At 44.5% G+C, this 143,348-nt stretch overlaps 33 non-coding genes across 33 annotated transcripts; 19 read left to right on the forward strand and 14 right to left on the reverse strand.

Moving 5' to 3' along the window:
• Positions 1-13,216: 13,216 nt before the first annotated feature.
• trnaq-cug (transfer RNA glutamine (anticodon CUG)) lies at positions 13,217-13,288 on the reverse strand. The gene has a single exon. It is a non-coding gene; the product is annotated as a tRNA-Gln (tRNA).
• A 135-nt stretch (positions 13,289-13,423) lies between these two features.
• Positions 13,424-13,495, forward strand: trnae-cuc (transfer RNA glutamic acid (anticodon CUC)). Its single transcript has one exon. It is a non-coding gene; the product is annotated as a tRNA-Glu (tRNA).
• Positions 13,496-16,740: 3,245 nt separating this feature from the next.
• Positions 16,741-16,812, reverse strand: trnaq-cug (transfer RNA glutamine (anticodon CUG)). Its single transcript has one exon. It is a non-coding gene; the product is annotated as a tRNA-Gln (tRNA).
• A 135-nt stretch (positions 16,813-16,947) lies between these two features.
• Positions 16,948-17,019, forward strand: trnae-cuc (transfer RNA glutamic acid (anticodon CUC)). Its single transcript has one exon. It is a non-coding gene; the product is annotated as a tRNA-Glu (tRNA).
• Positions 17,020-20,256: 3,237 nt separating this feature from the next.
• Positions 20,257-20,328, reverse strand: trnaq-cug (transfer RNA glutamine (anticodon CUG)). The gene has a single exon. It is a non-coding gene; the product is annotated as a tRNA-Gln (tRNA).
• A 135-nt stretch (positions 20,329-20,463) lies between these two features.
• trnae-cuc (transfer RNA glutamic acid (anticodon CUC)) lies at positions 20,464-20,535 on the forward strand. Its single transcript has one exon. It is a non-coding gene; the product is annotated as a tRNA-Glu (tRNA).
• A 3,246-nt stretch (positions 20,536-23,781) lies between these two features.
• On the reverse strand, positions 23,782-23,853 carry trnaq-cug (transfer RNA glutamine (anticodon CUG)). The gene has a single exon. It is a non-coding gene; the product is annotated as a tRNA-Gln (tRNA).
• A 134-nt stretch (positions 23,854-23,987) lies between these two features.
• On the forward strand, positions 23,988-24,059 carry trnae-cuc (transfer RNA glutamic acid (anticodon CUC)). Its single transcript has one exon. It is a non-coding gene; the product is annotated as a tRNA-Glu (tRNA).
• Positions 24,060-27,304: 3,245 nt separating this feature from the next.
• Positions 27,305-27,376, reverse strand: trnaq-cug (transfer RNA glutamine (anticodon CUG)). Its single transcript has one exon. It is a non-coding gene; the product is annotated as a tRNA-Gln (tRNA).
• A 134-nt stretch (positions 27,377-27,510) lies between these two features.
• On the forward strand, positions 27,511-27,582 carry trnae-cuc (transfer RNA glutamic acid (anticodon CUC)). The gene has a single exon. It is a non-coding gene; the product is annotated as a tRNA-Glu (tRNA).
• A 3,450-nt stretch (positions 27,583-31,032) lies between these two features.
• Positions 31,033-31,104, forward strand: trnae-cuc (transfer RNA glutamic acid (anticodon CUC)). Its single transcript has one exon. It is a non-coding gene; the product is annotated as a tRNA-Glu (tRNA).
• A 3,250-nt stretch (positions 31,105-34,354) lies between these two features.
• On the reverse strand, positions 34,355-34,426 carry trnaq-cug (transfer RNA glutamine (anticodon CUG)). The gene has a single exon. It is a non-coding gene; the product is annotated as a tRNA-Gln (tRNA).
• A 135-nt stretch (positions 34,427-34,561) lies between these two features.
• trnae-cuc (transfer RNA glutamic acid (anticodon CUC)) lies at positions 34,562-34,633 on the forward strand. Its single transcript has one exon. It is a non-coding gene; the product is annotated as a tRNA-Glu (tRNA).
• A 19,158-nt stretch (positions 34,634-53,791) lies between these two features.
• Positions 53,792-53,863, reverse strand: trnaq-cug (transfer RNA glutamine (anticodon CUG)). The gene has a single exon. It is a non-coding gene; the product is annotated as a tRNA-Gln (tRNA).
• Positions 53,864-53,998: 135 nt separating this feature from the next.
• trnae-cuc (transfer RNA glutamic acid (anticodon CUC)) lies at positions 53,999-54,070 on the forward strand. The gene has a single exon. It is a non-coding gene; the product is annotated as a tRNA-Glu (tRNA).
• A 3,450-nt stretch (positions 54,071-57,520) lies between these two features.
• Positions 57,521-57,592, forward strand: trnae-cuc (transfer RNA glutamic acid (anticodon CUC)). The gene has a single exon. It is a non-coding gene; the product is annotated as a tRNA-Glu (tRNA).
• A 3,450-nt stretch (positions 57,593-61,042) lies between these two features.
• Positions 61,043-61,114, forward strand: trnae-cuc (transfer RNA glutamic acid (anticodon CUC)). Its single transcript has one exon. It is a non-coding gene; the product is annotated as a tRNA-Glu (tRNA).
• Positions 61,115-64,358: 3,244 nt separating this feature from the next.
• trnaq-cug (transfer RNA glutamine (anticodon CUG)) lies at positions 64,359-64,430 on the reverse strand. Its single transcript has one exon. It is a non-coding gene; the product is annotated as a tRNA-Gln (tRNA).
• Positions 64,431-64,565: 135 nt separating this feature from the next.
• trnae-cuc (transfer RNA glutamic acid (anticodon CUC)) lies at positions 64,566-64,637 on the forward strand. The gene has a single exon. It is a non-coding gene; the product is annotated as a tRNA-Glu (tRNA).
• A 19,364-nt stretch (positions 64,638-84,001) lies between these two features.
• On the forward strand, positions 84,002-84,073 carry trnae-cuc (transfer RNA glutamic acid (anticodon CUC)). The gene has a single exon. It is a non-coding gene; the product is annotated as a tRNA-Glu (tRNA).
• A 3,439-nt stretch (positions 84,074-87,512) lies between these two features.
• Positions 87,513-87,584, forward strand: trnae-cuc (transfer RNA glutamic acid (anticodon CUC)). The gene has a single exon. It is a non-coding gene; the product is annotated as a tRNA-Glu (tRNA).
• Positions 87,585-90,820: 3,236 nt separating this feature from the next.
• trnaq-cug (transfer RNA glutamine (anticodon CUG)) lies at positions 90,821-90,892 on the reverse strand. Its single transcript has one exon. It is a non-coding gene; the product is annotated as a tRNA-Gln (tRNA).
• A 135-nt stretch (positions 90,893-91,027) lies between these two features.
• Positions 91,028-91,099, forward strand: trnae-cuc (transfer RNA glutamic acid (anticodon CUC)). The gene has a single exon. It is a non-coding gene; the product is annotated as a tRNA-Glu (tRNA).
• A 3,043-nt stretch (positions 91,100-94,142) lies between these two features.
• On the reverse strand, positions 94,143-94,214 carry trnaq-cug (transfer RNA glutamine (anticodon CUG)). Its single transcript has one exon. It is a non-coding gene; the product is annotated as a tRNA-Gln (tRNA).
• A 135-nt stretch (positions 94,215-94,349) lies between these two features.
• trnae-cuc (transfer RNA glutamic acid (anticodon CUC)) lies at positions 94,350-94,421 on the forward strand. The gene has a single exon. It is a non-coding gene; the product is annotated as a tRNA-Glu (tRNA).
• An 18,949-nt stretch (positions 94,422-113,370) lies between these two features.
• trnaq-cug (transfer RNA glutamine (anticodon CUG)) lies at positions 113,371-113,442 on the reverse strand. The gene has a single exon. It is a non-coding gene; the product is annotated as a tRNA-Gln (tRNA).
• Positions 113,443-113,577: 135 nt separating this feature from the next.
• trnae-cuc (transfer RNA glutamic acid (anticodon CUC)) lies at positions 113,578-113,649 on the forward strand. Its single transcript has one exon. It is a non-coding gene; the product is annotated as a tRNA-Glu (tRNA).
• Positions 113,650-116,896: 3,247 nt separating this feature from the next.
• Positions 116,897-116,968, reverse strand: trnaq-cug (transfer RNA glutamine (anticodon CUG)). The gene has a single exon. It is a non-coding gene; the product is annotated as a tRNA-Gln (tRNA).
• A 135-nt stretch (positions 116,969-117,103) lies between these two features.
• On the forward strand, positions 117,104-117,175 carry trnae-cuc (transfer RNA glutamic acid (anticodon CUC)). The gene has a single exon. It is a non-coding gene; the product is annotated as a tRNA-Glu (tRNA).
• Positions 117,176-120,411: 3,236 nt separating this feature from the next.
• trnaq-cug (transfer RNA glutamine (anticodon CUG)) lies at positions 120,412-120,483 on the reverse strand. The gene has a single exon. It is a non-coding gene; the product is annotated as a tRNA-Gln (tRNA).
• A 135-nt stretch (positions 120,484-120,618) lies between these two features.
• On the forward strand, positions 120,619-120,690 carry trnae-cuc (transfer RNA glutamic acid (anticodon CUC)). Its single transcript has one exon. It is a non-coding gene; the product is annotated as a tRNA-Glu (tRNA).
• Positions 120,691-140,510: 19,820 nt separating this feature from the next.
• Positions 140,511-140,582, reverse strand: trnaq-cug (transfer RNA glutamine (anticodon CUG)). The gene has a single exon. It is a non-coding gene; the product is annotated as a tRNA-Gln (tRNA).
• A 135-nt stretch (positions 140,583-140,717) lies between these two features.
• trnae-cuc (transfer RNA glutamic acid (anticodon CUC)) lies at positions 140,718-140,789 on the forward strand. Its single transcript has one exon. It is a non-coding gene; the product is annotated as a tRNA-Glu (tRNA).
• The last annotated feature ends 2,559 nt before the right edge of the window (positions 140,790-143,348 follow it).

Below are 143,348 nucleotides of genomic sequence, written 5' to 3' on the forward strand. Positions count from 1 at the left end.
GTCATACCCCAATATTATGTCCTTGTACAGTGAGGATTTAGGCCAAAATGATAAAAAAGTGGCAGAGTTTGTCAGGACACTGTGGACCCCCCCTTATAACACAATTACTTACGACCCTAGCCAGCCATGTATACAGATGGGGTGTTCTTGTGAGGATTTTAAAAGATGTCATGCGTGTTAAAGTGAAAAAATAATGAAAACAGCCTTTGAATCATTAGTTTTGTTTTTATTCAACACAAATCTTATACAAAGCAGGGTTATGTTATAAATAAATGTACAACATTTGAAAATAAAAATAAAAAATAAAAAAATTGTTTGTCGGTTCCTTATTTACAGGGGAGACAAATAAAAACATGAGATTAATAAGCTTCCCAACGATGGATAGATCCTGAGGAGGGTTGCTCAACACGGTCAGAGTAATGAGATATCGGCGTCAGATCAGTCACCACCTCTTTACACAGACGGATTTTTTGTCGCGTTTCCTGGTTAGGGACTGTTGATTGGGGCATGTTCAGACAGGCCATCGCCTGTAGGAAAGCATTCCAGCCTACAGGTCGGCGACTATCGGGTACCTTATTAGTGCTAGTGACACTCTTCAACAAATCAAACATGTGTGAACCTTTGATCAGTTGTCCTTTAAAAACAAATTCACCCTGTTCATTCCAAGTCGTTACCCGCGGTTTCTGAACCATTTTGTGCAGAATATATTCTGCATGTCTTTTGCTTCTGGCCGGCATGTTTCTCAAAACATCCGTTACAACATCTCCCTCTGAACTCTCAACAGGTTCGGGCACCGCAACATCTTTATCAACCGTACCCCCCGCATCAGTCCCAGAACCATTTTCTTGAGAGGCCATGGTTAAAGTTAAAATGTTTTGATCTTTTTCACCCTGTCTAACCAGACGGAGGTAGCGCTGTAACGTGTTGCTATACATCTGGGCTTTGGAATACTGATTTAAATCGGCCCTGGCCAGTATAGCTTTCATTTCAGAGTCCAGGTTGTTTTCGGCCGTTTGTCTAATGGGCTCTGGCCCGACAACATTTTTTCTCAGTTTCTCAAGCTGCTCCTGAGGGATCAAAAACATTTTCTGAGCATATTCCATTATTAACCCACTCTGGAAGCTAGAAGACTGGTTAGGAAAGGCACGGCTATGCTCAACAGCGGTCCTATAAAACCTCCGGTTTGATTAATCTTCTTTCTTTTTCTTTTAATAGAATACTTCTTATTAGCGATGATCTTGATAACCGCTTTTTGTTTTTTGAGTTTAGAATGTTGAGAAGGGGTTAGGGGTATATTACCGCGTAAGATGTTAAAAGCTATTTCACACAGGGTCTCGATCAAATCCGAGGGGGCCCCTGCCAGCACAGCTTTCCTATGGCGCGGGCTCCCCTCAAATAACATTTGCAAAAGCGGCAGATTTCTTTTAATCCGAACAGACATTCTTATTTATTTCCTTTTCTTTAGCACATACACTGCCGGCCAATCGGGCGGGCACAAACCTGTTCTGAGGCGAAAGTCTTCTGGGGTTTGTGCTTTTAAGTCCACAATCAAGTACCCGTAGGGTTTTTTGGTGGCATCCTCAAATGCCTCCAAAAAGAATTTGGTCTGGTTAGGGTACATTTGACGAGCCAAGACGGTGACCTGTAGTTTATCTCTGGGGTTTTTAAAAATAATTATATAATTGGCATTTAAATTAATAGTGCGGCTTTTTTTACCTTGAAAAAATAGATTTTGAACTAAATAAATAATACTTAAATTCCTATGATGAGTGTACTTTGTGAAAGCTTTTTCCACTTCACTGTTGTCACCGGCCTGCTCCATCAGGTCATCAAGGATCACTAGATTAGTTTGTCCGGGCGGGAACAGGTCATCGTCACACAACGAGGCGGGGAGACCTTGCACAAATTTCAGATTATTTTTTTTTGATGCCAAATCATCGTAGAGAGGTTGCCAGCAAGAGTAACACCACACTATGTTGTCAAGAGCTTGGGACACGGTTGCGTCCACATCTTCTATGATGTTCTTTATAAGATAGCTCTTACCCGAATTGGAGGGACCGGCTATAATACAGGAGAAAGGGTGTTGAAGTCTGTTATCAAAACCACTGCTAATATCCATAAGGCAGAGTGGTATAATCAGTCTTCAACACTCTTTTATTGTACACCACCCTGAACCGTTTGTTTAGTGATCTATTTTCCAATGTGTACCCCTTTTTATTGTGATAGATCTGATTTCCGGCTGTAATAATCTCGCGAGGAGGCGCGTCTTTCTCGGTTACAAAACTTTGTACCAGGGTCGTCAGAGACTTGATGTTAATGAGCTTGTTGTTACAATGGTTCAGAGTGAAACCCTTAACTTTCATACAGGTCTTACCCGCAGCCGTTCTGTATGCGTAAGTCTTAGGACCCCCTGAAACAAACTCCACTATGTGGTCCTGAGGATCTAGCTCGCTCGTTAACTCCCCAAGGTAGTCCCCGAGGGGAGGGACCCAATCCCCTGGCCTGGTGACAAAGATTACAGAGTCAGTATCATGATAGAGCGTGCGTTCCTGCAGCTGATCCATTAAGTTGTACAGTTCAAGCCGGGCGTAAGCCGTGGTAAAAACCGCTATGAAAACATTAACGTTTCCCTGTTTGGTGGGGAAATCTTTAGGGGCCCTCCACTGGACCTGTGCCACGTGGTCATTTAAGAATTGAAAGTGTGATACTGCATGTTGTTTGGAAAAGATAAATTCTATAAACTGTTCAGGGGTTTTAATCAAGGTTGTGTTTAGACGGTTATTTCTTTCCCCAAACTTACCCCACAGACTGTTTAAAATCAGTTTGGACATTTGTCTCTTGGCGGGGTTTACAGTTATGTTCCCCGGCTCTAGACGGATCCCTTCCTTTTCAAAATATTGCTGAACGTACCGCTCTTTGGCAGCGGAGTCAACACACCATGAGGGATAGCCCGATGCCTCCTGTTTCCCTTTCAGATGGGTCATAATGTACTCAGCAAAAAGAGTATCAGATTTTTCAGAAAAATGCCAAACCTCATACACCTTACCGACTCTGTAACCTTTCTCCACCGCCTTGTCAAGCTCAATGCTACACCAGACACCCGTCAGCGCTCTCTCGTCATCACTGTGCAGACAAGAGGTATTTTGATTTTCAGTTTCCACACACGTTCTACACAGAGGGAACATCAATTTTCCCGAACACCTGTAAGGCAACACGGGTAGGAACAGCTCACGAGGAGGGTACATGGTGACTTTGATCAAACCAAAGTACTGTCCGATTTCGAGAAAGTCACGATAAACAATGGTTGGATGCCCCACCGGGTACATTTTGGTCTTGTTGACATAAGGGTACAGACTGGTGAAATCATAGTAATCTACTCTCTCACCCTCCTTTACCTCATAATGTAAACAGAGGGCGTTGGTACGACCCCCAAATAACGCATCCCTGGGCTCTAGACGTTCAGGAAAGTCCAAGGTTTCCATAAACCGTTGTACCTCCACATCCTGTTGCTTCAGGGTCGTCCACGCGTGTTCCCAAATCACCAGTACATTCAAACCATAGGTGTTTTTTAAAGTTTCAATTCGTTCCTGGAAATCATAGTACATATCACCGCAGAGTTTTTGTGTTACGGGGTTAAAGGTGTTTGGGTCGAAGCACTGAGGACAGCCATGGTAAATACAACCAGCAAACTCATAAGCGGTACGCCGCCCGGACACGTCGCTAAAACCGTCTAAGTAGTAAGGACCCATTTTGACTTCCCCTTGATTTAAAGCATGTCTGATGAAGATGTTATCCCGGGCACTCAGATATTCCAGCCACTGTATGGAGACAGTCGAAAAGTTCTTTTGTCTAGCACGATAGTTGTCAGAAGTGGTGTCCGCTATAGTGTTTTTCTGCAAGAAATTGGATCGATACATTTTCATGCAGAGAGACGCTATGGTCACACTTTGCAAAGGGTCGAGACCCGACGTGTTGATAACCTCGGTGCGGAAACGCAAACAGGCTTCTTTAAGGATCTCCACATCATTTTTACAATAAGCGGCCATCTCTTCTCGGAAATCAAAAACACCCCCCTTAACCGTATTGTACCATTTAAAGAATTCCTCCCTCTCATGAGACATCATAGTATCAACCCCATAATAAGAGGCGGGCGGGTAGGACCCTCGATAATTTTGAGTGTCCTTAGTATTAAAAAAATGGCAGAACCAACCTTTCTTCTGAGCCTCAAAACCCAGAGCTTTAGGCAAAGCGCTCAATTTCATGGGGAGGAAATTTAACGAGTCTATGTAACGTTGGTTGAAAGCCTCGTCGGTGAAACACATGATCTTGCTACCCTGAGCTATTATTTTTGGGGTCACCCCATTTTCCACCAGATACTTCATCAATATGTAAGAATCATAACCCTTAGCATTGTGGGCAATAAATGTGTAATTGAGGTATTTTGGACCGCGATACCGCGTAAAGAAATCCCTGACACAACTCTCACCGCTAGCTGACCACTCACAATCCAACATGTCAATACAGTGTATATAATTAGCAACATGGACCCCGTTTTCTTGCCGGCATTCAAAATCAAAAAAGACATACCGGTTGTGCGGCGGCTCCTTTTTAACCGGCTGAATAAAGCACTGGTGTTCAGACCCCGGGGTTAAATCCGCATTACAGATCCTACATCTCGGTTCCAGACATTTGTGTGGTTTAACCTCATGAAAACGGTACTGGAGGCAACACTGCGGGCAATATTTAGTTTGATCACAATAACTCCGTTTTTTAACCCCCTCAGCAGCGGCCCTCTGCACCTTATGTTCGGAAAAACAGAATGCGGAGAGACAAATCCTTAAGCAATCTTTACATCGGATGGTAGGGGCCAAACCCTTACGACATTGCGGATTGAAACAGACGTTACAGTAACCGTCACAGCGGTGCTTAAGCAATCATTGAAGGCCTTATAACACCAATGACAAACATACGAACAACCCAAAAAAGCCGTCAAACTCTTTATTCCAAAGTAATGACTATCACTTAGGAAGAGAAACAGTGTCTGTGTATGGGTTTCAGGATGTGTCTGAAATTTCACAAATACTTCCTTTACCTCACAACGGTACCACACAACAATTTTTAAAGACAACAACTCCTCAAACATGGCAATGTCTGAAAAGGCAACCATCTGTTGAGAGTTTAAGCCGGCCCTCTGATGAAGCATTAAAGCCTCTTGCATAGCTTGGGGTTCAGGCATGTCGGGGGTGAGTAGTTTTATTAAACTGTAAGCAAAACAGAGCTTATTGTCCCCATTGGAACTCACCACTAATTGCCTGAGCTTGTTCCTAATTATGTCGTTCTTCAAGCATTTCGACAGTCTTCTAAGCGCCCCACCCTCAGGGTTAGGAACCACATTCATTACCAGAGACAGACTTTCATCAGCTAAGATGGATGCGTTACTTTGCAATAACGCTTCGATTTTAGCCAGAAATTCATCAACATCTAAATTATCTCCACTCAGCATTACAGATAGGTTGCTAAACAAATCATCCCCTCTGAGTTCTAACTGTACAACATCTCGAGGTCTGACCCTTTCAGCAACCTGTTCAAGCATGTTTTGCAAGGCCTCGTGTATGTTGACAAATATTTCTGCATAATTGTCACAATTTAAAAGTTCTGCAAAATTAAAACGCTGAATCATTTCAAAATTGTTATAGGCCGGTCTATCTATAATCACGGGATCACTGGTACTTTTGGACACATCATCATTTTGAACAAAGCCTTCAACCCCTACATTCTCACAGAGCATGTCATCCACAGCCTTATCAGTCTCAGAACCCTCCACATTCCGAACACCCCCACCGCTGACATCTACAAAACCCCCTTTTTGAGGAGGCTCATTTAAAGCCTGTAAAAGTCCTTCAAAGATATCCACCCGGTTAATGTCAAGACCCTCCTCTATAGTGACGGCTGCTTCTGCCGCCGTACTGTGTTCTAATTGTCTCAAATCATTTATAATAGGGGCAGAATTTGGTCGGGGTAGCGTCTCCAAAGCCTCCACCATTTCAAACAAATCGGGGTGAACTAGGGGTTGAACCTCTATAAGCGCTACCGTTGGGAGGTGGTTATTTAGATCATTGACCATCTGTAACAGGTCGGGGTTCACGGTAAGTCTGGTAATTCACATTCTATCGGTGGTGATTGGGGGTTATTTAAATCATTTATCATTTGTAATAGTTCCTGGTTCATTGGGACATCAGAGGAGTTCACAACAGGGCCGAGGGTGTTCTCTCGGGAAGGTCTTTTTGGAGCCCTAACTTGTTCATAATCCTTTAGTTTGTGAGTTCTTTTACCAAGTCCGGACATTTTTTTTATTTTTTATTTTTCCAACAACCCACAATAGTAAGGCGTTTTGTATCTATTAAAACATTAAATACGGTACAATTCGTTAGTAAGGGTATTAATAAGGGTGTTTTGGCTCTCTATCACAAGGTTTTGCCCCACTAACACAAGTCTTTGATTTAGTAACAAGGTATGTAGCAACTCATGCCGACCTTCAGGAAGTAGCTCCGGGGGATGGTGTCCTGGCTCAGCTGCAAAGGATGGTCGCTCCGGTAAATCTCGGTCGAAGGAGGCAGGGAGCGAGCGTATACTCACGGACGGAGACCAAGAAGGCCTTTGCGGTGACACCCTGGCCAATCGCGGTGTACTGTTCAGCGTTTCTGTAGCCAAGAAACGGGGCTGGGGGGACGATGTTGAAACCAGTCCGTCGTTGGGTGGTGTGTCAACCCTGACTGACGGCGACCCCTGAGGTTGTTGGTTGCCTGTATTTGTTCCGCCCGACAATGCGGCGGGCTGAATCTGGATTGTTGAATTACCCCCAGAAGGCTGTGGCCTGAGTAGATGTTGGGGGATCTCCAAGACCACCGTGGAGGATCCTCTCGGTGATCTCTCCGGGGAAGATGTTTGATCCCACTTAGACGGGGTAATTGTCCTCAATAGCTCATCCACAGAATGACTATCCCAAGAGTCTTGGGAAGAATAAAAATATACATTACATTTACATCTTTAAACGGCGACAGAAATCAAACTTAAAACAACATGTCCAGGACCTTCAAAACCTTTAGCTTTTTTAGACCTTTGAAAATAGGCTTAGACATTCACTACAACGCCTTATTATTTACAGACAATATATTTATTAGGACTTGATAATAAATGTAAAACAGAGAAGCCTCTGTAAATAAACTGTTTCTTAAATGTAATATTGTTAATAAAACACTTTTTATACACACACACACCACATTTCATTTTTAAACGAACCTTCCAAGTGTAAACGCTTCCTGATCCCGGGACTTCCTGTTTCACAAACGTTTTCACGATCTGTTTAAATATTAAATACAATGAACACCTTCAAGCCTTTTCCTACAGCCACTTTAAAACAGAAGTATAATTGCGGGAGATAAGCCAAACAACTTACTAAAACCTTTCGGACAGCTTTACTTCCTAACCAGACGGTCGGGCAATCGGTCATTTCTAAACACATGCCCCAGAAACAAGCCTAGACCTGTCCGGACTTCTAAAGATCTTTCCCAGAACCCCCAAGACCTACAGGAAATGGGCACCCCTCGCTTAAATATTAGCCCTCAACGGGCAAACAAAACCCTTTTAAAAACATTAAAGTTTGAAAGATCTTACTTACCTCCAAAGAATATTCGTTTCTTATGTTTTTCAGCTGGTTTAGCTTTTTGCACTTCTGTGAAGGTAAGAGACATGTTTAACCTTTAACCACCCCGCTTTATAAAAAGCTTTAACCTCTTACAAGCGGCAGATATATACTCACCGCTATCAGATACAGGGGCTGACGGCCTTTCAGATTCTTGAAAGGTTACGGTTCTCGAAGGTAAAACTAAACAAGCCCTCGCTGTGGAAGGCCTTTCGTTGTCTCGAACCACGTTTCTTAATACTGTTAGAAAGGATATTTTTTTAAATTAACAAGACGGGCCTCAAACATCTTACAGAAACGTTATACAAACAAACAGGGGTTTAGTTCTTACCCGGTCGGCAGACAGCCTGTCTAGGGACAACCACTTCTCTTGGTTGATCCTCGGAGACATTAATCACAGGCCTTTCGATAGTTTCTGTGTAATTAAAGAGACCGCCATTAATATATATTAAAACGTTTTCATAACTCTAATGAGCCGCTTCAAAACACAACCACACACCCATACTTAAGAACCCTTGAGCGCAAACACAAAAATCGTACCGTCGTTGTTCCAGATGATCTCCTCAGCGTTGGGAATTAACTCCTGTTGACTGGCTGAAAAATAATTTTACAGAACTTAAAACAGATGTTATAACCTTATTTACAATACATGCCCACAACCCGCTCTGAGTCAATGAAAATAATCTGAAGACTTACCTAAAAACTCGTTTAAATCGAAGTCGTTGATGTTGTTTCCGGACATTGTTGATCTTTAGGCTTAAATCGAAAGGTCAGTATGAGTCTGTCGAGCTGAAGACCAGACCTTCATACTTATACTGATGGCCGGATGCCGGATCTGCTTGTAAGGCATTGTTCTGGGCTGGCCTTTGTGCCGTCCTGTTACCAATTAACATATCAAAACCAACCAATAAAATGACCCTGCATCAATTTCAAATAGAAACCAAGATGGCGACGATCTCTCTCCTCTCTACTCTAAACTTTTATTAGAACCTTTTGGTCTCTCAAAAAAACATTTTTAAGCATCAAGACCTATAGTCAATAAACACTAAGAATATTTCAGGCCTTTATACGCGCTAAAAAACAACCTGAGCCAAGAAAATAACTATAAAGATCTAAAATAAGTAGCGCTTTTACAGTGATTTTTTTTTTTTTTTAATAGCGATGCTTTGTTTGGTATTAAACAAGTCACAAACTACTCAGAACAGCGTTTATCCCCACAAAAGAGATATTTGGGTTTATTTTACAAAGCTTATAAATTATATAGTTTAAAAGTATTCTGAATGTTTTGAGACCACACGCCATGCCTACGTTTGTCTGAGCCCACCCCCGTCCCCCGTGGTGTGAGTGATTTAGCCTTGAGTGTTGTGATCTATTTAGCATTGAGTGATCAGTTGTTTTTATTTTTTAAATGATTCCTTATCATCAGGGATTGAGCCTGCTAAAATACCTTAAAAACATATCCTTATCTTAAGTCTAACTCTTATGAGCTTTAAGACCCTAGAATGTATTTAAGTAAAACGAATGAACACATTATGTGTGAGATAAAATATAACCACAGCTTTTTTTTTTTTTTTTTTTTTTTTACAAAAACAATTAACCTATACCGACAAACACCCACACACACACACACTCTCTTTTTTTAAATTTTATTTTTAATTAAATTTGAGGGGAGAGACAGAGCCATATACATTGGGGTTAACATAAGTACCCTATGCAAAACAGGAATTGTTAGGACCTGTGACCATTACAGACAACAGAACTTGTTGATCTTATAAAATGATTGGGCGAGAGAGAGAGATATAGAGACAGACAGAGACAGAGCCAGTGTGAATATGATAAACGCACTATTCAAAATGGCATTGTTAAGACCTGGGACCATTACAGACAACAGAACTTGTTGATCTTATAAAATGCTTGGGCGAGAGAGACAGAGAGAGAGAGACAGACAGAGACAGAGACAGAGACAGTGTGAATATGATAAACGCACTATTCAAAATGGCATTGTTAAGACCTGGGCCCCTTACATGTATATTTAAAAAAGACCCCCAACCACTACAGGAAGACCCGACCCATTCACACTCTACAGTTGACCAACAAGAACAACAAGAACAACCGATTATGGGTGGCCTTGTTGTTCAGGGTTTTAGGGGTGTACACTTTCTGACGGATATGACGTAGGAATAATTAAGGAAATAACTCTAAAATCACGCCCCCCAATAATGACGTAGGAATATTAATAAGCTTAGGGCATACGTCATAACAAAATAGGCCGCGCCCAAAAAACCCTACTATCTACTCCTGTGTGGTGCATTTTCTCTCTCTCTATCTGTGATTAAATCCTTACTTATATACATATGTCCATGAACGTTTCTGGAGCTCATGTACATCACATCACACGACGGGCCGTGATCTTTTCGGTCACTTTGAAAGTTTTGCTCATGACAATCCTTTTCTATTGCGGCACGATGGCTGCCACCGAGGAAGGAAAGTCGTCCGCAGTTGGCTGCAAGCTTGCCTGAAGCGCAGGAAAGGACTTACTCGCGACGTGCCACTTAAAGACTGAAGAAGTGGGGGTCGGCCTCACCGAGAGCCCTGAGGATTAGCTCACGTGGTAGAGCGCTCGCTTAGCATTGTAGCGTTATGTTGGGTGTATTTGGATAAGAGCATTTGGGCTCTGAGCTGAAGCACTGATCTAAAGAAAACCTCTCCCCCCCAAAGTTATCAGATTCCCTTAGCTCATCAGCTTGGAACTGGTTTGCATCAAAGTGACAGTTTTGGGGAGGATGGCACCAAGAAGAGGCCAAATAGTTTGGAATTCTGCTATGAGATGTCTGGACAAAGGGGCCTGTAGGTGATAAAAACTCTTTGAAGTGGACGAGAGCCGAAATCCCGACATAGAGCTACGAACCCAGGCCAACCGGCATTTCCAAAAGATGGCATGGATTGACATCAGTCATAAATCAAGCCCCCCTCCAATAGGACACTGGGGGCTGAAACCGAAATCCAATCTCAAAAACTCAAGAACCAATCACCTCTTGATCTGACAGACTATAAGGAACAGCGGACAGTCTTTATCGCTCTCTCTCACCTGAACCAGTAACTCGCTGCCACAGCTCAACCTGTAGCTCTGTTGCCAGAACCGGAACCAGAAACCAACTAAGTCTTTGCCGGCAACAGAAGAGTTAAACTGGGAGAAGGAGATTGAGCCGTACGAAGAATTCTTTTAAAGGACTTTATTAAATAAAGAACTTTACAGACTGCGCTGCCCGCCTGTGCCCACCTGATCAGTGGAGTTTTACAGCTGGACAATTGACTAAGTCGACTGTATACGAAAGTGTCAGTCATTTAAATAGCTATTTGAGTCTTAAGAAACTTGACCCTTGGAACAAACACAGCCCTGCTTTCCTCAAAGACTTTGTCTTCAAATAAGTACGGTGAGAGACCCTGCTTGCCAAGAAGATTTTGTGCACAACCTTGGAGCCTTCAAACCAGTGGAAAATCTGTTTGGAAACGACTCTACTTTCGCGAAACCCCAACTTCCAGGTGTATCGACTGAGTGGAAGTTCTTGGACAAAGCCGAACCGGACTGCCTTTGTTCCAAACCACACGGACCTCGTGCCGTGTGCTGTTATCTGAGCCCGAAGCCAGAGAGGCCTCTCTGCGACGAAGTTCAGATAAGTTTAACAGTTTGGAGTTCATGATTCATGACATTTGAGAAATCAATTAGAAATGTTAATCTGTGATTCATAACTCTAGAATGTGTAATATCATTTAGTTTTCTTAAATATAAATGTGTGTTGCATTAAACTGTTTTGTTGATCATTTTAGAAATAAAATCTGTCAACGCCGAGAAATATCTTCTCATTCCTGTTTAACTGTTTAGTCTGAAATTGACACAAGTTAATAGACATTAGATTATTGGTGGCCCTGCCTATCCTTAATCATTGAATAATAATCAGTTAAGGGAAATTGTGGTAACAAGTAATGATAGGATCTTTCTCGGCACCTAAACGTGAATGAGACTGATATATATATAACGATAAGTTACCTGACATAAATACTAACCTGCGTAGTTATTTAATGTCTGACTAATAATACTAACGAGAGACTCACCTTCGTCTTACTAACCGGTATTGTAGTCAATGTGTTTATAACCTTTTTTATTTAACGATTTGTGTTATCATATGTGATCCCATGGTCTTTGATTTGGTCACGGAAGTGATTTGTCTTCGATTTGTTGATCTAGAGTTGAATTGTAATTAGTTTTTCCCTTTTGTATAATTAGTGTAGTGCTACATTTAGTCTTTGTTTTGAATACATTTGACAATTTATATCTTTGGAATTGGTGTCTGCGTCCAATTATTACAGAAATTGAGTTCTACAAGATTCCAGGATTCGTGATAAGGTGATACTATAAATTCACTTCTTTAATTGAAATGTATAAGTGTACCTTACGCTACAGCATGCGAGAGGCAGCGGGATCGATGCCCGCATTCTCCAAGGCCTCAGGCGCTCGTGCCCCGGTTTCGGGGGAGAGTCGCTCACTTTTCTTGCCGCAGACACAGGCGCAAGGCATTGCCTGTTTGCCGTAAGGTTATCAGACACAACGCGCCGGCGACGGCTGCAGCATTAGCACGCCGGCTGGCCCTTCCGAAGTTCCCCAAAAACGACCGAGATGCCGCTTCGACGTCGTAACCCCAGGAACGACCGCAAAGGCACTCCAACCCTCAATCTTCCGATCCGAAGTCAGACCGAAGAGACTGTATGATGTTTTAGATTAAAGATAGTATGCAGACCGAGCAAGTTAGATTTATCGAGCTAGCAAACAGCCATTGAGGCACCTGTTCGGGACGTACCCTGTAGACATTCCTGTCAACGATAAAAGGATCAAACGGTGGAGAAAAAGCCCGCAGGATGTTTGTCAAAACTCTGTTTGTGGACTGAATGGCTTTCCCAGATTGGCAGGGACTGTTTTTGGTATTGACTGAGGGACAGTTGTAAAAGACAACCTCTCACCGGACCTCTGGCATACACCAAAGAAAGCCACCCCACCTCTCCCCCGGATCTCACAAAACACAATCCCCCCCGCCCCCAGGGAAGACAGACCGCAATCGGACTCGGGCTTGCACCTTTTGATTGGATGAACGGCCGCAAACATTCTATGTCATTTTCTTTTAAAGCTTCACTCGTGCTTGTAAAAAACCGAGGTCTCACTGAAAGAATGCCCTGACGTGGTTGCTTCCAAGCTAGCTGGTTTACAAAGTTCCTTTTCGCTTTAACGATGATTTCCAAGAAGGGAAATAATCTATCTGTAATCTGTCAACACAGGCACCTTCTTCTCCGTTAAGCCACGCGGTCACCACCAGGAAGATGAACGCACCAGGCCGACCCGGAGTTTTCACCAATTCGTCTCCAAGCCTCCCAAGAGGGAACATAAACAGGCCTTATTCGCAGACAAAGGCCCTCAGGCAGGGAGACCACCGGGTCACCGCTGCTGCCCCTGCCAAGGGCCCCAGGTCCCACCGAGACTTGAACTCGGATCGCTGGATTCAGAGTCCAGAGTGCTAACCATTACACCATGGAACCAAGCCCACTGCCCACCTCTTGCCCGTGATGAAGGTTTGTGTTCTACGCACACGTCTCGCTCTGTCGCACGGCCAAGTCCAGAGTGAGCCAAGTTGCGCCCAGAGTGCTGCGTGTGGCGGGTCACTTCCGGAGCTGTCCCTGGTGGTCTAGTGGTCAGGATTCGACGATCTCACCGCCGCGGCCCGGGTTCGATTCCCGGTCAGGGAAGGTGGATCTGTTGCTCTTCCCCTAGGACCTGTATGGTGCATTTTCTCTCTCTCTATCTGTGATTAAATCCTTACCTATATACATATGTCCATGAACGTTTCTGGTAACTCATGTAAATCACATCACACGACGGGCAGTCATCTTTTCGGTCACTTTGAAAGTTTTGCTCATGACAATCCTTTTCTATTGCGGCACGATGGCTGCCACCGATGAAGGAAAATCGTCCGCAGTTGGCTGCAAGCTTGCCTGAAGCGCAGGAAAGGACTTACTCGCGACGTGCCACTTAAAGACTGAAGAAGTGGGGGTCGGCCTCACCGAGAGCCCTGAGGATTAGCTCACGTGGTAGAGCGCTCGCTTAGCATTGTAGCGTTATGTTGGGTGTATTTGGATAAGAGTATCTGGGCTCTGAGCTGAAGCACTGATCTAAAGAAAACCTCTCCCCCCGAAAGTTATCAGATTCCCTTAGCTCATCAGCTTGGAACTGGTTTGCATCAAAGTGACAGTTTTGGGGAGGATGGCACCAAGAAGAGGCCAAATAGTTTGGAATTCTGCTATGAGATGTCTGGAGAAAGGGGCCTGTAGGTGATAAAAACTCATTGAAGTGGACGAGAGCTGAAATCCCGACATAGAGCTACGAACCCAGGCCAACCGGCATTTCCAAAAGATGGCATGGATTGACATCAGTCATAAATCAAGCCCCCCTCCAATAGGACACTGGGGGCTGAAACCGAAATCCAATCTCAAAAACTCAAGAACCAATCACCTCTTGATCTGACAGACTATAAGGAACAGCGGGCAGTCTTTCTCGCTCTCTCTCACCTGAACCAGTAACTCGCTGCCACAGCTCAACCTGTAGCTCTGTTGCCAGAACCGGAACCAGAAACCAACTAAGTCTTTTCCGGCAACAGAAGAGTTAAACTTGGAGAAGGAGATTGAGCCGTACGAAGAATTCTTTTAAAGGACTTTATTAAATAAAGAACTTTACAGACTGCGCTGCCCGCCTGTGCCCACCTGATCAGTGGAGTTTTACAGCTGGACAATTGACTAAGTCGACTGTATACGAAAGTGTCAGTCATTTAAATAGCTATTTGAGTCTTAAGAAACTTGACCCTTGGAACAAACATGGCCCTGCTTTCCTCAAAGACTTTGTCTTCAAATAAGTACGGTGAGAGACCCTGCTTGCCAAGAAGATTTTGTGCACAACCTTGGAGCCTTCAAACCAGTGGAAAATCTGTTTGGAAACGACTCTACTTTCGCGAAACCCCAACTTCCAGGTGTATCGACTGAGTGGAAGTTCTTGGACAAAGCCGAACCGGACTGCCTTTGTTCCAAACCACACGGACCTCGTGCCGTGTGCTGTTATCTGAGCCCGAAGCCAGAGAGGCCTCTCTGCGACGAAGTTCAGATAAGTTTAACAGTTTGGAGTTCATGATTCATGACATTTGAGAAATCAATTAGAAATGTTAATCTGTGATTCATAACTCTAGAATGTGTAATATCATTTAGTTTTCTTAAATATAAATGTGTGTTGCATTAAACTGTTTTGTTGATCATTTTAGAAATAAAATCTGTCAACGCCGAGAAATATCTTCTCATTCCTGTTTAACTGTTTAGTCTGAAATTGACACAAGTTAATAGACATTAGATTATTGGTGGCCCTGCCTATCCTTAATCATTGAATAATAATCAGTTAAGGGAAATTGTGGTAACAAGTAATGATAGGATCTTTCTCGGCACCTAAACGTGAATGAGACTGATATATATATAACGATAAGTTACCTGACATAAATACTAACCTGCGTAGTTATTTAATGTCTGACTAATAATACTAACGAGAGACTCACCTTCGTCTTACTAACCGGTATTGTAGTCAATGTGTTTATAACCTTTTTTATTTAACGATTTGTGTTATCATATGTGATCCCATGGTCTTTGATTTGGTCACGGAAGTGATTTGTCTTCGATTTGTTGATCTAGAGTTGAATTGTAATTAGTTTTTCCCTTTTGTATAATTAGTGTAGTGCTACATTTAGTCTTTGTTTTGAATACATTTGACAATTTATATCTTTGGAATTGGTGTCTGCGTCCAATTATTACAGAAATTGAGTTCTACAAGATTCCAGGATTCGTGATAAGGTGATACTATAAATTCACTTCTTTAATTGAAATGTATAAGTGTACCTTACGCTACAGCATGCGAGAGGCAGCGGGATCGATGCCCGCATTCTCCAAGGCCTCAGGCGCTCGTGCCCCGGTTTCGGGGGAGAGTCGCTCACTTTTCTTGCCGCAGACACAGGCGCAAGGCATTGCCTGTTTGCCGTAAGGTTATCAGACACAACGCGCCGGCGACGGCTGCAGCATTAGCACGCCGGCTGGCCCTTCCGAAGTTCCCCAAAAACGACCGAGATGCCGCTTCGACGTCGTAACCCCAGGAACGACCGCAAAGGCACTCCAACCCTCAATCTTCCGATCCGAAGTCAGACCGAAGAGACTGTATGATGTTTTAGATTAAAGATAGTATGCAGACCGAGCAAGTTAGATTTATCGAGCTAGCAAACAGCCATTGAGGCACCTGTTCGGGACGTACCCTGTAGACATTCCTGTCAACGATAAAAGGATCAAACGGTGGAGAAAAAGCCCGCAGGATGTTTGTCAAAACTCTGTTTGTGGACTGAATGGCTTTCCCAGATTGGCAGGGACTGTTTTTGGTATTGACTGAGGGACAGTTGTAAAAGACAACCTCTCACCGGACCTCTGGCATACACCAAAGAAAGCCACCCCACCTCTCCCCCGGATCTCACAAAACACAATCCCCCCCGCCCCCAGGGAAGACAGACCGCAATCGGACTCGGGCTTGCACCTTTTGATTGGATGAACGGCCGCAAACATTCTATGTCATTTTCTTTTAAAGCTTCACTCGTGCTTGTAAAAAACCGAGGTCTCACTGAAAGAATGCCCTGACGTGGTTGCTTCCAAGCTAGCTGGTTTACAAAGTTCCTTTTCGCTTTAACGATGATTTCCAAGAAGGGAAATAATCTATCTGTAATCTGTCAACACAGGCACCTTCTTCTCCGTTAAGCCACGCGGTCACCACCAGGAAGATGAACACACCAGGCCGACCCGGAGTTTTCACCAATTCGTCTCCAAGCCTCCCAAGAGGGAACATAAACAGGCCTTATTCGCAGACACAGGCCCTCAGGCAGGGAGACCACCGGGTCACCGCTGCTGCCCCTGCCAAGGGCCCCAGGTCCCACCGAGACTTGAACTCGGATCGCTGGATTCAGAGTCCAGAGTGCTAACCATTACACCATGGAACCAAGCCCACTGCCCACCTCTTGCCCGTGATGAAGGTTTGTGTTCTACGCACACGTCTCGCTCTGTCGCACGGCCAAGTCCAGAGTGAGCCAAGTTGCGCCCAGAGTGCTGCGTGTGGCGGGTCACTTCCGGAGCTGTCCCTGGTGGTCTAGTGGTCAGGATTCGACGCTCTCACCGCCGCGGCCCGGGTTCGATTCCCGGTCAGGGAAGGTGGATCTGTTGCTCTTCCCCTAGGACCTGTATGGTGCATTTTCTCTCTCTCTATCTGTGATTAAATCCTTACCTATATACATATGTCCATGAACGTTTCTGGTGCTCATGTAAATCACATCACACGACGGGCCGTGATCTTTTCGGTCACTTTGAAAGTTTTGCTCATGACAATCCTTTTCTATTGCGGCACGATGGCTGCCACCGAGGAAGGAAAGTCGTCCGCAGTTGGCTGCAAGCTTGCCTGAAGCGCAGGAAAGGACTTACTCGCGACGTGCCACTTAAAGACTGAAGAAGTGGGGGTCGGCCTCACCGAGAGCCCTGAGGATTAGCTCACGTGGTAGAGCGCTCGCTTAGCATTGTAGCGTTATGTTGGGTGTATTTGGATAAGAGCATTTGGGCTCTGAGCTGAAGCACTGATCTAAAGAAAACCTCTCCCCCCCAAAGTTATCAGATTCCCTTAGCTCATCAGCTTGGAAGTGGTTTGCATCAAAGTGACAGTTTTGGGGAGGATGGCACCAAGAAGAGGCCAAATAGTTTGGAATTCTGCTATGAGATGTCTGGAGAAAGGGGCCTGTAGGTGATAAAAACTCTTTGAAGTGGACGAGAGCCGAAATCCCGACATAGAGCTACGAACCCAGGCCAACCGGCATTTCCAAAAGATGGCATGGATTGACATCAGTCATAAATCAAGCCCCCCTCCAATAGGACACTGGGGGCTGAAACCGAAATCCAATCTCAAAAACTCAAGAACCAATCACCTCTTGATCTGACAGACTATAAGGAACAGCGGACAGTGTTTCTCGCTCTCTCTCACCTGAACCAGTAACTCGCTGCCACAGCTCAACCTGTAGCTCTGTTGCCAGAACCGGAACCAGAAACCAACTAAGTCTTTGCCGGCAACAGAAGAGTTAAACTGGGAGAAGGAGATTGAGCCGTACGAAGAATTCTTTTAAAGGACTTTATTAAATAAAGAACTTTACAGACTGCGCTGCCCGCCTGTGCCCACCTGATCAGTGGAGTTTAACAGCTGGACAATTGACTAAGTCGACTGTATACGAAAGTGTCAGTCATTTAAATAGCTATTTGAGTCTTAAGAAACTTGACCCTTGGAACAAACACGGCCCTGCTTTCCTCAAAGACTTTGTCTTCAAATAAGTACGGTGAGAGACCCTGCTTGCCAAGAAGATTTTGTGCACAACCTTGGAGCCTTCAAACCAGTGGAAAATCTGTTTGGAAACGACTCTACTTTCGCGAAACCCCAACTTCCAGGTGTATCGACTGAGTGGAAGTTCTTGGACAAAGCCGAACCGGACTGCCTTTGTTCCAAACCACACGGACCTCGTGCCGTGTGCTGTTATCTGAGCCCGAAGCCAGAGAGGCCTCTCTGCGACGAAGTTCAGATAAGTTTAACAGTTTGGAGTTCATGATTCATGACATTTGAGAAATCAATTAGAAATGTTAATCTGTGATTCATAACTCTAGAATGTGTAATATCATTTAGTTTTCTTAAATATAAATGTGTGTTGCATTAAACTGTTTTGTTGATCATTTTAGAAATAAAATCTGTCAACGCCGAGAAATATCTTCTCATTCCTGTTTAACTGTTTAGTCTGAAATTGACACAAGTTAATAGACATAAGATTATTGGTGGCCCTGCCTATCCTTAATCATTGAATAATAATCAGTTAAGGGAAATTGTGGTAACAAGTAATGATAGGATCTTTCTCGGCACCAAAACGTGAATGAGACTGATATATATATAACGAGAAGTTACCTGACATAAATACTAACCTGCGTAGTTATTTAATGTCTGACTAATAATACTAACGAGAGACTCACCTTCGTCTTACTAACCGGTATTGTAGTCAATGTGTTTATAACCTTTTTTGTTTAACGATTTGTGTTATCATATGTGATCCCATGGTCTTTGATTTGGTCACGGAAGTGATTTGTCTTCGATTTGTTGATCTAGAGTTGAATTGTAATTAGTTTTTCCCTTTTGTATAATTAGTGTAGTGCTACATTTAGTCTTTGTTTTGAATACATTTGACAATTTATATCTTTGGAATTGGTGTCTGCGTCCAATTATTACAGAAATTGAGTTCTACAAGATTCCAGGATTCGTGATAAGGTGATACTATAAATTCACTTCTTTAATTGAAATGTATAAATGTACCTTACGCTACAGCATGCGAGAGGCGGCGGGATCGATGCCCGCATTCTCCAAGGCCTCAGGCGCTCGTGCCCCGGTTTCGGGGGAGAGTCGCTCACTTTTCTTGCCGCAGACACAGGCGCAAGGCATTGCCTGTTTGCCGTAAGGTTATCAGACACAACGCGCCGGCGACGGCTGCAGCATTAGCACGCCGGCTGGCCCTTCCGAAGTTCCCCAAAAACGACCGAGATGCCGCTTCGACGTCGTAACCCCAGGAACGACCGCAAAGGCACTCCAACCCTCAATCTTCCGATCCGAAGTCAGACCGAAGAGACTGTATGATGTTTTAGATTAAAGATAGTATGCAGACCGAGCAAGTTAGATTTATCGAGCTAGCAAACATCCATTGAGGCACCTGTTCGGGACGTACCCTGTAGAAATTCCTGTCAACGATAAAAGGATCAAACGGTGGAGAAAAAGCCCGCAGGATGTTTGTCAAAACTCTGTTTGTGGACTGAATGGCTTTCCCAGATTGGCAGGGACTGTTTTTGGTATTGACTGAGGGACAGTTGTAAAAGACAACCTCTCACCGGACCTCTGGCATACACCAAAGAAAGCCACCTCACCTCTCCCCCGGATCTCACAAAACACAATCCCCCCTGCCCCCAGGGAAGACAGACCGCAATCGGACTCGGGCTTGCACCTTTTGATTGGATGAACGGCCGCAAACATTCTATGTCATTTTCTTTTAAAGCTTCACTCGTGCTTGTAAAAAACCGAGGTCTCACTGAAAGAATGCCCTGACGTGGTTGCTTCCAAGCTAGCTGGTTTACAAAGTTCCTTTAACAATGATTTCCAAGAAGGGAAATAATCTATCTGTAATCTGTCAACACAGGCACCTTCTTCTCCGTTAAGCCACGCGGTCACCACCAGGAAGGTGAACGCACCAGGCCGACCCGGAGTTTTCGCCAATTCGTCTCCAAGCCTCCCAAGAGGGAACATAAACAGGCCTTATTCGCAGACACAGGCCCTCACGCAGGGAGTCCACCGCTTCACCGCCGCTGCCCCTGCCAAGAGCCCCAGGTCCCACCGAGACTTGAACTCGGATCGCTGGATTCAGAGTCCAGAGTGCTAACCATTACACCATGGAACCAAGCCCGCTGCCCACCTCTTGCCCGTGACGAAGGTTTCTGCTCTACGCACACGTCTCGCTCTGTCGCACGGCCAAGTCCAGAGTGAGCCAAGTTGCGCCCAGAGTGCTGCGTGTGGCGCGTCACTTCCGGAGCCGTCCCTGGTGGTCTAGTGGTCAGGATTCGGCGCTCTCACCGCCGCGGCCCGGGTTCGATTCCCGGTCAGGGAAAGTGGATCTGTTGCTCTTCCCCTAGGACCTGTGTGGTGCATTTTCTCTCTCTCTATCTGTGATTAAATCCTTACTCATATACATATGTCCATGAACGTTTCTGGAGCTCATGTAAATCACATCACACGACGGGCCGTGATCTTTTCAGTCACTTTGAAAGTTTTGCTCATGACAATCCTTTTCTATTGCGGCACGATGGCTGCCACCGAGGAAGGAAAGTCGTCCGCAGTTGGCTGCAAGCTTGCCTGAAGCGCAGGAAAGGACTTACTCGCGACGTGCCACTTAAAGACTGAAGAAGTGGGGGTCGGCCTCACCGAGAGCCCTGAGGATTAGCTCACGTGGTAGAGTGCTCGCTTAGCATTGTAGCGTTATGTTGGGTGTATTTGGATAAGAGCATTTGGGCTCTGAGCTGAAGCACTGATCTAAAGAAAACCTCTCCCACCCAAAGTTATCAGATTCCCTTAGCTCATCAGCTTGGAACTGGTTTGCATCAAAGTGACAGTTTTGGGGAGGATGGCACCAAGAAGAGGCCAAATAGTTTGGAATTCTGCTATGAGATGTCTGGAGAAAGGGGCCTGTAGGTGATAAAAACTCTTTGAAGTGGACGAGAGCCGAAATCCCGACATAGAGCTACGAACCCAGGCCAACCGGCATTTCCAAAAGATGGCATGGATTGACATCAGTCATAAATCAAGCCCCCCTCCAATAGGACACTGGGGGCTGAAACCGAAATCCAATCTCAAAAACTCAAGAACCAATCACCTCTTGATCTGACAGACTATAAGGAACAGCGGACAGTCTTTCTCGCTATCTCTCACCTGAACCAGTAACTCGCTGCCACAGCTCAACCTGTAGCTCTGTTGCCAGAACCGGAACCAGAAACCAACTAAGTCTTTGCCGGCAACAGAAGAGTTAAACTGGGAGAAGGAGATTGAGCCGTACGAAGAATTCTTTTAAAGGACTTTATTAAATAAAGAACTTTACAGACTGCGCTGCCCGCCTGTGCCCACCTGATCAGTGGAGTTTTACAGCTGGACAATTGACTAAGTCGACTGTATACGAAAGTGTCAGTCATTTAAATAGCTATTTGAGTCTTAAGAAACTTGACCCTTGGAACAAACACGGCCCTGCTTTCCCCAAAGACTTTGTCTTCAAATAAGTACGGTGAGAGACCCTGCTTGCCAAGAAGATTTTGTGCACAACCTTGGAGCCTTCAAACCAGTGGAAAATCTGTTTGGAAACGACTCTACTTTCGCGAAACCCCAACTTCCAGGTGTATCGACTGAGTGGAAGTTCTTTGACAAAGCCGAACCAGACTGCCTTTGTTCCAAACCACACGGACCTCGTGCCGTGTGCTGTTATCTGAGCCCGAAGCCAGAGAGGCCTCTCTGCGACGAAGTTCAGATAAGTTTAACAGTTAGGAGTTCATGATTCATGACATTTGAGAAATCAATTAGAAATGTTAATCTGTGATTCATAACTCTAGAATGTGTAATATCATTTAGTTTTCTTAAATATAAATGTGTGTTGTATTAAACTGTTTTGTTGATAATTTTAGAAATAAAATCTGTCAACGCCGAGAAATATCTTCTCATTCCTGTTTAACTGTTTAGTCTGAAATTGACACAAGTTAATAGACATTAGATTATTGGTGGCCTTGCCTATCCTTAATCATTGAATAATAATCAGTTAAGGGAAATTGTGGTAACAAGTAATGATAGGATCTTTCTCGGCACCTAAACGTGAATGAGACTGATATATATATATAACGAGAAGTTACCTGACATAAATACTAACCTGCGTAGTTATTTAATGTCTGACTAATAATACTAACGAGAGACTCACCTTCGTCTTACTAACCGGTATTGTAGTCAATGTGTTTATAACCTTTTTTGTTTAACGATTTGTGTTATCATATGTGATCCCATGGTCTTTGATTTGGTCACGGAAGTGATTTGTCTTCGATTTGTTGATCTAGAGTTGAATTGTAATTAGTTTTTCCCTTTTGTATAATTAGTGTAGTGCTACATTTAGTTTTTGTTTTGAATACATTTGACAATTTATATCTTTGGAATTGGTGTCTGCGTCCAATTATTACAGAAATTGAGTTCTACAAGATTCCAGGATTCGTGATAAGGTGATACTATAAATTCACTTCTTTAATTGAAATGTATAAGTGTACCTTACGCTACAGCATGCGAGAGGCAGCGGGATCGATGCCCGCATTCTCCAAGGCCTCAGGCGCTCGTGCCCCGGTTTCGGGGGAGAGTCGCTCACTTTTCTTGCCGCAGACACAGGCGCAAGGCATTGCCTGTTTGCCGTAAGGTTATCAGACACAACGCGCCGGCGACGGCTGCAGCATTAGCACGCCGGCTGGCCCTTCCGAAGTTCCCCAAAAACGACCGAGATGCCGCTTCGACGTCGTAACCCCAGGAACGACCGCAAAGGCACTCCAACCCTCAATCTTCCGATCCGAAGTCAGACCGAAGAGACTGTATGATATTTTAGATTAAAGATAGTATGCAGACCGAGCAAGTTAGATTTATCGAGCTAGCAAACAGCCATTGAGGCACCTGTTCGGGACGTACCCTGTAGAAATTCCTGTCAACGATAAAAGGATCAAACGGTGGAGAAAAAGCCCGCAGGATGTTTGTCAAAACTCTGTTTGTGGACTGAATGGCTTTCCCAGATTGGCAGGGACTGTTTTTGGTATTGACTGAGGGACAGTTGTAAAAGACAACCTCTCACCGGACCTCTGGCATACACCAAAGAAAGCCACCTCACCTCTCCCCCGGATCTCACAAAACACAATCCCCCCCGCCCCCAGGGAAGACAGACCGCAATCGGACTCGGGCTTGCACCTTTTGATTGGATGAACGGCCGCAAACATTCTATGTCATTTTCTTTTAAAGCTTCACTCGTGCTTGTAAAAAACCGAGGTCTCACTGAAAGAATGCCCTGACGTGGTTGCTTCCAAGCTAGCTGGTTTACAAAGTTCCTTTTCGCTTTAACGATGATTTCCAAGAAGGGAAATAATCTATCTGTAATCTGTCAACACAGGCACCTTCTTCTACGTTAAGCCACGCGGTCACCACCAGGAAGATGAACGCACCAGGCCGACCCGGAGTTCTCGCCAATTCGTCTCCAAGCCTCCCAAGAGGGAACATAAATAGGCCTTATTCGCAGACACAGGCCCTCACGCAGGGAGACCACCGCTTCACCGCCGCTGCCCCTGCCAAGGGCCCCAGGTCCCACCGAGACTTGAACTCGGATCGCTGGATTCAGAGTCCAGAGTGCTAACCATTACTCCATGGGACCAAGCCCGCTGCCCTCCTCTTGCCCGTGACGAAGGTTTCTGCTCTACGCACACGTCTCATCTGTTGCACGGCCAAGTCCATATTGAGCCAAGTTGCGCCCAGAGTGCTGCGTGTGGCGGGTCACTTCCGGAGCTGTCCCTGGTGGTCTAGTGGTCAGGATTCGGCGCTCTCACCGCCGCGGCCCGGGTTCGATTCCCGGCCAGGGAAGGTGGATCTGTTGCTCTTCCCATAGGACCTGTGTGGTGCATTTTCTCTCTCTCTATCTGTGATTAAATCCTTACTTATATACATATGTCCATGAACGTTTCTGGAGCTCATGTAAATCACATCACACGACGGGCCGTGATCTTTTCGGTCACTTTGAAAGTTTTGCTCATGACAATCCTTTTCTATTGCGGCACGATGGCTGCCACCGAGGAAGGAAAGTCGTCCGCAGTTGGCTGCAAGCTTGCCTGAAGCGCAGGAAAGGACTTACTCGCGACGTGCCACTTAAAGACTGAAGAAGTGGGGGTCGGCCTCACCGAGAGCCCTGAGGATCAGCTCACGTGGTAGAGTGCTCGCTTAGCATTGTAGCGTTATGTTGGGTGTATTTGGATAAGAGCATTTGGGCTCTGAGCTGAAGCACTGATCTAAAGAAAACCTCTCCCCCCCAAAGTTATCAGATTCCCTTAGCTCATCCGCTTGGAACTGGTTTGCATCAAAGTGACAGTTTTGGGGAGCATGGCACCAAGAAGAGGCCAAATAGTTTGGAATTCTGCTATGAGATGTCTGGAGAAAGGGGCCTGTAGGTGATAAAAACTCTTTGAAGTGGACGAGAGCCGAAATCCCGACATAGAGCTACGAACCCAGGCCAACCGGCATTTCCAAAAGATGGCATGGATTGACATCAGTCATAAATCAAGCCCCCCCCAATAGGACACTGGGGGCTGAAACCGAAATCCAATCTCAAAAACTCAAGAACCAATCACCTCTTGATCTGACAGACTATAAGGAACAGCGGACAGTCTTTCTCGCTCTCTCTCACCTGAACCAGTAACTCGCTGCCACAGCTCAACCTGTAGCTCTGTTGCCAGAACCGGAACCAGAAACCAACTAAGTCTTTGCCGGCAACAGAAGAGTTAAACTGGGAGAAGGAGATTGAGCCGTACGAAGAATTCTTTTAAAGGACTTTATTAAATAAAGAACTTTACAGACTGCGCTGCCCGCCTGTGCCCACCTGATCAGTGGAGTTTTACAGCTGGACAATTGACTAAGTCGACTGTATACGAAAGTGTCAGTCATTTAAATAGCTATTTGAGTCTTAAGAAACTTGACCCTTGGAACAAACACGGCCCTGCTTTCCCCAAAGACTTTGTCTTCAAATAAGTACGGTGAGAGACCCTGCTTGCCAAGAAGATTTTGTGCACAACCTTGGAGCCTTCAAACCAGTGGAAAATCTGTTTGGAAACGACTCTACTTTCGCGAAACCCCAACTTCCAGGTGTATCGACTGAGTGGAAGTTCTTTGACAAAGCCGAACCAGACTGCCTTTGTTCCAAACCACACGGACCTCGTGCCGTGTGCTGTTATCTGAGCCCGAAGCCAGAGAGGCCTCTCTGCGACGAAGTTCAGATAAGTTTAACAGTTAGGAGTTCATGATTCATGACATTTGAGAAATCAATTAGAAATGTTAATCTGTGATTCATAACTCTAGAATGTGTAATATCATTTAGTTTTCTTAAATATAAATGTGTGTTGTATTAAACTGTTTTGTTGATAATTTTAGAAATAAAATCTGTCAACGCCGAGAAATATCTTCTCATTCCTGTTTAACTGTTTAGTCTGAAATTGACACAAGTTAATAGACATTAGATTATTGGTGGCCTTGCCTATCCTTAATCATTGAATAATAATCAGTTAAGGGAAATTGTGGTAACAAGTAATGATAGGATCTTTCTCGGCACCTAAACGTGAATGAGACTGATATATATATATAACGAGAAGTTACCTGACATAAATACTAACCTGCGTAGTTATTTAATGTCTGACTAATAATACTAACGAGAGACTCACCTTCGTCTTACTAACCGGTATTGTAGTCAATGTGTTTATAACCTTTTTTGTTTAACGATTTGTGTTATCATATGTGATCCCATGGTCTTTGATTTGGTCACGGAAGTGATTTGTCTTCGATTTGTTGATCTAGAGTTGAATTGTAATTAGTTTTTCCCTTTTGTATAATTAGTGTAGTGCTACATTTAGTTTTTGTTTTGAATACATTTGACAATTTATATCTTTGGAATTGGTGTCTGCGTCCAATTATTACAGAAATTGAGTTCTACAAGATTCCAGGATTCGTGATAAGGTGATACTATAAATTCACTTCTTTAATTGAAATGTATAAGTGTACCTTACGCTACAGCATGCGAGAGGCAGCGGGATCGATGCCCGCATTCTCCAAGGCCTCAGGCGCTCGTGCCCTGGTTTCGGGGGAGAGTCGCTCACTTTTCTTGCCGCAGACACAGGCGCAAGGCATTGCCTGTTTGCCGTAAGGTTATCAGACACAACGCGCCGGCGACGGCTGCAGCATTAGCACGCCGGCTGGCCCTTCCGAAGTTCCCCAAAAACGACCGAGATGCCGCTTCGACGTCGTAACCCCAGGAACGACCGCAAAGGCACTCCAACCCTCAATCTTCCGATCCGAAGTCAGACCGAAGAGACTGTATGATGTTTTAGATTAAAGATAGTATGCAGACCGAGCAAGTTAGATTTATCGAGCTAGCAAACAGCCATTGAGGCACCTGTTCGGGACGTACCCTGTAGAAATTCCTGTCAACGATAAAAGGATCAAACGGTGGAGAAAAAGCCCGCAGGATGTTTGTCAAAACTCTGTTTGTGGACTGAATGGCTTTCCCAGATTGGCAGGGACTGTTTTTGGTATTGACTGAGGGACAGTTGTAAAAGACAACCTCTCACCGGACCTCTGGCATACACCAAAGAAAGCCACCTCACCTCTCCCCCGGATCTCACAAAACACAATCCCCCCCGCCCCCAGGGAAGACAGACCGCAATCGGACTCGGGCTTGCACCTTTTGATTGGATGAACGGCCGCAAACATTCTATGTCATTTTCTTTTAAAGCTTCACTCGTGCTTGTAAAAAACCGAGGTCTCACTGAAAGAATGCCCTGACGTGGTTGCTTCCAAGCTAGCTGGTTTACAAAGTTCCTTTTCGCTTTAACGATGATTTCCAAGAAGGGAAATAATCTATCTGTAATCTGTCAACACAGGCACCTTCTTCTACGTTAAGCCACGCGGTCACCACCAGGAAGATGAACGCACCAGGCCGACCCGGAGTTCTCGCCAATTCGTCTCCAAGCCTCCCAAGAGGGAACATAAATAGGCCTTATTCGCAGACACAGGCCCTCACGCAGGGAGACCACCGCTTCACCACCACTGCCCCTGCTTAGGGCCCCAGGTCCCACCGAGACTTGAACTCGGATCGCTGGATTCAGAGTCCAGAGTGCTAACCATTACTCCATGGGACCAAGCCCGCTGCCCTCCTCTTGCCCGTGACGAAGGTTTCTGCTCTACGCACACGTCTCATCTGTTGCACGGCCAAGTCCATATTGAGCCAAGTTGCGCCCAGAGTGCTGCGTGTGGCGGGTCACTTCCGGAGCTGTCCCTGGTGGTCTAGTGGTCAGGATTCGGCGCTCTCACCGCCGCGGCCCGGGTTCGATTCCCAGCCAGGGAAGGTGGATCTGTTGCTCTTCCCATAGGACCTGTGTGGTGCATTTTCTCTCTCTCTATCTGTGATTAAATCCTTACTTATATACATATGTCCATGAACGTTTCTGGAGCTCATGTAAATCACATCACACGACGGGCCGTGATCTTTTCGGTCACTTTGAAAGTTTTGCTCATGACAATCCTTTTCTATTGCGGCACGATGGCTGCCACCGAGGAAGGAAAGTCGTCCGCAGTTGGCTGCAAGCTTGCCTGAAGCGCAGGAAAGACTTACTCGCGACGTGCCACTTAAAGACTGAAGAAGTGGGGGTCGGCCTCACCGAGAGCCCTGAGGATCAGCTCACGTGGTAGAGTGCTCGCTTAGCATTGTAGCGTTATGTTGGGTGTATTTGGATAAGAGCATTTGGGCTCTGAGCTGAAGCACTGATCTAAAGAAAACCTCTCCCCCCCAAAGTTATCAGATTCCCTTAGCTCATCCGCTTGGAACTGGTTTGCATCAAAGTGACAGTTTTGGGGAGCATGGCACCAAGAAGAGGCCAAATAGTTTGGAATTCTGCTATGAGATGTCTGGAGAAAGGGGCCTGTAGGTGATAAAAACTCTTTGAAGTGGACGAGAGCCGAAATCCCGACATAGAGCTACGAACCCAGGCCAACCGGCATTTCCAAAAGATGGCATGGATTGACATCAGTCATAAATCAAGCCCCCCCCAATAGGACACTGGGGGCTGAAACCGAAATCCAATCTCAAAAACTCAAGAACCAATCACCTCTTGATCTGACAGACTATAAGGAACAGCGGACAGTCTTTCTCGCTCTCTCTCACCTGAACCAGTAACTCGCTGCCACAGCTCAACCTGTAGCTCTGTTGCCAGAACCGGAACCAGAAACCAACTAAGTCTTTGCCGGCAACAGAAGAGTTAAACTGGGAGAAGGAGATTGAGCCGTACGAAGAATTCTTTTAAAGGACTTTATTAAATAAAGAACTTTACAGACTGCGCTGCCCGCCTGTGCCCACCTGATCAGTGGAGTTTTACAGCTGGACAATTGACTAAGTCGACTGTATACGAAAGTGTCAGTCATTTAAATAGCTATTTGAGTCTTAAGAAACTTGACCCTTGGAACAAACACGGCCCTGCTTTCCCCAAAGACTTTGTCTTCAAATAAGTACGGTGAGAGACCCTGCTTGCCAAGAAGATTTTGTGCACAACCTTGGAGCCTTCAAACCAGTGGAAAATCTGTTTGGAAACGACTCTACTTTCGCGAAACCCCAACTTCCAGGTGTATCGACTGAGTGGAAGTTCTTTGACAAAGCCGAACCAGACTGCCTTTGTTCCAAACCACACGGACCTCGTGCCGTGTGCTGTTATCTGAGCCCGAAGCCAGAGAGGCCTCTCTGCGACGAAGTTCAGATAAGTTTAACAGTTTGGAGTTCATGATTCATGACATTTGAGAAATCAATTAGAAATGTTAATCTGTGATTCATAACTCTAGAATGTGTAATATCATTTAGTTTTCTTAAATATAAATGTGTGTTGTATTAAACTGTTTTGTTGATAATTTTAGAAATAAAATCTGTCAACGCCGAGAAATATCTTCTCATTCCTGTTTAACTGTTTAGTCTGAAATTGACACAAGTTAATAGACATTAGATTATTGGTGGCCTTGCCTATCCTTAATCATTGAATAATAATCAGTTAAGGGAAATTGTGGTAACAAGTAATGATAGGATCTTTCTCGGCACCTAAACGTGAATGAGACTGATATATATATATAACGAGAAGTTACCTGACATAAATACTAACCTGCGTAGTTATTTAATGTCTGACTAATAATACTAACGAGAGACTCACCTTCGTCTTACTAACCGGTATTGTAGTCAATGTGTTTATAACCTTTTTTGTTTAACGATTTGTGTTATCATATGTGATCCCATGGTCTTTGATTTGGTCACGGAAGTGATTTGTCTTCGATTTGTTGATCTAGAGTTGAATTGTAATTAGTTTTTCCCTTTTGTATAATTAGTGTAGTGCTACATTTAGTCTTTGTTTTGAATACATTTGACAATTTATATCTTTGGAATTGGTGTCTGCGTCCAATTATTACAGAAAATGAGTTCTACAAGATTCCAGGATTCGTGATAAGGTGATACTATAAATTCACTTCTTTAATTGAAATGTATAAGTGTACCTTACGCTACAGCATGCGAGAGGCAGCGGGATCGATGCCCGCATTCTCCAAGGCCTCAGGCGCTCGTGCCCCGGTTTCGGGGGAGAGTCGCTCACTTTTCTTGCCGCAGACACAGGCGCAAGGCATTGCCTGTTTGCCGTAAGGTTATCAGACACAACGCGCCGGCGACGGCTGCAGCATTAGCACGCCGGCTGGCCCTTCCGAAGTTCCCCAAAAACGACCGAGATGCCGCTTCGACGTCGTAACCCCAGGAACGACCGCAAAGGCACTCCAACCCTCAATCTTCCGATCCGAAGTCAGACCGAAGAGACTGTATGATGTTTTAGATTAAAGATAGTATGCAGACCGAGCAAGTTAGATTTATCGAGCTAGCAAACAGCCATTGAGGCACCTGTTCGGGACGTACCCTGTAGAAATTCCTGTCAACGATAAAAGGATCAAACGGTGGAGAAAAAGCCCGCAGGATGTTTGTCAAAACTCTGTTTGTGGACTGAATGGCTTTCCCAGATTGGCAGGGACTGTTTTTGGTATTGACTGAGGGACAGTTGTAAAAGACAACCTCTCACCGGACCTCTGGCATACACCAAAGAAAGCCACCTCACCTCTCCCCCGGATCTCACAAAACACAATCCCCCCCGCCCCCAGGGAAGACAGACCGCAATCGGACTCGGGCTTGCACCTTTTGATTGGATGAACGGCCGCAAACATTCTATGTCATTTTCTTTTAAAGCTTCACTCGTGCTTGTAAAAAACCGAGGTCTCACTGAAAGAATGCCCTGACGTGGTTGCTTCCAAGCTAGCTGGTTTACAAAGTTCCTTTTCGCTTTAACGATGATTTCCAAGAAGGGAAATAATCTATCTGTAATCTGTCAACACAGGCACCTTCTTCTCCGTTAAGCCACGCGGTCACCACCAGGAAGATGAACGCACCAGGCCGACCCGGAGTTTTCACCAATTCGTCTCCAAGCCTCCCAAGAGGGAACATAAACAGGCCTTATTCGCAGACACAGGCCCTCACGCAGGGAGACCACCGCTTCACCGCCGCTGCCCCTGCCAAGGGCCCCAGGTCCCATCGAGACTTGAACTCGGATCGCTGGATTCAGAGTCCAGAGTGCTAACCATTACTCCATGGGACCAAGCCCGCTGCCCTCCTCTTGCCCGTGACGAAGGTTTCTGCTCTACGCACACGTCTCATCTGTCGCACGGCCAAGTCCAGATTGAGCCAAGTTGCGCCCAGAGTGCTGCGTGTGGCGGGTCACTTCCGGAGCCGTCCCTGGTGGTCTAGTGGTCAGGATTCGGCGCTCTCACCGCCGTGGCCCGGGTTCGATTCCCGGCCAGGGAAGGTGGATCTGTTGCTCTTCCCATAGGACCTGTGTGGTGCATTTTCTCTCTCTCTATCTGTGATTAAATCCTTACTTATATACATATGTCCATGAACGTTTCTGGAGCTCATGTAAATCACATCACACGACGGGCCGTGATCTTTTCGGTCACTTTGAAAGTTTTGCTCATGACAATCCTTTTCTATTGCGGCACGATGGCTGCCACCGAGGAAGGAAAGTCGTCCGCAGTTGGCTGCAAGCTTGCCTGAAGCGCAGGAAAGGACTTACTCGCGACGTGCCACTTAAAGACTGAAGAAGTGGGGGTCGGCCTCACCGAGAGCCCTGAGGATCAGCTCACGTGGTAGAGTGCTCGCTTAGCATTGTAGCGTTATGTTGGGTGTATTTGGATAAGAGCATTTGGGCTCTGAGCTGAAGCACTGATCTAAAGAAAACCTCTCCCCCCCAAAGTTATCAGATTCCCTTAGCTCATCAGCTTGGAACTGGTTTGCATCAAAGTGACAGTTTTGGGGAGGATGGCACCAAGAAGAGGCCAAATAGTTTGGAATTCTGCTATGAGATGTCTGGAGAAAGGGGCCTGTAGGTGATAAAAACTCTTTGAAGTGGACGAGAGCCGAAATCCCGACATAGAGCTACGAACCCAGGCCAACCGGCATTTCCAAAAGATGGCATGGATTGACATCAGTCATAAATCAAGCCCCCCTCCAATAGGACACTGGGGGCTGAAACCGAAATCCAATCTCAAAAACTCAAGAACCAATCACCTCTTGATCTGACAGACTATAAGGAACAGCGGACAGTCTTTCTCGCTCTCTCTCACCTGAACCAGTAACTCGCTGCCACAGCTCAACCTGTAGCTCTGTTGCCAGAACCGGAACCAGAAACCAACTAAGTCTTTGCCGGCAACAGAAGAGTTAAACTGGGAGAAGGAGATTGAGCCGTACGAAGAATTCTTTTAAAGGACTTTATTAAATAAAGAACTTTACAGACTGCGCTGCCCGCCTGTGCCCACCTGATCAGTGGAGTTTTACAGCTGGACAATTGACTAAGTCGACTGTATACGAAAGTGTCAGTCATTTAAATAGCTATTTGAGTCTTAAGAAACTTGACCCTTGGAACAAACACGGCCCTGCTTTCCCCAAAGACTTTGTCTTCAAATAAGTACGGTGAGAGACCCTGCTTGCCAAGAAGATTTTGTGCACAACCTTGGAGCCTTCAAACCAGTGGAAAATCTGTTTGGAAACGACTCTACTTTCGCGAAACCCCAACTTCCAGGTGTATCGACTGAGTGGAAGTTCTTGGACAAAGCCGAACCGGACTGCCTTTGTTCCAAACCACACGGACCTCGTGCCGTGTGCTGTTATCTGAGCCCGAAGCCAGAGAGGCCTCTCTGCGACGAAGTTCAGATAAGTTTAACAGTTTGGAGTTCATGATTCATGACATTTGAGAAATCAATTAGAAATGTTAATCTGTGATTCATAACTCTAGAATGTGTAATATCATTTAGTTTTCTTAAATATAAATGTGTGTTGCATTAAACTGTTTTGTTGATCATTTTAGAAATAAAATCTGTCAACGCCGAGAAATATCTTCTCATTCCTGTTTAACTGTTTAGTCTGAAATTGACACAAGTTAATAGACATTAGATTATTGGTGGCCCTGCCTATCCTTAATCATTGAATAATAATCAGTTAAGGGAAATTGTGGTAACAAGTAATGATAGGATCTTTCTCGGCACCTAAACGTGAATGAGACTGATATATATATATATATAACGAGAAGTTACCTGACATAAATACTAACCTGCGTAGTTATTTAATGTCTGACTAATAATACTAACGAGAGACTCACCTTCGTCTTACTAACCGGTATTGTAGTCAATGTGTTTATAACCTTTTTAGTTTAACGATTTGTGTTATCATATGTGATCCCATGGTCTTTGATTTGGTCACGGAAGTGATTTGTCTTCGATTTGTTGATCTAGAGTTGAATTGTAATTAGTTTTTCCCTTTTGTATAATTAGTGTAGTGCTACATTTAGTCTTTGTTTTGAATACATTTGACAATTTATATCTTTGGAATTGGTGTCTTCGTCCAATTATTACAGAAATTGAGTTCTACAAGATTCCAGGATTCGTGATAAGGTGATACTATAAATTCACTTCTTTAATTGAAATGTATAAGTGTACCTTACGCTACAGCATGCGAGAGGCAGCGGGATCGATGCCCGCATTCTCCAAGGTCTCAGGCGCTCGTGCCCCGGTTTCGGGGGAGAGTCGCTCACTTTTCTTGCCGCAGACACAGGCGCAAGGCATTGCCTGTTTGCCGTAAGGTTATCAGACACAACGCGCCGGCGACGGCTGCAGCATTAGCACGCCGGCTGGCCCTTCCGAAGTTCCCCAAAAACGACCGAGATGCCGCTTCGACGTCGTAACCCCAGGAACGACCGCAAAGGCACTCCAACCCTCAATCTTCCGATCCGAAGTCAGACCGAAGAGACTGTATGATGTTTTAGATTAAAGATAGTATGCAGACCGAGCAAGTTAGATTTATCGAGCTAGCAAACAGCCATTGAGGCACCTGTTCGGGACGTACCCTGTAGATATTCCTGTCAACGATAAAAGGATCAAACAGTGGAGAAAAAGCCCGCAGGATGTTTGTCAAAACTCTGTTTGTGGACTGAATGGCTTTCCCAGATTGGCAGGGACTGTTTTTGGTATTGACTGAGGGACAGTTGTAAAAGACAACCTCTCACCGGACCTCTGGCATACACCAAAGAAAGCCACCTCACCTCTCCCCCGGATCTCACAAAACACAATCCCCCCCGCCCCCAGGGAAGACAGACCGCAATCGGACTCGGGCTTGCACCTTTTGATTGGATGAACGGCCGCAAACATTCTATGTCATTTTCTTTTAAAGCTTCACTCGTGCTTGTAAAAAACCGAGGTCTCACTGAAAGAATGCCCTGACGTGGTTGCTTCCAAGCTAGCTGGTTTACAAAGTTCCTTTTCGCTTTAACGATGATTTCCAAGAAGGGAAATAATCTATCTGTAATCTGTCAACACAGGCACCTTCTTCTCCGTTAAGCCACGCGGTCACCACCAGGAATATGAACGCAGCAGGCCGACCCGGAGTTTTCGCCAATTCGTCTCCAAGCCTCCCAAGAGGGAACATAAACAGGCCTTATTCGCAGACACAGGCCCTCACGCAGGGAGACCACCGCTTCACCGCCGCTGCCCCTGCCAAGGGCCCCAGGTCCCACCAAGACTTGAACTCGGATCGCTGGATTCAGAGTCCAGAGTGCTAACCATTACACCATGGAACCAAGCCGGCTGCCCACCTCTTGCCCGTGATGAAGGTTTCTGCTCTACGCACACGTCTCGCTCTGTCGCACGGCCAAGTCCAGAGTGAGCCAAGTTGCGCCCAGAGTGCAGCGTGTGGCGGGTCACTTCCGGAGCCGTCCCTGGTGGTCTAGTGGTCAGGATTCGGCGCTCTCACCGCCGCGGCCCGGGTTCGATTCCCGGTCAGGGAAGGTGGATCTGTTGCTCTTCCCCTAGGACCTGTGAGTAGATAGTAGGGTTTTTTGGGCGCGGCCTATTTTGTTATGACGTATGCCCTAAGCTTATTAATATTCCTACGTCATAATTGGGGGGCGTGATTTTAGAGTTATTTCCTTAATTATTCCTACGTCATATCCGTCAGAAAGTGTACACCCCTAAAACCCTGAACAACAAGGCCACCCATAAAGACCCCCCCCCCCCCCCTGAAGGCAACGCCCCGAAACTCTCCTCTCTATTTAAGACCCCGCGCTGCTTTTAGGCAATACCTCTTTAATTCTCAGCATCTGAAACATCCCGCTTCTTCAACATGTCCAGCGACATCAACATGAAGCCCCGCAAGAAACAATCCCGGGCAAGGGTTCCTGTACTCACCAATTTGAAGATTGAACGCTCCTGGGTGTTGTTCTGGGGGGGTCGACGGGGTTACCGCTTTAAAAGGGATCCCAGCTATGTTGGAGTGGAGCTTTTTGCTTTGGGAGAGAAGGAGGGTACGTTGGAACCTTTTGAGACGGTGATTGAATGCTCTTTTGAGGACTGGTTGAAGGTGATGGCATGGAGAGACCTGGGGCTTGTGGATAAGACTCTAGAAGGCTTGCAAGAGGGTCCAAGAGAAGGCGAAACGGAGTCTCCGACTCAGAGTTTTGAAAGGTGTGAATGGGAAAGCTTGCAGAACTACGGTACAGTGGTGAAGAGTCTATCTCTAACTACTGATCGTAAGGTTTTGTTTAGCAGTACCCTGATTACAAACCCTATTGAAGGGGTTGTGGAGGATCCAGAAAAACAGGTTACTGAAATTATGTTTGACGCCGTGGACTGGCCGTTCTTGAAAGAGGTCATAAACTGTATAAATGATGGTTTTGACATCTTGACCAAATGTTCACAACTGGATTCTGTTAGAAGGAGAATATGCTGGATTATGGATTATATATCCCCCTTGAATGACGACGACGATGATAAAACAGACGACCTGTGGGGGGTTGGAGGGGGGTCTGACGGCTCAGGGTCTACTCTCTTCTAAGAGGGCGGTGTGTCGTGACGTAGTGAAGAGATAGGATAAAAGGCGCAACAATTCATTCATGGTTTAAAATTAAAGAGAATGTCTTACCCGAAAGCTGCGGACGTCGACAGGCTCTACAGGCCTCTTCAAACCCGGGATCACCCCTGGTTCTATTCCCCAGATTTTGTATACACTCCGGAACCCTCTGACTGCGGTTACCCTCCAAGACCTCAGACCCCGGTCCCTCAGGACGAAACAACATGCGGAGCGATGGATGTCCAAATGAGTCTCGGGGATCCCCAGCCTCTGGAGCTCATGGAGGGCCTCGATTTTGCCGAACTGTCTACCGTCTGTGCGTCTCAGGAGGGGGTCAGTCCAATGGATGTAGAAACACCCCACAAACCACCAGGCGACCCAATGAGCATCGGACGGTCTCGGGGGCGTGATGAAGACGCAGGATTTATGCCCGGGGTAGGTGTCCAAGTAAGCAGAGTGGTTAAAAGCACCCTGGTGTATATTCTGAGTGCTCTCATCGACCGAGCTCTGAAAGAAGTCTGTCGGGGGTGTGAAGTGAATCACCCCAGTCAGTTGAGATACAGTTGTTTGTTTGAACCAGACCGTTACTATTTCCTGTTCTATTTCAACGTGTTTTACAGAAGACTGAACAAACCGTGGCTGAAACCGGCACTAATCAAGGCTCTGTCTTACTCCCACATACATGTCATTGCTGGACAAGTCCAGAAAATCATAGATGAGATTTTGCTGGAGCTGAAAAAGGAGCCGTTTATAATAGAGAAACTTGGGCAGCTGCTCAATGACCTGGATGAGCCAAGTAGAAAAACCGCTGGCAAGCTAAAAGCTTATTTCTTCCGTAAAGAAGTTAAAGCTGGGGGCAGCGACGAAGAATTCGACATCTACGCCACTGATTCAGACTCTGACCTGAACTAAGGGACTTTGAACATGGGGAATGTTCTGGACTGCTGCTGCAACTGGTTCTGTCATCAACACTCTGCAGCTAACCTGAGAGCGCTATTACACCATGTGCTTGACAGAAAAGTAGCCAACGCGAGCCTTTTCTCTACAGATTTAACCATCGATGAGGATCAACTTTCAAACCTGGAAAAGTTAATGGTTGCTGTAACAAAGACCGGGGGGTACGAACACTGGGATGAAGCGCTCAAGGGGGCCAAGAATGATATTAGGCCATTTCATCAACATCTGTATGACCTTTTACTGAGCATGTTTAATACCCCTCTGTTTACTTTTAAAATAGGTCATATTGTTGTTTTATTTACATATGTAACTGAGGTGTGTGCCTACAAGATAAAGAAACAGGTATTTGTTGATATAGATCAAGTAACCAATCATCTGATTTCTTTTTGTCTGGACCGTAGAAAAAATTGTTGTGTATGTTATACTTTTCTCAAATGTCTAAAAAGGGGTATCTGCTCTCCTGAAGTTGAATAAAAAACCTTGTATAAAAACTTTGCGCATAGTGTGGGTCTGTGTGTTTATTTGGCAGAATGACTCGGCAAGCTCCCCAAATGCATGAACTATACTACAACCCAGCCAAGATTGGGGGTTTGGCGGGTAAGAAGGGTTTTCAAAGAGGACTCGCTGAGGCCGGCGTGAAGGTTAATGATGTGGTTGTTTCAGAATGGTTACGGGAACAAGACGCCTATACCTTACATAAACCTCTCAGGATTAACTTTAAAAGAAACCGTGTATATGCAACTGACATAGACTCACAATGGCAAATGGATCTAGTCGATATGTCAAATTTATCAAAACATAACAATGGTCACAAATTTATGTTGATGTGTATCGATGTGTTATCAAAATATGCCTGGGCTCGCATTCTACATAACAAAACAGGTCGGGCGGTGACAAGGGCCTTTGAGGATATATTGTCCCAGGGACGATGTCCTAAAAAACTGCAGACTGATAAAGGAAAAGAGTTTCTCAACAGAGAATTTCAGAATCTACTGAAGAGACACAAAATACATCATTTCACCACCGGTAATGAGCTTAAGGCATCGGTGGTGGAGAGGTTTAACCGCACCATAAAGACCAAAATGTGGAGATATTTTACAGCGGTCAACACGTTCAAGTATTTTGATAAAGTTCAGGATTTTATCGATGCTTACAACCAAGGGTATCACGCCAGTATTAAAATGAAGCCTATAGATGTTGATCAAAGTAATTCTTTTAAGGTCTATAAAAAATTATACGGCCCATTTATTAAGAAGGGGAAAACTACTTATAAGTTCAACATCGGTGATGTGGTTCGCGTTTCAAAGCTAAGGAGTACTTTTGCCAAAGGTTATGAACAAACATTTTCTGACGAATATTTTACAGTTACCGAACAGGTGGCTAGAGACCCCCCCGTGTACCGGTTAAAAGACTATGACGGGGAGGATATAGAAGGAACGTTTTACGAAGCCGAGTTACAAAAAATTATTGTGGGTAAAGACATTGTATACAGAGTTGAAAAGATATTAGCTGAGAAAACCCAGAACCGGAAAAAATATGTGTTGGTGAAATGGCTTGGATGGCCTGAAAAGTTCAATAGTTGGGTCCCGGAACAACAGGTTTGTGATATTCAAGCCTTATAACAACATGCCCGCTGGTGTGATGGGGTCATTACTTTCGATACTCAAGATGGAATCAGGAGGCTTCTACGTGACTCTACCCAGTAACGCCTCTCTCGATATATACCCTAAAAATGAAATATCCAGTTACACGGTACAATTTGGAAAATCTATAGATCTAAGGGGGTCGTGGGAAGTGGGGTTGGCGGAAATACAGTATCCTTACACTTGGGCTGTTTTACAAGATAAGGATGCCACCTTCGCCATTTTTGACGATGTTAAAAAGAGTCAATGGACATTCACGATGCAAGGAGGTTATTATGACAATGTGGATACAATATTAGATGAGATGCATAAACAGTTCTCAGAAGGCACCCCCAACATCAAGCTATATTACAACCCTATTAAAAACAGAGTGTACAAGGTGTCAAAACCTGGTATTAGCATTCAAACCAAAGGACAACTGGGGCGTATATTAGGGTTCTATTCTGACACAGAGAGCAGGTTCTCAGAAGTGGTGGCACCCTTCCCGGCTGACATCAGTGGCGGCTTTTACACTCTTTATGTGTATACGGATATCATAACACACCAGAGGGTCGGGGATAGCTATGTCCCCCTTTTGAGAAATGTACTTATTAAAGGTAAAAGCAATGACATGGTCACAATTACTTATGACAAGCCACACTACGTACCAGTCTCAAAGACCCACTTTGACAACATCACGATCGAAGTAAAATCGGATCAGAATATCAACGTACCCTTCCGCTTCGGTAAAGTTATTGTCAAACTACATTTTCGACCCCTGAAACAGTGTGTACATTATTAAAATGGCTACCTCGAGGGGTTATGTAGATCCTAGCGCCTATGTGGATTATTACAAGATGCAAGCCGTGAACGGCTTGCCCGGTTTTGTAGGAGCCCCCACAATGTATGGAGCCGGTCTAGGAGGACTCTTTCGTGGTCTCTTTAGAATGGCCGTACCCCTGCTTAAGAGAGGCTCTGCTATAGCCAGACCCCACTTGAAAACAGCGGCTAAAAATATTGTTAGTGACGTGTTCACCAATGTTATGAACCGGGCAGCTAGCCATGAGCAGCAGGAGGGTTCGGGTCTCATGGTAATGGCGAGGAGGGGGGGTAAAAGAAGAAACAGTATGTGTCCACCAGGGCGACGAAGATCCGTGGCTAACAAAAAACGAAGAAGCTCTCATTCTCCAACATATCGTGGAAACACTCGGAGAAGGAAGCAGCACAAGAAAAAACCTGCAAAAAGAAAGTCTCAAAGAAAGACAAATAGAGCCTCAGGATACATCTTTTAAAAATGTCTTTTGTCCACAGTCTATCGGAAGAATGCGTCAAATCAGAACTGGATCTGTTTACAGTTCCATACACTCAAACGAGTATAGATAAGAGCATATATGTAGATATACCCCCTCTTTCCGCAATTTCAGATACGGCCCCTCTGGAGTTTTTTATTGCTGGCAATGGCGAGGATTATATTGATTTGAATAACACATTTATTTTAATGAACTGTAAAGTGACTGATGAGGATGACGATGCAATCGAGAAGACGGCCAACGCTGGGGTCATCAATTACCCGGTGGCCACCATGTTTTCACAGGTGGATGTGACCCTGGGAGATCGGCTCATTAGTCAAAGCAGCAATACTTACCCCTATAGGGCCATGATGGAGTGTATCCTTAATTATAGTGAGGAGACCCTAAGCAAACAGTTCAGCCCCGGCCTTTTCTTCAAAGACACCCCGGAAGCTATGGACGACCAGGATCCAGAGGGACTCAATAAGGGTTTGCAAAAAAGAACGGCCTTTTCAACAGAAGGGAGGACCTTTGAGCTAATGGGACATATTCATGCAGACATATTTTTCCAAGAAAAACTCATGCTCAACGGGGTAGACATTAAAATTAAAATGATCCGTAGTAAAAGTGCTTTTTGTCTGATGACCCCTGATACTGAAAAATATAAACTGACCATATTATCGGCCTCGCTGTTTGTGAAAAAAGTATCCGTCTCCCCGGCGGTTAAACTAGGACATGCGCAGGCTTTAATGACGGCAAACGCCAAGTACCCGATCGAAAGAGTCTATATGAAAGTCCACAGTATCCCCGCAGGGACACGGGTGATGAACCAGGAAAATCTGTTTCTAGGCCAGCTCCCAAAACAGGTTATTATAGGTCTCGTGGATAATGATGCATTTACCGGGGTTTACAACAAGAACCCCTTTAACTTTAAACATTATAACGCGGAATTTATAGCACTGTACGTCGATGGTGTGCAGGTTCCATCCAGACCTTTTCAACCTGACTTTGAAAACGGCAACGCGGTTCGTGAATATTACAGTCTAGTACTGGCTACGGGTCGCCATCTCAAGGATCAACCTCTGCTGATCGATCGCCGGGAATACTGCAGCGGTTACACCCTGTACGGTTTCAACCTGACCCCTGACGAAGAGTGTGGACAACATTTTTCACTGATGAAGACGGGCAATATGCGTTTGGAGATGCGTTTCAAGCAGCCTCTACCACGCACTGTAAATATGGTCGTGTATGCTGTGTTTGACAACATTATTGAGGTGAATCAGAGGAGAAACGTTCTGTATGATTATTATTAAAATGAACACCAGAGAGCTCAACCACATCATGAATGCCCTGGACGGCTCACGGAAAGTGTTTCAAGGAGTCTACGCCTGCGACCAGCTGCCTAAATTTAAGATCAAGAATTTACCTGCAATGTACATAATCAACACACACCCTAAAAATATGCCCGGAGAACATTGGCTGGCTATTTATCTAAGGGAGGACCGCCGTGGGGAATTTTTTGATTCCTATGGAAACCCCCCGGATTTCAGACCTTTCCCTCGGAAGATCAATAACTTTCTGCTCAACAACTGTCAAGAAACCATTTACAGCGGTCGTCAAGTACAAAGTCTTCAGACCTTCACTTGTGGTCAACACTGTGTGTTTTTCTTATATCATAGATCTAAAGGAAGGTCATACCCCGATATTATGTCCTTGTACAGTGAGGATTTAGGCCAAAATGATAAAAAAGTGGCAGAGTTTGTCAGGACACTGTGGACCCCCCCTTATAACACAATTACTTACGACCCTAGCCAGCCATGTATACAGATGGGGTGTTCTTGTGAGGATTTTAAAAGATGTCATGCGTGTTAAAGTGAAAAAATAATGAAAACAGCCTTTGAATCATTAGTTTTGTTTTTATTCAACACAAATCTTATACAAAGCAGGGTTATGTTATAAATAAATGTACAACATTTGAAAATAAAAATAAAAAATAAAAAAATTGTTTGTCGGTTCCTTATTTACAGGGGAGACAAATAAAAACATGAGATTAATAAGCTTCCCAACGATGGATAGATCCTGAGGAGGGTTGCTCAACACGGTCAGAGTAATGAGATATCGGCGTCAGATCAGTCACCACCTCTTTACACAGACGGATTTTTTGTCGCGTTTCCTGGTTAGGGACTGTTGATTGGGGCATGTTCAGACAGGCCATCGCCTGTAGGAAAGCATTCCAGCCTACAGGTCGGCGACTATCGGGTACCTTATTAGTCGTTACCCGCGGTTTCTGAACCATTTTGTGCAGAATATATTCTGCATGTCTTTTGCTTCTGGCCGGCATGTTTCTCAAAACATCCGTTACAACATCTCCCTCTGAACTCTCAACAGGTTCGGGCACCGCAACATCTTTATCAACCGTACCCCCCGCATCAGTCCCAGAACCATTTTCTTGAGAGGCCATGGTTAAAGTTAAAATGTTTTGATCTTTTTCACCCTGTCTAACCAGACGGAGGTAGCGCTGTAACGTGTTGCTATACATCTGGGCTTTGGAATACTGATTTAAATCGGCCCTGGCCAGTATAGCTTTCATTTCAGAGTCCAGGTTGTTTTCGGCCGTTTGTCTAATGGGCTCTGGCCCGACAACATTTTTTCTCAGTTTCTCAAGCTGCTCCTGAGGGATCAAAAACATTTTCTGAGCATATTCCATTATTAACCCACTCTGGAAGCTAGAAGACTGGTTAGGAAAGGCACGGCTATGCTCAACAGCGGTCCTATAAAACCTCCGGTTTGATTAATCTTCTTTCTTTTTCTTTTAATAGAATACTTCTTATTAGCGATGATCTTGATAACCGCTTTTTGTTTTTTGAGTTTAGAATGTTGAGAAGGGGTTAGGGGTATATTACCGCGTAAGATGTTAAAAGCTATTTCACACAGGGTCTCGATCAAATCCGAGGGGGCCCCTGCCAGCACAGCTTTCCTATGGCGCGGGCTCCCCTCAAATAACATTTGCAAAAGCGGCAGATTTCTTTTAATCCGAACAGACATTCTTATTTATTTCCTTTTCTTTAGCACATACACTGCCGGCCAATCGGGCGGGCACAAACCTGTTCTGAGGCGAAAGTCTTCTGGGGTTTGTGCTTTTAAGTCCACAATCAAGTACCCGTAGGGTTTTTTGGTGGCATCCTCAAATGCCTCCAAAAAGAATTTGGTCTGGTTAGGGTACATTTGACGAGCCAAGACGGTGACCTGTAGTTTATCTCTGGGGTTTTTAAAAAGAATTATATAATTGGCATTTAAATTAATAGTGCGGCTTTTTTTACCTTGAAAAAATAGATTTTGAACTAAATAAATAATACTTAAATTCCTATGATGAGTGTACTTTGTGAAAGCTTTTTCCACTTCACTGTTGTCACCGGCCTGCTCCATCAGGTCATCAAGGATCACTAGATTAGTTTGTCCGGGCGGGAACAGGTCATCGTCACACAACGAGGCGGGGAGACCTTGCACAAATTTCAGATTATTTTTTTTTGATGCCAAATCATCGTAGAGAGGTTGCCAGCAAGAGTAACACCACACTATGTTGTCAAGAGCTTGGGACACGGTTGCGTCCACATCTTCTATGATGTTCTTTATAAGATAGCTCTTACCCGAATTGGAGGGACCGGCTATAATACAGGAGAAAGGGTGTTGAAGTCTGTTATCAAAACCACTGCTAATATCCATAAGGCAGAGTGGTATAATCAGTCTTCAACACTCTTTTATTGTACACCACCCTTAACCGTTTGTTTAGTGATCTATTTTCCAATGTGTACCCCTTTTTATTGTGATAGATCTGATTTCCGGCTGTAATAATCTCGCGAGGAGGCGCGTCTTTCTCGGTTACAAAACTTTGTACCAGGGTCGTCAGAGACTTGATGTTAATGAGCTTGTTGTTACAATGGTTCAGAGTGAAACCCTTAACTTTCATACAGGTCTTACCCGCAGCCGTTCTGTATGCGTAAGTCTTAGGACCCCCTGAAACAAACTCCACTATGTGGTCCTGAGGATCTAGCTCGCTCGTTAACTCCCCAAGGTAGTCCCCGAGGGGAGGGACCCAATCCCCTGGCCTGGTGACAAAGATTACAGAGTCAGTATCATGATAGAGCGTGCGTTCCTGCAGCTGATCCATTAAGTTGTACAGTTCAAGCCGGGCGTAAGCCGTGGTAAAAACCGCTATGAAAACATTAACGTTTCCCTGTTTGGTGGGGAAATCTTTAGGGGCCCTCCACTGGACCTGTGCCACGTGGTCATTTAAGAATTGAAAGTGTGATACTGCATGTTGTTTGGAAAAGATAAATTCTATAAACTGTTCAGGGGTTTTAATCAAGGTTGTGTTTAGACGGTTATTTCTTTCCCCAAACTTACCCCACAGACTGTTTAAAATCAGTTTGGACATTTGTCTCTTGGCGGGGTTTACAGTTATGTTCCCCGGCTCTAGACGGATCCCTTCCTTTTCAAAATATTGCTGAACGTACCGCTCTTTGGCAGCGGAGTCAACACACCATGAGGGATAGCCCGATGCCTCCTGTTTCCCTTTCAGATGGGTCATAATGTACTCAGCAAAAAGAGTATCAGATTTTTCAGAAAAATGCCAAACCTCATACACCTTACCGACTCTGTAACCTTTCTCCACCGCCTTGTCAAGCTCAATGCTACACCAGACACCCGTCAGCGCTCTCTCGTCATCACTGTGCAGACAAGAGGTATTTTGATTTTCAGTTTCCACACACGTTCTACACAGAGGGAACATCAATTTTCCCGAACACCTGTAAGGCAACACGGGTAGGAACAGCTCACGAGGAGGGTACATGGTGACTTTGATCAAACCAAAGTACTGTCCGATTTCGAGAAAGTCACGATAAACAATGGTTGGATGCCCCACCGGGTACATTTTGGTCTTGTTGACATAAGGGTACAGACTGGTGAAATCATAGTAATCTACTCTCTCACCCTCCTTTACCTCATAATGTAAACAGAGGGCGTTGGTACGACCCCCAAATAACGCATCCCTGGGCTCTAGACGTTCAGGAAAGTCCAAGGTTTCCATAAACCGTTGTACCTCCACATCCTGTTGCTTCAGGGTCGTCCACGCGTGTTCCCAAATCACCAGTACATTCAAACCATAGGTGTTTTTTAAAGTTTCAATTCGTTCCTGGAAATCATAGTACATATCACCGCAGAGTTTTTGTGTTACGGGGTTAAAGGTGTTTGGGTCGAAGCACTGAGGACAGCCATGGTAAATACAACCAGCAAACTCATAAGCGGTACGCCGCCCGGACACGTCGCTAAAACCGTCTAAGTAGTAAGGACCCATTTTGACTTCCCCTTGATTTAAAGCATGTCTGATGAAGATGTTATCCCGGGCACTCAGATATTCCAGCCACTGTATGGAGACAGTCGAAAAGTTCTTTTGTCTAGCACGATAGTTGTCAGAAGTGGTGTCCGCTATAGTGTTTTTCTGCAAGAAATTGGATCGATACATTTTCATGCAGAGAGACGCTATGGTCACACTTTGCAAAGGGTCGAGACCCGACGTGTTGATAACCTCGGTGCGGAAACGCAAACAGGCTTCTTTAAGGATCTCCACATCATTTTTACAATAAGCGGCCATCTCTTCTCGGAAATCAAAAACACCCCCCTTAACCGTATTGTACCATTTAAAGAATTCCTCCCTCTCATGAGACATCATAGTATCAACCCCATAATAAGAGGCGGGCGGGTAGGACCCTCGATAATTTTGAGTGTCCTTAGTATTAAAAAAATGGCAGAACCAACCTTTCTTCTGAGCCTCAAAACCCAGAGCTTTAGGCAAAGCGCTCAATTTCATGGGGAGGAAATTTAACGAGTCTATGTAACGTTGGTTGAAAGCCTCGTTGGTGAAACACATGATCTTGCTACCCTGAGCTATTATTTTTGGGGTCACCCCATTTTCCACCAGATACTTCATCAATATGTAAGAATCATAACCCTTAGCATTGTGGGCAATAAATGTGTAATTGAGGTATTTTGGACCGCGATACCGCGTAAAGAAATCCCTGACACAACTCTCACCGCTAGCTGACCACTCACAATCCAACATGTCAATACAGTGTATATAATTAGCAACATGGACCCCGTTTTCTTGCCGGCATTCAAAATCAAAAAAGACATACCGGTTGTGCGGCGGCTCCTTTTTAACCGGCTGAATAAAGCACTGGTGTTCAGACCCCGGGGTTAAATCCGCATTACAGATCCTACATCTCGGTTCCAGACATTTGTGTGGTTTAACCTCATGAAAACGGTACTGGAGGCAACACTGCGGGCAATATTTAGTTTGATCACAATAACTCCGTTTTTTAACCCCCTCAGCAGCGGCCCTCTGCACCTTATGTTCGGAAAAACAGAACGCGGAGAGACAAATCCTTAAGCAATCTTTACATCGGATGGTAGGGGCCAAACCCTTACGACATTGCGGATTGAAACAGACGTTACAGTAACCGTCACAGCGGTGCTTAAGCTTATCATTGAAGGCCTTATAACACCAATGACAAACATACGAACAACCCAAAAAAGCCGTCAAACTCTTTATTCCAAAGTAATGACTATCACTTAGGAAGAGAAACAGTGTCTGTGTATGGGTTTCAGGATGTGTCTGAAATTTCACAAATACTTCCTTTACCTCACAACGGTACCACACAACAATTTTTAAAGACAACAACTCCTCAAACATGGCAATGTCTGAAAAGGCAACCATCTGTTGAGAGTTTAAGCCGGCCCTCTGATGAAGCATTAAAGCCTCTTGCATAGCTTGGGGTTCAGGCATGTCGGGGGTGAGTAGTTTTATTAAACTGTAAGCAAAACAGAGCTTATTGTCCCCATTGGAACTCACCACTAATTGCCTGAGCTTGTTCCTAATTATGTCGTTCTTCAAGCATTTCGACAGTCTTCTAAGCGCCCCACCCTCAGGGTTAGGAACCACATTCATTACCAGAGACAGACTTTCATCAGCTAAGATGGATGCGTTACTTTGCAATAACGCTTCGATTTTAGCCAGAAATTCATCAACATCTAAATTATCTCCACTCAGCATTACAGATAGGTTGCTAAACAAATCATCCCCTCTGAGTTCTAACTGTACAACATCTCGAGGTCTGACCCTTTCAGCAACCTGTTCAAGCATGTTTTGCAAGGCCTCGTGTATGTTGACAAATATTTCTGCATAATTGTCACAATTTAAAAGTTCTGCAAAATTAAAACGCTGAATCATTTCAAAATTGTTATAGGCCGGTCTATCTATAATCACGGGATCACTGGTACTTTTGGACACATCATCATTTTGAACAAAGCCTTCAACCCCTACATTCTCACAGAGCATGTTATCCACAGCCTTATCAGTCTCAGAACCCTCCACATTCCGAACACCCCCACCGCTGACATCTACAAAACCCCCTTTTTGAGGAGGCTCATTTAAAGCCTGTAAAAGTCCTTCAAAGATATCCACCCGGTTAATGTCAAGACCCTCCTCTATAGTGACGGCTGCTTCTGCCGCCGTACTGTGTTCTAATTGTCTCAAATCATTTATAATAGGGGCAGAATTTGGTCGGGGTAGCGTCTCCAAAGCCTCCACCATTTCAAACAAATCGGGGTGAACTAGGGGTTGAACCTCTATAAGCGCTACCGTTGGGAGGTGGTTATTTAGATCATTGACCATCTGTAACAGGTCGGGGTTCACGGTAAGTCTGGTAATTCACATTCTATCGGTGGTGATTGGGGGTTATTTAAATCATTTATCATTTGTAATAGTTCCTGGTTCATTGGGACATCAGAGGAGTTCACAACAGGGCCGAGGGTGTTCTCTCGGGAAGGTCTTTTTGGGGCCCTAACTTGTTCATAATCCTTTAGTTTGTGAGTTCTTTTACCAAGTCCGGACATTTTTTTTATTTTTTATTTTTCCAACAACCCACAATAGTAAGGCGTTTTGTATCTATTAAAACATTAAATACGGTACAATTCGTTAGTAAGGGTATTAATAAGGGTGTTTTGGCTCTCTATCACAAGGTTTTGCCCCACTAACACAAGTCTTTGATTTAGTAACAAGGTATGTAGCAACTCATGCCGACCTTCAGGAAGTAGCTCCGGGGGATGGTGTCCTGGCTCAGCTGCAAAGGATGGTCGCTCCGGTAAATCTCGGTCGAAGGAGGCAGGGAGCGAGCGTATACTCACGGACGGAGACCAAGAAGGCCTTTGCGGTGACACCCTGGCCAATCGCGGTGTACTGTTCAGCGTTTCTGTAGCCAAGAAACGGGGCTGGGGGGACGATGTTGAAACCAGTCCGTCGTTGGGTGGTGTGTCAACCCTGACTGACGGCGACCCCTGAGGTTGTTGGTTGCCTGTATTTGTTCCGCCCGACAATGCGGCGGGCTGAATCTGGATTGTTGAATTACCCCCAGAAGGCTGTGGCCTGAGTAGATGTTGGGGGGTCTCCAAGACCACCGTGGGGGATCCTCTCGGTGATCTCTCCGGGGAAGATGTTTGATCCCACTTAGACGGGGTAATTGTCCTCAATAGCTCATCCACAGAATGACTATCCCAAGAGTCTTGGGAAGAATAAAAATATACATTACATTTACATCTTTAAACGGCGACAGAAATCAAACTTAAAACAACATGTCCAGGACCTTCAAAACCTTTAGCTTTTTTAGACCTTTGAAAATAGGCTTAGACATTCACTACAACGCCTTATTATTTACAGACAATATATTTATTAGGACTTGATAATAAATGTAAAACAGAGAAGCCTCTGTAAATAAACTGTTTCTTAAATGTAATATTGTTAATAAAACACTTTTTATACACACACACACCACATTTCATTTTTAAACGAACCTTCCAAGTGTAAACGCTTCCTGATCCCGGGACTTCCTGTTTCACAAACGTTTTCACGATCTGTTTAAATATTAAATACAATGAACACCTTCAAGCCTTTTCCTACAGCCACTTTAAAACAGAAGTATAATTGCGGGAGATAAGCCAAACAACTTACTAAAACCTTTCGGACAGCTTTACTTCCTAACCAGACGGTCGGGCAATCGGTCATTTCTAAACACATGCCCCAGAAACAAGCCTAGACCTGTCCGGACTTCTAAAGATCTTTCCCAGAACCCCCAAGACCTACAGGAAATGGGCACCCCTCGCTTAAATATTAGCCCTCAACGGGCAAACAAAACCCTTTTAAAAACATTAAAGTTTGAAAGATCTTACTTACCTCCAAAGAATAATCGTTTCTTATGTTTTTCAGCTGGTTTAGCTTTTTGCACTTCTGTGAAGGTAAGAGACATGTTTAACCTTTAACCACCCCGCTTTATAAAAAGCTTTAACCTCTTACAAGCGGCAGATATATACTCACCGCTATCAGATACAGGGGCTGACGGCCTTTCAGATTCTTGAAAGGTTACGGTTCTCGAAGGTAAAACTAAACAAGCCCTCGCTGTGGAAGGCCTTTCGTTGTCTCGAACCACGTTTCTTAATACTGTTAGAAAGGATATTTTTTTAAATTAACAAGACGGGCCTCAAACATCTTACAGAAACGTTATACAAACAAACAGGGGTTTAGTTCTTACCCGGTCGGCAGACAGCCTGTCTAGGGACAACCACTTCTCTTGGTTGATCCTCGGAGACATTAATCACAGGCCTTTCGATAGTTTCTGTGTAATTAAAGAGACCGCCATTAATATATATTAAAACGTTTTCATAACTCTAATGAGCCGCTTCAAAACACAACCACACACCCATACATAAGAACCCTTGAGCGCAAACACAAAAATCTTACCGTCGTTGTTCCAGATGATCTCCTCAGCGTTGGGAATTAACTCCTGTTGACTGGCTGAAAAATAATTTTACAGAACTTAAAACAGATGTTATAACCTTATTTACAATACATGCCCACAACCCGCTCTGAGTCAATGAAAATAATCTGAAGACTTACCTAAAAACTCGTTTAAATCGAAGTCGTTGATGTTGTTTCCGGACATTGTTGATCTTTAGGCTTAAATCGAAAGGTCAGTATGAGTCTGTCGAGCTGAAGACCAGACCTTCATACTTATACTGATGGCCGGATGCCGGATCTGCTTGTAAGGCATTGTTCTGGGCTGGCCTTTGTGCCGTCCTGTTACCAATTAACATATCAAAACCAACCAATAAAATGACCCTGCATCAATTTCAAATAGAAACCAAGATGGCGACGATCTCTCTCCTCTCTACTCTAAACTTTTATTAGAACCTTTTGGTCTCTCAAAAAAACATTTTTAAGCATCAAGACCTATAGTCAATAAACACTAAGAATATTTCAGGCCTTTATACGCGCTAAAAAACAACCTGAGCCAAGAAAATAACTATAAAGATCTAAAATAAGTAGCGCTTTTCCAGTGATTTTTTTTTTTTTTTAATAGCGATGCTTTGTTTGGTATTAAACAAGTCACAAACTACTCAGAACAGCGTTTATCCCCACAAAAGAGATATTTGGGTTTATTTTACAAAGCTTATAAATTATATAGTTTAAAAGTATTCTGAATGTTTTGAGACCACACGCCATGCCTACGTTTGTCTGAGCCCACCCCCGTCCCCCGTGGTGTGAGTGATTTAGCCTTGAGTGTTGTGATCTATTTAGCATTGAGTGATCAGTTGTTTTTATTTTTTAAATGATTCCTTATCATCAGGGATTGAGCCTGCTAAAATACCTTAAAAACATATCCTTATCTTAAGTCTAACTCTTATGAGCTTTAAGACCCTAGAATGTATTTAAGTAAAACGAATGAACACATTATGTGTGAGATAAAATATAACCACAGCTTTTTTTTTTTTTTTTTTTTTTTTACAAAAACAATTAACCTATACCGACAAACACCCACACACACACACACTCTCTTTTTTAAAATTTTATTTTTAATTAAATTTGAGGGGAGAGACAGAGCCATATACATTGGGGTTAACATAAGTACCCTATGCAAAACAGGAATTGTTAGGACCTGTGACCATTACAGACAACAGAACTTGTTGATCTTATAAAATGATTGGGCGAGAGAGAGAGATATAGAGACAGACAGAGACAGAGCCAGTGTGAATATGATAAACGCACTATTCAAAATGGCATTGTTAAGACCTGGGACCATTACAGACAACAGAACTTGTTGATCTTATAAAATGCTTGGGCGAGAGAGACAGAGAGAGAGAGACAGACAGAGACAGAGACAGAGACAGTGTGAATATGATAAACGCACTATTCAAAATGGCATTGTTAAGACCTGGGCCCCTTACATGTATATTTAAAAAAGACCCCCAACCACTACAGGAAGAGCCGACCCATTCACACTCTACAGTTGACCAACAAGAACAACAAGAACAACCGGTTATGGGTGGCCTTGTTGTTCAGGGTTTTAGGGGTGTACACTTTCTGACGGATATGACGTAGGAATAATTAAGGAAATAACTCTAAAATCACGCCCCCCAATTATGACGTAGGAATATTAATAAGCTTAGGGCATACGTCATAACAAAATAGGCCGCGCCCAAAAAACCCTACTATCTACTCCTGTATGGTGCATTTTCTCTCTCTCTATCTGTGATTAAATCCTTACTTATATACATATGTCCATGAACGTTTCTGGTAACTCATGTAAATCACATCACACGACGGGCAGTGATCTTTTCGGTCACTTTGAAAGTTTTGCTCATGACAATCCTTTTCTATTGCGGCACGATGGCTGCCACCGATGAAGGAAAGTCGTCCGCAGTTGGCTGCAAGCTTGCCTGAAGCGCAGGAAAGGACTTACTCGCGACGTGCCACTTAAAGACTGAAGAAGTGGGGGTCGGCCTCACCGAGAGCCCTGAGGATTAGCTCACGTGGTAGAGCGCTCGCTTAGCATTGTAGCGTTATGTTGGGTGTATTTGGATAAGAGTATTTGGGCTCTGAGCTGAAGCACTGATCTAAAGAAAACCTCGACTGTATACGAAAGTGTCAGTCATTTAAATAGCTATTTGAGTCTTAAGAAACTTGACCCTTGGAACAAACACGGCCCTGCTTTCCTCAAAGACTTTGTCTTCAAATAAGTACGGTGAGAGACCCTGCTTGCCAAGAAGATTTTGTGCACAACCTTGGAGCCTTCAAACCAGTGGAAAATCTGTTTGGAAACGACTCTACTTTCGCGAAACCCCAACTTCCAGGTGTATCGACTGAGTGGAAGTTCTTGGACAAAGCCGAACCGGACTGCCTTTGTTCCAAACCACACGGACCTCATGCCGTGTGCTGTTATCTGAGCCCGAAGCCAGAGAGGCCTCTCTGCGACGAAGTTCAGATAAGTTTAACAGTTTGGAGTTCATGATTCATGACATTTGAGAAATCAATTAGAAATGTTAATCTGTGATTCATAACTCTAGAATGTGTAATATCATTTAGTTTTCTGAAATATAAATGTGTGTTGCATTAAACTGTTTTGTTGATAATTTTAGAAATAAAATCTGTCAACGCCGAGAAATATCTTCTCATTCCTGTTTAACTGTTTAGTCTGAAATTGACACAAGTTAATAGACATTAGATTATTGGTGGCCCTGCCTATCCTTAACCATTGAATAATAATCAGTTAAGGGAAATTGTGGTAACAAGTAATGATAGGATCTTTCTCGGCACCTAAACGTGAATGAGACTGATATATATATATAACGAGAAGTTACCTGACATAAATACTAACCTGCGTAGTTATTTAATGTCTGACTAATAATACTAACGAGAGACTCACCTTCGTCTTACTAACCGGTATTGTAGTCAATGTGTTTATAACCTTTTTTGTTTAACGATTTGTGTTATCATATGTGATCCCACGGTCTTTGATTTGGTCACGGAAGTGATTTGTCTTCGATTTGGTCACGGAAGTGATTTGTCTTCGATTTGTTGATCTAGAGTTTAATTGTAATTAGTTTTTCCCTTTTGTATAATTAGTGTAGTGCTACATTTAGTCTTTGTTTTGAATACATTTGACAATTTATATCTTTGGAATTGGTGTCTGCGTCCAATTATTACAGAAATTGAGTTCTACAAGATTCCAGGATTCGTGATAAGGTGATACTTTAAATTCACTTCTTTAATTGAAATGTATAAGTGTACCTTACGCTACAGCATGCGAGAGGCAGCGGGATCGATGCCCGCATTCTCCAAGGCCTCAGGCGCTCGTGCCCCGGTTTCGGGGGAGAGTCGCTCACTTTTCTTGCCGCAGACACAGGCGCAAGGCATTGCCTGTTTGCCGTAAGGTTATCAGACACAACGCGCCGGCGACGGCTGCAGCATTAGCACGCCGGCTGGCCCTTCCGAAGTTCCGGAAAAACGACCGAGATGCCGCTTCGACGTCGTAACCCCAGGAACGACCGCAAAGGCACTCCAACCCTCATTCTTCCGATCCGAAATCAGACCGAAGAGACTGTATGATGTTTTAGATTAAAGATAGTATGCAGACCGAGCAAGTTAGATTTATCGAGCTAGCAAACAGCCATTGAGGCACCTGTTCGGGACGTACCCTGTAGAAATTCCTGTCAACGATAAAAGGATCAAACGGTGGAGAAAAAGCCCGCAGGATGTTTGTCAAAACTCTGTTTGTGGACTGAATGGCTTTCCCAGATTGGCAGGGACTGTTTTTGGTATTGACTGAGGGACAGTTGTAAAAGACAACCTCTCACCGGACCTCTGGCATACACCAAAGAAAGCCACCTCACCTCTCCCCCGGATCTCACAAAACACAATCCCCCCCGCCCCCAGGGAAGACAGACCGCAATCGGACTCGGGCTTGATTGGATGAACGGCCGCAAACATTCCATGTCATTTTCTTTTAAAGCTTCACTCGTGCTTGTAAAAAACCCAGGTCTCACTGAAAGAATGCCCTGACGTGGTTGCTTCCAAGCTAGCTGGTTTACAAAGTTCCTTTTCGCTTTAACGATGATTTCCAAGAAGGGAAATAATCTATCTGTAATCTGTCAACACAGGCACCTTCTTCTCCGTTAAGCCACGCGGTCACCACCAGGAAGGTGAACGCACCAGGCCGACCCGGAGTTTTCGCCAATTCGTCTCCAAGCCTCCCAAGAGGGAACATAAACAGGCCTTATTCGCAGACACAGGCCCTCACGCAGGGAGACGACCGCTTCACCGCAGCTGCCCCTGCCAAGGGCCCCAGGTCCCACCGAGACTTGAACTCAGATCGCTGGATTCAGAGTCCAGAGTGCTAACCATTACTCCATGGAACCAAGCCCGCTGCACACCTCTTGCCCATGATGAAGGTTTCTGCTCTACGCACACGTCTCGCTCTGTCGCACGGCCAAGTCCAGAGTGAGCCAAGTTGCGCCCAGAGTGCTGCATGTGGCGGGTCACTTCCGGAGCCGTCCCTGGTGGTCTAGTGTTCAGGATTCGGCGCTCTCACCGCCGCGGCCCGGGTTCGATTCCCGGTCAGGGAAGGTGGATCTGTTGCTCTTCCCCTAGGACCTGTATGGTGCGTTTTCTCTCTCTCTATCTGTGATTAAATCCTTACTTATATACATATTTCCATGAACGTTTCTGCAGCTCATGTAAATCACATCACACGACGGGCCGTGATCTTTTCGGTCACTTTGAAAGTTTTGCTCATGACAATCCTTTTCTATTGCGGGGCGATGGCTGCCACCGAGGATGTAAAGTCGTCCGCAGTTGGCTGCAAGCTTGCCTGAAGCGCAGGAAAGGACTTACTCGCGACGTGCCACTTAAAGACTGAAGAAGTGGGGGTCGGCCTCACCGAGAGCCCTGAGGATTAGCTCACGTGGTAGAGCGCTTGCTTAGCATTGTAGCGTTATGTTGGGTGTATTTGGATAAGAGCATTTGGACTCTGAGCTGAAGCACTGATCTAAAGAAAACCTCTCCCCCCCAAAGTTATCAGATTCCCTTAGCTCATCAGCTTGGAACTGGTTTGCATCAAAGTGACAGTTTTGGGGAGGATGGCACCAAGAAGAGGCCAAATAGTTTGGAATTCTGCTATGAGATGTCTGGAGAAAGGGGCCTGTAGGTGATAAAAACTCTTTGAAGTGGACGAGAGCCGAAATCCCGACATAGAGCTACGAACCAAGGCCAACCGGCATTTCCAAAAGATGGCATGGATTGACATCAGTCATAAATCAAGCCCCCATCCAATAGGACACTGGGGGCTGAAACCGAAATCCAATCTCAAAAACTCAAGAACCAATCACCTCTTGATCTGACAGACTATAAGGAAGAGCGGACAGTCTTTCTCGCTCTCTCTCACCTGAACCAGTAACTCGCTGCCACAGCTCAACCTGTAGCTCTGTTGCCAGAACCGGAACCAGAAACCAACTAAGTCTTTGCCGGCAACAGAAGAGTTAAACTGGGAGAAGGAGATTGAGCCGTACGAAGAATTCTTTTAAAGGACTTTATTAAATAAAGAACTTTACAAACTGCGCTGCCCGCCTGTGCCCACCTGATCAGTGGAGTTTTACAGCTGGACAATTGACTAAGTCGACTGTATACGAAAGTGTCAGTCATTTAAATAGCTATTTGAGTCTTAAGAAACTTGACCCTTGGAACAAACACGGCCCTGCTTTCCTCAAAGACTTTGTCTTCAAATAAGTACGGTGAGAGACCCTGCTTGCCAAGAAGATTTTGTGCACAACCTTGGAGCCTTCAAACCAGTGGAAAATCTGTTTGGAAACGACTCTACTTTCGCGAAACCCCAACTTCCAGGTGTATCGACTGAGTGGAAGTTCTTGGACAAAGCCGAACCAGACTGCCTTTGTTCCAAACCACACGGACCTCGTGCCGTGTGCTGTTATCTGAGCCCGAAGCCAGAGAGGCCTCTCTGCGACGAAGTTCAGATAAGTTTAACAGTTTGGAGTTCATGATTCATGACATTTGAGAAATCAATTAGAAATGTTAATCTGTGATTCATAATTTTAGAATGTGTAATATCATTTAGTTTTCTTAAATATAAATGTGTGTTGCATTAAACTGTTTTGTTGATCATTTTAGAAATAAAATCTGTCAACGCCGAGAAATATCGTCTCATTCCTGTTTAACTGTTTAGTCTGAAATTGACACAAGTTAATTGACATTAGATTATTGGTGGCCCTGCCTATCCTTAATCATTGAATAATAATCAGTTAAGGGAAATTGTGGTAACAAGTAATGATAGGATCTTTCTCGGCACCTAAACGTGAATGAGACTGATATATATATAACGAGAAGTTACCTGACATAAATACTAACCTGCGTAGTTATTTAATGTCTGACTAATAATACTAACGAGAGACTCACCTTCGTCTTACTAACCGGTATTGTAGTCAATGTGTTTATAACCTTTTTTGTTTAACGATTTGTGTTATCATATGTGATCCCATGGTCTTTGATTTGGTCACGGAAGTGATTTGTCTTCGATTTGTTGATCTAGAGTTGAATTGTAATTAGTTTTTCCCTTTTGTATAATTAGTGTAGTGCTACATTTAGTCTTTGTTTTGAATACATTTGACAATTTATATCTTTGGAATTGGTGTCTGCGTCCAATTATTACAGAAATTGAGTTCTACAAGATTCCAGGATTCGTGATAAGGTGATACTTTAAATTCACTTCTTTAATTGAAATGTATAAGTGTACCTTACGCTACAGCATGCGAGAGGCAGCGGGATCGATGCCCGCATTCTCCAAGGCCTCAGGCGCTCGTGCCCCGGTTTCGGGGGAGAGTCGCTCACTTTTCTTGCCGCAGACACAGGCGCAAGGCATTGCCTGTTTGCCGTAAGGTTATCAGACACAACGCGCCGGCGACGGCTGCAGCATTAGCACGCCGGCTGGCCCTTCCGAAGTTCCCCAAAAACGACCGAGATGCCGCTTCGACGTCGTAACCCCAGGAACGACCGCAAAGGCACTCCAACCCTCAATCTTCCGATCCGAAGTCAGACCGAAGAGACTGTATGATGTTTTAGATTAAAGATAGTATGCAGACCGAGCAAGTTAGATTTATCGAGCTAGCAAACAGCCATTGAGGCACCTGTTCGGGACGTACCCTGTAGAAATTCCTGTCAACGATAAAAGGATCAAACGGTGGAGAAAAAGCCCGCAGGATGTTTGTCAAAACTCTGTTTGTGGACTGAATGGCTTTCCCAGATTGGCAGGGACTGTTTTTGGTATTGACTGAGGGACAGTTGTAAAAGACAACCTCTCACCGGACCTCTGGCATACACCAAAGAAAGCCACCTCACCTCTCCCCCGGATCTCACAAAACACAATCCACCCCGCCCCCAGGGAAGACAGACCGCAATCGGACTCGGGCTTGCACCTTTTGATTGGATGAACGGCCGCAAACATTCTATGTCATTTTCTTTTAAAGCTTCACTCGTGCTTGTAAAAAACCGAGGTCTCACTGAAAGAATGCCCTGACGTGGTTGCTTCCAAGCTAGCTGGTTTACAAAGTTCCTTTTCGCTTTAACGATGATTTCCAAGAAGGGAAATAATCTATCTGTAATCTGTCAACACAGGCACCTTCTTCTCCGTTAAGCCACGCGGTCACCACCAGGAAGATGAACGCACCAGGCCGACCCGGAGTTTTCGCCAATTCGTCTCCAAGCCTCCCAAGAGGGAACATAAACAGGCCTTATTCGCAGACACAGGCCCTCACGCAGGGAGACCACCGCTTCACCGCTGCTGCCCCTGCCAAGGGCCCCAGGTCCCATCGAGACTTGAACTCGGATCGCTGGATTCAGAGTCCAGAGTGCTAACCATTACTCCATGGGACCAAGCCCGCTGCCCTCCTCTTGCCCGTGACGAAGGTTTCTGCTCTACGCACACGTCTCATCTGTCGCACGGCCAAGTCCAGATTGAGCCAAGTTGCGCCCAGAGTGCTGCGTGTGGCGGGTCACTTCCGGAGCCGTCCCTGGTGGTCTAGTGGTCAGGATTCGGCGCTCTCACCGCCGCGGCCCGGGTTCGATTCCCGGTCAGGGTAGGTGGATCTGTTGCTCTTCCCCTAGGACCTGTATGGTGCGTTTTCTCTCTCTCTATCTGTGATTAAATCCTTACTTATATACATATTTCCATGAACGTTTCTGCAGCTCATGTAAATCACATCACACGACGGGCCGTGATCTTTTCGGTCACTTTGAAAGTTTTGCTCATGACAATTCTTTTCTATTGCGGGGCGATGGCTGCCACCGAGGATGTAAAGTCGTCCGCAGTTGGCTGCAAGCTTGCCTGAAGCGCAGGAAAGGACTTACTCGCGACGTGCCACTTAAAGACTGAAGAAGTGGGGGTCGGCCTCACCGAGAGCCCTGAGGATTAGCTCACGTGGTAGAGCGCTTGCTTAGCATTGTAGCGTTATGTTGGGTGTATTTGGATAAGAGCATTTGGACTCTGAGCTGAAGCACTGATCTAAAGAAAACCTCTCCCCCCCAAAGTTATCAGATTCCCTTAGCTCATCAGCTTGGAACTGGTTTGCATCAAAGTGACAGTTTTGGGGAGGATGGCACCAAGAAGAGGCCAAATAGTTTGGAATTCTGCTATGAGATGTCTGGAGAAAGGGGCCTGTAGGTGATAAAAACTCTTTGAAGTGGACGAGAGCCGAAATCCCGACATAGAGCTACGAACCAAGGCCAACCGGCATTTCCAAAAGATGGCATGGATTGACATCAGTCATAAATCAAGCCCCCATCCAATAGGACACTGGGGGCTGAAACCGAAATCCAATCTCAAAAACTCAAGAACCAATCACCTCTTGATCTGACAGACTATAAGGAAGAGCGGACAGTCTTTCTCGCTCTCTCTCACCTGAACCAGTAACTCGCTGCCACAGCTCAACCTGTAGCTCTGTTGCCAGAACCGGAACCAGAAACCAACTAAGTCTTTGCCGGCAACAGAAGAGTTAAACTGGGAGAAGGAGATTGAGCCGTACGAAGAATTCTTTTAAAGGACTTTATTAAATAAAGAACTTTACAAACTGCGCTGCCCGCCTGTGCCCACCTGATCAGTGGAGTTTTACAGCTGGACAATTGACTAAGTCGACTGTATACGAAAGTGTCAGTCATTTAAATAGCTATTTGAGTCTTAAGAAACTTGACCCTTGGAACAAACACGGCCCTGCTTTCCTCAAAGACTTTGTCTTCAAATAAGTACGGTGAGAGACCCTGCTTGCCAAGAAGATTTTGTGCACAACCTTGGAGCCTTCAAACCAGTGGAAAATCTGTTTGGAAACGACTCTACTTTCGCGAAACCCCAACTTCCAGGTGTATCGACTGAGTGGAAGTTCTTGGACAAAGCCGAACCGGACTGCCTTTGTTCCAAACCACACGGACCTCGTGCCGTGTGCTGTTATCTGAGCCCGAAGCCAGAGAGGCCTCTCTGCGACGAAGTTCAGATAAGTTTAACAGTTTGGAGTTCATGATTCATGACATTTGAGAAATCAATTAGAAATGTTAATCTGTGATTCATAATTTTAGAATGTGTAATATCATTTAGTTTTCTTAAATATAAATGTGTGTTGCATTAAACTGTTTTGTTGATCATTTTAGAAATAAAATCTGTCAACGCCGAGAAATATCGTCTCATTCCTGTTTAACTGTTTAGTCTGAAATTGACACAAGTTAATTGACATTAGATTATTGGTGGCCCTGCCTATCCTTAATCATTGAATAATAATCAGTTAAGGGAAATTGTGGTAACAAGTAATGATAAGATCTTTCTCGGCACCTAAACGTGAATGAGACTGATATATATATAACGAGAAGTTACCTGACATAAATACTAACCTGCGTAGTTATTTAATGTCTGACTAATAATACTAACGAGAGACTCACCTTCGTCTTACTAACCGGTATTGTAGTCAATGTGTTTATAACCTTTTTTGTTTAACGATTTGTGTTATCATATGTGATCCCATGGTCTTTGATTTGGTCACGGAAGTGATTTGTCTTCGATTTGTTGATCTAGAGTTGAATTGTAATTAGTTTTTCCCTTTTGTATAATTAGTGTAGTGCTACATTTAGTCTTTGTTTTGAATACATTTGACAATTTATATCTTTGGAATTGGTGTCTGCGTCCAATTATTACAGAAATTGAGTTCTACAAGATTCCAGGATTCGTGATAAGGTGATACTATAAATTCACTTCTTTAATTGAAATGTATAAGTGTACCTTACGCTACAGCATGCGAGAGGCAGCGGGATCGATGCCCACATTCTCCAAGGCCTCAGGCGCTCGTGCCCCGGTTTCGGGGGAGAGTCGCTCACTTTTCTTGCCGCAGACACAGGCGCAAGGCATTGCCTGTTTGCCGTAAGGTTATCAGACACAACGCGCCGGCGACGGCTGCAGCATTAGTACGCCGGCTGGCCCTTCCGAAGTTCCCCAAAAACGACCGAGATGCCGCTTCGACGTCGTAACCCCAGGAACGACCGCAAAGGCACTCCAACCCTCAATCTTCCGATCCGAAGTCAGACCGAAGAGACTGTATGATGTTTTAGATTAAAGATAGTATGCAGACCGAGCAAGTTAGATTTATCGAGCTAGCAAACAGCCATTGAGGCACCTGTTCGGGACGTACCCTGTAGAAATTCCTGTCAACGATAATAGGATCAAACGGTGGAGAAAAAGCCCGCAGGATGTTTGTCAAAACTCTGTTTGTGGACTGAATGGCTTTCCCAGATTGGCAGGGACTGTTTTTGGTATTGACTGAGGGACAGTTGTAAAAGACAACCTCTCACCGGACCTCTGGCATACACCAAAGAAAGCCACCTCACCTCTCCCCCGGATCTCACAAAACACAATCCACCCCGCCCCCAGGGAAGACAGACCGCAATCGGACTCGGGCTTGCACCTTTTGATTGGATGAACGGCCGCAAACATTCTATGTCATTTTCTTTTAAAGCTTCACTCGTGCTTGTAAAAAACCGAGGTCTCACTGAAAGAATGCCCTGACGTGGTTGCTTCCAAGCGAGCTGGTTTACAAAGTTCCTTTTCGCTTTAACGATGATTTCCAAGAAGGGAAATAATCTATCTGTAATCTGTCAACACAGGCACCTTCTTCTCCGTTAAGCCACGCGGTCACCACCAGGAAGATGAACGCACCAGGCCGACCCGGAGTTTTCGCCAATTCGTCTCCAAGCCTCCCAAGAGGGAACATAAACAGGCCTTATTCGCAGACACAGGCCCTCACGCAGGGAGACCACCGCTTCACCGCCGCTGCCCCTGCCAAGGGCCCCAGGTCCCATCGAGACTTGAACTCGGATCGCTGGCTTCAGAGTCCAGAGTGCTAACCATTACTCCATGGGACCAAGCCCGCTGCCCTCCTCTTGCCCGTGACGAAGGTTTCTGCTCTACGCACACGTCTCATCTGTCGCACGGCCAAGTCCAGATTGAGCCAAGTTGCGCCCAGAGTGCTGCGTGTGGCGGTTCACTTCCGGAGCCGTCCCTGGTGGTCTAGTGGTCAGGATTCGGCGCTCTCACCGCCGTGGCCCGGGTTCGATTCCCGGCCAGGGAAGGTGGATCTGTTGCTCTTCCCATAGGACCTGTGTGGTGCATTTTCTCTCTCTCTATCTGTGATTAAATCCTTACTTATATACATATGTCCATGAACGTTTCTGGAGCTCATGTAAATCACATCACACGACGGGCCGTGATCTTTTCGGTCACTTTGAAAGTTTTGCTCATGACAATCCTTTTCTATTGCGGCACGATGGCTGCCACCGAGGAAGGAAAGTCGTCCGCAGTTGGCTGCAAGCTTGCCTGAAGCGCAGGAAAGGACTTACTCGCGACGTGCCACTTAAAGACTGAAGAAGTGGGGGTCGGCCTCACCGAGAGCCCTGAGGATCAGCTCACGTGGTAGAGTGCTCGCTTAGCATTGTAGCGTTATGTTGGGTGTATTTGGATAAGAGCATTTGGGCTCTGAGCTGAAGCACTGATCTAAAGAAAACCTCTCCCCCCCAAAGTTATCAGATTCCCTTAGCTCATCAGCTTGGAACTGGTTTGCATCAAAGTGACAGTTTTGGGGAGGATGGCACCAAGAAGAGGCCAAATAGTTTGGAATTCTGCTATGAGATGTCTGGAGAAAGGGGCCTGTAGGTGATAAAAACTCTTTGAAGTGGACGAGAGCCGAAATCCCGACATAGAGCTACGAACCCAGGCCAACCGGCATTTCCAAAAGATGGCATGGATTGACATCAGTCATAAATCAAGCCCCCCTCCAATAGGACACTGGGGGCTGAAACCGAAATCCAATCTCAAAAACTCAAGAACCAATCACCTCTTGATCTGACAGACTATAAGGAACAGCGGACAGTCTTTCTCGCTCTCTCTCACCTGAACCAGTAACTCGCTGCCACAGCTCAACCTGTAGCTCTGTTGCCAGAACCGGAACCAGAAACCAACTAAGTCTTTGCCGGCAACAGAAGAGTTAAACTGGGAGAAGGAGATTGAGCCGTACGAAGAATTCTTTTAAAGGACTTTATTAAATAAAGAACTTTACAGACTGCGCTGCCCGCCTGTGCCCACCTGATCAGTGGAGTTTTACAGCTGGACAATTGACTAAGTCGACTGTATACGAAAGTGTCAGTCATTTAAATAGCTATTTGAGTCTTAAGAAACTTGACCCTTGGAACAAACACGGCCCTGCTTTCCCCAAAGACTTTGTCTTCAAATAAGTACGGTGAGAGACCCTGCTTGCCAAGAAGATTTTGTGCACAACCTTGGAGCCTTCAAACCAGTGGAAAATCTGTTTGGAAACGACTCTACTTTCGCGAAACCCCAACTTCCAGGTGTATCGACTGAGTGGAAGTTCTTGGACAAAGCCGAACCGGACTGCCTTTGTTCCAAACCACACGGACCTCGTGCCGTGTGCTGTTATCTGAGCCCGAAGCCAGAGAGGCCTCTCTGCGACGAAGTTCAGATAAGTTTAACAGTTTGGAGTTCATGATTCATGACATTTGAGAAATCAATTAGAAATGTTAATCTGTGATTCATAACTCTAGAATGTGTAATATCATTTAGTTTTCTTAAATATAAATGTGTGTTGCATTAAACTGTTTTGTTGATAATTTTAGAAATAAAATCTGTCAACGCCGAGAAATATCTTCTCATTCCTGTTTAACTGTTTAGTCTGAAATTGACACAAGTTAATAGACATTAGATTATTGGTGGCCCTGCCTATCCTTAATCATTGAATAATAATCAGTTAAGGGAAATTGTGGTAACAAGTAATGATAGGATCTTTCTCGGCACCTAAACGTGAATGAGACTGATATATATATAACGATAAGTTACCTGACATAAATACTAACCTGCGTAGTTATTTAATGTCTGACTAATAATACTAACGAGAGACTCACCTTCGTCTTACTAACCGGTATTGTAGTCAATGTGTTTATAACCTTTTTAGTTTAACGATTTGTGTTATCATATGTGATCCCATGGTCTTTGATTTGGTCACGGAAGTGATTTGTCTTCGATTTGTTGATCTAGAGTTGAATTGTAATTAGTTTTTCCCTTTTGTATAATTAGTGTAGTGCTACATTTAGTCTTTGTTTTGAATACATTTGACAATTTATATCTTTGGAATTGGTGTCTTCGTCCAATTATTACAGAAATTGAGTTCTACAAGATTCCAGGATTCGTGATAAGGTGATACTTTAAATTCACTTCTTTAATTGAAATGTATAAGTGTACCTTACGCTACAGCATGCGAGAGGCAGCGGGATCGATGCCCGCATTCTCCAAGGTCTCAGGCGCTCGTGCCCCGGTTTCGGGGGAGAGTCGCTCACTTTTCTTGCCGCAGACACAGGCGCAAGGCATTGCCTGTTTGCCGTAAGGTTATCAGACACAACGCGCCGGCGACGGCTGCAGCATTAGCACGCCGGCTGGCCCTTCCGAAGTTCCCCAAAAACGACCGAGATGCCGCTTCGACGTCGTAACCCCAGGAACGACCGCAAAGGCACTCCAACCCTCAATCTTCCGATCCGAAGTCAGACCGAAGAGACTGTATGATGTTTTAGATTAAAGATAGTATGCAGACCGAGCAAGTTAGATTTATCGAGCTAGCAAACAGCCATTGAGGCACCTGTTCGGGACGTACCCTGTAGAAATTCCTGTCAACGATAAAAGGATCAAACAGTGGAGAAAAAGCCCGCAGGATGTTTGTCAAAACTCTGTTTGTGGACTGAATGGCTTTCCCAGATTGGCAGGGACTGTTTTTGGTATTGACTGAGGGACAGTTGTAAAAGACAACCTCTCACCGGACCTCTGGCATACACCAAAGAAAGCCACCTCACCTCTCCCCCGGATCTCACAAAACACAATCCCCCCCGCCCCCAGGGAAGACAGACCGCAATCGGACTCGGGCTTGCACCTTTTGATTGGATGAACGGCCGCAAACATTCTATGTCATTTTCTTTTAAAGCTTCACTCGTGCTTGTAAAAAACCGAGGTCTAACTGAAAGAATGCCCTGACGTGGTTGCTTCCAAGCTAGCTGGTTTACAAAGTTCCTTTTCGCTTTAACGATGATTTCCAAGAAGGGAAATAATCTATCTGTAATCTGTCAACACAGGCACCTTCTTCTCCGTTAAGCCACGCGGTCACCACCAGGAATATGAACGCACCAGGCCGACCCGGAGTTTTCGCCAATTCGTCTCCAAGCCTCCCAAGAGGGAACATAAACAGGCCTTATTCGCAGACACAGGCCCTCACGCAGGGAGACCACCGCTTCACCGCCGCTGCCCCTGCCAAGGGCCCCAGGTCCCACCGAGACTTGAACTCGGATCGCTGGATTCAGAGTCCAGAGTGCTAACCATTACACCATGGAACCAAGCCGGCTGCCCACCTCTTGCCCGTGATGAAGGTTTCTGCTCTACGCACACGTCTCGCTCTGTCGCACGGCCAAGTCCAGAGTGAGCCAAGTTGCGCCCAGAGTGCAGCGTGTGGCGGGTCACTTCCGGAGCCGTCCCTGGTGGTCTAGTGGTCAGGATTCGGCGCTCTCACCGCCGCGGCCCGGGTTCGATTCCCGGTCAGGGAAGGTGGATCTGTTGCTCTTCCCCTAGGACCTGTGAGTAGATAGTAGGGTTTTTTGGGCGCGGCCTATTTTGTTATGACGTATGCCCTAAGCTTATTAATATTCCTACGTCATAATTGGGGGGCGTGATTTTAGAGTTATTTCCTTAATTATTCCTACGTCATATCCGTCAGAAAGTGTACACCCCTAAAACCCTGAACAACAAGGCCACCCATAAAGACCCCCCCCCCCCCCTGAAGGCAACGCCCCGAAACTCTCCTCTCTATTTAAGACCCCGCGCTGCTTTTAGGCAATACCTCTTTAATTCTCAGCATCTGAAACATCCCGCTTCTTCAACATGTCCAGCGACATCAACATGAAGCCCCGCAAGAAACAATCCCGGGCAAGGGTTCCTGTACTCACCAATTTGAAGATTGAACGCTCCTGGGTGTTGTTCTGGGGGGGTCGACGGGGTTACCGCTTTAAAAGGGATCCCAGCTATGTTGGAGTGGAGCTTTTTGCTTTGGGAGAGAAGGAGGGTACGTTGGAACCTTTTGAGACGGTGATTGAATACTCTTTTGAGGACTGGTTGAAGGTGATGGCATGGAGAGACCTGGGGCTTGTGGATAAGACTCTAGAAGGCTTGCAAGAGGGTCCAAGAGAAGGCGAAACGGAGTCTCCGACTCAGAGTTTTGAAAGGTGTGAATGGGAAAGCTTGCAGAACTACGGTACAGTGGTGAAGAGTCTATCTCTAACTACTGATCGTAAGGTTTTGTTTAGCAGTACCCTGATTACAAACCCTATTGAAGGGGTTGTGGAGGATCCAGAAAAACAGGTTACTGAAATTATGTTTGACGCCGTGGACTGGCCGTTCTTGAAAGAGGTCATAAACTGTATAAATGATGGTTTTGACATCTTGACCAAATGTTCACAACTGGATTCTGTTAGAAGGAGAATATGCTGGATTATGGATTATATATCCCCCTTGAATGACGACGACGATGATAAAACAGACGACCTGTGGGGGGTTGGAGGGGGGTCTGACGGCTCAGGGTCTACTCTCTTCTAAGAGGGCGGTGTGTCGTGACGTAGTGAAGAGATAGGATAAAAGGCGCAACAATTCATTCATGGTTTAAAATTAAAGAGAATGTCTTACCCGAAAGCTGCGGACGTCGACAGGCTCTACAGGCCTCTTCAAACCCGGGATCACCCCTGGTTCTATTCCCCAGATTTTGTATACACTCCGGAACCCTCTGACTGCGGTTACCCTCCAAGACCTCAGACCCCGGTCCCTCAGGACGAAACAACATGCGGAGCGATGGATGTCCAAATGAGTCTCGGGGATCCCCAGCCTCTGGAGCTCATGGAGGGCCTCGATTTTGCCGAACTGTCTACCGTCTGTGCGTCTCAGGAGGGGGTCAGTCCAATGGATGTAGAAACACCCCACAAACCACCAGGCGACCCAATGAGCATCGGACGGTCTCGGGGGCGTGATGAAGACGCAGGATTTATGCCCGGGGTAGGTGTCCAAGTAAGCAGAGTGGTTAAAAGCACCCTGGTGTATATTCTGAGTGCTCTCATCGACCGAGCTCTGAAAGAAGTCTGTCGGGGGTGTGAAGTGAATCACCCCAGTCAGTTGAGATACAGTTGTTTGTTTGAACCAGACCGTTACTATTTCCTGTTCTATTTCAACGTGTTTTACAGAAGACTGAACAAACCGTGGCTGAAACCGGCACTAATCAAGGCTCTGTCTTACTCCCACATACATGTCATTGCTGGACAAGTCCAGAAAATCATAGATGAGATTTTGCTGGAGCTGAAAAAGGAGCCGTTTATAATAGAGAAACTTGGGCAGCTGCTCAATGACCTGGATGAGCCAAGTAGAAAAACCGCTGGCAAGCTAAAAGCTTATTTCTTCCGTAAAGAAGTTAAAGCTGGGGGCAGCGACGAAGAATTCGACATCTACGCCACTGATTCAGACTCTGACCTGAACTAAGGGACTTTGAACATGGGGAATGTTCTGGACTGCTGCTGCAACTGGTTCTGTCATCAACACTCTGCAGCTAACCTGAGAGCGCTATTACACCATGTGCTTGACAGAAAAGTAGCCAACGCGAGCCTTTTCTCTACAGATTTAACCATCGATGAGGATCAACTTTCAAACCTGGAAAAGTTAATGGTTGCTGTAACAAAGACCGGGGGGTACGAACACTGGGATGAAGCGCTCAAGGGGGCCAAGAATGATATTAGGCCATTTCATCAACATCTGTATGACCTTTTACTGAGCATGTTTAATACCCCTCTGTTTACTTTTAAAATAGGTCATATTGTTGTTTTATTTACATATGTAACTGAGGTGTGTGCCTACAAGATAAAGAAACAGGTATTTGTTGATATAGATCAAGTAACCAATCATCTGATTTCTTTTTGTCTGGACCGTAGAAAAAATTGTTGTGTATGTTATACTTTTCTCAAATGTCTAAAAAGGGGTATCTGCTCTCCTGAAGTTGAATAAAAAACCTTGTATAAAAACTTTGCGCATAGTGTGGGTCTGTGTGTTTATTTGGCAGAATGACTCGGCAAGCTCCCCAAATGCATGAACTATACTACAACCCAGCCAAGATTGGGGGTTTGGCGGGTAAGAAGGGTTTTCAAAGAGGACTCGCTGAGGCCGGCGTGAAGGTTAATGATGTGGTTGTTTCAGAATGGTTACGGGAACAAGACGCCTATACCTTACATAAACCTCTCAGGATTAACTTTAAAAGAAACCGTGTATATGCAACTGACATAGACTCACAATGGCAAATGGATCTAGTCGATATGTCAAATTTATCAAAACATAACAATGGTCACAAATTTATGTTGATGTGTATCGATGTGTTATCAAAATATGCCTGGGCTCGCATTCTACATAACAAAACAGGTCGGGCGGTGACAAGGGCCTTTGAGGATATATTGTCCCAGGGACGATGTCCTAAAAAACTGCAGACTGATAAAGGAAAAGAGTTTCTCAACAGAGAATTTCAGAATCTACTGAAGAGACACAAAATACATCATTTCACCACCGGTAATGAGCTTAAGGCATCGGTGGTGGAGAGGTTTAACCGCACCATAAAGACCAAAATGTGGAGATATTTTACAGCGGTCAACACGTTCAAGTATTTTGATAAAGTTCAGGATTTTATCGATGCTTACAACCAAGGGTATCACGCCAGTATTAAAATGAAGCCTATAGATGTTGATCAAAGTAATTCTTTTAAGGTCTATAAAAAATTATACGGCCCATTTATTAAGAAGGGGAAAACTACTTATAAGTTCAACATCGGTGATGTGGTTCGCGTTTCAAAGCTAAGGAGTACTTTTGCCAAAGGTTATGAACAAACATTTTCTGACGAATATTTTACAGTTACCGAACAGGTGGCTAGAGACCCCCCCGTGTACCGGTTAAAAGACTATGACGGGGAGGATATAGAAGGAACGTTTTACGAAGCCGAGTTACAAAAAATTATTGTGGGTAAAGACATTGTATACAGAGTTGAAAAGATATTAGCTGAGAAAACCCAGAACCGGAAAAAATATGTGTTGGTGAAATGGCTTGGATGGCCTGAAAAGTTCAATAGTTGGGTCCCGGAACAACAGGTTTGTGATATTCAAGCCTTATAACAACATGCCCGCTGGTGTGATGGGGTCATTACTTTCGATACTCAAGATGGAATCAGGAGGCTTCTACGTGACTCTACCCAGTAACGCCTCTCTCGATATATACCCTAAAAATGAAATATCCAGTTACACGGTACAATTTGGAAAATCTATAGATCTAAGGGGGTCGTGGGAAGTGGGGTTGGCGGAAATACAGTATCCTTACACTTGGGCTGTTTTACAAGATAAGGATGCCACCTTCGCCATTTTTGACGATGTTAAAAAGAGTCAATGGACATTCACGATGCAAGGAGGTTATTATGACAATGTGGATACAATATTAGATGAGATGCATAAACAGTTCTCAGAAGGCACCCCCAACATCAAGCTATATTACAACCCTATTAAAAACAGAGTGTACAAGGTGTCAAAACCTGGTATTAGCATTCAAACCAAAGGACAACTGGGGCGTATATTAGGGTTCTATTCTGACACAGAGAGCAGGTTCTCAGAAGTGGTGGCACCCTTCCCGGCTGACATCAGTGGCGGCTTTTACACTCTTTATGTGTATACGGATATCATAACACACCAGAGGGTCGGGGATAGCTATGTCCCCCTTTTGAGAAATGTACTTATTAAAGGTAAAAGCAATGACATGGTCACAATTACTTATGACAAGCCACACTACGTACCAGTCTCAAAGACCCACTTTGACAACATCACGATCGAAGTAAAATCGGATCAGAATATCAACGTACCCTTCCGCTTCGGTAAAGTTATTGTCAAACTACATTTTCGACCCCTGAAACAGTGTGTACATTATTAAAATGGCTACCTCGAGGGGTTATGTAGATCCTAGCGCCTATGTGGATTATTACAAGATGCAAGCCGTGAACGGCTTGCCCGGTTTTGTAGGAGCCCCCACAATGTATGGAGCCGGTCTAGGAGGACTCTTTCGTGGTCTCTTTAGAATGGCCGTACCCCTGCTTAAGAGAGGCTCTGCTATAGCCAGACCCCACTTGAAAACAGCGGCTAAAAATATTGTTAGTGACGTGTTCACCAATGTTATGAACCGGGCAGCTAGCCATGAGCAGCAGGAGGGTTCGGGTCTCATGGTAATGGCGAGGAGGGGGGGTAAAAGAAGAAACAGTATGTGTCCACCAGGGCGACGAAGATCCGTGGCTAACAAAAAACGAAGAAGCTCTCATTCTCCAACATATCGTGGAAACACTCGGAGAAGGAAGCAGCACAAGAAAAAACCTGCAAAAAGAAAGTCTCAAAGAAAGACAAATAGAGCCTCAGGATACATCTTTTAAAAATGTCTTTTGTCCACAGTCTATCGGAAGAATGCGTCAAATCAGAACTGGATCTGTTTACAGTTCCATACACTCAAACGAGTATAGATAAGAGCATATATGTAGAGATACCCCCTCTTTCCGCAATTTCAGATACGGCCCCTCTGGAGTTTTTTATTGCTGGCAATGGCGAGGATTATATTGATTTGAATAACACATTTATTTTAATGAACTGTAAAGTGACTGATGAGGATGACGATGCAATCGAGAAGACGGCCAACGCTGGGGTCATCAATTACCCGGTGGCCACCATGTTTTCACAGGTGGATGTGACCCTGGGAGATCGGCTCATTAGTCAAAGCAGCAATACTTACCCCTATAGGGCCATGATGGAGTGTATCCTTAATTATAGTGAGGAGACCCTAAGCAAACAGTTCAGCCCCGGCCTTTTCTTCAAAGACACCCCGGAAGCTATGGACGACCAGGATCCAGAGGGACTCAATAAGGGTTTGCAAAAAAGAACGGCCTTTTCAACAGAAGGGAGGACCTTTGAGCTAATGGGACATATTCATGCAGACATATTTTTCCAAGAAAAACTCATGCTCAACGGGGTAGACATTAAAATTAAAATGATCCGTAGTAAAAGTGCTTTTTGTCTGATGACCCCTGATACTGAAAAATATAAACTGACCATATTATCGGCCTCGCTGTTTGTGAAAAAAGTATCCGTCTCCCCGGCGGTTAAACTAGGACATGCGCAGGCTTTAATGACGGCAAACGCCAAGTACCCGATCGAAAGAGTCTATATGAAAGTCCACAGTATCCCCGCAGGGACACGGGTGATGAACCAGGAAAATCTGTTTCTAGGCCAGCTCCCAAAACAGGTTATTATAGGTCTCGTGGATAATGATGCATTTACCGGGGTTTACAACAAGAACCCCTTTAACTTTAAACATTATAACGTGGAATTTATAGCACTGTACGTCGATGGTGTGCAGGTTCCATCCAGACCTTTTCAACCTGACTTTGAAAACGGCAACGCGGTTCGTGAATATTACAGTCTAGTACTGGCTACGGGTCGCCATCTCAAGGATCAACCTCTGCTGATCGATCGCCGGGAATACTGCAGCGGTTACACCCTGTACGGTTTCAACCTGACCCCTGACGAAGAGTGTGGACAACATTTTTCACTGATGAAGACGGGCAATATGCGTTTGGAGATGCGTTTCAAGCAGCCTCTACCACGCACTGTAAATATGGTCGTGTATGCTGTGTTTGACAACATTATTGAGGTGAATCAGAGGAGAAACGTTCTGTATGATTATTATTAAAATGAACACCAGAGAGCTCAACCACATCATGAATGCCCTGGACGGCTCACGGAAAGTGTTTCAAGGAGTCTACGCCTGCGACCAGCTGCCTAAATTTAAGATCAAGAATTTACCTGCAATGTACATAATCAACACACACCCTAAAAATATGCCCGGAGAACATTGGCTGGCTATTTATCTAAGGGAGGACCGCCGTGGGGAATTTTTTGATTCCTATGGAAACCCCCCGGATTTCAGACCTTTCCCTCGGAAGATCAATAACTTTCTGCTCAACAACTGTCAAGAAACCATTTACAGCGGTCGTCAAGTACAAAGTCTTCAGACCTTCACTTGTGGTCAACACTGTGTGTTTTTCTTATATCATAGATCTAAAGGAAGGTCATACCCCGATATTATGTCCTTGTACAGTGAGGATTTAGGCCAAAATGATAAAAAAGTGGCAGAGTTTGTCAGGACACTGTGGACCCCCCCTTATAACACAATTACTTACGACCCTAGCCAGCCATGTATACAGATGGGGTGTTCTTGTGAGGATTTTAAAAGATGTCATGCGTGTTAAAGTGAAAAAATAATGAAAACAGCCTTTGAATCATTAGTTTTGTTTTTATTCAACACAAATCTTATACAAAGCAGGGTTATGTTATAAATAAATGTACAACATTTGAAAATAAAAATAAAAAATAAAAAAATTGTTTGTCGGTTCCTTATTTACAGGGGAGACAAATAAAAACATGAGATTAATAAGCTTCCCAACGATGGATAGATCCTGAGGAGGGTTGCTCAACACGGTCAGAGTAATGAGATATCGGCGTCAGATCAGTCACCACCTCTTTACACAGACGGATTTTTTGTCGCGTTTCCTGGTTAGGGACTGTTGATTGGGGCATGTTCAGACAGGCCATCGCCTGTAGGAAAGCATTCCAGCCTACAGGTCGGCGACTATCGGGTACCTTATTAGTCGTTACCCGCGGTTTCTGAACCATTTTGTGCAGAATATATTCTGCATGTCTTTTGCTTCTGGCCGGCATGTTTCTCAAAACATCCGTTACAACATCTCCCTCTGAACTCTCAACAGGTTCGGGCACCGCAACATCTTTATCAACCGTACCCCCCGCATCAGTCCCAGAACCATTTTCTTGAGAGGCCATGGTTAAAGTTAAAATGTTTTGATCTTTTTCACCCTGTCTAACCAGACGGAGGTAGCGCTGTAACGTGTTGCTATACATCTGGGCTTTGGAATACTGATTTAAATCGGCCCTGGCCAGTATAGCTTTCATTTCAGAGTCCAGGTTGTTTTCGGCCGTTTGTCTAATGGGCTCTGGCCCGACAACATTTTTTCTCAGTTTCTCAAGCTGCTCCTGAGGGATCAAAAACATTTTCTGAGCATATTCCATTATTAACCCACTCTGGAAGCTAGAAGACTGGTTAGGAAAGGCACGGCTATGCTCAACAGCGGTCCTATAAAACCTCCGGTTTGATTAATCTTCTTTCTTTTTCTTTTAATAGAATACTTCTTATTAGCGATGATCTTGATAACCGCTTTTTGTTTTTTGAGTTTAGAATGTTGAGAAGGGGTTAGGGGTATATTACCGCGTAAGATGTTAAAAGCTATTTCACACAGGGTCTCGATCAAATCCGAGGGGGCCCCTGCCAGCACAGCTTTCCTATGGCGCGGGCTCCCCTCAAATAACATTTGCAAAAGCGGCAGATTTCTTTTAATCCGAACAGACATTCTTATTTATTTCCTTTTCTTTAGCACATACACTGCCAGCCAATCGGGCGGGCACAAACCTGTTCTGAGGCGAAAGTCTTCTGGGGTTTGTGCTTTTAAGTCCACAATCAAGTACCCGTAGGGTTTTTTGGTGGCATCCTCAAATGCCTCCAAAAAGAATTTGGTCTGGTTAGGGTACATTTGACGAGCCAAGACGGTGACCTGTAGTTTATCTCTGGGGTTTTTAAAAAGAATTATATAATTGGCATTTAAATTAATAGTGCGGCTTTTTTTACCTTGAAAAAATAGATTTTGAACTAAATAAATAATACTTAAATTCCTATGATGAGTGTACTTTGTGAAAGCTTTTTCCACTTCACTGTTGTCACCGGCCTGCTCCATCAGGTCATCAAGGATCACTAGATTAGTTTGTCCGGGCGGGAACAGGTCATCGTCACACAACGAGGCGGGGAGACCTTGCACAAATTTCAGATAATTTTTTTTTGATGCCAAATCATCGTAGAGAGGTTGCCAGCAAGAGTAACACCACACTATGTTGTCAAGAGCTTGGGACACGGTTGCGTCCACATCTTCTATGATGTTCTTTATAAGATAGCTCTTACCCGAATTGGAGGGACCGGCTATAATACAGGAGAAAGGGTGTTGAAGTCTGTTATCAAAACCACTGCTAATATCCATAAGGCAGAGTGGTATAATCAGTCTTCAACACTCTTTTATTGTACACCACCCTTAACCGTTTGTTTAGTGATCTATTTTCCAATGTGTACCCCTTTTTATTGTGATAGATCTGATTTCCGGCTGTAATAATCTCGCGAGGAGGCGCGTCTTTCTCGGTTACAAAACTTTGTACCAGGGTCGTCAGAGACTTGATGTTAATGAGCTTGTTGTTACAATGGTTCAGAGTGAAACCCTTAACTTTCATACAGGTCTTACCCGCAGCCGTTCTGTATGCGTAAGTCTTAGGACCCCCTGAAACAAACTCCACTATGTGGTCCTGAGGATCTAGCTCGCTCGTTAACTCCCCAAGGTAGTCCCCGAGGGGAGGGACCCAATCCCCTGGCCTGGTGACAAAGATTACAGAGTCAGTATCATGATAGAGCGTGCGTTCCTGCAGCTGATCCATTAAGTTGTACAGTTCAAGCCGGGCGTAAGCCGTGGTAAAAACCGCTATGAAAACATTAACGTTTCCCTGTTTGGTGGGGAAATCTTTAGGGGCCCTCCACTGGACCTGTGCCACGTGGTCATTTAAGAATTGAAAGTGTGATACTGCATGTTGTTTGGAAAAGATAAATTCTATAAACTGTTCAGGGGTTTTAATCAAGGTTGTGTTTAGACGGTTATTTCTTTCCCCAAACTTACCCCACAGACTGTTTAAAATCAGTTTGGACATTTGTCTCTTGGCGGGGTTTACAGTTATGTTCCCCGGCTCTAGACGGATCCCTTCCTTTTCAAAATATTGCTGAACGTACCGCTCTTTGGCAGCGGAGTCAACACACCATGAGGGATAGCCCGATGCCTCCTGTTTCCCTTTCAGATGGGTCATAATGTACTCAGCAAAAAGAGTATCAGATTTTTCAGAAAAATGCCAAACCTCATACACCTTACCGACTCTGTAACCTTTCTCCACCGCCTTGTCAAGCTCAATGCTACACCAGACACCCGTCAGCGCTCTCTCGTCATCACTGTGCAGACAAGAGGTATTTTGATTTTCAGTTTCCACACACGTTCTACACAGAGGGAACATCAATTTTCCCGAACACCTGTAAGGCAACACGGGTAGGAACAGCTCACGAGGAGGGTACATGGTGACTTTGATCAAACCAAAGTACTGTCCGATTTCGAGAAAGTCACGATAAACAATGGTTGGATGCCCCACCGGGTACATTTTGGTCTTGTTGACATAAGGGTACAGACTGGTGAAATCATAGTAATCTACTCTCTCACCCTCCTTTACCTCATAATGTAAACAGAGGGCGTTGGTACGACCCCCAAATAACGCATCCCTGGGCTCTAGACGTTCAGGAAAGTCCAAGGTTTCCATAAACCGTTGTACCTCCACATCCTGTTGCTTCAGGGTCGTCCACGCGTGTTCCCAAATCACCAGTACATTCAAACCATAGGTGTTTTTTAAAGTTTCAATTCGTTCCTGGAAATCATAGTACATATCACCGCAGAGTTTTTGTGTTACGGGGTTAAAGGTGTTTGGGTCGAAGCACTGAGGACAGCCATGGTAAATACAACCAGCAAACTCATAAGCGGTACGCCGCCCGGACACGTCGCTAAAACCGTCTAAGTAGTAAGGACCCATTTTGACTTCCCCTTGATTTAAAGCATGTCTGATGAAGATGTTATCCCGGGCACTCAGATATTCCAGCCACTGTATGGAGACAGTCGAAAAGTTCTTTTGTCTAGCACGATAGTTGTCAGAAGTGGTGTCCGCTATAGTGTTTTTCTGCAAGAAATTGGATCGATACATTTTCATGCAGAGAGACGCTATGGTCACACTTTGCAAAGGGTCGAGACCCGACGTGTTGATAACCTCGGTGCGGAAACGCAAACAGGCTTCTTTAAGGATCTCCACATCATTTTTACAATAAGCGGCCATCTCTTCTCGGAAATCAAAAACACCCCCCTTAACCGTATTGTACCATTTAAAGAATTCCTCCCTCTCATGAGACATCATAGTATCAACCCCATAATAAGAGGCGGGCGGGTAGGACCCTCGATAATTTTGAGTGTCCTTAGTATTAAAAAAATGGCAGAACCAACCTTTCTTCTGAGCCTCAAAACCCAGAGCTTTAGGCAAAGCGCTCAATTTCATGGGGAGGAAATTTAACGAGTCTATGTAACGTTGGTTGAAAGCCTCGTTGGTGAAACACATGATCTTGCTACCCTGAGCTATTATTTTTGGGGTCACCCCATTTTCCACCAGATACTTCATCAATATGTAAGAATCATAACCCTTAGCATTGTGGGCAATAAATGTGTAATTGAGGTATTTTGGACCGCGATACCGCGTAAAGAAATCCCTGACACAACTCTCACCGCTAGCTGACCACTCACAATCCAACATGTCAATACAGTGTATATAATTAGCAACATGGACCCCGTTTTCTTGCCGGCATTCAAAATCAAAAAAGACATACCGGTTGTGCGGCGGCTCCTTTTTAACCGGCTGAATAAAGCACTGGTGTTCAGACCCCGGGGTTAAATCCGCATTACAGATCCTACATCTCGGTTCCAGACATTTGTGTGGTTTAACCTCATGAAAACGGTACTGGAGGCAACACTGCGGGCAATATTTAGTTTGATCACAATAACTCCGTTTTTTAACCCCCTCAGCAGCGGCCCTCTGCACCTTATGTTCGGAAAAACAGAACGCGGAGAGACAAATCCTTAAGCAATCTTTACATCGGATGGTAGGGGCCAAACCCTTACGACATTGCGGATTGAAACAGACGTTACAGTAACCGTCACAGCGGTGCTTAAGCTTATCATTGAAGGCCTTATAACACCAATGACAAACATACGAACAACCCAAAAAAGCCGTCAAACTCTTTATTCCAAAGTAATGACTATCACTTAGGAAGAGAAACAGTGTCTGTGTATGGGTTTCAGGATGTGTCTGAAATTTCACAAATACTTCCTTTACCTCACAACGGTACCACACAACAATTTTTAAAGACAACAACTCCTCAAACATGGCAATGTCTGAAAAGGCAACCATCTGTTGAGAGTTTAAGCCGGCCCTCTGATGAAGCATTAAAGCCTCTTGCATAGCTTGGGGTTCAGGCATGTCGGGGGTGAGTAGTTTTATTAAACTGTAAGCAAAACAGAGCTTATTGTCCCCATTGGAACTCACCACTAATTGCCTGAGCTTGTTCCTAATTATGTCGTTCTTCAAGCATTTCGACAGTCTTCTAAGCGCCCCACCCTCAGGGTTAGGAACCACATTCATTACCAGAGACAGACTTTCATCAGCTAAGATGGATGCGTTACTTTGCAATAACGCTTCGATTTTAGCCAGAAATTCATCAACATCTAAATTATCTCCACTCAGCATTACAGATAGGTTGCTAAACAAATCATCCCCTCTGAGTTCTAACTGTACAACATCTCGAGGTCTGACCCTTTCAGCAACCTGTTCAAGCATGTTTTGCAAGGCCTCGTGTATGTTGACAAATATTTCTGCATAATTGTCACAATTTAAAAGTTCTGCAAAATTAAAACGCTGAATCATTTCAAAATTGTTATAGGCCGGTCTATCTATAATCACGGGATCACTGGTACTTTTGGACACATCATCATTTTGAACAAAGCCTTCAACCCCTACATTCTCACAGAGCATGTTATCCACAGCCTTATCAGTCTCAGAACCCTCCACATTCCGAACACCCCCACCGCTGACATCTACAAAACCCCCTTTTTGAGGAGGCTCATTTAAAGCCTGTAAAAGTCCTTCAAAGATATCCACCCGGTTAATGTCAAGACCCTCCTCTATAGTGACGGCTGCTTCTGCCGCCGTACTGTGTTCTAATTGTCTCAAATCATTTATAATAGGGGCAGAATTTGGTCGGGGTAGCGTCTCCAAAGCCTCCACCATTTCAAACAAATCGGGGTGAACTAGGGGTTGAACCTCTATAAGCGCTACCGTTGGGAGGTGGTTATTTAGATCATTGACCATCTGTAACAGGTCGGGGTTCACGGTAAGTCTGGTAATTCACATTCTATCGGTGGTGATTGGGGGTTATTTAAATCATTTATCATTTGTAATAGTTCCTGGTTCATTGGGACATCAGAGGAGTTCACAACAGGGCCGAGGGTGTTCTCTCGGGAAGGTCTTTTTGGGGCCCTAACTTGTTCATAATCCTTTAGTTTGTGAGTTCTTTTACCAAGTCCGGACATTTTTTTTATTTTTTATTTTTCCAACAACCCACAATAGTAAGGCGTTTTGTATCTATTAAAACATTAAATACGGTACAATTCGTTAGTAAGGGTATTAATAAGGGTGTTTTGGCTCTCTATCACAAGGTTTTGCCCCACTAACACAAGTCTTTGATTTAGTAACAAGGTATGTAGCAACTCATGCCGACCTTCAGGAAGTAGCTCCGGGGGATGGTGTCCTGGCTCAGCTGCAAAGGATGGTCGCTCCGGTAAATCTCGGTCGAAGGAGGCAGGGAGCGAGCGTATACTCACGGACGGAGACCAAGAAGGCCTTTGCGGTGACACCCTGGCCAATCGCGGTGTACTGTTCAGCGTTTCTGTAGCCAAGAAACGGGGCTGGGGGGACGATGTTGAAACCAGTCCGTCGTTGGGTGGTGTGTCAACCCTGACTGACGGCGACCCCTGAGGTTGTTGGTTGCCTGTATTTGTTCCGCCCGACAATGCGGCGGGCTGAATCTGGATTGTTGAATTACCCCCAGAAGGCTGTGGCCTGAGTAGATGTTGGGGGGTCTCCAAGACCACCGTGGGGGATCCTCTCGGTGATCTCTCCGGGGAAGATGTTTGATCCCACTTAGACGGGGTAATTGTCCTCAATAGCTCATCCACAGAATGACTATCCCAAGAGTCTTGGGAAGAATAAAAATATACATTACATTTACATCTTTAAACGGCGACAGAAATCAAACTTAAAACAACATGTCCAGGACCTTCAAAACCTTTAGCTTTTTTAGACCTTTGAAAATAGGCTTAGACATTCACTACAACGCCTTATTATTTACAGACAATATATTTATTAGGACTTGATAATAAATGTAAAACAGAGAAGCCTCTGTAAATAAACTGTTTCTTAAATGTAATATTGTTAATAAAACACTTTTTATACACACACACACCACATTTCATTTTTAAACGAACCTTCCAAGTGTAAACGCTTCCTGATCCCGGGACTTCCTGTTTCACAAACGTTTTCACGATCTGTTTAAATATTAAATACAATGAACACCTTCAAGCCTTTTCCTACAGCCACTTTAAAACAGAAGTATAATTGCGGGAGATAAGCCAAACAACTTACTAAAACCTTTCGGACAGCTTTACTTCCTAACCAGACGGTCGGGCAATCGGTCATTTCTAAACACATGCCCCAGAAACAAGCCTAGACCTGTCCGGACTTCTAAAGATCTTTCCCAGAACCCCCAAGACCTACAGGAAATGGGCACCCCTCGCTTAAATATTAGCCCTCAACGGGCAAACAAAACCCTTTTAAAAACATTAAAGTTTGAAAGATCTTACTTACCTCCAAAGAATAATCGTTTCTTATGTTTTTCAGCTGGTTTAGCTTTTTGCACTTCTGTGAAGGTAAGAGACATGTTTAACCTTTAACCACCCCGCTTTATAAAAAGCTTTAACCTCTTACAAGCGGCAGATATATACTCACCGCTATCAGATACAGGGGCTGACGGCCTTTCAGATTCTTGAAAGGTTACGGTTCTCGAAGGTAAAACTAAACAAGCCCTCGCTGTGGAAGGCCTTTCGTTGTCTCGAACCACGTTTCTTAATACTGTTAGAAAGGATATTTTTTTAAATTAACAAGACGGGCCTCAAACATCTTACAGAAACGTTATACAAACAAACAGGGGTTTAGTTCTTACCCGGTCGGCAGACAGCCTGTCTAGGGACAACCACTTCTCTTGGTTGATCCTCGGAGACATTAATCACAGGCCTTTCGATAGTTTCTGTGTAATTAAAGAGACCGCCATTAATATATATTAAAACGTTTTCATAACTCTAATGAGCCGCTTCAAAACACAACCACACACCCATACATAAGAACCCTTGAGCGCAAACACAAAAATCTTACCGTCGTTGTTCCAGATGATCTCCTCAGCGTTGGGAATTAACTCCTGTTGACTGGCTGAAAAATAATTTTACAGAACTTAAAACAGATGTTATAACCTTATTTACAATACATGCCCACAACCCGCTCTGAGTCAATGAAAATAATCTGAAGACTTACCTAAAAACTCGTTTAAATCGAAGTCGTTGATGTTGTTTCCGGACATTGTTGATCTTTAGGCTTAAATCGAAAGGTCAGTATGAGTCTGTCGAGCTGAAGACCAGACCTTCATACTTATACTGATGGCCGGATGCCGGATCTGCTTGTAAGGCATTGTTCTGGGCTGGCCTTTGTGCCGTCCTGTTACCAATTAACATATCAAAACCAACCAATAAAATGACCCTGCATCAATTTCAAATAGAAACCAAGATGGCGACGATCTCTCTCCTCTCTACTCTAAACTTTTATTAGAACCTTTTGGTCTCTCAAAAAAACATTTTTAAGCATCAAGACCTATAGTCAATAAACACTAAGAATATTTCAGGCCTTTATACGCGCTAAAAAACAACCTGAGCCAAGAAAATAACTATAAAGATCTAAAATAAGTAGCGCTTTTCCAGTGATTTTTTTTTTTTTTTAATAGCGATGCTTTGTTTGGTATTAAACAAGTCACAAACTACTCAGAACAGCGTTTATCCCCACAAAAGAGATATTTGGGTTTATTTTACAAAGCTTATAAATTATATAGTTTAAAAGTATTCTGAATGTTTTGAGACCACACGCCATGCCTACGTTTGTCTGAGCCCACCCCCGTCCCCCGTGGTGTGAGTGATTTAGCCTTGAGTGTTGTGATCTATTTAGCATTGAGTGATCAGTTGTTTTTATTTTTTAAATGATTCCTTATCATCAGGGATTGAGCCTGCTAAAATACCTTAAAAACATATCCTTATCTTAAGTCTAACTCTTATGAGCTTTAAGACCCTAGAATGTATTTAAGTAAAACGAATGAACACATTATGTGTGAGATAAAATATAACCACAGCTTTTTTTTTTTTTTTTTTTTTTTTACAAAAACAATTAACCTATACCGACAAACACCCACACACACACACACTCTCTTTTTTAAAATTTTATTTTTAATTAAATTTGAGGGGAGAGACAGAGCCATATACATTGGGGTTAACATAAGTACCCTATGCAAAACAGGAATTGTTAGGACCTGTGACCATTACAGACAACAGAACTTGTTGATCTTATAAAATGATTGGGCGAGAGAGAGAGATATAGAGACAGACAGAGACAGAGCCAGTGTGAATATGATAAACGCACTATTCAAAATGGCATTGTTAAGACCTGGGACCATTACAGACAACAGAACTTGTTGATCTTATAAAATGCTTGGGCGAGAGAGACAGAGAGAGAGAGACAGACAGAGACAGAGACAGAGACAGTGTGAATATGATAAACGCACTATTCAAAATGGCATTGTTAAGACCTGGGCCCCTTACATGTATATTTAAAAAAGACCCCCAACCACTACAGGAAGAGCCGACCCATTCACACTCTACAGTTGACCAACAAGAACAACAAGAACAACCGGTTATGGGTGGCCTTGTTGTTCAGGGTTTTAGGGGTGTACACTTTCTGACGGATATGACGTAGGAATAATTAAGGAAATAACTCTAAAATCACGCCCCCCAATTATGACGTAGGAATATTAATAAGCTTAGGGCATACGTCATAACAAAATAGGCCGCGCCCAAAAAACCCTACTATCTACTCCTGTATGGTGCATTTTCTCTCTCTCTATCTGTGATTAAATCCTTACTTATATACATATGTCCATGAACGTTTCTGGTAACTCATGTAAATCACATCACACGACGGGCAGTGATCTTTTCGGTCACTTTGAAAGTTTTGCTCATGACAATCCTTTTCTATTGCGGCACGATGGCTGCCACCGATGAAGGAAAGTCGTCCGCAGTTGGCTGCAAGCTTGCCTGAAGCGCAGGAAAGGACTTACTCGCGACGTGCCACTTAAAGACTGAAGAAGTGGGGGTCGGCCTCACCGAGAGCCCTGAGGATTAGCTCACGTGGTAGAGCGCTCGCTTAGCATTGTAGCGTTATGTTGGGTGTATTTGGATAAGAGTATTTGGGCTCTGAGCTGAAGCACTGATCTAAAGAAAACCTCGACTGTATACGAAAGTGTCAGTCATTTAAATAGCTATTTGAGTCTTAAGAAACTTGACCCTTGGAACAAACACGGCCCTGCTTTCCTCAAAGACTTTGTCTTCAAATAAGTACGGTGAGAGACCCTGCTTGCCAAGAAGATTTTGTGCACAACCTTGGAGCCTTCAAACCAGTGGAAAATCTGTTTGGAAACGACTCTACTTTCGCGAAACCCCAACTTCCAGGTGTATCGACTGAGTGGAAGTTCTTGGACAAAGCCGAACCGGACTGCCTTTGTTCCAAACCACACGGACCTCATGCCGTGTGCTGTTATCTGAGCCCGAAGCCAGAGAGGCCTCTCTGCGACGAAGTTCAGATAAGTTTAACAGTTTGGAGTTCATGATTCATGACATTTGAGAAATCAATTAGAAATGTTAATCTGTGATTCATAACTCTAGAATGTGTAATATCATTTAGTTTTCTGAAATATAAATGTGTGTTGCATTAAACTGTTTTGTTGATAATTTTAGAAATAAAATCTGTCAACGCCGAGAAATATCTTCTCATTCCTGTTTAACTGTTTAGTCTGAAATTGACACAAGTTAATAGACATTAGATTATTGGTGGCCCTGCCTATCCTTAACCATTGAATAATAATCAGTTAAGGGAAATTGTGGTAACAAGTAATGATAGGATCTTTCTCGGCACCTAAACGTGAATGAGACTGATATATATATATAACGAGAAGTTACCTGACATAAATACTAACCTGCGTAGTTATTTAATGTCTGACTAATAATACTAACGAGAGACTCACCTTCGTCTTACTAACCGGTATTGTAGTCAATGTGTTTATAACCTTTTTTGTTTAACGATTTGTGTTATCATATGTGATCCCACGGTCTTTGATTTGGTCACGGAAGTGATTTGTCTTCGATTTGGTCACGGAAGTGATTTGTCTTCGATTTGTTGATCTAGAGTTTAATTGTAATTAGTTTTTCCCTTTTGTATAATTAGTGTAGTGCTACATTTAGTCTTTGTTTTGAATACATTTGACAATTTATATCTTTGGAATTGGTGTCTGCGTCCAATTATTACAGAAATTGAGTTCTACAAGATTCCAGGATTCGTGATAAGGTGATACTATAAATTCACTTCTTTAATTGAAATGTATAAGTGTACCTTACGCTACAGCATGCGAGAGGCGGCGGGATCGATGCCCGCATTCTCCAAGGCCTCAGGTGCTCGTGCCCCGGTTTCGGGGGAGAGTCGCTCACTTTTCTTGCCGCAGACACAGGCGCAAGGCATTGCCTGTTTGCCGTAAGGTTATCAGACACAACGCGCCGGCGACGGCTGCAGCATTAGCACGCCGGCTGGCCCTTCCGAAGTTCCCCAAAAACGACCGAGATGCCGCTTCGACGTCGTAACCCCAGGAACGACCGCAAAGGCACTCCAACCCTCAATCTTCCGATCCGAAGTCAGACCGAAGAGACTGTATGATGTTTTAGATTAAAGATAGTATGCAGACCGAGCAAGTTAGATTTATCGAGCTAGCAAACAGCCATTGAGGCACCTGTTCGGGACGTACCCTGTAGAAATTCCTGTCAACGATAAAAGGATCAAACGGTGGAGAAAAAGCCCGCAGGATGTTTGTCAAAACTCTGTTTGTGGACTGAATGGCTTTCCCAGATTGGCAGGGACTGTTTTTGGTATTGACTGAGGGACAGTTGTAAAAGACAACCTCTCACCGGACCTCTGGCATACACCAAAGAAAGCCACCTCACCTCTCCCCCGGATCTCACAAAACACAATCCCCCCCGCCCCCAGGGAAGACAGACCGCAATCGGACTCGGGCTTGATTGGATGAACGGCCGCAAACATTCCATGTCATTTTCTTTTAAAGCTTCACTCGTGCTTGTAAAAAACCCAGGTCTCACTGAAAGAATGCCCTGACGTGGTTGCTTCCAAGCTAGCTGGTTTACAAAGTTCCTTTTCGCTTTAACGATGATTTCCAAGAAGGGAAATAATCTATCTGTAATCTGTCAACACAGGCACCTTCTTCTCCGTTAAGCCACGCGGTCACCACCAGGAAGGTGAACGCACCAGGCCGACCCGGAGTTTTCGCCAATTCGTCTCCAAGCCTCCCAAGAGGGAACATAAATAGGCCTTATTCGCAGACACAGGCCCTCACGCAGGGAGACGACCGCTTCACCGCAGCTGCCCCTGCCAAGGGCCCCAGGTCCCACCGAGACTTGAACTCAGATCGCTGGATTCAGAGTCCAGAGTGCTAACCTTTACTCCATGGAACCAAGCCCGCTGCACACCTCTTGCCCATGATGAAGGTTTCTGCTCTACGCACACGTCTCGCTCTGTCGCACGGCCAAGTCCAGAGTGAGCCAAGTTGCGCCCAGAGTGCTGCATGTGGCGGGTCACTTTCGCAGCCGTCCCTGGTGGTCTAGTGTTCAGGATTCGGCGCTCTCACCGCCGCGGCCCGGGTTCGATTCCCGGTCAGGGAAGGTGGATCTGTTGCTCTTCCCCTAGGACCTGTATGGTGCGTTTTCTCTCTCTCTATCTGTGATTAAATCCTTACTTATATACATATTTCCATGAACGTTTCTGCAGCTCATGTAAATCACATCACACGACGGGCCGTGATCTTTTCGGTCACTTTGAAAGTTTTGCTCATGACAATCCTTTTCTATTGCGGGGCGATGGCTGCCACCGAGGATGTAAAGTCGTCCGCAGTTGGCTGCAAGCTTGCCTGAAGCGCAGGAAAGGACTTACTCGCGACGTGCCACTTAAAGACTGAAGAAGTGGGGGTCGGCCTCACCGAGAGCCCTGAGGATTAGCTCACGTGGTAGAGCGCTTGCTTAGCATTGTAGCGTTATGTTGGGTGTATTTGGATAAGAGCATTTGGACTCTGAGCTGAAGCACTGATCTAAAGAAAACCTCTCCCCCCCAAAGTTATCAGATTCCCTTAGCTCATCAGCTTGGAACTGGTTTGCATCAAAGTGACAGTTTTGGGGAGGATGGCACCAAGAAGAGGCCAAATAGTTTGGAATTCTGCTATGAGATGTCTGGAGAAAGGGGCCTGTAGGTGATAAAAACTCTTTGAAGTGGACGAGAGCCGAAATCCCGACATAGAGCTACGAACCAAGGCCAACCGGCATTTCCAAAAGATGGCATGGATTGACATCAGTCATAAATCAAGCCCCCATCCAATAGGACACTGGGGGCTGAAACCGAAATCCAATCTCAAAAACTCAAGAACCAATCACCTCTTGATCTGACAGACTATAAGGAAGAGCGGACAGTCTTTCTCGCTCTCTCTCACCTGAACCAGTAACTCGCTGCCACAGCTCAACCTGTAGCTCTGTTGCCAGAACCGGAACCAGAAACCAACTAAGTCTTTGCCGGCAACAGAAGAGTTAAACTGGGAGAAGGAGATTGAGCCGTACGAAGAATTCTTTTAAAGGACTTTATTAAATAAAGAACTTTACAAACTGCGCTGCCCGCCTGTGCCCACCTGATCAGTGGAGTTTTACAGCTGGACAATTGACTAAGTCGACTGTATACGAAAGTGTCAGTCATTTAAATAGCTATTTGAGTCTTAAGAAACTTGACCCTTGGAACAAACACGGCCCTGCTTTCCTCAAAGACTTTGTCTTCAAATAAGTACGGTGAGAGACCCTGCTTGCCAAGAAGATTTTGTGCACAACCTTGGAGCCTTCAAACCAGTGGAAAATCTGTTTGGAAACGACTCTACTTTCGCGAAACCCCAACTTCCAGGTGTATCGACTGAGTGGAAGTTCTTGGACAAAGCCGAACCAGACTGCCTTTGTTCCAAACCACACGGACCTCGTGCCGTGTGCTGTTATCTGAGCCCGAAGCCAGAGAGGCCTCTCTGCGACGAAGTTCAGATAAGTTTAACAGTTTGGAGTTCATGATTCATGACATTTGAGAAATCAATTAGAAATGTTAATCTGTGATTCATAATTTTAGAATGTGTAATATCATTTAGTTTTCTTAAATATAAATGTGTGTTGCATTAAACTGTTTTGTTGATCATTTTAGAAATAAAATCTGTCAACGCCGAGAAATATCGTCTCATTCCTGTTTAACTGTTTAGTCTGAAATTGACACAAGTTAATTGACATTAGATTATTGGTGGCCCTGCCTATCCTTAATCATTGAATAATAATCAGTTAAGGGAAATTGTGGTAACAAGTAATGATAGGATCTTTCTCGGCACCTAAACGTGAATGAGACTGATATATATATAACGAGAAGTTACCTGACATAAATACTAACCTGCGTAGTTATTTAATGTCTGACTAATAATACTAACGAGAGACTCACCTTCGTCTTACTAACCGGTATTGTAGTCAATGTGTTTATAACCTTTTTTGTTTAACGATTTGTGTTATCATATGTGATCCCATGGTCTTTGATTTGGTCACGGAAGTGATTTGTCTTCGATTTGTTGATCTAGAGTTGAATTGTAATTAGTTTTTCCCTTTTGTATAATTAGTGTAGTGCTACATTTAGTCTTTGTTTTGAATACATTTGACAATTTATATCTTTGGAATTGGTGTCTGCGTCCAATTATTACAGAAATTGAGTTCTACAAGATTCCAGGATTCGTGATAAGGTGATACTTTAAATTCACTTCTTTAATTGAAATGTATAAGTGTACCTTACGCTACAGCATGCGAGAGGCAGCGGGATCGATGCCCGCATTCTCCAAGGCCTCAGGCGCTTTCGGGGGAGAGTCGCTCACTTTTCTTGCCGCAGACACAGGCGCAAGGCATTGCCTGTTTGCCGTAAGGTTATCAGACACAACGCGCCGGCGACGGCTGCAGCATTAGCACGCCGGCTGGCCCTTCCGAAGTTCCCCAAAAACGACCGAGATGCCGCTTCGACGTCGTAACCCCAGGAACGACCGCAAAGGCACTCCAACCCTCAATCTTCCGATCCGAAGTCAGACCGAAGAGACTGTATGATGTTTTAGATTAAAGATAGTATGCAGACCGAGCAAGTTAGATTTATCGAGCTAGCAAACAGCCATTGAGGCACCTGTTCGGGACGTACCCTGTAGAAATTCCTGTCAACGATAAAAGGATCAAACGGTGGAGAAAAAGCCCGCAGGATGTTTGTCAAAACTCTGTTTGTGGACTGAATGGCTTTCCCAGATTGGCAGGGACTGTTTTTGGTATTGACTGAGGGACAGTTGTAAAAGACAACCTCTCACCGGACCTCTGGCATACACCAAAGAAAGCCACCTCACCTCTCCCCCGGATCTCACAAAACACAATCCACCCCGCCCCCAGGGAAGACAGACCGCAATCGGACTCGGGCTTGCACCTTTTGATTGGATGAACGGCCGCAAACATTCTATGTCATTTTCTTTTAAAGCTTCACTCGTGCTTGTAAAAAACCGAGGTCTCACTGAAAGAATGCCCTGACGTGGTTGCTTCCAAGCTAGCTGGTTTACAAAGTTCCTTTTCGCTTTAACGATGATTTCCAAGAAGGGAAATAATCTATCTGTAATCTGTCAACACAGGCACCTTCTTTTCCGTTAAGCCACGCGGTCACCACCAGGAAGATGAACGCACCAGGCCGACCCGGAGTTTTCGCCAATTCGTCTCCAAGCCTCCCAAGAGGGAACATAAACAGGCCTTATTCGCAGACACAGGCCCTCACGCAGGGAGACCACCGCTTCACCGCCGCTGCCCCTGCCAAGGGCCCCAGGTCCCATCGAGACTTGAACTCGGATCGCTGGATTCAGAGTCCAGAGTGCTAACCATTACTCCATGGGACCAAGCCCGCTGCCCTCCTCTTGCCCGTGACGAAGGTTTCTGCTCTACGCACACGTCTCATCTGTCGCACGGCCAAGTCCAGATTGAGCCAAGTTGCGCCCAGAGTGCTGCGTGTGGCGGGTCACTTCCGGAGCCGTCCCTGGTGGTCTAGTGGTCAGGATTCGGCGCTCTCACCGCCGTGGCCCGGGTTCGATTCCCGGCCAGGGAAGGTGGATCTGTTGCTCTTCCCATAGGACCTGTGTGGTGCATTTTCTCTCTCTCTATCTGTGATTAAATCCTTACTTATATACATATGTCCATGAACGTTTCTGGAGCTCATGTAAATCACATCACACGACGGGCCGTGATCTTTTCGGTCACTTTGAAAGTTTTGCTCATGACAATCCTTTTCTATTGCGGCACGATGGCTGCCACCGAGGAAGGAAAGTCGTCCGCAGTTGGCTGCAAGCTTGCCTGAAGCGCAGGAAAGGACTTACTCGCGACGTGCCACTTAAAGACTGAAGAAGTGGGGGTCGGCCTCACCGAGAGCCCTGAGGATCAGCTCACGTGGTAGAGTGCTCGCTTAGCATTGTAGCGTTATGTTGGGTGTATTTGGATAAGAGCATTTGGGCTCTGAGCTGAAGCACTGATCTAAAGAAAACCTCTCCCCCCCAAAGTTATCAGATTCCCTTAGCTCATCAGCTTGGAACTGGTTTGCATCAAAGTGACAGTTTTGGGGAGGATGGCACCAAGAAGAGGCCAAATAGTTTGGAATTCTGCTATGAGATGTCTGGAGAAAGGGGCCTGTAGGTGATAAAAACTCTTTGAAGTGGACGAGAGCCGAAATCCCGACATAGACCTACGAACCCAGGCCAACCGGCATTTCCAAAAGATGGCATGGATTGACATCAGTCATAAATCAAGCCCCCCTCCAATAGGACACTGGGGGCTGAAACCGAAATCCAATCTCAAAAACTCAAGAACCAATCACCTCTTGATCTGACAGACTATAAGGAACAGCGGACAGTCTTTCTCGCTCTCTCTCACCTGAACCAGTAACTCGCTGCCACAGCTCAACCTGTAGCTCTGTTGCCAGAACCAGAACCAGAAACCAACTAAGTCTTTGCCGGCAACAGAAGAGTTAAACTGGGAGAAGGAGATTGAGCCGTACGAAGAATTCTTTTAAAGGACTTTATTAAATAAAGAACTTTACAGACTGCGCTGCCCGCCTGTGCCCACCTGATCAGTGGAGTTTTACAGCTGGACAATTGACTAAGTCGACTGTATACGAAAGTGTCAGTCATTTAAATAGCTATTTGAGTCTTAAGAAACTTGACCCTTGGAACAAACACGGCCCTGCTTTCCCCAAAGACTTTGTCTTCAAATAAGTACGGTGAGAGACCCTGCTTGCCAAGAAGATTTTGTGCACAACCTTGGAGCCTCAAACCAGTGGAAAATCTGTTTGGAAACGACTCTACTTTCGCGAAACCCCAACTTCCAGGTGTATCGACTGAGTGGAAGTTCTTGGACAAAGCCGAACCGGACTGCCTTTGTTCCAAACCACACGGACCTCGTGCCGTGTGCTGTTATCTGAGCCCGAAGCCAGAGAGGCCTCTCTGCGACGAAGTTCAGATAAGTTTAACAGTTTGGAGTTCATGATTCATGACATTTGAGAAATCAATTAGAAATGTTAATCTGTGATTCATAACTCTAGAATGTGTAATATCATTTAGTTTTCTTAAATATAAATGTGTGTTGCATTAAACTGTTTTGTTGATAATTTTAGAAATAAAATCTGTCAACGCCGAGAAATATCTTCTCATTCCTGTTTAACTGTTTAGTCTGAAATTGACACAAGTTAATAGACATTAGATTATTGGTGGCCCTGCCTATCCTTAATCATTGAATAATAATCAGTTAAGGGAAATTGTGGTAACAAGTAATGATAGGATCTTTCTCGGCACCTAAACGTGAATGAGACTGATATATATATATATAACGAGAAGTTACCTGACATAAATACTAACCTGCGTAGTTATTTAATGTCTGACTAATAATACTAACGAGAGACTCACCTTCGTCTTACTAACCGGTATTGTAGTCAATGTGTTTATAACCTTTTTAGTTTAACGATTTGTGTTATCATATGTGATCCCATGGTCTTTGATTTGGTCACGGAAGTGATTTGTCTTCGATTTGTTGATCTAGAGTTGAATTGTAATTAGTTTTTCCCTTTTGTATAATTAGTGTAGTGCTACATTTAGTCTTTGTTTTGAATACATTTGACAATTTATATCTTTGGAATTGGTGTCTTCGTCCAATTATTACAGAAATTGAGTTCTACAAGATTCCAGGATTCGTGATAAGGTGATACTATAAATTCACTTCTTTAATTGAAATGTATAAGTGTACCTTACGCTACAGCATGCGAGAGGCAGCGGGATCGATGCCCGCATTCTCCAAGGTCTCAGGCGCTCGTGCCCCGGTTTCGGGGGAGAGTCGCTCACTTTTCTTGCCGCAGACACAGGCGCAAGGCATTGCCTGTTTGCCGTAAGGTTATCAGACACAACGCGCCGGCGACGGCTGCAGCATTAGCACGCCGGCTGGCCCTTCCGAAGTTCCCCAAAAACGACCGAGATGCCGCTTCGACGTCGTAACCCCAGGAACGACCGCAAAGGCACTCCAACCCTCAATCTTCCGATCCGAAGTCAGACCGAAGAGACTGTATGATGTTTTAGATTAAAGATAGTATGCAGACCGAGCAAGTTAGATTTATCGAGCTAGCAAACAGCCATTGAGGCACCTGTTCGGGACGTACCCTGTAGAAATTCCTGTCAACGATAAAAGGATCAAACGGTGGAGAAAAAGCCCGCAGGATGTTTGTCAAAACTCTGTTTGTGGACTGAATGGCTTTCCCAGATTGGCAGGGACTGTTTTTGGTATTGACTGAGGGACAGTTGTAAAAGACAACCTCTCACCGGACCTCTGGCATACACCAAAGAAAGCCACCTCACCTCTCCCCCGGATCTCACAAAACACAATCCCCCCCGCCCCCAGGGAAGACAGACCGCAATCGGACTCGGGCTTGATTGGATGAACGGCCACAAACATTCTGTCATTTTTTTTTAAAGCTTCACTCGTGCTTGTAAAAAACCGAGGTCTCACTGAAAGAATGCCCTGACGTGGTTGCTTCCAAGCTAGCTGGTTTACAAAGTTCCTTTTCGCTTTAACGATGATTTCCAAGAAGGGAAATAATCTATCTGTAATCTGTCAACACAGGCACCTTCTTCTCCGTTAAGCCACGCGGTCACCACCAGGAAGGTGAACGCACCAGGCCGACCCGGAGTTTTCGCCAATTCGTCTCCAAGCCTCCCAAGAGGGAACATAAACAGGCCTTATTCGCAGACACAGGCCCTCACGCAGGGAGACCACCGCTTCACCGCCGCTGCCCCTGCCAAAGACCCCAGGTCCCACCGAGACTTGAACTCAGATCGCTGGATTCAGAGTCCAGAGTGCTAACCATTACACCATGGAACCAAGCCCCCTACTCTCCTCTTGCCCGTGACGAAGGTTTCTGCTCTACGCACACGTCTCGCTCTGTCGCACGGCCAAGTCCAGAGTGAGCCAAGTTGCGCCCAGAGTGCTGCGTGTGGCGGGTCACTTCCGGAGCCGTCCCTGGTGGTCTAGTGGTCAGGATTCGGCGCTCTCACCGCCGCAGCCCGGGTTCGATTCCCGGTCAGGGAAAGTGGATCTGTTGCTCTTCCCATAGGATCTGTGTGGTGCATTTTCTCTCTCTCTATCTGTGATTAAATCCTTACTTAAATACATATGTCCATGAACGTTTCTGAAGCTAATGTAAATCACATCACACGACGGGCCGTGATCTTTTCGGTCACTTTGAAAGTTTTGCTCATGACAATCCTTTTCTATTGCGGCATGATGGCTGCCACCGAGGAAGGAAAGTCGTCCGCAGTTGGCTGCAAGCTTGCCTGAAGCGCAGGAAAGGACTTACTCGCGACGTGCCACTTAAAGACTGAAGAAGTGGGGGTCGGCCTCACCGAGAGCCCTGAGGATTAGCTCACGTGGTAGAGCGCTCGCTTAGCATTGTAGCGTTATGTTGGGTGTATTTGGATAAGAGCATTTGGGCTCTGAGCTGAGGCACTGATCTGAAGAAAACCTCAACCCCCCAAAGTTATCAGATTCCCTTAGCTCATCAGCTTGGAACAGGTTTGCATCAAAGTGACAGTTTTGGGGAGGATGGCACCAAGAAGAGGCCAAATGGTTTGGAATTCTGCTATGAGATGTCTGGAGAAAGGGGCCTGTAGGTGATAAAAACTCTTTGAAGTGGACGAGAGCCGAAATCCCGACATAGAGCTACGAACCCAGGCCAACCGGCATTTCCAAAAGATGGCATGGATTGACATCAGTCATAAATCAAGCCCCCCTCCAATAGGACACTGGGGGCTGAAACCGAAATCCAATCTCAAAAACTCAAGAACCAATCACCTCTTGATCTGACAGACTATAAGGAACAGCGGACAGTCTTTCTCGCTCTCTCTCACCTGAACCAGTAACTCGCTGCCACAGCTCAACCTGTAGCTCTGTTGCCAGAACCGGAACCAGAAACCAACTAAGTCTTTGCCGGCAACAGAAGAGTTAAACTGGGAGAAGGAGATTGAGCCGTACGAAGAATTCTTTTAAAGGACTTTATTAAATAAAGAACTTTACAGACTGCGCTGCCCGCCTGTGCCCACCTGATCAGTGGAGTTTTACAGCTGGACAATTGACTAAGTCGACTGTATACGAAAGTGTCAGTCATTTAAATAGCTATTTGAGTCTTAAGAAACTTGACCCTTGGAATAAACACAGCCCTGCTTTCCTCAAAGACTTTGTCTTCAAATAAGTACGGTGAGAGACCCTGCTTGCCAAGAAGATTTTGTGCACAACCTTGGAGCCTTCAAACCAGTGGAAAATCTGTTTGGAAACGACTCTACTTTCGCGAAACCCCAACTTCCAGGTGTATCGACTGAGTGGAAGTTCTTGGACAAAGCCGAACCGGACTGCCTTTGTTCCAAACCACACTGACCTCGTGCCGTGTGCTGTTATCTGAGCCCGAAGCCAGAGAGGCCTCTCTGCGACGAAGTTCAGATAAGTTTAACAGTTTGGAGTTCATGATTCATGACATTTAAGAAATCAATTAGAAATGTTAATCTGTGATTCATAACTCTAGAATGTGTAATTTCATTTAGTTTTCTTAAATATAAATGTGTGTTGCATTAAACTGTTTTGTTGATCATTTTAGAAATAAAATCTGTCAACGCCGAGAAATATCTTCTCATTCCTGTTTAACTGTTTAGTCTGAAATTGACACAAGTTAATAGACATTAGATTATTGGTGGCTCTGCCTATCCTTAATCATTGAATAATAATCAGTTAAGAGAAATTGTGGTAACAAGTAATGATAGGATCTTTCTCGGCACCTAAACGTGAATGAGACTGATATATATATAACGAGAAGTTACCTGACATAAATACTAACCTGCGTAGTTATTTAATGTCTGACTAATAATACTAACGAGAGACTCACCTTCGTCTTACTAACCGGCATTGTAGTCAATGTGTTTATAACCTTTTTTGTTTAACGATTTGTGTTATCATATGTGATCCCATGGTCTTTGATTTGGTCACAGAAGTGATTTGTCTTCGATTTGTTGATCTAGAGTTGAATTGTAATTAGTTTTTCCCTTTTGTATAATTAGTGTAGTGCTACATTTAGTCTTTGTTTTGAATACATTTGATAATTTATATCTTTGGAATTGGTGTCTGCGTCCAATTATTACAGAAATTGAGTTCTACAAGATTCCAGAATTCGTGATAAGGTGATACTATAAATTCACTTCTTTAATTGAAATGTATAAGTGTACCTTACGCTACAGCATGCGAGAGGCAGCGGGATCGCTGGCCCTCACGCAGGCCATCACCGCAAAGGCACTCCAACCCTCAATCTTCCGATCCGAAGTCAGACCGAAGAGACTGTATGATGTTTTAGATTAAAGATAGTATGCAGACCGAGCAAGTTAGATTTATCGAGCTAGCAAACAGCCATTGAGGCACCTGTTCGGGACGTACCCTGTAGAAATTCCTGTCAACGATAAAAGGATCAAACGGTGGAGAAAAAGCCCGCAGGATGTTTGTCAAAACTCTGTTTGTGGACTGAATGGCTTTCCCAGATTGGCAGGGACTGTTTTTGGTATTGACTGAGGGACAGTTGTAAAAGACAACCTCTCACCGGACCTCTGGCATACACCAAAGAAAGCCACCTCACCTCTCCCCCGAATCTCACAAAACACAATCCACCCCGCCCCCAGGGAAGACAGACCGCAATCGGACTCGGGCTTGCAACTTTTGATTGGATGAACGGCCGCAAACATTCTATGTCATTTTCTTTTAAAGCTTCACTCGTGCTTGTAAAAAACCGAGGTCTCACTGAAAGAATGCCCTGACGTGGTTGCTTCCAAGCTAGCTGGTTTACAAAGTTCCTTTTCGCTTTAACGATGATTTCCAAGAAGGGAAATAATCTATCTGTAATCTGTCAACACAGGCACCTTCTTCTCCGTTAAGCCACGCGGTCACCACCAGGAAGATGAACGCACCAGGCCGACCCGGAGTTTTTGCCAATTCGTCTCCAAGCCTCCCAAGAGGGAACATAAACAGGCCTTATTCGCAGACACAGGCCCTCACGCAGGGAGACCACCGCTTCACCGCCGCTGCCCCTGCCAAGGGCCCCAGGTCCCACCGAGACTTGAACTCGGATCGCTGGATTCAGAGTCCAGAGTGCTAACCATTACACCATGGAACCAAGCCGGCTCCCCACCTCTTGCCCGTGACGAAGGTTTCTGCTCTACGCACACGTCTCGCTCTGTCGCACGGCCAAGTCCAGAGTGAGCCAAGTTGCGCCCAGAGTGCTGCGTGTGGCGGGTCACTTCCGGAGCCGTCCCTGGTGGTCTAGTGGTCAGGATTCGGCGCTCTCACCGCCGCGGCCCGGGTTCGATTCCCGGTCAGGGAAGGTGGATCTGTTGCTCTTCCCCTAGGACCTGTGAGTAGATAGTAGGGTTTTTTGGGCGCGGCCTATTTTGTTATGACGTATGCCCTAAGCTTATTAATATTCCTACGTCATAATTGGGGGGCGTGATTTTAGAGTTATTTCCTTAATTATTCCTACGTCATATCCGTCAGAAAGTGTACACCGCTAAAACCCTGAACAACAAGGCCACCCATAAAGACCCCCCCCCCCCCCTGAAGGCAACGCCCCGAAACTCTCCTCTCTATTTAAGACCCCGCGCTGCTTTTAGGCAATACCTCTTTAATTCTCAGCATCTGAAACATCCCGCTTCTTCAACATGTCCAGCGACATCAACATGAAACCCCGCAAGAAACAATCCCGGGCAAGGGTTCCTGTACTCACCAATTTGAAGATTGAACGCTCCTGGGTGTTGTTCTGGGGGGGTCGACGGGGTTACCGCTTTAAAAGGGATCCCAGCTATGTTGGAGTGGAGCTTTTTGCTTTGGGAGAGAAGGAGGATACGTTGGAACCTTTTGAGACGGTGATTGAATACTCTTTTGAGGACTGGTTGAAGGTGATGGCATGGAGAGACCTGGGGCTTGTGGATAAGACTCTAGAAGGCTTGCAAGAGGGTCCAAGAGAAGGCGAAACGGAGTCTCCGACTCAGAGTTTTGAAAGGTGTGAATGGGAAAGCTTGCAGAACTACGGTACAGTGGTGAAGAGTCTATCTCTAACTACTGATCGTAAGGTTTTGTTTAGCAGTACCCTGATTACAAACCCTATTGAAGGGGTTGTGGAGGATCCAGAAAAACAGGTTACTGAAATTATGTTTGACGCCGTGGACTGGCCGTTCTTGAAAGAGGTCATAAACTGTATAAATGATGGTTTTGACATCTTGACCAAATGTTCACAACTGGATTCTGTTAGAAGGAGAATATGCTGGATTATGGATTATATATCCCCCTTGAATGACGACGACGATGATAAAACAGACGACCTGTGGGGGGTTGGAGGGGGGTCTGACGGCTCAGGGTCTACTCTCTTCTAAGAGGGCGGTGTGTCGTGACGTAGTGAAGAGATAGGATAAAAGGCGCAACAATTCATTCATGGTTTAAAATTAAAGAGAATGTCTTACCCGAAAGCTGCGGACGTCGACAGGCTCTACAGGCCTCTTCAAACCCGGGATCACCCCTGGTTCTATTCCCCAGATTTTGTATACACTCCGGAACCCTCTGACTGCGGTTACCCTCCAAGACCTCAGACCCCGGTCCCTCAGGACGAAACAACATGCGGAGCGATGGATGTCCAAATGAGTCTCGGGGATCCCCAGCCTCTGGAGCTCATGGAGGGCCTCGATTTTGCCGAACTGTCTACCGTCTGTGCGTCTCAGGAGGGGGTCAGTCCAATGGATGTAGAAACACCCCACAAACCACCAGGCGACCCAATGAGCATCGGACGGTCTCGGGGGCGTGATGAAGACGCAGGATTTATGCCCGGGGTAGGTGTCCAAGTAAGCAGAGTGGTTAAAAGCACCCTGGTGTATATTCTGAGTGCTCTCATCGACCGAGCTCTGAAAGAAGTCTGTCGGGGGTGTGAAGTGAATCACCCCAGTCAGTTGAGACACAGTTGTTTGTTTGAACCAGACCGTTACTATTTCCTGTTCTATTTCAACGTGTTTTACAGAAGACTGAACAAACCGTGGCTGAAACCGGCACTAATCAAGGCTCTGTCTTACTCCCACATACATGTCACTGCTGGACAAGTCCAGAAAATCATAGATGAGATTTTGCTGGAGCTGAAAAAGGAGCCGTTTATAATAGAGAAACTTGGGCAGCTGCTCAATGACCTGGATGAGCCAAGTAGAAAAACCGCTGGCAAGCTAAAAGCTTATTTCTTCCGTAAAGAAGTTAAAGCTGGGGGCAGCGACGAAGAATTCGACATCTACGCCACTGATTCAGACTCTGACCTGAACTAAGGGACTTTGAACATGGGGAATGTTCTGGACTGCTGCTGCAACTGGTTCTGTCATCAACACTCTGCAGCTAACCTGAGAGCGCTATTACACCATGTGCTTGACAGAAAAGTAGCCAACGCGAGCCTTTTCTCTACAGATTTAACCATCGATGAGGATCAACTTTCAAACCTGGAAAAGTTAATGGTTGCTGTAACAAAGACCGGGGGGTACGAACACTGGGATGAAGCGCTCAAGGGGGCCAAGAATGATATTAGGCCATTTCATCAACATCTGTATGACCTTTTACTGAGCATGTTTAATACCCCTCTGTTTACTTTTAAAATAGGTCATATTGTTGTTTTATTTACATATGTAACTGAGGTGTGTGCCTACAAGATAAAGAAACAGGTATTTGTTGATATAGATCAAGTAACCAATCATCTGATTTCTTTTTGTCTGGACCGTAGAAAAAATTGTTGTGTATGTTATACTTTTCTCAAATGTCTAAAAAGGGGTATCTGCTCTCCTGAAGTTGAATAAAAAACCTTGTATAAAAACTTTGCGCATAGTGTGGGTCTGTGTGTTTATTTGGCAGAATGACTCGGCAAGCTCCCCAAATGCATGAACTATACTACAACCCAGCCAAGATTGGGGGTTTGGCGGGTAAGAAGGGTTTTCAAAGAGGACTCGCTGAGGCCGGCATGAAGGTTAATGATGTGGTTGTTTCAGAATGGTTACGGGAACAAGACGCCTATACCTTACATAAACCTCTCAGGATTAACTTTAAAAGAAACCGTGTATATGCAACTGACATAGACTCACAATGGCAAATGGATCTAGTCGATATGTCAAATTTATCAAAACATAACAATGGTCACAAATTTATGTTGATGTGTATCGATGTGTTATCAAAATATGCCTGGGCTCGCATTCTACATAATAAAACAGGTCGGGCGGTGACAAGGGCCTTTGAGGATATATTGTCCCAGGGACGATGTCCTAAAAAACTGCAGACTGATAAAGGAAAAGAGTTTCTCAACAGAGAATTTCAGAATCTACTGAAGAGACACAAAATACATCATTTCACCACCGGTAATGAGCTTAAGGCATCGGTGGTGGAGAGGTTTAACCGCACCATAAAGACCAAAATGTGGAGATATTTTACAGCGGTCAACACGTTCAAGTATTTTGATAAAGTTCAGGATTTTATCGATGCTTACAACCAAGGGTATCACGCCAGTATTAAAATGAAGCCTATAGATGTTGATCAAAGTAATTCTTTTAAGGTCTATAAAAAATTATACGGCCCATTTATTAAGAAGGGGAAAACTACTTATAAGTTCAACATCGGTGATGTGGTTCGCGTTTCAAAGCTAAGGAGTACTTTTGCCAAAGGTTATGAACAAACATTTTCTGACGAATATTTTACAGTTACCGAACAGGTGGCTAGAGACCCCCCCGTGTACCGGTTAAAAGACTATGACGGGGAGGATATAGAAGGAACGTTTTATGAAGCCGAGATACAAAAAATTATTGTGGGTAAAGACATTGTATACAGAGTTGAAAAGATATTAGCTGAGAAAACCCAGAACCGGAAAAAATATGTGTTGGTGAAATGGCTTGGATGGCCTGAAAAGTTCAATAGTTGGGTCCCGGAACAACAGGTTTGTGATATTCAAGCCTTATAACAACATGCCCGCTGGTGTGATGGGGTCATTACTTTCGATACTCAAGATGGAATCAGGAGGCTTCTACGTGACTCTACCCAGTAACGCCTCTCTCGATATATACCCTAAAAATGAAATATCCAGTTACACGGTACAATTTGGAAAATCTATAGATCTAAGGGGGTCGTGGGAAGTGGGGTTGGCGGAAATACAGTATCCTTACACTTGGGCTGTTTTACAAGATAAGGATGCCACCTTCGCCATTTTTGACGATGTTAAAAAGAGTCAATGGACATTCACGATGCAAGGAGGTTATTATGACAATGTGGATACAATATTAGATGAGATGCATAAACAGTTCTCAGAAGGCACCCCCAACATCAAGCTATATTACAACCCTATTAAAAACAGAGTGTACAAGGTGTCAAAACCTGGTATTAGCATTCAAACCAAAGGACAACTGGGGCGTATATTAGGGTTCTATTCTGACACAGAGAGCAGGTTCTCAGAAGTGGTGGCACCCTTCCCGGCTGACATCAGTGGCGGCTTTTACACTCTTTATGTGTATACGGATATCATAACACACCAGAGGGTCGGGGATAGCTATGTCCCCCTTTTGAGAAATGTACTTATTAAAGGTAAAAGCAATGACATGGTCACAATTACTTATGACAAGCCACACTACGTACCAGTCTCAAAGACCCACTTTGACCATGTTTTCACAGGTGGATGTGACCCTGGGAGATCGGCTCATTAGTCAAAGCAGCAATACTTACCCCTATAGGGCCATGATGGAGTGTATCCTTAATTATAGTGAGGAGACCCTAAGCAAACAGTTCAGCCCCGGCCTTTTCTTCAAAGACACCCCGGAAGCTATGGACGACCAGGATCCAGAGGGACTCAATAAGGGTTTGCAAAAAAGAACGGCCTTTTCAACAGAAGGGAGGACCTTTGAGCTAATGGGACATATTCATGCAGACATATTTTTCCAAGAAAAACTCATGCTCAACGGGGTAGACATTAAAATTAAAATGATCCGTAGTAAAAGTGCTTTTTGTCTGATGACCCCTGATACTGAAAAATATAAACTGACCATATTATCGGCCTCGCTGTTTGTGAAAAAAGTATCCGTCTCCCCGGCGGTTAAACTAGGACATGCGCAGGCTTTAATGACGGCAAACGCCAAGTACCCGATCGAAAGAGTCTATATGAAAGTCCACAGTATCCCCGCAGGGACACGGGTGATGAACCAGGAAAATCTGTTTCTAGGCCAGCTCCCAAAACAGGTTATTATAGGTCTCGTGGATAATGATGCATTTACCGGGGTTTACAACAAGAACCCCTTTAACTTTAAACATTATAACGCGGAATTTATAGCACTGTACGTCGATGGTGTGCAGGTTCCATCCAGACCTTTTCAACCTGACTTTGAAAACGGCAACGCGGTTCGTGAATATTACAGTCTAGTACTGGCTACGGGTCGCCATCTCAAGGATCAACCTCTGCTGATCGATCGCCGGGAATACTGCAGCGGTTACACCCTGTACGGTTTCAACCTGACCCCTGACGAAGAGTGTGGACAACATTTTTCACTGATGAAGACGGGCAATATGCGTTTGGAGATGCGTTTCAAGCAGCCTCTACCACGCACTGTAAATATGGTCGTGTATGCTGTGTTTGACAACATTATTGAGGTGAATCAGAGGAGAAACGTTCTGTATGATTATTATTAAAATGAACACCAGAGAGCTCAACCACATCATGAATGCCCTGGACGGCTCACGGAAAGTGTTTCAAGGAGTCTACGCCTGCGACCAGCTGCCTAAATTTAAGATCAAGAATTTACCTGCAATGTACATAATCAACACACACCCTAAAAATATGCCCGGAGAACATTGGCTGGCTATTTATCTAAGGGAGGACCGCCGTGGGGAATTTTTTGATTCCTATGGAAACCCCCCGGATTTCAGACCTTTCCCTCGGAAGATCAATAACTTTCTGCTCAACAACTGTCAAGAAACCATTTACAGCGGTCGTCAAGTACAAAGTCTTCAGACCTTCACTTGTGGTCAACACTGTGTGTTTTTCTTATATCATAGATCTAAAGGAAGGTCATACCCCGATATTATGTCCTTGTACAGTGAGGATTTAGGCCAAAATGATAAAAAAGTGGCAGAGTTTGTCAGGACACTGTGGACCCCCCCTTATAACACAATTACTTACGACCCTAGCCAGCCATGTATACAGATGGGGTGTTCTTGTGAGGATTTTAAAAGATGTCATGCGTGTTAAAGTGAAAAAATAATGAAAACAGCCTTTGAATCATTAGTTTTGTTTTTATTCAACACAAATCTTATACAAAGCAGGGTTATGTTATAAATAAATGTACAACATTTGAAAATAAAAATAAAAAATAAAAAAATTGTTTGTCGGTTCCTTATTTACAGGGGAGACAAATAAAAACATGAGATTAATAAGCTTCCCAACGATGGATAGATCCTGAGGAGGGTTGCTCAACACGGTCAGAGTAATCAGATATCGGCGTCAGATCAGTCACCACCTCTTTACACAGACGGATTTTTTGTCGCGTTTCCTGGTTAGGGACTGTTGATTGGGGCATGTTCAGACAGGCCATCGCCTGTAGGAAAGCATTCCAGCCTACAGGTCGGCGACTATCGGGTACCTTATTAGTGCTAGTGACACTCTTCAACAAATCAAACATGTGTGAACCTTTGATCAGTTGTCCTTTAAAAACAAATTCACCCTGTTCATTCCAAGTCGTTACCCGCGGTTTCTGAACCATTTTGTGCAGAATATATTCTGCATGTCTTTTGCTTCTGGCCGGCATGTTTCTCAAAACATCCGTTACAACATCTCCCTCTGAACTCTCAACAGGTTCGGGCACCGCAACATCTTTATCAACCGTACCCCCCGCATCAGTCCCAGAACCATTTTCTTGAGAGGCCATGGTTAAAGTTAAAATGTTTTGATCTTTTTCACCCTGTCTAACCAGACGGAGGTAGCGCTGTAACGTGTTGCTATACATCTGGGCTTTGGAATACTGATTTAAATCGGCCCTGGCCAGTATAGCTTTCATTTCAGAGTCCAGGTTGTTTTCGGCCGTTTGTCTAATGGGCTCTGGCCCGACAACATTTTTTCTCAGTTTCTCAAGCTGCTCCTGAGGGATCAAAAACATTTTCTGAGCATATTCCATTATTAACCCACTCTGGAAGCTAGAAGACTGGTTAGGAAAGGCACGGCTATGCTCAACAGCGGTCCTATAAAACCTCCGGTTTGATTAATCTTCTTTCTTTTTCTTTTAATAGAATACTTCTTATTAGCGATGATCTTGATAACCGCTTTTTGTTTTTTGAGTTTAGAATGTTGAGAAGGGGTTAGGGGTATATTACCGCGTAAGATGTTAAAAGCTATTTCACACAGGGTCTCGATCAAATCCGAGGGGGCCCCTGCCAGCACAGCTTTCCTATGGCGCGGGCTCCCCTCAAATAACATTTGCAAAAGCGGCAGATTTCTTTTAATCCGAACAGACATTCTTATTTATTTCCTTTTCTTTAGCACATACACTGCCGGCCAATCGGGCGGGCACAAACCTGTTCTGAGGCGAAAGTCTTCTGGGGTTTGTGCTTTTAAGTCCACAATCAAGTACCCGTAGGGTTTTTTGGTGGCATCCTCAAATGCCTCCAAAAAGAATTTGGTCTGGTTAGGGTACATTTGACGAGCCAAGACGGTGACCTGTAGTTTATCTCTGGGGTTTTTAAAAAGAATTATATAATTGGCATTTAAATTAATAGTGCGGCTTTTTTTACCTTGAAAAAATAGATTTTGAACTAAATAAATAATACTTAAATTCCTATGATGAGTGTACTTTGTGAAAGCTTTTTCCACTTCACTGTTGTCACCGGCCTGCTCCATCAGGTCATCAAGGATCACTAGATTAGTTTGTCCGGGCGGGAACAGGTCATCGTCACACAACGAGGCGGGGAGACCTTGCACAAATTTCAGATTATTTTTTTTTGATGCCAAATCATCGTAGAGAGGTTGCCAGCAAGAGTAACACCACACTATGTTGTCAAGAGCTTGGGACACGGTTGCGTCCACATCTTCTATGATGTTCTTTATAAGATAGCTCTTACTCGAATTGGAGGGACCGGCTATAATACAGGAGAAAGGGTGTTGAAGTCTGTTATCAAAACCACTGCTAATATCCATAAGGCAGAGTGGTATAATCAGTCTTCAACACTCTTTTATTGTACACCACCCTGAACCGTTTGTTTAGTGATCTATTTTCCAATGTGTACCCCTTTTTATTGTGATAGATCTGATTTCCGGCTGTAATAATCTCGCGAGGAGGCGCGTCTTTCTCGGTTACAAAACTTTGTACCAGGGTCGTCAGAGACTTGATGTTAATGAGCTTGTTGTTACAATGGTTCAGAGTGAAACCCTTAACTTTCATACAGGTCTTACCCGCAGCCGTTCTGTATGCGTAAGTCTTAGGACCCCCTGAAACAAACTCCACTATGTGGTCCTGAGGATCTAGCTCGCTCGTTAACTCCCCAAGGTAGTCCCCGAGGGGAGGGACCCAATCCCCTGGCCTGGTGACAAAGATTACAGAGTCAGTATCATGATAGAGCGTGCGTTCCTGCAGCTGATCCATTAAGTTGTACAGATCAAGCCGGGCGTAAGCCGTGGTAAAAACCGCTATGAAAACATTAACGTTTCCCTGTTTGGTGGGGAAATCTTTAGGGGCCCTCCACTGGACCTGTGCCACGTGGTCATTTAAGAATTGAAAGTGTGATACTGCATGTTGTTTGGAAAAGATAAATTCTATAAACTGTTCAGGGGTTTTAATCAAGGTTGTGTTTAGACGGTTATTTCTTTCCCCAAACTTACGCCACAGACTGTTTAAAATCAGTTTGGACATTTGTCTCTTGGCGGGGTTTACAGTTATGTTCCCCGGCTCTAGACGGATCCCTTCCTTTTCAAAATATTGCTGAACGTACCGCTCTTTGGCAGCGGAGTCAACACACCATGAGGGATAGCCCGATGCCTCCTGTTTCCCTTTCAGATGGGTCATAATGTACTCAGCAAAAAGAGTATCAGATTTTTCAGAAAAATGCCAAACCTCATACACCTTACCGACTCTGTAACCTTTCTCCACCGCCTTGTCAAGCTCAATGCTACACCAGACACCCGTCAGCGCTCTCTCGTCATCACTGTGCAGACAAGAGGTATTTTGATTTTCAGTTTCCACACACGTTCTACACAGAGGGAACATCAATTTTCCCGAACACCTGTAAGGCAACACGGGTAGGAACAGCTCACGAGGAGGGTACATGGTGACTTTGATCAAACCAAAGTACTGTCCGATTTCGAGAAAGTCACGATAAACAATGGTTGGATGCCCCACCGGGTACATTTTGGTCTTGTTGACATAAGGGTACAGACTGGTGAAATCATAGTAATCTACTCTCTCACCCTCCTTTACCTCATAATGTAAACAGAGGGCGTTGGTACGACCCCCAAATAACGCATCCCTGGGCTCTAGACGTTCAGGAAAGTCCAAGGTTTCCATAAGCCGTTGTACCCCCACATCCTGTTGCTTCAGGGTCGTCCACGCGTGTTCCCAAATCACCAGTACATTCAAACCATAGGTGTTTTTTAAAGTTTCAATTCGTTCCTGGAAATCATAGTACATATCACCGCAGAGTTTTTGTGTTACGGGGTTAAAGGTGTTTGGGTCGAAGCACTGAGGACAGCCATGGTAAATACAACCAGCAAACTCATAAGCGGTACGCCGCCCGGACACGTCGCTAAAACCGTCTAAGTAGTAAGGACCCATTTTGACTTCCTCTTGATTTAAAGCATGTCTGATGAAGATGTTATCCCGGGCACTCAGATATTCCAGCCACTGTATGGAGACAGTCGAAAAGTTCTTTTGTCTAGCACGATAGTTGTCAGAAGTGGTGTCCGCTATAGTGTTTTTCTGCAAGAAATTGGATCGATACATTTTCATGCAGAGAGACGCTATGGTCACACTTTGCAAAGGGTCGAGACCCGACGTGTTGATAACCTCGGTGCGGAAACGCAAACAGGCTTCTTTAAGGATCACCACATCATTTTTACAATAAGCGGCCATCTCTTCTCGGAAATCAAAAACACCCCCCTTAACCGTATTGTACCATTTAAAGAATTCCTCCCTCTCATGAGACATCATAGTATCAACCCCATAATAAGAGGCGGGCGGGTAGGACCCTCGATAATTTTGAGTGTCCTTAGTATTAAAAAAATGGCAGAACCAACCTTTCTTCTGAGCCTCAAAACCCAGAGCTTTAGGCAAAGCGCTCAATTTCATGGGGAGGAAATTTAACGAGTCTATGTAACGTTGGTTGAAAGCCTCGTCGGTGAAACACATGATCTTGCTACCCTGAGCTATTATTTTTGGGGTCACCCCATTTTCCACCAGATACTTCATCAATATGTAAGAATCATAACCCTTAGCATTGTGGGCAATAAATGTGTAATTGAGGTATTTTGGACCGCGATACCGCGTAAAGAAATCCCTGACACAACTCTCACCGCTAGCTGACCACTCACAATCCAACATGTCAATACAGTGTATATAATTAGCAACATGGACCCCGTTTTCTTGCCGGCATTCAAAATCAAAAAAGACATACCGGTTGTGCGGCGGCTCCTTTTTAACCGGCTGAATAAAGCACTGGTGTTCAGACCCCGGGGTTAAATCCGCATTACAGATCCTACATCTCGGTTCCAGACATTTGTGTGGTTTAACCTCATGAAAACGGTACTGGAGGCAACACTGCGGGCAATATTTAGTTTGATCACAATAACTCCGTTTTTTAACCCCCTCAGCAGCGGCCCTCTGCACCTTATGTTCGGAAAAACAGAATGCGGAGAGACAAATCCTTAAGCAATCTTTACATCGGATGGTAGGGGCCAAACCCTTACGACATTGCGGATTGAAACAGACGTTACAGTAACCGTCACAGCGGTGCTTAAGCTTATCATTGAAGGCCTTATAACACCAATGACAAACATACGAACAACCCAAAAAAGCCGTCAAACTCTTTATTCCAAAGTAATGACTATCACTTAGGAAGAGAAACAGTGTCTGTGTATGGGTTTCAGGATGTGTCTGAAATTTCACAAATACTTCCTTTACCTCACAACGGTACCACACAACAATTTTTAAAGACAACAACTCCTCAAACATGGCAATGTCTGAAAAGGCAACCATCTGTTGAGAGTTTAAGCCGGCCCTCTGATGAAGCATTAAAGCCTCTTGCATAGCTTGGGGTTCAGGCATGTCGGGGGTGAGTAGTTTTATTAAACTGTAAGCAAAACAGAGCTTATTGTCCCCATTGGAACTCACCACTAATTGCCTGAGCTTGTTCCTAATTATGTCGTTCTTCAAGCATTTCGACAGTCTTCTAAGCGCCCTACCCTCAGGGTTAGGAACCACATTCATTACCAGAGACAGACTTTCATCAGCTAAGATGGATGCGTTACTTTGCAATAACGCTTCGATTTTAGCCAGAAATTCATCAACATCTAAATTATCTCCACTCAGCATTACAGATAGGTTGCTAAACAAATCATCCCCTCTGAGTTCTAACTGTACAACATCTCGAGGTCTGACCCTTTCAGCAACCTGTTCAAGCATGTTTTGCAAGGCCTCGTGTATGTTGACAAATATTTCTGCATAATTGTCACAATTTAAAAGATCTGCAAAATTAAAACGCTGAATCATTTCAAAATTGTTATAGGCCGGTCTATCTATAATCACGGGATCACTGGTACTTTTGGACACATCATCATTTTGAACAAAGCCTTCAACCCCTACATTCTCACAGAGCATGTCATCCACAGCCTTATCAGTCTCAGAACCCTCCACATTCCGAACACCCCCACCGCTGACATCTACAAAACCCCCTTTTTGAGGAGGCTCATTTAAAGCCTGTAAAAGTCCTTCAAAGATATCCACCCGGTTAATGTCAAGACCCTCCTCTATAGTGACGGCTGCTTCTGCCGCCGTACTGTGTTCTAATTGTCTCAAATCATTTATAATAGGGGCAGAATTTGGTCGGGGTAGCGTCTCCAAAGCCTCCACCATTTCAAACAAATTGGGGTGAACTAGGGGTTGAACCTCTATAAGCGCTACCGTTGGGAGGTGGTTATTTAGATCATTGACCATTTGTAACAGGTCGGGGTTCACGGTAAGTCTGGTAATTCACATTCTATCGGTGGTGATTGGGGGTTATTTAAATCATTTATCATTTGTAATAGTTCCTGGTTCATTGGGACATCAGAGGAGTTCACAACAGGGCCGAGGGTGTTCTCTCGGGAAGGTCTTTTTGGGGCCCTAACTTGTTCATAATCCTTTAGTTTGTGAGTTCTTTTACCAAGTCCGGACATTTTTTTTATTTTTTATTTTTCCAACAACCCACAATAGTAAGGCGTTTTGTATCTATTAAAACATTAAATACGGTACAATTCGTTAGTAAGGGTATTAATAAGGGTGTTTTGGCTCTCTATCACAAGGTTTTGCCCCACTAACACAAGTCTTTGATTTAGTAACAAGGTATGTAGCAACTCATGCCGACCTTCAGGAAGTAGCTCCGGGGGATGGTGTCCTGGCTCAGCTGCAAAGGATGGTCGCTCCGGTAAATCTCGGTCGAAGGAGGCAGGGAGCGAGCGTATACTCACGGACGGAGACCAAGAAGGCCTTTGCGGTGACACCCTGGCCAATCGCGGTGTACTGTTCAGCGTTTCTGTAGCCAAGAAACGGGGCTGGGGGGACGATGTTGAAACCAGTCCGTCGTTGGGTGGTGTGTCAACCCTGACTGACGGCGACCCCTGAGGTTGTTGGTTGCCTGTATTTGTTCCGCCCGACAATGCGGCGGGCTGAATCTGGATTGTTGAATTACCCCCAGAAGGCTGTGGCCTGAGTAGATGTTGGGGGGTCTCCAAGACCACCGTGGGGGATCCTCTCGGTGATCTCTCCGGGGAAGATGTTTGATCCCACTTAGACGGGGTAATTGTCCTCAATAGCTCATCCACAGAATGACTATCCCAAGAGTCTTGGGAAGAATAAAAATATACATTACATTTACATCTTTAAACGGCGACAGAAATCAAACTTAAAACAACATGCCCAGGACCTTCAAAACCTTTAGCTTTTTTAGACCTTTGAAAATAGGCTTAGACATTCACTACAACGCCTTATTATTTACAGACAATATATTTATTAGGACTTGATAATAAATGTAAAACAGAGAAGCCTCTGTAAATAAACTGTTTCTTAAATGTAATATTGTTAATAAAACACTTTTTTATACACACACACACCACATTTCATTTTTAAACGAACCTTCCAAGTGTAAACGCTTCCTGATCCCGGGACTTCCTGTTTCACAAACGTTTTCACGATCTGTTTAAATATTAAATACAATGAACACCTTCAAGCCTTTTCCTACAGCCACTTTAAAACAGAAGTATAATTGCGGGAGATAAGCCAAACAACTTACTAAAACCTTTCGGACAGCTTTACTTCCTAACCAGACGGTCGGGCAATCGGTCATTTCTAAACACATGCCCCAGAAACAAGCCTAGACCTGTCCGGACTTCTAATGATCTTTCCCAGAACCCCCAAGACCTACAGGAAATGGGCACCCCTCGCTTAAATATTAGCCCTCAACGGGCAAACAAAACCCTTTTAAAAACATTAAAGTTTGAAAGATCTTACTTACCTCCAAAGAATAATCGTTTCTTATGTTTTTCAGCTGGTTTAGCTTTTTGCACTTCTGTGAAGGTAAGAGACATGTTTAACCTTTAACCACCCCGCTTTATAAAAAGCTTTAACCTCTTACAAGCGGCAGATATATACTCACCGCTATCAGATACAGGGGCTGACGACCTTTCAGATTCTTGAAAGGTTACGGTTCTCGAAGGTAAAACTAAACAAGCCCTCGATGTGGAAGGCCTTTCGTTGTCTCGAACCACGTTTCTTAATACTGTTAGAAAGGATATTTTTTAAAATTAACAAAACGGGCCTCAAACATCTTACAGAAACGTTATACAAACAAACAGGGGTTTAGTTCTTACCCGGTCGGCAGACAGCCTGTCTAGGGACAACCACTTCTCTTGGTTGATCCTCGGAGACATTAATCACAGGCCTTTCGATAGTTTCTGTGTAATTAAAGAGACCGCCATTAATATATATTAAAACGTTTTCATAACTCTAATGAGCCGCTTCAAAACACAACCACACACCCATACATAAGAACCCTTGAGCGCAAACACAAAAATCTTACCGTCGTTGTTCCAGATGATCTCCTCAGCGTTGGGAATTAACTCCTGTTGACTGGCTGAAAAATAATTTTACAGAACTTAAAACAGATGTTATAACCTTATTTACAATACATGCCCACAACCCGCTCTGAGTCAATGAAAATAATCTGAAGACTTACCTAAAAACTCGTTTAAATCGAAGTCGTTGATGTTGTTTCCGGACATTGTTGACCTTTAGGCTTAAATCGAAAGGTCAGTATGAGTCTGTCGAGCTGAAGACCAGACCTTCATACTTATACTGATGGCCGGATGCCGGATCTGCTTGTAAGGCATTGTTCTGGGCTGGCCTTTGTGCCGTCCTGTTACCAATTAACATATCAAAACCAACCAATAAAATGACCCTGCATCAATTTCAAATAGAAACCAGATGGCGACGATCTCTCTCCTCTCTACTCTAAACTTTTATTAGAACCTTTTGGTCTCTCAAAAAAACATTTTTAAGCATCAAGACCTATAGTCAATAAACACTAAGAATATTTCAGGCCTTTATACGCGCTAAAAAACAACCTGAGCCAAGAAAATAACTGTAAAGATCTAAAATAAGTAGCGCTTTTACAGTGATTTTTTTTTTTTTTTTAATAGCGATGCTTTCTTTGGTATTAAACAAGTCACAAACTACTCAGAACAGCGTTTATCCCCACAAAAGAGATATTTGGGTTTATTTTACAAAGCTTATAAATTATATAGTTTAAAAGTATTCTGAATATTTTGAGACCACACGCCATGCCTACGTTTGTCTGAGCCCACCCCCGTCCCCCGTGGTGTGAGTGATTTAGCCTTGAGTGTTGTGATCTATTTAGCATTGAGTGATCAGTTGTTTTTATTTTTTAAATGATTCCTTATCATCAGGGATTGAGCCTGCTAAAATACCTTAAAAACATATCCTTATCTTAAGTCTAACTCTTATGAGCTTTAAGACCCTAGAATGTATTTAAGTAAAACGAATGAACACATTATGTGTGAGATAAAATATAACCACAGCTTTTTTTTTTTTTTTTTTTTTTTTACAAAAACAATTAACCTATACCGACAAACACCCACACACACACACACCCTCTTTTTTTAAATTTTATTTTTAATTAAATTTGAGGGGAGAGACAGAGCCATATACATTGGGGTTAACATAAGTACCCTATGCAAAACAGGAATTGTTAGGACCTGTGACCATTACAGACAACAGAACTTGTTGATCTTATAAAATGATTGGGCGAGAGAGAGAGATATAGAGACAGACAGAGACAGAGCCAGTGTGAATATGATAAACGCACTATTCAAAATGGCATTGTTAAGACCTGGGACCATTACAGACAACAGAACTTGTTGATCTTATAAAATGCTTGGGCGAGAGAGACAGAGAGAGAGAGACAGACAGAGACAGAGACAGAGACAGTGTGAATATGATAAACGCACTATTCAAAATGGCATTGTTAAGACCTGGGCCCCTTACATGTATATTTAAAAAAGACCCCCAACCACTACAGGAAGAGCCGACCCATTCACACTCTACAGTTGACCAACAAGAACAACAAGAACAACCGGTTATGGGTGGCCTTGTTGTTCAGGGTTTTAGGGGTGTACACTTTCTGACGGATATGACGTAGGAATAATTAAGGAAATAACTCTAAAATCACGCCCCCCAATTATGACGTAGGAATATTAATAAGCTTAGGGCATACGTCATAACAAAATAGGCCGCGCCCAAAAAACCCTACTATCTACTCCTGTGTGGTGCATTTTCTCTCTCTCTATCTGTGATTAAATCCTTACTTATATACATATGTCCATGAACGTTTCTGGAGCTCATGTAAATCACATCACACGACGGGCCGTGTTCTTTTCGGTCACTTTGAAAGTTTTGCTCATGACAATCCTTTTCTATTGCGGCACGATGGCTGCCACCGAGGAAGGAAAGTCGTCCGCAGTTGGCTGCAAGCTTGCCTGAAGCGCAGGAAAGGACTTACTCGCGACGTGCCACTTAAAGACTGAAGAAGTGGGGGTCGGCCTCACCGAGAGCCCTGAGGATTAGCTCACGTGGTAGAGCGCTCGCTTAGCATTGTAGCGTTATGTTGGGTGTATTTGGATAAGAGCATTTGGGCTCTGAGCTGAAGCACTGATCTAAAGAAAACCTCTCCCCCCCAAAGTTATCAGATTCCCTTAGCTCATCCGCTTGGAACTGGTTTGCATCAAAGTGACAGTTTTGGGGAGGATGGCACCAAGAAGAGGCCAAATAGTTTGGAATTCTGCTATGAGATGTCTGGAGAAAGGGGCCTGTAGGTGATAAAAACTCTTTGAAGTGGACGAGAGCCGAAATCCCGACATAGAGCTACGAACCCAGGCCAACCGGCATTTCCAAAAGATGGCATGGATTGACATCAGTCATAAATCAAGCCCCCCTCCAATAGGACACTGGGGGCTGAAACCGAAATCCAATCTCAAAAACTCAAGAACCAATCACCTCTTGATCTGACAGACTATAAGGAACAGCGGACAGTCTTTCTCGCTCTCTCTCACCTGAACCAGTAACTCGCTGCCACAGCTCAACCTGTAGCTCTGTTGCCAGAACCGGAACCAGAAACCAACTAAGTCTTTGCCGGCAACAGAAGAGTTAAACTGGGAGAAGGAGATTGAGCCGTACGAAGAATTCTTTTAAAGGACTTTATTAAATAAAGAACTTTACAGACTGCGCTGCCCGCCTGTGCCCACCTGATCAGTGGAGTTTTACAGCTGGACAATTGACTAAGTCGACTGTATACGAAAGTGTCAGTCATTTAAATAGCTATTTGAGTCTTAAGAAACTTGACCCTTGGAACAAACACGGCCCTGCTTTCCTCAAAGACTTTGTCTTCAAATAAGTACGGTGAGAGACCCTGCTTGCCAAGAAGATTTTGTGCACAACCTTGGAGCCTTCAAACCAGTGGAAAATCTGTTTGGAAACGACTCTACTTTCGCGAAACCCCAACTTCCAGGTGTATCGACTGAGTGGAAGTTCTTGGACAAAGCCGAACCGGACTGCCTTTGTTCCAAACCACACGGACCTCGTGCCGTGTGCTGTTATCTGAGCCCGAAGCCAGAGAGGCCTCTCTGCGACGAAGTTCAGATAAGTTTAACAGTTTGGAGTTCATGATTCATGACATTTGAGAAATCAATTAGAAATGTTAATCTGTTATTCATAACTCTAGAATGTGTAATATCATTTAGTTTTCTTAAATATAAATGTGTGTTGCATTAAACTGTTTTGTTGATAATTTTAGAAATAAAATCTGTCAATGCCGAGAAATATCTTCTCATTCCTGTTTAACTGTTTAGTCTGAAATTGACACAAGTTAATAGACATTAGATTATTGGTGGCTCTGCCTATCCTTAATCATTGAATAATAATCAGTTAAGGGAAATTGTGGTAACAAGTAATGATAGGATCTTTCTCGGCACCTAAACGTGAATGAGACTGATATATATATATAACGTGAAGTTACCTGACATAAATACTAACCTGCGTAGTTATTTAATGTCTGACTAATAATACTAACGAGAGACTCACCTTCGTCTTACTAACCGGTATTGTAGTCAATGTGTTTATAACCTTTTTTGTTTAACGATTTGTGTTATCATATGTGATCCCATGGTCTTTGATTTGGTCACGGAAGTGATTTGTCTTCGATTTGTTGATCTAGAGTTGAATTGTAATTAGTTTTTCCCTTTTGTATAATTAGTGTAGTGCTACATTTAGTCTTTGTTTTGAATACATTTGACAATTTATATCTTTGGAATTGGTGTCTGCGTCCAATAATTACAGAAATTGAGTTCTACAAGATTCCAGGATTCGTGATAAGGTGATACTCTAAATTCACTTCTTTAATTGAAATGTATAAGTGTACCTTACGCTACAGCATGCGAGAGGCAGCGGGATCGATGCCCGCATTCTCCAAGGCCTCAGGCGCTCGTGCCCCGGTTTCGGGGGAGAGTCGCTCACTTTTCTTGCCGCAGACACAGGCGCAAGGCATTGCCTGTTTGCCGTAAGGTTATCAGACACAACGCGCCGGCGACGGCTGCAGCATTAGCACGCCGGCTGGCCCTTCCGAAGTTCCCCAAAAACGACCGAGATGCCGCTTCGACGTCGTAACCCCAGGAACGACCGCAAAGGCACTCCAACCCTCAATCTTCCGATCCGAAGTCAGACCGAAGAGACTGTATGATGTTTTAGATTAAAGATAGTATGCAGACCGAGCAAGTTAGATTTATCGAGCTAGCAAACAGCCATTGAGGCACCTGTTCGGGACGTACACTGTAGAAATTCCTGTCAACGATAAAAGGATCAAACGGTGGAGACAAAGCCCGCAGGATGTTTGTCAAAACTCTGTTTGTGGACTGAATGGCTTTCCCAGATTGGCAGGGACTGTTTTTGGTATTGACTGAGGGACAGTTGTAAAAGACAACCTCTCACCGGACCTCTGGCATACACCAAAGAAAGCCACCTCACCTCTCCCCCGGATCTCACAAAACACAATCCCCCCCGCCCCGAGGGAAGACAGACCGCAATCGGACTCGGGCTTGCACCTTTTGATTGGATGAACGGCCGCAAACATTCTATGTCATTTTCTTTTAAAGCTTCACTCGTGCTTGTAAAAAACCGAGGTCTCACTGAAAGAATGCCCTGACGTGGTTGCTTCCAAGCTAGCTGGTTTACAAAGTTCCTTTTCGCTTTAACGATGATTTCCAAGAAGGGAAATAATCTATCTGTAATCTGTCAACACAGGCACCTTCTTCTCCGTTAAGCCACGCGGTCACCACCAGGAAGATGAACGCACCAGGCTGACCCGGAGTTTTCGCCAATTCGTCTCCAAGCCTCCCAAGAGGGAACATAAACAGGCCTTATTCGCAGACACAGGCCCTCATGCAGGTAGACCACCGCTTCACCGCCGCTGCCCCTGCCAAGGGCCCCAGGTCCCACCGAGACTTGAACTCGGATCGCTGGATTCAGAGTCCAGAGTGCTAACCATTACACCATGGAACCAAGCCCGCTGCCCACCTCTTGCCCGTGACGAAAGTTTCTGCTCTACGCACACGTCTCGCTCTGTCGCACGGCCAAGTCCAGAGTGAGCCAAGTTGCGCCCAGAGTGCTGCGTGTGGCGGGTCACTTCCGGAGCCGTCCCTGGTGGTCTAGTGGTCAGGATTCGGCGCTCTCACCGCCGCGGCCTGGGTTCGATTCCCGGTCAGGGAAGGTGGATTTGTTGCTCTTCCCCTAGGACCTGTGTGGTGCATTTTCTCTCTCTCTATCTGTGATTAAATCCTTACTTATATACATATGTCCATGAACGTTTCTGGAGCTCATTGTACATCACATCACACGACGGGCCGTGATCTTTTCGGTCACTTTGAAAGTTTTGCTCATGACAATCCTTTTCTATTGCGGCACGATGGCTGCCACCGAGGAAGGAAAGTCGTCCGCAGTTGCCTGCAAGCTTGCCTGAAGCGCAGGAAAGGACTTACTCGCGACGTGCCACTTAAAGACTGAAGAAGTGGGGGTCGGCCTCACCGAGAGCCCTGAGGATTAGCTCACGTGGTAGAGCGCTCGCTTAGCATTATAGCGTTATGTTGGGTGTATTTGGATAAGAGCATTTGGGCTCTGAGCTGAAGCACTGATCTAAAGAAAACCTCTCCCCCCCAAAGTTATCAGATTCCCTTAGCTCATCAGCTTGGAAGTGGTTTGCATCAAAGTGACAGTTTTGGGGAGGATGGCACCAAGAAGAGGCCAAATAGTTTGGAATTCTGCTATGAGATGTCTGGAGAAAGGGGCCTGTAGGTGATAAAAACTCTTTGAAGTGGACGAGAGCCGAAATCCCGACATAGAGCTACGAACCCAGGCCAACCGGCATTTCCAAAAGATGGCATGGATTGACATCAGTCATAAATCAAGCCCCCCTCCAATAGGACACTGGGGGCTGAAACCGAAATCCAATCTCAAAAACTCAAGAACAAATCACCTCTTGATCTGACAGACTATAAGGAACAGCGGACAGTCTTTCTCGCTCTCTCTCACCTGAACCAGTAACTCGCTGCCACAGCTCAACCTGTAGCTCTGTTGCCAGAACCGGAACCAGAAACCAACTAAGTCTTTGCCGGCAACAGAAGAGTTAAACTGGGAGAAGGAGATTGAGCCGTACGAAGAATTCTTTTAAAGGACTTTATTAAATAAAGAACTTTACAGACTGCGCTGCCCGCCTGTGCCCACCTGATCAGTGGAGTTTTACAGCTGGACAATTGACTAAGTCGACTGTATACGAAAGTGTCAGTCATTTAAATAGCTATTTGAGTCTTAAGAAACTTGACCCTTGGAACAAACACGGCCCTGCTTTCCTCAAAGACTTTGTCTTCAAATAAGTACGGTGAGAGACCCTGCTTGCCAAGAAGATTTTGTGCACAACCTTGGAGCCTTCAAACCAGTGGATAATCTGTTTGGAAACGACTCTACTTTCGCGAAACCCCAACTTCCAGGTGTATCGACAGAGTGGAAGTTCTTGGACAAAGCCGAACCGGACTAACTTTGTTCCAAACCACACGGACCTCGTGCCGTGTGCTGTTATCTGAGCCCGAAGCCAGAGAGGCCTCTCTGTGACGAAGTTCAGATAAGTTTAACAGTTTGGAGTTCATGATTCATGACATTTGAGAAATCAATTAGAAATGTTAATCTGTGATTCATAACTCTAGAATGTGTAATATCATTTAGTTTTCTTAAATATAAATGTGTGTTGCATTAAACTGTTTTGTTGATAATTTTAGAAATAAAATCTGTCAACGCCGAGAAATATCTTCTCATTCCTGTTTAACTGTTTAGTCTGAAATTGACACAAGTTAATAGACATTAGATTATTGGTGGCCCTGCCTATCCTTAATCATTGAATAATAATCAGTTAAGGGAAATTGTGGTAACAAGTAATGATAGGATCTTTCTCGGCACCTAAACGTGAATGAGACTGATATATATATATAACGAGAAGTTACCTGACATAAATACTAACCTGCGTAGTTATTTAATGTCTGACTAATAATACTAACGAGAGACTCACCTTCGTCTTACTAACCGGTATTGTAGTCAATGTGTTTATAACCTTTTTTGTTTAACGATTTGTGTTATCATATGTGATCCCAAGGTCTTTGATTTGGTCACGGAAGTGATTTGTCATCGATTTGTTGATCTAGAGTTGAATTGTAATTCGTTTTTCCCTTTTGTATAATTAGTGTAGTGCTACATTTAGTCTTTGTTTTGAATACATTTGACAATTTATATCTTTGGAATTGGTGTCTGCGTCCAATTATTACAGAAATTGAGTTCTACAAGATTCCAGGATTCGTGATAAGGTGATACTATAAATTCACTTCTTTAATTGAAATGTATAAGTGTACCTTACGCTACAGCATGCGAGAGGCAGCGGGATCGATGCCCGCATTCTCCAAGGCCTCAGGCGCTCGTGCCCCGGATTCGGGGGAGAGTCGCTCACTTTTCTTGCCGCAGACACAGGCGCAAGGCATTGCCTGTTTGCCGTAAGCTTATCAGACACAACGCGCCCGCGACGGCTGCAGCATTAGCACGCCGGCTGGCCCTTCCGAAGTTCCCCAAAAACGACCGAGATGCTGCTTCGACGTCGTAACCCCAGGAACGACCGCAAAGGCACTCCAACCCTCAATCTTTCGATCTGAAGTCAGACCGAAGAGACTGTATGATGTTTTAGATTAAAGATAGTATGCAGACCGAGCAAGTTAGATTTATCGAGCTAGCAAACAGCCATTGAGGCACCTGTTCGGGACGTACCCTGTAGAAATTCCTGTCAACGATAAAAGGATCAAACGGTGGAGAAAAAGCCCGCAGGATGTTTGTCAAAACTCTGTTTGTGGACTGAATGGCTTTCCCAGATTGGCAGGGACTGTTTTTGGTATTGACTGAGGGACAGTTGTAAAAGACAACCTCTCACCAGACCTCTGGCATACACCAAAGAAAGCCACCTCACCTCTCCCCCGGATCTCACAAAACACAATCCCCCCCGCCCCCAGGGAAGACAGACCGCAATCGGACTCGGGCTTGCACCTTTTGATTGGATGAACGGCCGCAAACATTCTATGTCATTTTCTTTTAAAGCTTCACTCGTGCTTGTAAAAAACCGAGGTCTCACTGAAAGAATGCCCTGACGTGGTTGCTTCCAAGCTAGCTGGTTTACAAAGTTCCTTTTCGCTTTAACGATGATTTCTAAGAAGGGAAATAATCTATCTGTAATCTGTCAACACAGGCACCTTCTTCTCCGTTAAGCCACGCGGTCACCACCAGGAAGATGAACGCACCAGGCCGACCCGGAGTTTTCGCCAATTCGTCTCCAAGCCTCCCAAGAGGGAACATAAACAGGCCTTATTTGCAGACACAGGCCCTCACGCAGGGAGACCACCGCTCCACCGCCGCTGCCCCTGCCAAGGGCCCCAGGTCCCACCAAGACTTGAACTCGGATCGCTGGATTCAGAGTCCAGAGTGCTAACCATTACACCATGGAACCAAGCCGGCTGCCCACCTCTTGCCCGTGACGAAGGTTTCTGCTCTACGCACACGTCTCGCTCTGTTGCACGGCCAAGTCCAGAGTGAGCCAAGTTGCGCCCAGAGTGCAGCGTGTGGCGGGTCACTTCCGGAGCCGTCCCTGGTGGTCTAGTGGTCAGGATTCGGCGCTCTCACCGCCGCGGCCCGGGTTCGATTCCCGGTCAGGGAAGGTGGATCTGTTGCTCTTCCCCTAGGAACTGTGTGGTGCATTTTCTCTCTCTCTATCTGTGATTAAATCCTTACTTATGTACATATGTCCATGAACGTTTCTGGAGCTCATGTAAATCAAATCACACGACGGGCCGTGATCTTTTCGGTCACTTTGAAAGTTTTGCTCATGACAATCCTTTTCTATTGCGGCACGATGGCTGCCACCGAGGAAGGAAAGTCGTCCGCAGTTGGCTGCAAGCTTGCCTGAAGCGCAGGAAAGGACTTACTCGCGACGTGCCACTTAAAGGCTGAAGAAGTGGGGGTCAGCCTCACTGAGAGCCCTGAGGATTAGCTCACGTGGTAGAGCGCTCGCTTAGCATTGTAGCGTTATGTTGGGTGTATTTGGATAAGAGCATTTGGGCTCTGAGCTGAAGCACTGATCTAAAGAAAACCTCTCCCCCCCAAAGTTATCAGATTCCCTTAGCTCATCAGCTTGGAACTGGTTTGCATCAAAGTGACAGTTTTGGGGAGGATGGCACCAAGAAGAGGCCAAATAGTTTGGAATTCTGCTATGAGATGTCTGGAGAAAGGGGCCTGTAGGTGATAAAAACTCTTTGAAGTGGACGAGAGCCGAAATCCCGACATAGAGCTACGAACCCAGGCCAACCGGCATTTCCAAAAGATGGCATGGATTGACATCAGTCATAAATCAAGCCCCCCTCCAATAGGACAATGGGGGCTGAAACCGAAATCCAATCTCAAAAATTCAAGAACCAATCACCTCTTGATCTGACAGACTATAAGGAATAGCGGACAGTCTTTCTCGCTCTCTCTCACCTGAACCAGTAACTCGCTGCCACAGCTCAACCTGTAGCTCTGTTGCCAGAACCGGAACCTGAAACCAACTAAGTCTTTGCCGGCAACAGAAGAGTTAAACTGGGAGAAGGAGATTGAGCCGTACGAAGAATTCTTTTAAAGGACTTTATTAAATATAGAACTTTACAGACTGCGCTGCCCGCCTGTGCCCACCTGATCAGTGGAGTTTTACAGCTGGACAATTGACTAAGTCGACTGTATACGAAAGTGTCAGTCATTTAAATAGCTATTTGAGTCTTAAGAAACTTGACCCTTGGAACAAACACGGCCCTGCTTTCCTCAAAGACTTTGTCTTCAAATAAGTACGGTGAGAGACCCTGCTTGCCAAGAAGATTTTGTGCACAACCTTGGAGCCTTCAAACCAGTGGAAAATCTGTTTGGAAACAACTCTACTTTCGCGAAACCCCAACTTCCAGGTGTATCGACTGAGTGGAAGTTCTTGGACAAAGCCGAACGGACTGCCTTTTTTTCCAAACCACACGGACCTCGTGCCGTGTGCTGTTATCTGAGCCCGAAGCCAGAGAGGCCTCTCTGCGACGAAGTTCAGATAAGTTTAACAGTTTGGAGTTCATGATTCATGACATTTGAGAAATCAATTAGAAATGTTAATCTGTGATTCATAACTCTAGAATGTGTAATATCATTTAGTTTTCTTAAATATAAATGTGTGTTGCATTAAACTGTTTTGTTGATAATTTTAGAAATAAAATCTGTCAACGCCGAGAAATATCTTCTCATTCCTGTTTAACTGTTTAGTCTGAAATTGACACAAGTTAATAGACATTAGATTATTGGTGGCCCTGCCTATCCTTAATCATTGAATAATAATCAGTTAAGGGAAATGTGGTAACAAGTAATGATAGGATCTTTCTCGGCACCTAAACGTGAATGAGACTGATATATATATTTTACGAGAAGTTACCTGACATAAATACTAACCTGCGTAGTTATTTAATGTCTGACTAATAATACTAACGAGAGACTCACCTTCGTCTTACTAACCGGTATTGTAGTCAATGTGTTTATAACCTTTTTTGTTTAACGATTTGTGTTATCATATGTGATCCCATGGTCTTTGATTTGGTCACGGAAGTGATTTGTCTTCGATTTGTTGATCTAGAGTTGAATTGTAATTAGTTTTTCCCTTTTGTATAATTAGTGTAGTGCTACATTTAGTCTTTGTTTTGAATACATTTGACAATTTATATCTTTGGAATTGGTGTCTGCGTCCAATTATTACAGAAATTGAGTTCTACAAGATTCCAGGATTCGTGATAAGGTGATACTATAAATTCACTTCTTTAATTGAAATGTATAAGTGTACCTTACGCTACAGCATGCGAGAGGCAGCGGGATCGATGCCCGCATTCTCCAAGGCCTCAGGCGCTCGTGCCCCGGTTTCGGGGGAGAGTCGCTCACTTTTCTTGCCGCAGACACAGGCGCAAGGCATTGCCTGTTTGCCGTAAGGTTATCAGACACAACGCGCCGGCGACGGCTGCAGCATTAGCACGCCGGCTGGCCCTTCCGAAGTTCCCCAAAAACGACCGAGATGCCGCTTCGACGTCGTAACCCCAGGAACGACCGCAAAGGCACTCCAACCCTCAATCTTCCGATCCGAAGTCAGACCGAAGAGACTGTATGATGTTTTAGATTAAAGATAGTATGCAGACCGAGCAAGTTAGATTTATCGAGCTAGCAAACAGCCATTGAGGCACCTGTTCGGGACGTACCCTGTAGAAATTCCTGTCAACGATAAAAGGATCAAACGGTGGAGAAAAAGCCCGCAGGATGTTTGTCAAAACTCTGTTTGTGGACTGAATGGCTTTCCCAGATTGGCAGGGACTGTCTTTGGTATTGACTGAGGGACAGTTGTAAAAGACAACCTCTCACCGGACCTCTGGCATACACCAAAGAAAGCCACCTCACCTCTCCCCTGGATCTCACAAAACAGAATCCCCCCCGCCCCCAGGGAAGACAGACCGCAATCGGACTCGGGCTTGATTGGATGAACGGCCGCAAACATTCTATGTCATTTTCTTTTAAAGCTTCACTCGTGCTTGTAAAAAACCGAGGTCTCACTGAAAGAATGCCCTGACGTGGTTGCTTCCAAGCTAGCTGGTTTACAAAGTTCCTTTTCGCTTTAACGATGATTTCCAAGAAGGGAAATAATCTATCTGTAATCTGTCAACACAGGCACCTTCTTCTCCGTTAAGCCACGCGGTCACCACCAGGAAGATGAACGCACCAGGCCGACCCGGAGTTTTCGCCAATTCGTCTCCAAGCCTCCCAAGAGGGAACATAAACAGGCCTTATTCGCAGACACAGGCCCTCACGCAGGGAGACCACCGGGTCACCGCTGCTGCCCCTGCCAAGGGCCCCAGGTCCCACCGAGACTTGAACTCGGATCGCTGGATTCAGAGTCCAGAGTGCTAACCATTACACCTTGGAACCAAGCCCGCTGCCCACCTCTTGCCCGTGACGAAGGTTTCTGCTCTACGCACACGTCTCGCTCTGTCGCACGGCCAAGTCCAGAGTGAGCCAAGTTGCGCCCAGAGTGCTGCGTGTGGCGGGTCACTTCGGGAGCCGTCCCTGGTGGTCTAGTGGTCAGGATTCGGTGCTCTCACCGCTGCGGCCCGGGTTCGATTCCCGGTCAGGGAAGGTGGATCTGTTGCTCTTCCCCTAGGACCTGTGAGTAGATAGTAGGGTTTTTTGGGGCGCGGCCTATTTTGTTATGACGTATGCCCTAAGCTTACGTCATAATTGGGGGGCGTGATTTTAGAGTTTTTTCCTTAATTATTCCTACGTCATATCCGTCAGAAAGTGTACACCCCTAAAACCCTGAACAACAAGGCCACCCATAAAGACCCCCCCCCCCCCCTGAAGGCAACGCCCCGAAAGTCTCCTCTCTATTTAAGACCCCGCGCTGCTTTTAGGCAATACCTCTTTAATTCTCAGCATCTGAAACATCCCGCTTCTTCAACATGTCTAGCGACATCAACATGAAGCCCCGCAAGAAACAATCCCGGGCAAGGGTTCCTGTACTCACCAATTTGAAGATTGAACGCTCCTGGGTGTTGTTCTGGGGGAGTCGACGGGGTTACCGCTTTAAAAGGGATCCCAGCTATGTTGGAGTGGAGCTTTTTGCTTTGGGAGAGAAGGAGGGTACGTTGGAACCTTTTGAGACGGTGATTGAATACTCTTTTGAGGACTGGTTGAAGGTGATGGCATGGAGAGACCTGGGGCTTGTGGATAAGACTCTAGAAGGCTTGCAAGAGGGTCCAAGAGAAGGCGAAACGGAGTCTCCGACTCAGAGTTTTGAAAGGTGTGAATGGGAAAGCTTGCAGAACTACGGTACAGTGGTGAAGAGTCTATCTCTAACTACTGATCGTAAGGTTTTGTTTAGCAGTACCCTGATTACAAACCCTATTGAAGGGGTTGTGGAGGATCCAGAAAAACAGGTTACTGAAATTATGTTTGACGCCATGGACTGGCCGTTCTTGAAAGAGGTCATAAACTGTATAAATGATGGTTTTGACATCTTGACCAAATGTTCACAACTGGATTCTGTTAGAAGGAGAATATGCTGGATTATGGATTATATATCCCCCTTGAATGACGACGACGATGATAAAACAGACGACCTGTGGGGGGTTGGAGGGGGGTCTGACGGCTCAGGGTCTACTCTCTTCTAAGAGGGCGGTGTGTCGTGACGTAGTGAAGAGATAGGATAAAAGGCGCAACAATTCATTCATGGTTTAAAATTAAAGAGAATGTCTTACCCGAAAGCTGCGGACGTCGACAGGCTCTACAGGCCTCTTCAAACCCGGGATCACCCCTGGTTCTATTCCCCAGATTTTGTATACACTCCGGAACCCTCTGACTGCGGTTACCCTCCAAGACCTCAGACCCCGGTCCCTCAGGACGAAACAACATGCGGAGCGATGGATGTCCAAATGAGTCTCGGGGATCCCCAGCCTCTGGAGCTCATGGAGGGCCTCGATTTTGCCGAACTGTCTACCGTCTGTGCGTCTCAGGAGGGGGTCAGTCCAATGGATGTAGAAACACCCCACAAACCACCAGGCGACCCAATGAGCATCGGACGGTCTCGGGGGCGTGATGAAGATGCAGGATTTATGCCCGGGGTAGGTGTCCAAGTAAGCAGAGTGGTTAAAAGCACCCTGGTGTATATTCTGAGTGCTCTCATCGACCGAGCTCTGAAAGAAGTCTGTCGGGGGTGTGAAGTGAATCACCCCAGTCAGTTGAGACACAGTTGTTTGTTTGAACCAGACCGTTACTATTTCCTGTTCTATTTCAACGTGTTTTACAGAAGACTGAACAAACCGTGGCTGAAACCGGCACTAATCAAGGCTCTGTCTTACTCCCACATACATGTCACTGCTGGACAAGTCCAGAAAATCATAGATGAGATTTTGCTGGAGCTGAAAAAGGAGCCGTTTATAATAGAGAAACTTGGGCAGCTGCTCAATGACCTGGATGAGCCAAGTAGAAAAACCGCTGGCAAGCTAAAAGCTTATTTCTTCCGTAAAGAAGTTAAAGCTGGGGGCAGCGACGAAGAATTCGACATCTACGCCACTGATTCAGACTCTGACCTGAACTAAGGGACTTTGAACATGGGGAATGTTCTGGACTGCTGCTGCAACTGGTTCTGTCATCAACACTCTGCAGCTAACCTGAGAGCGCTATTACACCATGTGCTTGACAGAAAAGTAGCCAACGCGAGCCTTTTCTCTACAGATTTAACCATCGATGAGGATCAACTTTCAAACCTGGAAAAGTTAATGGTTGCTGTAACAAAGACCGGGGGGTACGAACACTGGGATGAAGCGCTCAAGGGGGCCAAGAATGATATTAGGCCATTTCATCAACATCTGTATGACCTTTTACTGAGCATGTTTAATACCCCTCTGTTTACTTTTAAAATAGGTCATATTGTTGTTTTATTTACATATGTAACTGAGGTGTGTGCCTACAAGATAAAGAAACAGGTATTTGTTGATATAGATCAAGTAACCAATCATCTGATTTCTTTTTGTCTGGACCGTAGAAAAAATTGTTGTGTATGTTATACTTTTCTCAAATGTCTAAAAAGGGGTATCTGCTCTCCTGAAGTTGAATAAAAAACCTTGTATAAAAACTTTGCGCATAGTGTGGGTCTGTGTGTTTATTTGGCAGAATGACTCGGCAAGCTCCCCAAATGCATGAACTATACTACAACCCAGCCAAGATTGGGGGTTTGGCGGGTAAGAAGGGTTTTCAAAGAGGACTCGCTGAGGCCGGCGTGAAGGTTAATGATGTGGTTGTTTCAGAATGGTTACGGGAACAAGACGCCTATACCTTACATAAACCTCTCAGGATTAACTTTAAAAGAAACCGTGTATATGCAACTGACATAGACTCACAATGGCAAATGGATCTAGTCGATATGTCAAATTTATCAAAACATAACAATGGTCACAAATTTATGTTGATGTGTATCGATGTGTTATCAAAATATGCCTGGGCTCGCATTCTACATAATAAAACAGGTCGGGCGGTGACAAGGGCCTTTGAGGATATATTGTCCCAGGGACGATGTCCTAAAAAACTGCAGACTGATAAAGGAAAAGAGTTTCTCAACAGAGAATTTCAGAATCTACTGAAGAGACACAAAATACATCATTTCACCACCGGTAATGAGCTTAAGGCATCGGTGGTGGAGAGGTTTAACCGCACCATAAAGACCAAAATGTGGAGATATTTTACAGCGGTCAACACGTTCAAGTATTTTGATAAAGTTCAGGATTTTATCGATGCTTACAACCAAGGGTATCACGCCAGTATTAAAATGAAGCCTATAGATGTTGATCAAAGTAATTCTTTTAAGGTCTATAAAAAATTATACGGCCCATTTATTAAGAAGGGGAAAACTACTTATAAGTTCAACATCGGTGATGTGGTTCGCGTTTCAAAGCTAAGGAGTACTTTTGCCAAAGGTTATGAACAAACATTTTCTGACGAATATTTTACAGTTACCGAACAGGTGGCTAGAGACCCCCCCGTGTACCGGTTAAAAGACTATGACGGGGAGGATATAGAAGGAACGTTTTACGAAGCCGAGTTACAAAAAATTATTGTGGGTAAAGACATTGTATACAGAGTTGAAAAGATATTAGCTGAGAAAACCCAGAACCGGAAAAAATATGTGTTGGTGAAATGGCTTGGATGGCCTGAAAAGTTCAATAGTTGGGTCCCGGAACAACAGGTTTGTGATATTCAAGCCTTATAACAACATGCCCGCTGGTGTGATGGGGTCATTACTTTCGATACTCAAGATGGAATCAGGAGGCTTCTACGTGACTCTACCCAGTAACGCCTCTCTCGATATATACCCTAAAAATGAAATATCCAGTTACACGGTACAATTTGGAAAATCTATAGATCTAAGGGGGTCGTGGGAAGTGGGGTTGGCGGAAATACAGTATCCTTACACTTGGGCTGTTTTACAAGATAAGGATGCCACCTTCGCCATTTTTGACGATGTTAAAAAGAGTCAATGGACATTCACGATGCAAGGAGGTTATTATGACAATGTGGATACAATATTAGATGAGATGCATAAACAGTTCTCAGAAGGCACCCCCAACATCAAGCTATATTACAACCCTATTAAAAACAGAGTGTACAAGGTGTCAAAACCTGGTATTAGCATTCAAACCAAAGGACAACTGGGGCGTATATTAGGGTTCTATTCTGACACAGAGAGCAGGTTCTCAGAAGTGGTGGCACCCTTCCCGGCTGACATCAGTGGCGGCTTTTACACTCTTTATGTGTATACGGATATCATAACACACCAGAGGGTCGGGGATAGCTATGTCCCCCTTTTGAGAAATGTACTTATTAAAGGTAAAAGCAATGACATGGTCACAATTACTTATGACAAGCCACACTACGTACCAGTCTCAAAGACCCACTTTGACAACATCACGATCGAAGTAAAATCGGATCAGAATATCAACGTACCCTTCCGCTTCGGTAAAGTTATTGTCAAACTACATTTTCGACCCCTGAAACAGTGTGTACATTATTAAAATGGCTACCTCGAGGGGTTATGTAGATCCTAGCGCCTATGTGGATTATTACAAGATGCAAGCCGTGAACGGCTTGCCCGGTTTTGTAGGAGCCCCCACAATGTATGGAGCCGGTCTAGGAGGACTCTTTCGTGGTCTCTTTAGAATGGCCGTACCCCTGCTTAAGAGAGGCTCTGCTATAGCCAGACCCCACTTGAAATCAGTGGCTAAAAATATTGTTAGTGACGTGTTCACCAATGTTATGAACCGGGCAGCTAGCCATGAGCAGCAGGAGGGTTCGGGTCTCATGGTAATGGCGAGGAGGGGGGGTAAAAGAAGAAACAGTATGTGTCCACCAGGGCGACGAAGATCCGTGGCTAACAAAAAACGAAGAAGCTCTCATTCTCCAACATATCGTGGAAACACTCGGAGAAGGAAGCAGCACAAGAAAAAACCTGCAAAAAGAAAGTCTCAAAGAAAGACAAATAGAGCCTCAGGATACATCTTTTAAAAATGTCTTTTGTCCACAGTCTATCGGAAGAATGCGTCAAATCAGAACTGGATCTGTTTACAGTTCCATACACTCAAACGAGTATAGATAAGAGCATATATGTAGAGATACCCCCTCTTTCCGCAATTTCAGATACGGCCCCTCTGGAGTTTTTTATTGCTGGCAATGGCGAGGATTATATTGATTTGAATAACACATTTATTTTAATGAACTGTAAAGTGACTGATGAGGATGGCGATGCAATCGAGAAGACGGCCAACGCTGGGGTCATCAATTACCCGGTGGCCACCATGTTTTCACAGGTGGATGTGACCCTGGGAGATCGGCTCATTAGTCAAAGCAGCAATACTTACCCCTATAGGGCCATGATGGAGTGTATCCTTAATTATAGTGAGGAGACCCTAAGCAAACAGTTCAGCCCCGGCCTTTTCTTCAAAGACACCCCAGAAGCTATGGACGACCAGGATCCAGAGGGACTCAATAAGGGTTTGCAAAAAAGAACGGCCTTTTCAACAGAAGGGAGGACCTTTGAGCTAATGGGACATATTCATGCAGACATATTTTTCCAAGAAAAACTCATGCTCAACGGGGTAGACATTAAAATTAAAATGATCCGTAGTAAAAGTGCTTTTTGTCTGATGACCCCTGATACTGAAAAATATAAACTGACCATATTATCGGCCTCGCTGTTTGTGAAAAAAGTATCCGTCTCCCCGGCGGTTAAACTAGGACATGCGCAGGCTTTAATGACGGCAAACGCCAAGTACCCGATCGAAAGAGTCTATATGAAAGTCCACAGTATCCCCGCAGGGACACGGGTGATGAACCAGGAAAATCTGTTTCTAGGCCAGCTCCCAAAACAGGTTATTATAGGTCTCGTGGATAATGATGCATTTACCGGGGTTTACAACAAGAACCCCTTTAACTTTAAACATTATAACGCGGAATTTATAGCACTGTACGTCGATGGTGTGCAGGTTCCATCCAGACCTTTTCAACCTGACTTTGAAAACGGCAACGTGGTTCGTGAATATTACAGTCTAGTACTGGCTACGGGTCGCCATCTCAAGGATCAACCTCTGCTGATCGATCGCCGGGAATACTGCAGCGGTTACACCCTGTACGGTTTCAACCTGACCCCTGACGAAGAGTGTGGACAACATTTTTCACTGATGAAGACGGGCAATATGCGTTTGGAGATGCGTTTCAAGCAGCCTCTACCACGCACTGTAAATATGGTCGTGTATGCTGTGTTTGACAACATTATTGAGGTGAATCAGAGGAGAAACGTTCTGTATGATTATTATTAAAATGAACACCAGAGAGCTCAACCACATCATGAATGCCCTGGATGGCTCACGGAAAGTGTTTCAAGGAGTCTACGCCTGCGACCAGCTGCCTAAATTTAAGATCAAGAATTTACCTGCAATGTACATAATCAACACACACCCTAAAAATATGCCCGGAGAACATTGGCTGGCTATTTATCTAAGGGAGGACCGCCGTGGGGAATTTTTTGATTCCTATGGAAACCCCCCGGATTTCAGACCTTTCCCTCGGAAGATCAATAACTTTCTGCTCAACAACTGTCAAGAAACCATTTACAGCGGTCATCAAGTACAAAGTCTTCAGACCTTCACTTGTGGTCAACACTGTGTGTTTTTCTTATATCATAGATCTAAAGGAAGGTCATACCCCGATATTATGTCCTTGTACAGTGAGGATTTAGGCCAAAATGATAAAAAAGTGGCAGAGTTTGTCAGGACACTGTGGACCCCCCCTTATAACACAATTACTTACGACCCTAGCCAGCCATGTATACAGATGGGGTGTTCTTGTGAGGATTTTAAAAGATGTCATGCGTGTTAAAGTGAAAAAATAATGAAAACAGCCTTTGAATCATTAGTTTTGTTTTTATTCAACACAAATCTTATACAAAGCAGGGTTATGTTATAAATAAATGTACAACATTTGAAAATAAAAATAAAAAATAAAAAAATTGTTTGTCGGTTCCTTATTTACAGGGGAGACAAATAAAAACATGAGATTAATAAGCTTCCCAACGATGGATAGATCCTGAGGAGGGTTGCTCAACACGGTCAGAGTAATGAGATATCGGCGTCAGATCAGTCACCACCTCTTTACACAGACGGATTTTTTGTCGCGTTTCCTGGTTAGGGACTGTTGATTGGGGCATGTTCAGACAGGCCATCGCCTGTAGGAAAGCATTCCAGCCTACAGGTCGGCGACTATCGGGTACCTTATTAGTGCTAGTGACACTCTTCAACAAATCAAACATGTGTGAACCTTTGATCAGTTGTCCTTTAAAAACAAATTCACCCTGTTCATTCCAAGTCGTTACCCGCGGTTTCTGAACCATTTTGTGCAGAATATATTCTGCATGTCTTTTGCTTCTGGCCGGCATGTTTCTCAAAACATCCGTTACAACATCTCCCTCTGAACTCTCAACAGGTTCGGGCACCGCAACATCTTTATCAACCGTACCCCCCGCATCAGTCCCAGAACCATTTTCTTGAGAGGCCATGGTTAAAGTTAAAATGTTTTGATCTTTTTCACCCTGTCTAACCAGACGGAGGTAGCGCTGTAACGTGTTGCTATACATCTGGGCTTTGGAATACTGATTTAAATCGGCCCTGGCCAGTATAGCTTTCATTTCAGAGTCCAGGTTGTTTTCGGCCGTTTGTCTAATGGGCTCTGGCCCGACAACATTTTTTCTCAGTTTCTCAAGCTGCTCCTGAGGGATCAAAAACATTTTCTGAGCATATTCCATTATTAACCCACTCTGGAAGCTAGAAGACTGGTTAGGAAAGGCACGGCTATGCTCAACAGCGGTCCTATAAAACCTCCGGTTTGATTAATCTTCTTTCTTTTTCTTTTAATAGAATACTTCTTATTAGCGATGATCTTGATAACCGCTTTTTGTTTTTTGAGTTTAGAATGTTGAGAAGGGGTTAGGGGTATATTACCGCGTAAGATGTTAAAAGCTATTTCACACAGGGTCTCGATCAAATCCGAGGGGGCCCCTGCCAGCACAGCTTTCCTATGGCGCGGGCTCCCCTCAAATAACATTTGCAAAAGCGGCAGATTTCTTTTAATCCGAACAGACATTCTTATTTATTTCCTTTTCTTTAGCACATACACTGCCGGCCAATCGGGCGGGCACAAACCTGTTCTGAGGCGAAAGTCTTCTGGGGTTTGTGCTTTTAAGTCCACAATCAAGTACCCGTAGGGTTTTTTGGTGGCATCCTCAAATGCCTCCAAAAAGAATTTGGTCTGGTTAGGGTACATTTGACGAGCCAAGACGGTGACCTGTAGTTTATCTCTGGGGTTTTTAAAAAGAATTATATAATTGGCATTTAAATTAATAGTGCGGCTTTTTTTACCTTGAAAAAATAGATTTTGAACTAAATAAATAATACTTAAATTCCTATGATGAGTGTACTTTGTGAAAGCTTTTTCCACTTCACTGATGTCACCGGCCTGCTCCATCAGGTCATCAAGGATCACTAGATTAGTTTGTCCGGGCGGGAACAGGTCATCGTCACACAACGAGGCGGGGAGACCTTGCACAAATTTCAGATTATTTTTTTTTGATGCCAAATCATCGTAGAGAGGTTGCCAGCAAGAGTAACACCACACTATGTTGTCAAGAGCTTGGGACACGGTTGCGTCCACATCTTCTATGATGTTCTTTATAAGATAGCTCTTACCCGAATTGGAGGGACCGGCTATAATACAGGAGAAAGGGTGTTGAAGTCTGTTATCAAAACCACTGCTAATATCCATAAGGCAGAGTGGTATAATCAGTCTTCAACACTCTTTTATTGTACACCACCCTGAACCGTTTGTTTAGTGATCTATTTTCCAATGTGTACCCCTTTTTATTGTGATAGATCTGATTTCCGGCTGTAATAATCTCGCGAGGAGGCGCGTCTTTCTCGGTTACAAAACTTTGTACCAGGGTCGTCAGAGACTTGATGTTAATGAGCTTGTTGTTACAATGGTTCAGAGTGAAACCCTTAACTTTCATACAGGTCTTACCCGCAGCCGTTCTGTATGCGTAAGTCTTAGGACCCCCTGAAACAAACTCCACTATGTGGTCCTGAGGATCTAGCTCGCTCGTTAACTCCCCAAGGTAGTCCCCGAGGGGAGGGACCCAATCCCCTGGCCTGGTGACAAAGATTACAGAGTCAGTATCATGATAGAGCGTGCGTTCCTGCAGCTGATCCATTAAGTTGTACAGTTCAAGCCGGGCGTAAGCCGTGGTAAAAACCGCTATGAAAACATTAACGTTTCCCTGTTTGGTGGGGAAATCTTTAGGGGCCCTCCACTGGACCTGTGCCACGTGGTCATTTAAGAATTGAAAGTGTGATACTGCATGTTGTTTGGAAAAGATAAATTCTATAAACTGTTCAGGGGTTTTAATCAAGGTTGTGTTTAGACGGTTATTTCTTTCCCCAAACTTACCCCACAGACTGTTTAAAATCAGTTTGGACATTTGTCTCTTGGCGGGGTTTACAGTTATGTTCCCCGGCTCTAGACGGATCCCTTCCTTTTCAAAATATTGCTGAACGTACCGCTCTTTGGCAGCGGAGTCAACACACCATGAGGGATAGCCCGATGCCTCCTGTTTCCCTTTCAGATGGGTCATAATGTACTCAGCAAAAAGAGTATCAGATTTTTCAGAAAAATGCCAAACCTCATACACCTTACCGACTCTGTAACCTTTCTCCACCGCCTTGTCAAGCTCAATGCTACACCAGACACCCGTCAGCGCTCTCTCGTCATCACTGTGCAGACAAGAGGTATTTTGATTTTCAGTTTCCACACACGTTCTACACAGAGGGAACATCAATTTTCCCGAACACCTGTAAGGCAACACGGGTAGGAACAGCTCACGAGGAGGGTACATGGTGACTTTGATCAAACCAAAGTACTGTCCGATTTCGAGAAAGTCACGATAAACAATGGTTGGATGCCCCACCGGGTACATTTTGGTCTTGTTGACATAAGGGTACAGACTGGTGAAATCATAGTAATCTACTCTCTCACCCTCCTTTACCTCATAATGTAAACAGAGGGCGTTGGTACGACCCCCAAATAACGCATCCCTGGGCTCTAGACGTTCAGGAAAGTCCAAGGTTTCCATAAACCGTTGTACCTCCACATCCTGTTGCTTCAGGGTCGTCCACGCGTGTTCCCAAATCACCAGTACATTCAAACCATAGGTGTTTTTTAAAGTTTCAATTCGTTCCTGGAAATCATAGTACATATCACCGCAGAGTTTTTGTGTTACGGGGTTAAAGGTGTTTGGGTCGAAGCACTGAGGACAGCCATGGTAAATACAACCAGCAAACTCATAAGCGGTACGCCGCCCGGACACGTCGCTAAAACCGTCTAAGTAGTAAGGACCCATTTTGACTTCCCCTTGATTTAAAGCATGTCTGATGAAGATGTTATCCCGGGCACTCAGATATTCCAGCCACTGTATGGAGACAGTCGAAAAGTTCTTTTGTCTAGCACGATAGTTGTCAGAAGTGGTGTCCGCTATAGTGTTTTTCTGCAAGAAATTGGATCGATACATTTTCATGCAGAGAGACGCTATGGTCACACTTTGCAAAGGGTCGAGACCCGACGTGTTGATAACCTCGGTGCGGAAACGCAAACAGGCTTCTTTAAGGATCTCCACATCATTTTTACAATAAGCGGCCATCTCTTCTCGGAAATCAAAAACACCCCCCTTAACCGTATTGTACCATTTAAAGAATTCCTCCCTCTCATGAGACATCATAGTATCAACCCCATAATAAGAGGCGGGCGGGTAGGACCCTCGATAATTTTGAGTGTCCTTAGTATTAAAAAAATGGCAGAACCAACCTTTCTTCTGAGCCTCAAAACCCAGAGCTTTAGGCAAAGCGCTCAATTTCATGGGGAGGAAATTTAACGAGTCTATGTAACGTTGGTTGAAAGCCTCGTCGGTGAAACACATGATCTTGCTACCCTGAGCTATTATTTTTGGGGTCACCCCATTTTCCACCAGATACTTCATCAATATGTAAGAATCATAACCCTTAGCATTGTGGGCAATAAATGTGTAATTGAGGTATTTTGGACCGCGATACCGCGTAAAGAAATCCCTGACACAACTCTCACCGCTAGCTGACCACTCACAATCCAACATGTCAATACAGTGTATATAATTAGCAACATGGACCCCGTTTTCTTGCCGGCATTCAAAATCAAAAAAGACATACCGGTTGTGCGGCGGCTCCTTTTTAACCGGCTGAATAAAGCACTGGTGTTCAGACCCCGGGGTTAAATCCGCATTACAGATCCTACATCTCGGTTCCAGACATTTGTGTGGTTTTACCTCATGAAAACGGTACTGGAGGCAACACTGCGGGCAATATTTAGTTTGATCACAATAACTCCGTTTTTTAACCCCCTCAGCAGCGGCCCTCTGCACCTTATGTTCGGAAAAACAGAACGCGGAGAGACAAATCCTTAAGCAATCTTTACATCGGATGGTAGGGGCCAAACCCTTACGACATTGCGGATTGAAACAGACGTTACAGTAACCGTCACAGCGGTGCTTAAGCTTATCATTGAAGGCCTTATAACACCAATGACAAACATACGAACAACCCAAAAAAGCCGTCAAACTCTTTATTCCAAAGTAATGACTATCACTTAGGAAGAGAAACAGTGTCTGTGTATGGGTTTCAGGATGTGTCTGAAATTTCACAAATACTTCCTTTACCTCACAACGGTACCACACAACAATTTTTAAAGACAACAACTCCTCAAACATGGCAATGTCTGAAAAGGCAACCATCTGTTGAGAGTTTAAGCCGGCCCTCTGATGAAGCATTAAAGCCTCTTGCATAGCTTGGGGTTCAGGCATGTCGGGGGTGAGTAGTTTTATTAAACTGTAAGCAAAACAGAGCTTATTGTCCCCATTGGAACTCACCACTAATTGCCTGAGCTTGTTCCTAATTATGTCGTTCTTCAAGCATTTCGACAGTCTTCTAAGCGCCCCACCCTCAGGGTTAGGAACCACATTCATTACCAGAGACAGACTTTCATCAGCTAAGATGGATGCGTTACTTTGCAATAACGCTTCGATTTTAGCCAGAAATTCATCAACATCTAAATTATCTCCACTCAGCATTACAGATAGGTTGCTAAACAAATCATCCCCTCTGAGTTCTAACTGTACAACATCTCGAGGTCTGACCCTTTCAGCAACCTGTTCAAGCATGTTTTGCAAGGCCTCGTGTATGTTGACAAATATTTCTGCATAATTGTCACAATTTAAAAGTTCTGCAAAATTAAAACGCTGAATCATTTCAAAATTGTTATAGGCCGGTCTATCTATAATCACGGGATCACTGGTACTTTTGGACACATCATCATTTTGAACAAAGCCTTCAACCCCTACATTCTCACAGAGCATGTCATCCACAGCCTTATCAGTCTCAGAACCCTCCACATTCCGAACACCCCCACCGCTGACATCTACAAAACCCCCTTTTTGAGGAGGCTCATTTAAAGCCTGTAAAAGTCCTTCAAAGATATCCACCCGGTTAATGTCAAGACCCTCCTCTATAGTGACGGCTGCTTCTGCCGCCGTACTGTGTTCTAATTGTCTCAAATCATTTATAATAGGGGCAGAATTTGGTCGGGGTAGCGTCTCCAAAGCCTCCACCATTTCAAACAAATCGGGGTGAACTAGGGGTTGAACCTCTATAAGCGCTACCGTTGGGAGGTGGTTATTTAGATCATTGACCATCTGTAACAGGTCGGGGTTCACGGTAAGTCTGGTAATTCACATTCTATCGGTGGTGATTGGGGGTTATTTAAATCATTTATCATTTGTAATAGTTCCTGGTTCATTGGGACATCAGAGGAGTTCACAACAGGGCCGAGGGTGTTCTCTCGGGAAGGTCTTTTTGGGGCCCTAACTTGTTCATAATCCTTTAGTTTGTGAGTTCTTTTACCAAGTCCGGACATTTTTTTTATTTTTTATTTTTCCAACAACCCACAATAGTAAGGCGTTTTGTATCTATTAAAACATTAAATACGGTACAATTCGTTAGTAAGGGTATTAATAAGGGTGTTTTGGCTCTCTATCACAAGGTTTTGCCCCACTAACACAAGTCTTTGATTTAGTAACAAGGTATGTAGCAACTCATGCCGACCTTCAGGAAGTAGCTCCGGGGGATGGTGTCCTGGCTCAGCTGCAAAGGATGGTCGCTCCGGTAAATCTCGGTCGAAGGAGGCAGGGAGCGAGCGTATACTCACGGACGGAGACCAAGAAGGCCTTTGCGGTGACACCCTGGCCAATCGCGGTGTACTGTTCAGCGTTTCTGTAGCCAAGAAACGGGGCTGGGGGGACGATGTTGAAACCAGTCCGTCGTTGGGTGGTGTGTCAACCCTGACTGACGGCGACCCCTGAGGTTGTTGGTTGCCTGTATTTGTTCCGCCCGACAATGCGGCGGGCTGAATCTGGATTGTTGAATTACCCCCAGAAGGCTGTGGCCTGAGTAGATGTTGGGGGATCTCCAAGACCACCGTGGAGGATCCTCTCGGTGATCTCTCCGGGGAAGATGTTTGATCCCACTTAGACGGGGTAATTGTCCTCAATAGCTCATCCACAGAATGACTATCCCAAGAGTCTTGGGAAGAATAAAAATATACATTACATTTACATCTTTAAACGGCGACAGAAATCAAACTTAAAACAACATGTCCAGGACCTTCAAAACCTTTAGCTTTTTTAGACCTTTGAAAATAGGCTTAGACATTCACTACAACGCCTTATTATTTACAGACAATATATTTATTAGGACTTGATAATAAATGTAAAACAGAGAAGCCTCTGTAAATAAACTGTTTCTTAAATGTAATATTGTTAATAAAACACTTTTTATACACACACACACCACATTTCATTTTTAAACGAACCTTCCAAGTGTAAACGCTTCCTGATCCCGGGACTTCCTGTTTCACAAACGTTTTCACGATCTGTTTAAATATTAAATACAATGAACACCTTCAAGCCTTTTCCTACAGCCACTTTAAAACAGAAGTATAATTGCGGGAGATAAGCCAAACAACTTACTAAAACCTTTCGGACAGCTTTACTTCCTAACCAGACGGTCGGGCAATCGGTCATTTCTAAACACATGCCCCAGAAACAAGCCTAGACCTGTCCGGACTTCTAAAGATCTTTCCCAGAACCCCCAAGACCTACAGGAAATGGGCACCCCTCGCTTAAATATTAGCCCTCAACGGGCAAACAAAACCCTTTTAAAAACATTAAAGTTTGAAAGATCTTACTTACCTCCAAAGAATATTCGTTTCTTATGTTTTTCAGCTGGTTTAGCTTTTTGCACTTCTGTGAAGGTAAGAGACATGTTTAACCTTTAACCACCCCGCTTTATAAAAAGCTTTAACCTCTTACAAGCGGCAGATATATACTCACCGCTATCAGATACAGGGGCTGACGGCCTTTCAGATTCTTGAAAGGTTACGGTTCTCGAAGGTAAAACTAAACAAGCCCTCGCTGTGGAAGGCCTTTCGTTGTCTCGAACCACGTTTCTTAATACTGTTAGAAAGGATATTTTTTTAAATTAACAAGACGGGCCTCAAACATCTTACAGAAACGTTATACAAACAAACAGGGGTTTAGTTCTTACCCGGTCGGCAGACAGCCTGTCTAGGGACAACCACTTCTCTTGGTTGATCCTCGGAGACATTAATCACAGGCCTTTCGATAGTTTCTGTGTAATTAAAGAGACCGCCATTAATATATATTAAAACGTTTTCATAACTCTAATGAGCCGCTTCAAAACACAACCACACACCCATACATAAGAACCCTTGAGCGCAAACACAAAAATCTTACCGTCGTTGTTCCAGATGATCTCCTCAGCGTTGGGAATTAACTCCTGTTGACTGGCTGAAAAATAATTTTACAGAACTTAAAACAGATGTTATAACCTTATTTACAATACATGCCCACAACCCGCTCTGAGTCAATGAAAATAATCTGAAGACTTACCTAAAAACTCGTTTAAATCGAAGTCGTTGATGTTGTTTCCGGACATTGTTGATCTTTAGGCTTAAATCGAAAGGTCAGTATGAGTCTGTCGAGCTGAAGACCAGACCTTCATACTTATACTGATGGCCGGATGCCGGATCTGCTTGTAAGGCATTGTTCTGGGCTGGCCTTTGTGCCGTCCTGTTACCAATTAACATATCAAAACCAACCAATAAAATGACCCTGCATCAATTTCAAATAGAAACCAAGATGGCGACGATCTCTCTCCTCTCTACTCTAAACTTTTATTAGAACCTTTTGGTCTCTCAAAAAAACATTTTTAAGCATCAAGACCTATAGTCAATAAACACTAAGAATATTTCAGGCCTTTATACGCGCTAAAAAACAACCTGAGCCAAGAAAATAACTATAAAGATCTAAAATAAGTAGCGCTTTTACAGTGATTTTTTTTTTTTTTTAATAGCGATGCTTTGTTTGGTATTAAACAAGTCACAAACTACTCAGAACAGCGTTTATCCCCACAAAAGAGATATTTGGGTTTATTTTACAAAGCTTATAAATTATATAGTTTAAAAGTATTCTGAATGTTTTGAGACCACACGCCATGCCTACATTTGTCTGAGCCCACCCCCGTCCCCCGTGGTGTGAGTGATTTAGCCTTGAGTGTTGTGATCTATTTAGCATTGAGTGATCAGTTGTTTTTATTTTTTAAATGATTCCTTATCATCAGGGATTGAGCCTGCTAAAATACCTTAAAAACATATCCTTATCTTAAGTCTAACTCTTATGAGCTTTAAGACCCTAGAATGTATTTAAGTAAAACGAATGAACACATTATGTGTGAGATAAAATATAACCACAGCTTTTTTTTTTTTTTTTTTTTTTTTACAAAAACAATTAACCTATACCGACAAACACCCACACACACACACACTCTCTTTTTTAAAATTTTATTTTTAATTAAATTTGAGGGGAGAGACAGAGCCATATACATTGGGGTTAACATAAGTACCCTATGCAAAACAGGAATTGTTAGGACCTGTGACCATTACAGACAACAGAACTTGTTGATCTTATAAAATGATTGGGCGAGAGAGAGAGATATAGAGACAGACAGAGACAGAGCCAGTGTGAATATGATAAACGCACTATTCAAAATGGCATTGTTAAGACCTGGGACCATTACAGACAACAGAACTTGTTGATCTTATAAAATGCTTGGGCGAGAGAGACAGAGAGAGAGAGACAGACAGAGACAGAGACAGAGACAGTGTGAATATGATAAACGCACTATTCAAAATGGCATTGTTAAGACCTGGGCCCCTTACATGTATATTTAAAAAAGACCCCCAACCACTACAGGAAGACCCGACCCATTCACACTCTACAGTTGACCAACAAGAACAACAAGAACAACCGATTATGGGTGGCCTTGTTGTTCAGGGTTTTAGGGGTGTACACTTTCTGACGGATATGACGTAGGAATAATTAAGGAAATAACTCTAAAATCACGCCCCCCAATAATGACGTAGGAATATTAATAAGCTTAGGGCATACGTCATAACAAAATAGGCCACGCCCAAAAAACCCTACTATCTACTCCTGTGTGGTGCATTTTCTCTCTCTCTATCTGTGATTAAATCCTTACTTATATACATATGTCCATGAACGTTTCTGGAGCTCATGTACATCACATCACACGACGGGCCGTGATCTTTTCGGTCACTTTGAAAGTTTTGCTCATGACAATCCTTTTCTATTGCGGCACGATGGCTGCCACCGAGGAAGGAAAGTCGTCCGCAGTTGGCTGCAAGCTTGCCTGAAGCGCAGGAAAGGACTTACTCGCGACGTGCCACTTAAAGACTGAAGAAGTGGGGGTCGGCCTCACCGAGAGCCCTGAGGATTAGCTCACGTGGTAGAGCGCTCGCTTAGCATTGTAGCGTTATGTTGGGTGTATTTGGATAAGAGCATTTGGGCTCTGAGCTGAAGCACTGATCTAAAGAAAACCTCACCCCCCCAAAGTTATCAGATTCCCTTAGCTCATCAGCTTGGAACTGGTTTGCATCAAAGTGACAGTTTTGGGGAGGATGGCACCAAGAAGAGGCCAAATAGTTTGGAATTCTGCTATGAGATGTCTGGAGAAAGGGGCCTGTAGGTGATAAAAACTCTTTGAAGTGGACGAGAGCCGAAATCCCGACATAGAGCTACGAACCCGGGCCAACCGGCATTTCCAAAAGATGGCATGGATTGACATCAGTCATAAATCAAGCCCCCCTCCAATAGGACACTGGGGGCTGAAACCGAAATCCAATCTCAAAAACTCAAGAACCAATCACCTCTTGATCTGACAGACTATAAGGAACAGCGGACAGTCTTTATCGCTCTCTCTCACCTGAACCAGTAACTCGCTGCCACAGCTCAACCTGTAGCTCTGTTGCCAGAACCGGAACCAGAAACCAACTAAGTCTTTGCCGGCAACAGAAGAGTTAAACTGGGAGAAGGAGATTGAGCCGTACGAAGAATTCTTTTAAAGGACTTTATTAAATAAAGAACTTTACAGACTGCGCTGCCCGCCTGTGCCCACCTGATCAGTGGAGTTTTACAGCTGGACAATTGACTAAGTCGACTGTATACGAAAGTGTCAGTCATTTAAATAGCTATTTGAGTCTTAAGAAACTTGACCCTTGGAACAAACACGGCCCTGCTTTCCCCAAAGACTTTGTCTTCAAATAAGTACGGTGAGAGACCCTGCTTGCCAAGAAGATTTTGTGCACAACCTTGGAGCCTTCAAACCAGTGGAAAATCTGTTTGTAAACGACTCTACTTTCGCGAAACCCCAACTTCCAGGTGTATCGACTGAGTGGAAGTTCTTTGACAAAGCCGAACCAGACTGCCTTTGTTCCAAACCACACGGACCTCGTGCCGTGTGCTGTTATCTGAGCCCGAAGCCAGAGAGGCCTCTCTGCGACGAAGTTCAGATAAGTTTAACAGTTAGGAGTTCATGATTCATGACATTTGAGAAATCAATTAGAAATGTTAATCTGTGATTCATAACTCTAGAATGTGTAATATCATTTAGTTTTCTTAAATATAAATGTGTGTTGTATTAAACTGTTTTGTTGATAATTTTAGAAATAAAATCTGTCAACGCCGAGAAATATCTTCTCATTCCTGTTTAACTGTTTAGTCTGAAATTGACACAAGTTAATAGACATTAGATTATTGGTGGCCTTGCCTATCCTTAATCATTGAATAATAATCAGTTAAGGGAAATTGTGGTAACAAGTAATGATAGGATCTTTCTCGGCACCTAAACGTGAATGAGACTGATATATATATATAACGAGAAGTTACCTGACATAAATACTAACCTGCGTAGTTATTTAATGTCTGACTAATAATACTAACGAGAGACTCACCTTCGTCTTACTAACCGGTATTGTAGTCAATGTGTTTATAACCTTTTTTGTTTAACGATTTGTGTTATCATATGTGATCCCATGGTCTTTGATTTGGTCACGGAAGTGATTTGTCTTCGATTTGTTGATCTAGAGTTGAATTGTAATTAGTTTTTCCCTTTTGTATAATTAGTGTAGTGCTACATTTAGTTTTTGTTTTGAATACATTTGACAATTTATATCTTTGGAATTGGTGTCTGCGTCCAATTATTACAGAAATTGAGTTCTACAAGATTCCAGGATTCGTGATAAGGTGACACTATAAATTCACTTCTTTAATTGAAATGTATAAATGTACCTTACGCTACAGCATGCGAGAGGCGGCGGGATCGATGCCCGCATTCTCCAAGGCCTCAGGCGCTCGTGCCCCGGTTTCGGGGGAGAGTCGCTCACTTTTCTTGCCGCAGACACAGGCGCAAGGCATTGCCTGTTTGCCGTAAGGTTATCAGACACAACGCGCCGGCGACGGCTGCAGCATTAGCACGCCGGCTGGCCCTTCCGAAGTTCCCCAAAAACGACCGAGATGCCGCTTCGACGTCGTAACCCCAGGAACGACCGCAAAGGCACTCCAACCCTCAATCTTCCGATCCGAAGTCAGACCGAAGAGACTGTATGATGTTTTAGATTAAAGATAGTATGCAGACCGAGCAAGTTAGATTTATCGAGCTAGCAAACATCCATTGAGGCACCTGTTCGGGACGTACCCTGTAGAAATTCCTGTCAACGATAAAAGGATCAAATGGTGGAGAAAAAGCCCGCAGGATGTTTGTCAAAACTCTGTTTGTGGACTGAATGGCTTTCCCAGATTGGCAGGGACTGTTTTTGGTATTGACTGAGGGACAGTTGTAAAAGACAACCTCTCACCGGACCTCTGGCATACACCAAAGAAAGCCACCTCACCTCTCCCCCGGATCTCACAAAACACAATCCCCCCCGCCCCCAGGGAAGACAGACCGCAATCGGACTCGGGCTTGCACCTTTTGATTGGATGAACGGCCGCAAACATTCTATGTCATTTTCTTTTAAAGCTTCACTCGTGCTTGTAAAAAACCGAGGTCTCACTGAAAGAATGCCCTGACGTGGTTGCTTCCAAGCTAGCTGGTTTACAAAGTTCCTTTAACAATGATTTCCAAGAAGGGAAATAATCTATCTGTAATCTGTCAACACAGGCACCTTCTTCTCCGTTAAGCCACGCGGTCACCAGCAGGAAGGTGAACGCACCAGGCCGACCCGGAGTTTTCGCCAATTCGTCTCCAAGCCTCCCAAGAGGGAACATAAACAGGCCTTATTCGCAGACACAGGCCCTCACGCAGGGAGTCCACCGCTTCACCGCAGCTGCCCCTGCCAAGGGCCCCAGGTCCCACCGAGACTTGAACTCGGATCGCTGGATTCAGAGTCCAGAGTGCTAACCATTACACCATGGAACCAAGCCCGCTGCCCACCTCTTGCCCGTGACGAAGGTTTCTGCTCTACGCACACGTCTCGCTCTGTCGCACGGCCAAGTCCAGAGTGAGCCAAGTTGCGCCCAGAGTGCTGCGTGTGGCGCGTCACTTCCGGAGCCGTCCCTGGTGGTCTAGTGGTCAGGATTCGGCGCTCTCACCGCCGCGGCCCGGGTTCGATTCCCGGTCAGGGAAAGTGGATCTGTTGCTCTTCCCCTAGGACCTGTGTGGTGCATTTTCTCTCTCTCTATCTGTGATTAAATCCTTACTCATATACATATGTCCATGAACGTTTCTGGAGCTCATGTAAATCACATCACACGACGGGCCGTGATCTTTTCAGTCACTTTGAAAGTTTTGCTCATGACAATCCTTTTCTATTGCGGCACGATGGCTGCCACCGAGGAAGGAAAGTCGTCCGCAGTTGGCTGCAAGCTTGCCTGAAGCGCAGGAAAGGACTTACTCGCGACGTGCCACTTAAAGACTGAAGAAGTGGGGGTCGGCCTCACCGAGAGCCCTGAGGATTAGCTCACGTGGTAGAGTGCTCGCTTAGCATTGTAGCGTTATGTTGGGTGTATTTGGATAAGAGCATTTGGGCTCTGAGCTGAAGCACTGATCTAAAGAAAACCTCTCCCCCCCAAAGTTATCAGATTCCCTTAGCTCATCAGCTTGGAACTGGTTTGCATCAAAGTGACAGTTTTGGGGAGGATGGCACCAAGAAGAGGCCAAATAGTTTGGAATTCTGCTATGAGATGTCTGGAGAAAGGGGCCTGTAGGTGATAAAAACTCTTTGAAGTGGACGAGAGCCGAAATCCCGACATAGAGCTACGAACCCAGGCCAACCGGCATTTCCAAAAGATGGCATGGATTGACATCAGTCATAAATCAAGCCCCCCTCCAATAGGACACTGGGGGCTGAAACCGAAATCCAATCTCAAAAACTCAAGAACCAATCACCTCTTGATCTGACAGACTGTAAGGAAGAGCGGACAGTCTTTCTCGCTCTCTCTCACCTGAACCAGTAACTCGCTGCCACAGCTCAACCTGTAGCTCTGTTGCCAGAACCGGAACCAGAAACCAACTAAGTCTTTGCCGGCAACAGAAGAGTTAAACTGGGAGAAGGAGATTGAGCCGTACGAAGAATTCTTTTAAAGGACTTTATTAAATAAAGAACTTTACAAACTGCGCTGCCCGCCTGTGCCCACCTGATCAGTGGAGTTTTACAGCTGGACAATTGACTAAGTCGACTGTATACGAAAGTGTCAGTCATTTAAATAGCTATTTGAGTCTTAAGAAACTTGACCCTTGGAACAAACACGGCCCTGCTTTCCTCAAAGACTTTGTCTTCAAATAAGTACGGTGAGAGACCCTGCTTGCCAAGAAGATTTTGTGCACAACCTTGGAGCCTTCAAACCAGTGGAAAATCTGTTTGGAAACGACTCTACTTTCGCGAAACCCCAACTTCCAGGTGTATCGACTGAGTGGAAGTTCTTGGACAAAGCCGAACTGGACTGCCTTTGTTCCAAACCACACGGACCTCGTGCCGTGTGCTGTTATCTGAGCCCGAAGCCAGAGAGGCCTCTCTGCGACGAAGTTCAGATAAGTTTAACAGTTTGGAGTTCATGATTCATGACATTTGAGAAATCAATTAGAAATGTTAATCTGTGATTCATAACTCTAGAATGTGTAATATCATTTAGTTTTCTTAAATATAAATGTGTGTTGCATTAAACTGTTTTGTTGATCATTTTAGAAATAAAATCTGTCAACGCCGAGAAATATCGTCTCATTCCTGTTTAACTGTTTAGTCTGAAATTGACACAAGTTAATTGACATTAGATTATTGGTGGCCCTGCCTATCCTTAATCATTGAATAATAATCAGTTAAGGGAAATTGTGGTAACAAGTAATGATAGGATCTTTCTCGGCACCTAAACGTGAATGAGACTGATATATATATATAACGAGAAGTTACCTGACATAAATACTAACCTGCGTAGTTATTTAATGTCTGACTAATAATACTAACGAGAGACTCACCTTCGTCTTACTAACCGGTATTGTAGTCAATGTGTTTATAACCTTTTTTGTTTAACGATTTGTGTTATCATATGTGATCCCATGGTCTTTGATTTGGTCACGGAAGTGATTTGTCTTCGATTTGTTGATCTAGAGTTGAATTGTAATTAGTTTTTCCCTTTTGTATAATTAGTGTAGTGCTACATTTAGTCTTTGTTTTGAATACATTTGACAATTAATATCTTTGGAATTGGTGTCTGCGTCCAATTATTACAGAAATTGAGTTCTACAAGATTCCAGGATTCGTGATAAGGTGATACTTTAAATTCACTTCTTTAATTGAAATGTATAAGTGTACCTTACGCTACAGCATGCGAGAGGCAGCGGGATCGATGCCCGCATTCTCCAAGGCCTCAGGCGCTCGTGCCCCGGTTTCGGGGGAGAGTCGCTCACTTTTCTTGCCGCAGACACAGGCGCAAGGCATTGCCTGTTTGCCGTAAGGTTATCAGACACAACGCGCCGGCGTTGTGCTTGTAAAAAACCGAGGTCTCACTGAAAGAATGCCCTGACGTGGTTGCTTCCAAGCTAGCTGGTTTACAAAGTTCCTTTTCGCTTTAACGATGATTTCCAAGAAGGGAAATAAATCTATCTGTAATCTGTCAACACAGGCACCTTCTTCTCCGTTAAGCCACGCGGTCACCACCAGGAAGATGAACGCACCAGGCCGACCCGGAG

This window comes from Amia ocellicauda, chromosome 6 (assembly GCF_036373705.1).
Source record: "Amia ocellicauda isolate fAmiCal2 chromosome 6, fAmiCal2.hap1, whole genome shotgun sequence".
NCBI lineage: Eukaryota > Metazoa > Chordata > Actinopteri > Amiiformes > Amiidae > Amia > Amia ocellicauda.